A 144,179-nucleotide genomic window follows, 5' to 3' on the forward strand; every position below is an offset into this window, starting at 1 on the left:
TAATGACACGTTCCACCTCGTGGTAGTATACTGTCCTCTCGAAAGGTCAGTTCCCATCAGACAAGGTTAAGAACAGTGTGAAAATGGCCTTTGGGAAGTGCAGAATAAAAGAGGTCCTGTGCCTCTGTAATTTGTTATCAGCAAGGACTGGACTATGTCCAAGAGGAAATGTCAAGGAAGTAGCTGTACATACAAGACTAGAGGCAGGAGTTGTGACTAATGTGATGGTTTATTAATTAAAAATAACACATATTAAGCCTTTTAACTGGGGACGTGGAAGGAATAGAAGGGGCAACCACAATCCTGAGTCCTGTACTTTAGGCTGCAACAGGGGGAAGTCAGGGAAGGTATGGATGGAAAAAGAGAAAAAATAGAGAAAAAGAAATTATGTTCCTGTTAAAAAATAAGTGGGTGCAAATTCAAGAATACTTTAAATTAACCTTTTTTTCCAGAGGGTGGTTGCTAGGTCTATACGAAATCTAAATGTTTTTAAGGTGTCTTGATGAGTGTGAAAATCTTGGTGGCCTTTTAGCTCAGAGCTGTTGTTCAAGGGCAGCACTTGTGTCACTGATTGGCTCTTGCAGTTCCCTGCAAAGCAAGAGGAGTTAATGTTTGCAGAGAGGTAAGTCTTTGTTCTTGTTCAGTGTTTACCAAATTGACTAACCAGGCACCACATTTGCTACTAGCAAGAAGTAAACTTAAATGCAGCCTTAATGCAAATAGGACAAGAGGAAACAGCCTCAAGTGTTGCCAGGGGAGGTTTAGATTGGATATTGCAAAAAATTTCTTCACTGAATGGTTTATCAAGCATTGGAACAGGCTGCCCAGGGAAGTGGTTGAGTCACCATCCCTGGAGGTATTTAAAAGACGTGTAGATGTGGCACTTAGGGACAGAGTTTAGTGGTGGACTTGGCAGTGCTGGATTAACAGTTGGACTTGATGATCTTAGAGGTCTTTTCCAACCTTAATGATTCTTATAAGCTTGAAGAGCCTGTTTAGAAGGTAAAAGGTAGCAACCGAAAAAACCCAGCAGGATGGAGCCCTCAACAGTGGCATCTCAGGCCAACAGGTATGTCCAATATCCTCAGGAAATTCTTCCAAGGTTTGAATTAAATTCAGATAATTATATACAGACTTTTTCTTGAAAGAAAAGAAAATCAACAAGTCCTTTAATGCTTGTTTTAACTGCTCCTGGGAGATGTGATTATTATTTCTGGTATTTATCTAGTCTGTAATGCATTGTGCAGTCTTTAATAATTTCCAACTGCACAAAGTCATGGGAAGTCTTTCTGAGCTCAGCAGGTGATGGCTCAAGCTCCCTGTGGAGGGGAGGTGCAGTAACCAGAGAAATGACGCCCTTGTGTGTAATAACTGCTTTCTTTATTTTCTAGGCATGTGTTAGTATTTAGTAGATCTGTTACCCAGATCTTGTGCATTGAGATAAGAGAAGCTGTTGACTATTACCACTATGATCTGTTCAGGATGTGGCTTCTTTGCTGTCATGATTCATTATGTAGAAGGATGCTAAATGTGCCAATAAAAAGACATTGATTTTATGCAGAAGGGACAGGATTTGAAAGAACAAGGCTGTATGTGCCAGGATAGGTGGCCAGAGTTTGCAGAGGTTCCATGCTGTGGTGTTGCTGTCTCTGAAACCTTAGAGTCTGGAGTTTTACATAGTTTGTGGCAGAACTGTGCACAGTTTAAAAGTTCAAATTACATGCTGTTCAGAGTGTGTATTATTATATCTGGTATTTCTTCTTCTGCATATAACGGCATCTAGGGAAATAATATTTTTTAATTAAAATGCTGAAAAACATGGAATCAACTGGGTCAAACCATTAAAGTCTCCTGTAGCCCAGTTTCTGCCTCCCAAGAGGGGCCAAAGGTAGATACTTGCAAATAGAGTCTGTGAAACAGGTATGAGCAAGGGATCAGGCCCTCAGCAGTTTCACACACTTAAAAAGTTTACAGGCTGGATGGATATCAGACACTCTGTCCACAAGCTCCATAAATATACCTGAAATCTCTTTGACTTCTTCAGCTCAAAAACCTTCCTTGCAACGTCTTATGATTTATGTCTCTCACTGAAAAACACTTCATTTGTTCACACCCTCATTTGTTTTAAGCTTGTTGCCTGATAATGTGACTGCGCACTGTGCTTTTCTGGTCTGGGGACTGAAACTGAGAAAATTCTTCTCTATCCATCTTTCCATGTCACTCATTATTTTATAGCTCACTTTCAAACACTGCTTCAGCTGTGGTTATACAATACCACAATAAGTAAACCCAGATACCTCTCAAGAACAGGATGATCACATGAGGCCCCGCTAACTGGGGATGAAATCACCTTCCTGTTCAAGTGTGTTCCAAGAATGGATTAGTTTATTCACTATCAGGCTTTATGCTGGATTAGATATAGTTTTGGTGAAAGGTTGTGCTATGTGCCTTGATCATTCAGACGGAAATGTGATAGTGAACCGATTCCTGATTGAAATCTAGCATGACTGCCAGGTTACCCAACCATGCAGAGATTTGGCCAGGGAATAAACAGAACATGAGAAATACCCTCTGAGGTCAGATCCCATATCCATCTGACACTGTGTTCTTCTCCAGCAGTGGCAAAAGGAAGTGATCTTCAGTGAGAGCACGTGAGCCTGGGCACTTTCTCTGGTCCATTCTCCCCAACATCCAGAACATTTTTATCATATGTTAGTGGATACATCCCTGTCTGGTTCCTTTAGTATTTCCAGTCTTGTTTTGTTGAGTGCATCCTCATTCTAGTGTTGTGGGTTTTGCTGAGTAACAAACAGCTCTGCTTTAACCTCATTCACCAGCTAAAGTTTACAAATTTTGATCCTATTCCCACTTAGTCATCCATTTTCCAAATGAGGAGTCCCAGCTGTTTTAGTCTGTCACAAGCTGGCTTCTCCCACCTTTTTTCTGTGCCTCCTCTAACCCTGTTATCTTATTTGAGATGTGGAGACCAAAGCTGCCCACAGTATGAGAGACATTGACCTGATTTATTGTGTCCTGTCTTATGTGGACCCTCTCGTGTGGGTTCACCAGTGCTTTAGAGGCAAAATAACACTCACTGCTTCTTTCCTTACACCCATCCTGACAATACCCAGCACTGTGTTGACTTTTTTTAACTGATGCTGCACACTGAGCTGCTGACTTCAGAGACCAGCAGTGATGACTCCAGGACCATCTTCTTGTGTTTGATTGCCAGTTCAGTGCTGCTCAGGCATGCTTGATTATTTTTACTCACTGCACCATCTTAAAAATACAGAATATTGTCTCTTTTTCAGGCTGAATAGACTCTGCCAGGACCCTCCTTTGATCACACTTAACAGTGTTTTCTCCACTGAGTTTTGAGTTCCTTTTGAGGAGCAAACAGAGCAATGAGCTGTAGCCAAAATGCAGTAATTTAGTGGCATATGATGTTCTCTGTCATATTTTTATCTCATTTCTTATGCTTTCTAATGGCTGATTTCAGGCTTTGACTGCTGCAGTGCACAAAACTGAAGTTTTACAGAGAATTATCCTCAAAGACAGCAGAATTTCTTTCCCCAGTAGCTCATTTAGAGCCTGTTCTTGAATGCACAGTTAGTATGTATCATCTGATAATGACCACTGTATTATCACCTTGCAATTTTGTTTTCTTATTGATGAGATATTAATAGTTGAGACATGTAATCTTGTAGTATCACATAGATGTGAAAAACCCCAAGCTTCAGAACTGATACCTGTGTGTGTGCTGCAGCTGTTTTTTAAATAGTAGCTTGTCATACAGGATTCTGTATTCACTTTCTTGAGGAGCTGAAACTTTTCTGTTGCAAATCCTTGGACCTGTCAAAACAGTGGAACCAGCGGGAAATCAGGAAAAATGGAAACAAGTTAAGACAGCTCATAAGAGCTCCAAGCTGTGAAAGAACCACAGCAGAAATAATGGATTTTGGGATAAAGGGAAGCTCATTGCTGAAAGAGGATGAAAGATCTGACAATATACTGTACGAAGCAACCCTGCACTGGGAAGCAGAATAAATTAAATAAATAAACAGGAAAAATCTTCCCTTAACTTCTGAAATCCTGAGAAAAGAAGGCATGAAATTAGTACATCATTACCCACTTATTAAGATTTTTTTTGCTTTCCATATGCCCAAGAACACAGAAGCTATTTTACTCAGCCCTCTTTGATAATTAAATGTAGTGCAATAAATTTCTCGCCGGGATTTCATTTATTATCACAAATGACATAATAGCTTAATAAAAAATGGTTCTGAATTAACCAGCTCTGCTCATGTGATTGTTTTAGATTGATTAGGCTTTTCATTTTGAAGCCCCATCTTTGTGTTGTAATTATGTTTTATTCTTTGAAATTAGGGTTTTAAATTATGAGATAATTTACTTTTCCTTTCAATTTCCTTGACTAGTACACATTGTGGTAGTGATAAATTGAGACGTGGTTTTGATTTACTTTTTTTTTGCATTTGAAAAGAAAGGATAAAACATTTTTATAACCTCGAGAATTATGTTCCTTTTGCTTGTGTTTATTTGATGGAAATTAGAGCAATCGTGCGTAGATAATTATTCACCTTGTGCAATACTGTTTGATCTACTGCAAAACTCTTCAGAAAATGAACTTCTGTTGAAAGAAAACACCCACCAAGCCGCCTTACAAAATGCAAATTACAGACACACCTATTCAATTTCATGTTCAGGTGTGAGAAGACTCAAGGCTTTTTCCCCTTTCTTCAGTTTGTAACACTTCCTCAGTCAAGGCAGTCTCTGTAGCCATAGCTTTACAATCCTGAGGCACTGAAGCTAGCTCAGATCTGAGCTGCACAAACCTTTGATCATCCCTGAACTGCACAATTTTGATGGTTCCAAAAAGTTTGCTGAGACTGCTGCTTCCAGGGAAGAAGGGACTTGGGGGGAAAAAACAGGGCAGCTGCTCCAATAAAGATTTTTCTGCTACTGGGAGCACATTGGCAGCTCACTCACCATGTCCACGTGAGAAATGGATGGTTTCAGGGGACATACTGGATAAAACAGGGTTTGTATCTGTGTCTGTCCTCTGTGTTTCCAAATCTCACTCCCTGGTTTCATTCCTCTGTGCCCACCAGGAGCGCAGCTCACGCACCAGCATTAGGGAAGGGCATCCCAAGACTCAAGGCTACGAAAAAAGACCTTGATAAGCATCTTGATCCAATGCAGGTTAAGCCCAAGACTGAGTTTTGCTTGAGCAAGAACTGGAAAGCTGCACTGAGAGGGGGCTCTGTGGAAGGGGACAGAAGGTCCCTCCTCGAGCTATGCATGCCTGTGTTTAGATGGCTCAGCTTATTCTTCTGACCTTATAACTGATGGAGAAGTGTTTTCTGCCATCATACAGTAAGTGTCTAGAGTGAAGTAGATTACCTGCACTCCAGAGGTGCCCGTTTGTCTCTGGATGACGTGTGACCATTCCCACAGCAAGAAGATAGTCTCCTCATATGTCAATTCTCCAAGCACACACACCTCTGAAAGGATTTTACTGGAAGAAGAAAGTCTAAACGATGTGGAGAAACTCCAAGGAAATTCTGAATTAGTAAGGTCACTTGTACTGTCATAGTGACAACCCTGAAGTGCTTTTTTGCCAACTTTTCTTTAAATTAGACTGCAAATTGCAATTTTTGGATATCTGAGAGAACATAATGCTGTGCAAGAAGTGATCATGAACCCTCTGTGATGGTGGGACAACGTAAATGAAAAAGAAAGATCACAAAAGGATTTTTTTAAAAGCTGGAAACTGCTATGGATGAACCTTAATGAGAGGAGAATGCAATTTTTTTTTTCAAAGAGTATGAAAATTAACTCAGTGGCACTGATAATGGGAAATGAACTTCTGTATTTACAGAGTTCTGGTTCAAATTCACCATGATCTGAGTACAGTCAAATGCTGTGTTATGGTTGGTGTCCCACTCTTATTTACTATTTATATCAAGGACACCTCAATGAATCACAGTCATAAAGTAAGGCCCACATTGTTATTGTACATATGCAGAAAAGAAAAAGTTGTCTAATCTCTAGATTTTTTTACAATCCCCGTGTGAAAGGAGCTGGGAGACTCAGTTCTCTTTGAACTAAGCAATGTTCTTGGTTAGCTGAGATGGCTGATTTTTAATTGCTTCTAATCAAGGCACTTACAACAGGAAACCTGTTGGTAGCCTGCAGGAATTCTTTCATCTGCTTCTCTTTGGACATGAAATTGTTTTATTGTGTCTTAAGTTAACTTGCTGGATCCAGAAAGGAAGAAAATCTTTATCTGTATTCCTGCATCATGTAGCATATGGGGGCTCATTGAGTTTTTCATTACTATCACAACACTAACAATCTCCACCCTCACCACAGGTCCATGATAGGTGAATGACTTCTACACCCCAAGTCCCTCCTGATTTCCCAGGCTCTTGTAGTGCCAAGTTTGTGCCTCAACAATAGCCGGGACGTCCTGTGGGGAACATGGGAGGCACTTCCTCACATCTTTGGGGCTTACCTAGACGTGCCACACAGTTTTATGGCTGGCTTAGGGATAGAGATGGGCAGGAATAACTTTAGGAACACTATCAAATCTGGTGAAACTGCACAGAGGATTGAAACCTTCTCTTATTAAAATTTATACCATTTTGGGCAGAGGGGATGGAGTAACAGTTTTCAGCAGTTGATTGAGTCTATGTTGAAGATGCAGGGAAGAGAAACAGTTTGTGGAAGTTTGAGGAAAGATTACTTTTTTTTCTTCCTTCCAAGACAGCAAAGTGTCTATCACAAAAAGAGTATCCACAGACCATTTTTAAGAAGTCTAAGTTGTTTTATTAAGCAGCATGGCTGTTACCCATGTGCACAATAGTAAAGTGTATACACTGACACTGGATGAAAAGCAGTTTACATATCAAAGTGATGGAGCCTCTCTGTTGTGAAGGGCTGATACCTTCAGTTCCCTGAAAACTTCATTTACTTAGTTTAGACCCTTACAGAGAACTGTTTCTCTCTGGCAAATCCCATGCATAGTGAATGCTGCCCTGCCATCTTGGCAAACAAACCCATACTCTTCTTTCCCAGAGCTGAGCCTTGCAGGTGACTTGTGCTCTGCCTCTCTGGTACTGTTGAGAGACACTTCTCTTCATGGTCACAGCTGCCCTTGGTCCAGAGATGCAGGAGAGCTCAGGTGCATCTTGATGCCCTCCTGTGCCCAAACTTCTGACAGACCAAAAACCTGAGACTGAAATACAGTTTGCTTCCTAGATTGGCACCACTTAGTTATGGTGAACTTGGCTATTTCTCTATCTGTCACCCTGTGGCACCCTCTGCAGTTCTGTCTTTAAGCAGTTTCAGTGTTATATAAACATAAGAATCATGGAAGACAGCCCAGTTTCCACATCAGGCTTTATTAATGGCCATTTCCTTCAGTCGCCCTCTGATTCTTGCTTTGCTTGAGCCATGTTTTGTCTGGGTACTACATTTCCACTCATACTGTCAGATTTTAGCATTCTTTGGCACACAGTAGTTGTGCGTTTTCTGCTATTGTGCTGCCATTGCTGACATTCCTCTTGGGCCTGGCCAGTAAACCTAATTTGCTTGCTCTGAATACAATTTTTAAACATTATCAGTTTCTCTTTTCAGTTTGCAGTATCTTTTCCTCCATAGCCAAATGCAACTTGAGTTTGCAGGTGATTTCAGATGTTTGAGCACTGGTTCCTATCAGGTGTATTTAGCTGGTAGGTGCCTGCTTGTTTTGGCTAGTTGGACTGTGTGCTTCCCCAAGAAAGTTTTTATGCCTCCAGCAATTTAGGCAAACAAGTTCTCTGATGACAGCGAAAAAAAAAATGTACTGAGCATTTGTCACTGCATGCTTCTGGCCAAAAATGCTGCCATTTTACTAAATCCTCTATGTTTGACTCTCAGTCCCTGGTTTGTTTGCCAGTAAAGTTTATAGCACAAAATTCTTGAGCAGCATAGGTGGTATCTCCATCTGGAATATGCAGCATGTTTATTTCTTTGGAAGAACTGTAGTATGAAATCATGACCACAGAGAGCTCCTCTTGAACCAATGGAACCAATAACTGGGAAAATAGTACGGAGCAATATATTAATAAAAGTGAAGTCCTAGGTGAGTTGAAATACACCACTGCTCACAAATTTGTGTGGGATTCAGTGATTGTTTCAGCTCTCAAAAAGAGGTGTAAAGAAGTATATTTTCAAAATATAAAGCCATGTAATTTTAACATTTCAAAATTAAATGTTTCAGATATGCTGAAATGTTTTTCTTGACATTTCAAATTGAAAAAAGACCAAATTGCCTGCAAACCGAGCCACATATTTCACTACTATGTAATACAAAATCTGAGCTATATTGGTTTCAGCAAGCAGGTAAAATCTGCAACAATGGGATTTACATTTTCACCATCAAATAAAGCTAGATGAATAATTTGCAATGACTATGGATTTCTGAGTATAAGTCAGATTAGTCTGGTTAATTCAAAATTTTAAGTCCACAGGCTTTTATTTAATGAAAATAGTCTTTCAGGATCAGTATGGTTCTATTGATTTCTTATCCCATTTTTATTTTTTTATTTTAGTGGAGACATTCAAAGCCAAGGTTCCATTACTGCCCACTCCTATTCCAACCACAGTCCAGTTTACCACTAAGAAGAACTTTTGCGTATGTTTCCTATGTTACTGTGGCTGTTTTACCAGGCCTTGATTGGTAAAAAGACATGTGCAGACTCTAGGGGTTATTATTAAATACTGATTCAAGTTTCCAAAAGCATTTAAAGACCTGGAAAGCTTGAACTGCATGCTCCAGTGCTCAGAGATTTGATTTCCATGCCCCAACTCCCTCTTGAATGATGAATCATATGCCTTGAAAACACACACTTTGAAAAAGGATGAGAAGATAAGAAAACAATGAATATAAACTTTTTCAAAGTGTAAGGATAATTGTGCTAAATTGCCTTCTTTAATCTCTCAGGGAGGAAGTTGCAGGACAGCTGGCATCTTCCCATCTCTCCTCCAAAATCTTCTGTTGAAAGGGGCTCTCTGGGCACAGCTTTATTGCAGAAAATGTGTTTCTTTTCCGTGTTGCTAAGAATGGATGCTGTGCTGAGCTGAGCTCGTCTTTTTCCCCCAGCTTTTCTTCTCTGTCAGTTCATCAGCTCCTTCCTTGGCTGTAGGGTATGGCAGAGCAGAAGCTGGAGCAGTAGGTCAGGTGTGAATTGGAGACTTGAAGTTCTTAGTCTTGTAGTCATACTTCATTCTGTGCTTGTAAAGTATCAGAGCAGCATCGGTGTCCTGGTGCAGAACCAGTGCTCCTGGAGCCTGACATGGGACAAACAAAGAGTTTTGTGGGATGAGGCTGGCTGGCAACCAAGGAGGGACTGGTGGATCTTTGTTGAGAGGAAAATACTGTGTGATGTTGGTAGGGATATTTCTTTTCACCCCCTGTTCTCCCTACTTCTTCTATTCCCTGAAGAGCTGCAGGATCAATAGAAGAGTAAAATAGGAAAAGGACAACCAGCACAGACCTCTAAATAGCCAGCCTGGCCCCGTGCTGATGCTGGGAGAGGTGCTTTAGGTGCTTAGCTTGGCAGCTGTACTGCCTCCTGTCTCAGGGCCATGAGGGGTTTGCCATCAGTTTCCCAAGAAGCAGAACTGCACCATGGGTCCCTGCTGAATGTCTTGCCATGGTTTACCTCTGATGGCAACCAGCTGAGGCCATGCTTTCCTGCCTGCATCTCACCCTGTGAACACATCGCATTCCTGGATGACTGTGGTAGGCTCCTGGCAGGGATTTGTGGCTAAAACTGACTTGAAGACAAGGAATATGGAAGACCTAATGAGGCTACAGAGCCACTTTATCCAGGCATGATCTGAAAAAGGACCTCACTAATTTTTAGCTGGCCTGATTGGTTTTAAGATGATTGGATTCCCAAATGCAGTACAGGAAGGAGGCAGATAAGCCCCATACAGTGATAGCTGGTGTTGATGCTGGGCAGAAGCATTTATCTAAAACAGCTTGAGAAGAAACACTTGTCCAGGCCTGTTCATGGCTTTACTGCTGGAAGGGAGTGAGAACGAATTAAGTAAAAAGCAAAGCTGTTGTGGTGTATGAGCCACTGATACCATGGGTGTCATCACCAAGGAATTTACAAAATACATTTATGTTTATCTTAATTCAGTGGAAAACTGCTTTTGATCTGCATCCTGTAATTTGTCTTTTATCTCTGGTCTTGTCATAGGCATAAGAACTACATGTGTGGGAAGTCAGTAGATTGGAAACTTATCTTTGATTTACTTTCTTTGCATCTTGCTACCTTTCTTCAGTCAGAAGTTTCGGCTCTTCTCTCATTATTTTTGCCTGTACGTGGGCAAATTTTAAAAATAAACAAAATTAGATGAAGCATAAAATCAGAGCTTTCTCTTGTTTGCTCCCAATAAAAGCAAATTCAGAATATAATGATCTTGCTTGGAAATCAAAACTTCTTCTTAACAGCTCCTTGAGTTAAATTAGAGTCCAGCACAGAAAAGGCCTTGAAGAGACTGCACTGATCAATTTTCTTTACTTTTTCAGAAAGGGGCTGTTTGGAGGCATGAAGCTGAAGAAGAAGAGAAAAGTCGAGAAAGGGTTGACTATTACAAACAAAGATGCACTGGGTAAGCCCTCATAAATCAATATTGCAACTGGGAAGAGCAGGTGGGAGATTATATGAGACGTAATTTCATGTGAACTCATTTGAATTGTGTCTCAAGGCTTAGTGTTGATAAAACAGGCAGTGAACTCTTTATCACTCCAAATAAACAGAGAGCTAATTCTTTTTGCATTAACTGTTTCATTAACTCTACCTTCAGATTCTGTGAGTTCAGACTGCTCTGTCTGGTAGAGTAAAATAAAACTGTCTGTCTGACTTTTACGTTAGAGAGACATTTTTGAAAGGTTTTTTTTTCTACTCTAGAGATAGATAAGTCATTACAGGTGTGTAATTCCTCCAGAAGTTCTTCTTTTAGAAACCTGTGTAGGCCATGATGGCTGGATGGGCTGGCTCAATAAAGCTGTGAACTTTACTTTGTAGCAATTCTCCTCTTAAATGTACAGCAATTATTTTATTTTATTTTATTTTGATGTGGGTACACCCATAAGATGCACAAATTCTCTTGTTTCTTTCCCTTAACACACCACTGGTTTCCAAACTCTGGATACATTCCCCTGCACATCCTACCATTGTCATTTCTCTCCTATCACCACCAATTCACCAGGATCTGTAGTTCAGCAACAATAAAGTCTTCACCTTCTGTAGTTTTATTTTTGTAGTCTCATTAACTATTTTTGCAGCCCTTGAAGTACAGTGTTGTAATAAACCAATCACATGTGTCTTGACTGGTGCTTGGGCAAGAAACAGGAATGCTTATTTTGTACCATAAGCATTATTAAGCTAAAGGGTAATACTTTTAAAAAGTCTATCCTCTGGTCCTTAGAGGAAGGGGTTTGCATTGTTGGAGTAGAGAAAACTAAAGACAATTTTCTTACTAATTACAAGGCACTCTTCCCAGCTGGGGAGAAGTTTTATCTGCTTTAGCCTCAGAGCAAACAATACAGGCTACTGCAAGCCTATAATCAAACAATGTGCTTTAGGGCAAATAGGATATGGAGGGCAGTCATGGGAACTTGGTGCTACAGGTACTAAACTATAGATTTTCCCTCAAGGGCTGAAAACCAGGCCATGCCTACACAGATACAGAGACAATTTCACCTTCCCTGTGTTCTAGGAAGGCTGGACAAGAGCCGGAGGACAGCTGGGGAGTGCAGATGTTACATGAGATTGCTGGGGGAGGAACCTCTATGGAGCTGGCTTGTGCCTGGCTGCCTTGCAACAGAAACAAAGTTGTGTCTGTCTATACCTGCCTGGTGCTTTGCACAGGAGGGGAGATGCTACTGTAATCAATGCTGCTCAATACAAACCACTACTGTATCTCTAACTGGGACACCCCACCAAAAAATAAAACATTCAGTTCATGCTGATTAATCCACTGCTCTGCTCCATGTGACCTTTTTGCTAGAAGAAATCAGATGTTTTACTTTCTTGTTTGTTTTCTTCATCAGGTGGTCATGATGAAAGTGCAGTTCTTCTCCATGACAATCTTGGAAGAAGAGAAGAGGGAGAGGAAGACCCAATGAACAGCAATGCTCTGTCCGATGTTTTTGGATCCCTAAGCCCAAAGAGGAAAAGGTGCTCTTTCATGTATCTTATCTAATATTCCTCAGAACACCTTTTCCATCCTTCTCAGGAATGGCATTGCCCTAGAACAATACATCTGTTGACAGATAATCCATTTACTGACTGCAGTGATCCCTTTACTCCTGCTCTCCCACATGACAGAGTGGGATGTACTTGTCAGCAAAATATTGTCAGCTCAATGATATCAACAGATGCTATCCAGTGCAGGGAGAGATTGAAATGGATCCTGTGAGTGCCTCAACTGTGTTAATGAACTTTGCTAAAGAAAACAAGCCAGAGGGGGCAGCAATCTCTGTACCAAAGAGCTTGTGCAGTTATTTTTTTCATTCAGGGGAGGAATGGAGTCAGGTTTGATGGGATCAGCAGGTGAAATCACTCCCATGCATGACAGGTAGCTGCACTGGTTTGTGTGGAGGCCAAACATTTCCCTGTTAACAAGTATATGAGAACAAAGGTGGTCTCTGCTGCTGAAATCAAGCCTAACAGTTCACAACAAAGCTACCTGCCATAAACAATACTAGCTTAGTGTTGAAAAGTCTTTCCAACATGTGTCCAAGTACCAGCTCTCGCCTAGACATGCCTAATGACCTGTTTTGCCATTTAAACAGGGCAAAGCTGGTGACTAGAATTCATGAAGAGGAGCTGAAAGCCCAGAACTATCAGGTGAGCAGGGAGTGACGGCCCTTAAGTGCCTCTGAATTCCTCAGGCAGGCTGGACCTGAGCCCAGGAGTGTGCCCGGTATTCTTGTGCCCCACAGATTGCCATTACCATCATCGAGGCCAGGCAGCTGGTGGGTGAGAACATCGATCCTGTGGTGATCATTGAGATAGGTGATGAGAAAAAGCAAACAACAGTAAAGGAAGGCACAAATGCCCCTTTCTACAATGAGGTAGGTACTTTTGCTTAAAGAAGACACTTTCTTCAATGGCTCTTGGTGCACTCTATTATTTAGTAGCCCAAAAGGGGTTTGTAGCACCTGCATGTCTGAGGTGGGAGGTCGGTCCAGGGGGTCAAGCACCAGCAACAGCTCTGTTGGGTTTAGTTCTGTTTGCTCTTCTCAAACTCTATCCATCCTTTTCCCCATCCTCTCCAATTAATTCTGCTCAACTCCCACTGCTGTTGCAGTTTTTCAAATGATCTACTTGGGAACATGGTCTATAGTGCTGCTCACCCTGCCCTTCCCCATTTCCCTTTCTATTATTTCACTGTTTCAGCCTTTCCTTAACATATGCTTGTTCCAGCTGGTGACAAACAAGACCAAAACAACCCCAGAAACCAACAGGTCCTTTGGGTTTCTTTGTGCCTCCTGTCCCTTTGACAATATCCTCTAGTCTGGGCCACAGCTGACATGAGCTGGGGGCAAGGAAAGGGTTTTGCTGTGTCCACCAGTGCCTCCCCAGCACCCTCAGTTCTCACCAGGACTCTGTGTGGCAACCCAAAAAGTTGAACCATTCAGCTGACTGCGCTGGCTGCCATCACAAGGATGATTCTGATCTGCTGTCACCTTTTCCCACAGTACTTTGTGTTTGATTTCGTTGGACCACAGGTGTTGCTGTTTGACAAAATAATCAACATCTCTGTAAGTACCTGGGAAAGCTTAGCACAGTACGTAAAGGTCATTGTTGTTTGTGTAACTTTGGCTCTAAATGATTCTTAATGTAATTAAAAAGAGAAATAATTTTAGGTACCAAGAGTGCTATAAAGTTAGCATATAGTGGGGGAAAGAGAAAGGATAGAGGAGAGGAAAAAGAGGAGAAGCAGCTGGCAGTGATTTGAAGGAACATAACCCTAAAGGAAGATCTAGTCTGCCTTTTCAGGGACACTCATTGCTGGCTTGGCAATTGACAAGGTAGAATGAGAAAATTCAGATTAGCTCACTTTTGTCAGCACGGTCATCATCCCTTTAAATTCCAAGCTGCCACTTGATTCAAATGACTGAGTTGAAATGTCTGGCTTATCTCAATTCCCCAAGTACAACTGTTTCTAACTAAACTAGTCCAGGTACTTTATCCTCAGCAGTGGCTCTCCGGCTGTCTGGGAGTGCCAGTGGCTGGTTGCTCTCAGCCCAGGAGTGGGCTCCAAGTGTTCAATGCTGCTTCCACTGCTCACTGCAAGTAAGGTTCCAGCAAAGGAGGACCTTATTGCTCTCTACTATTACCTGAAAGGAGGTAATAGACAGGTGGGAGTTAGTCTTTTCTCTGGAGTAATAAGTGATAGGACAAGAGGAAATGGCCTCAAGTGTTGCCAGGGGAGGATATTAGAAAAAAAAATATGCTTTGAAAGGGTGGTCAGGCTTTGGAACAGGCTGCCCAGGGAACTGGTTGAGTCACCATCCCTGGAGGTATTCAAAAGATGTGTAGATGTGGCACTTGGGGACATGGTTTAGTGGTGAACCTGGCAGTGCTGGGTTAACGGTTGGACTTGATGATCTTAAAGGTATTTTCCAACCTTAATGATTCTGTGACATCTCAGAACAGTCCTGCTGGAAGACACATATGCTCTCGGACTTGGGGCATTAGATAATGACGTGCAGTTTGGAAGTCCAAGTCTATGGAGCCATGTTAATTATCTTGTCTGAGACTCATCACCACATTTAGCAAGGTTTCTGAGGAATTAAAGATCTCACTAGACTCTGGACAATGCTGTATTTGTATTATTTAGAAATACCACAGGCTATGCCCTTCATGAACTGTTGGGGTTTTTTTTGCCAAAAGTCCATCCACTTTGCCAGAGATTTCTCTGCAAATAAATAGTGAGTTGTTGTTCGAGGAAAGGTTCTTTTTCTCTGAAATGCGTTGTCCATTTCAAAAATGTACACCAGGAAAGGGTCTCTGCTAATTGTGCTTAATAGAGACAAGCAGTGGTCAGGACCTATAGGGCACATCTTATACTTGCTTTTCTGAGCTGCTAATAGAGTGACTTTTCCCTACAGAATAAAAAGTGTTCATTCACGCATGGCCAGCTGGACAACTAGGTTTTCAATTCTGGTAGTAAATTGTCAGTCTGAATCCTAAGGCTCACTTGAAATCCCCTGTATCACATGCACAGCTCACATATATGAAGTTCATACAGGAGGTATCTACAGACATGATCTCCTCTGTCTCTGAGGACAGAATTTACTACAGGCTGAAAATGACTCCTATTTCTCATGGGAGTAGACATCTCCTTGCTGCTATGACTCACATCCCAGTGTATGGCCCCTACATGTGTTTCTGACATGGTTCGTATGAGCACAGTGCCAAGGCATCAACTCTTGTGTGCTGCTGCTGCTGTTGGGGGACGTGTAGTTATTTTCCTCCAAGATATGGCCAGTCTTTCCAATCTCGCATTCTTTTGATAAAGATTCCATATATCCAGTGATGGAGGGAAGAGTGCCATCTTTCTGAGTGTATTGGGGATGTGGGAAAATGTGTCACCTTTATCTGCTGTGTATCTGCATGGTTTCATCAGGCTCAGCAAACTTATTTGATTTATGCCTGATGAAGGTGCAACACTAAGAAATTAAAGGTCCTCTAGATAAAAATGACTTTAAAAAAACCCCCCACAAACAACAACAAACTAAACCAGTGTGGTGCTTATGTACGGTACTGAAAACAGAGATTCATTACCTTGCAACACAGTTTTGGAGAATGCAATCTCTCAGGGGAATAGAAACAAACAGAGGAAATGTGTGTGCTGGCAGTGAAGGAAACCCTGAGGGATGGAAAGTTTCACAGCACTTGCTTAGCATGAATCTCACTTAAGGAGAAACAAAGGTTGCCAGCCTCCATTACCAGCATTCATGCACTGAATTTGCTTAATCTATACAAATGAACTTATCTGCATATGGAAACTCAAGGAAAACAAAAGAGATAAGTGCCCTTGTCCATCAGTTCAGCAGTTAGTGTAGCTGTATCCAAACTCTGCATTTGAGAGGAAAATGAGACTTTCAATTTATCAGCACCTGCCAATTAGTACTAAAATACTGTTGAAGTGAGGAATTACCAAGGACAACAGTGTCTTCCCTAAATCACAGAGGCACAGCGGCCCCAGACCCTTAACAGAGAATAACATTATGTTGCAACTAGAAACCTGAATTTTCTGGTGAGTCTTGATGAAAGCATCAGTGATCTTTACTTTTAAATGTATGTGTCCTGCATTTGAGAAATACCCCAAATAAGGTCACATTACAAATCCAGTGCAAAATTGCAGAAGTCTTGTATCCCGATCCAGGAAGTGTCCAAAGAGAGGGTATGAGGTCTTCCAGATTCCTGACATGCTGTCAGAGGCTTAGTTGTTTACTTCCAGCATTTAGTTAGCTTCTGTGAACTTGAATGGGCTTGGTTTCTCTTTCCAATTTGGTCAAGGTGTTCCAGAAAATTCATCCTGCTTTCAGAGGCTTTTCCACAGCCAAAAAATAGATTTCAATCTTTTAAGCTATTCTGAAACCAGGTGAGATATATTTTTTGAGAAATAAAGTTCTAGCCTCTGCCTTATCTGTGAAGTGAGCCACCTACAAGTATTTGAAAACCAGATAAGGAAATAAATAGATCTGGGAATCATGGTAATTGAAAATTATTAATTAAATTTGAATTAAATTAAATTAAATTAATTACTCGGCAGGAAGAATAAGGAGACAGACTTGCTGGGGCCTGCTTGCCATCTCATTTACATCTACATTACTCCTCTGATTTCGTTAGTATTGTGGGGGGTAAATCAGAATTGAGTCTCTTGGTTTATGTGCACATTGAAATGTTGCAAAGAAACACTTCAATTCTTTGTCCTCTGAATGTACTCAGTTCTTGTAGCAATTCAGTTATACACAGAAATTGATAAAATTTCTTCAGTGAAACCAGTTTTGCCCCATGTGTTTACGTTCATTATGATTTATTTAAAACTGCCAGAATAAGTACTATAAGTGCATCTGCTCTGAAGACACATCCATCTAATTGCTGCTTTATATAATCTTAGGACCTGGGATGAACCTGTGTGATTCTGCTCAGCTGCCACTATATTGTTTTCTAAATTGGCATAATATTGGGTAGGGAACATATTTCAAACATTTGCTGTATCTTCTGTGGCTATGCGTCCCCAGTTTTGGGTGGTACTGGATGTTGCTGCTTATTACCTCTGAACCAAATGTGATCTTTGTCTCAATTGCTCTTTCTTATGCTGACTGGGAAGAGAGGTAGTGACATTCTTTAATCCTTCTTTAACCTTTTTGACAGGTTATGCACAACAAACTGATTGGGAGTGTGCTGATAGGCTCCTTTAAAGTAGATCTGGGGACAGTGTACAGTCAGCCAGGTAAGTGGTGCGTTTTCTGCCCATTTTGTCTGTTGAATGAGATGTGAAGCAGAAAAGGAGAGGGAAATGTGCTGCTTTTCTGCTTAGATGCTTGTGGTTTATGCTGAGGGATAGACTTAAAAGTTTTTGGAAGTGTCGTATAACAGCTAAACTGTTGGGGAAAGTTCAACCCTGAAAACACCTTGTCAACCTGCTCATTGGTGGGAAGCACTTATCAAGGATGGCTTTTCTTTAAGTGGTCAAAGTGGGCAGTTCTACAAAACCCAACTCCACTCATTTACTGTAGAGCATCCAAAGTTCTGCCATGTGTGTTGGGGTAGAAGGAGTGGGGGCAGGGAGAGCAGGATGGAGAGTAGAAGGAATAGTGAGGAGAGCATGAGACAAGTGAAGGAGCAGACAAGAATAGGAGAGCAAAGATGACAAAAAGGTGACCATGGGTCCTCTTGACTTGTCGTCTTCAGAGCTGTCCAGTTCTTTCTGAAATTTGAAGCTAAGAAAAGATCATCTACCCCTTTTTTGGTGTGTTTTTACAACCAAAACATTCACAAAAAATGTACCTCTCTTCCATAATTACTCAAGGACCTGATCTCTTGGTCTTTGGGAAAGAACACATTTAGGCCACTTGCTGTACATGTCACACAGGTATGACGAAAGTGTGGAGTTATTCAAGCCACCCTTTCTTCAGGGCTCCTGCAACAGTCACTAGAGAGAAATGGCCTATCTGAAGTGAGCAGCTTACATCTGTACTCAGACTGTGTTAGTCTCTGGATTCTGTCCTGTATCTCCTGCTCACACTTTAGCAGGAGGGTGGTTTCTGAGGGTTGATCTTGAGCTCATATCCCTGGTACACTGTGGTCTCTCCTTCCCACTCCTGTACACACCCAGGGTGATGTCCAAGGACTTAATGTAGGATGTTAGGACCTTTCTCAAGGGAGTTGTTGAAGCAGGGCTATATCAAGGGCTGTTGAGGGTGAATTGTTGTGTACATTTTCCCCCTTGAAAGATGGAGCTGAACCTGCTCCTGACTACTTCTTCTTCTTCTGGTGGCTGCCCACCCTCTTTCCTTTGTTTCTTAGCTGTCTGCCAGTGTTACACCTGGCCACAGCTCCCAGAAAGGGTTTTGCTGCCGCAGAGTTCCGAGATCATCAGCTGCTGAAATACCACCCAACCTTCCACTGGTCTTTAGTCAATGATCTCAGGATTCTCATGGATGAAAATGGGCTTTTTCCTAATGAGCTCTGGATCAATCCTTTGTTTGTCTTTTTTGTCACACAACATTTTGGACCCTCTAGCCGTGTCTGATAAACAAGCACAATCCTCCTGGAAGCACAAATGTTGTTTAATGTGGCCTTTCTGGGAGTGAAGAGGAAAATATTTGCATTTGTTTTGCATCCTCTATTTGAGTGTTTAAGTTTGTCCTTCTTACAGGTCATCAGTTTTGTGACAAGTGGGCGCTTCTCACAGACCCTGCTGACATTAGGACAGGAGCCAAGGGATACCTGAAGTGTGACATCAGTGTAACTGGGAAAGGTGATGCAATACAAGCTACGCAGAAAACAGCTGATACTGAGGAGCAGATTGAAAAGTACTGCAATAGTTTCTTGGGTTTTTTTAAACTGCCTTCTTCTTTACTAGATGCCTCAATATGTCCTCTGCCCTCCTTTCTGTCCTTTCCTTGTTAACTCAGCATTATTAGCAGGATAGCATTGTACACCTGGCTGTTCTGATGTGCTCAAAAAGAGATTTTACAATCCTCTCAACTAAATTGAAAGACTTGTTAGGGTCACTCCTCTGCAGCTGATAGACTCGGCCAAGTTCTGTGGCTAAGTTTCAAATTATCTCTGACAGAAGGTTCATTGATCCAAAACTAATTAAAGATTTCTTAAAACAGTGAACTAAGAAGGAAAAATATGTTGAAAAACTATTCTTTCACCACTGTCAGATATGTATGCGTGGATATTTTCCATATCCTTAGATAAACTTGAGTGCATTATCATTCTCCTTGTAAAACACAGAAGTTCAATGTGGTAAGTATGCTACCAGCATACTTCAAATTTTACTGGGGTAATGCTTCTGGTCAGTGCTAACATATTGGACCAAGCCTATGGAGAGTCACCAAGATGATGGAGAGATGGAGCAAATGGTCCACAGGGGAAGGTGGTGGGTGTTGGTTTCTTGAGCATTAAGAAGAGCAGTCTAAGAGGTATCCTGCATGAAGAGGCCTCTTTTCAGATGAATGAGTATGTAGAAGAATGAGAGGTTTTGGATGCAAGTTAGAACAAGGAATTTCAGAACAGATTTTTTTACTGTGAAGATGGTCATGTGTAACAGGGGCCCAGAGAGAGGGGCAAATCTCTGTCCTTGAAGATATTCAGAATTTACTGGGCAAGGTCCTGAGCAGTCTGATCTAACTGGACCTGATTCTATATCACACAGACAAGTTTGTTGAGTAATGCTGTATCATTTTCTCATTGTAACGAGAATTTTTTTGTTTTAGTTGCAGAAGCAAATTCATACACCTTTTTGTGTCTTCTCAGGATGCCTGCTAACTTGAGGTGACAGTACTGTTGGAAAAAATATCACTTCATTGTCTGAGTTTTCAATTTTAAGAAAACAGCCTCTTTTTTTTCTTTCAGAAACCTCCTAATCCCCAAAGGCTTTCCATCTGAAAGACCATGGGCCAGATTTTATGTAAGAATTTACAAAGCAGAAGGACTTCCGAAGATGAACTCTAGCATCATGGCCAATGTCACCAAAGCGTTCATAGGCGACAGTAAGGACCTTGTGGATCCCTATGTGGTGGTCATGTTTGCAGGTCAAATGGTAATTAGGATCCTCTTGATCACAAAAGTAGGCCTTCTTTCCTATTAGCTGTACTACAGGCAGGTGATTATGCTGGTGCCCTTTAACTTATAGTTACATAAATTAAATAAAACACATATTTCTGTCATCAGAAATTTTTCAGTTCTTAAATTATGCAGGAATACAGTAATGGAGACACTTAATGCCAGCAGATCTAATATCAGCCTCACAGCAGTAGGTTAGAGGCAGGCAGCAGGAGGGGAAAGAGGATTCCGTAGCACTGTTACTAAAACATCAAGTTACGAGACAGTGATTTACCCAGCGCGGTATTAGGTAAGTGCTATGTTCTGGTCTCCCTAGAGTGAAATAAGGAAGCAGGACTGAAATCAGTAAGGATGGTTCAGTCTGGATTTTAGGGCTGTGTATTGATTTCTGAATTACTGTGCTGAAATTCAGGACCCTTGCAGCTTTCTGTGGATAGAGGAAGCATTGTAGCAGAGTGTCTCAGTGCTGCCTGGCTTCATTGCTCCCAGAGTAACTTCAACATCAAACATGGTGTGACTGCTGAGAGGAGCTTCTGACTTTGGTGGAAGAGGAGTGTTGAGGAGGTCCAGGGCTTGGTTTCTCTGGGGTACATCCATGAAACATATGTCAGGGAGTCTTGATTATTGGTGTAAATAAGGAAAGAATCAAACTGGCAATTATTTTAAACCAGCAATGCTTTCTGTGTGCAAGGAAGCCTTAGGGACAGCTTCAGTCAGTCCTTTCCAGACATTTCAGGCATGAGAACGAGGCCCTTGGAGCTGATTTCATGTTTTGTTGTGAATCCAAATTGCAAAATGTTACTTCTCAAACTAGTGTGGGTTAAAACATCTAAATGCGTGAAACCTTCAGATTCAATAGAGGACTGAAGAAGACATAAGAACGGGCCACTGATGTGAGTTTGCACACTGGTGTATAAACTATGGTTTCATAGATAGTGTTCATGGGTTTCCTGACTCAGTCCTCCCCACTGAATGTGAAAGTAGAAGTTCTGCCACAGCCAGCAACTGTGTGGATTATGATACAACCCTGACATCTCCTTCAGTTTAGGAGGAATAGCTCTGGAACCTACACCTCTAGCGCACAGGCATTGCCCAGAATGTGAGCCAAATAAATTGCTAGATTTTTTGCTAGATAAATCGCCTCATTTAAGATAATCCCCTTGGTACATGCAACCTGGCAGAATTAATGAATTTAATCTTTTATGAGACAAACTGCGCTGCATCACCACTACCCAGATATTTCAAAAGCCATTTGAAAATGTGCAATTTGCAGCAGAAATGCCAAAGTCTGGCTTTACAGATATATTTTGTGCAAAGGGGCTCTGAAGAGTTAGATTTTGTTCCAGGCTCTGCTGTGCAGGTAAGAATTCTTTAGCAATAACGTAGTCTTTTATTAGATATGGAGGGCAAAATAAACAAGCTAATAGAAAAGCCAAAGTACTTTCAATATAGGATATTTGTGCTTTAAAAATTACTAGAGAGATATTGCTAAGTGCAATCTGTGCTGTACTCATTGCCACTCTGCAGACTTCGACCCCTCTGGGGTTAAGTTTGCTGGACTTCCATTTCAGGGCCGGACAACAGTGCAAAAGAACTGTGCAGATCCAGTGTGGCAAGAACAGATTATCTTCAAGGAAATGTTCCCTCCACTCTGTCGAAGAGTCAAAATCCAGGTCTGGGATGAAGGCAGCATGAATGATGTGGCTTTAGCTACACACTTCATTGATTTGAAGAAAATATCAAATGAACAGGACGGTGACAAAGGTAAAGGTGAAAATGTTCTAGAATAATGCCCTTAAGGTAAAATCTACTTGCATGGGAACTAGGCAGTGGCTAATCCCATTTTAGAAATGTCCAGAGCTCAAGTGTTGGTTCTGAGAGACTTTCTGTTGCTTAATTTGACATCATTTTACACTGTGCTTGTTGTGTGGTGGTCTGCCACTAATAAATAATGGCCAGTCTTCGCGAACAAAGATTTGGGGAAAGGTCTTTTACCTTTCCAGCCTGCGCAATGGATTTTTTAGGTGAGACACAGCCTGCGCTGAACTGAGCCCACCCTTTAATCCTAAGGTTCATCTGCCGGGGCCAAGCAAGCTTGGACAATGGCAGTGAGGTCCTCAGGACGTAGGTTTGTTTAGAGTGACCTTCTCATAGATGGATGGCCTCACAGGGCTAACGAGCTACCATCTGCCCGGGGGACTTGGGATTCGAACCCATGGTCACAGCAGTGAGAGTCCTGCATGCTAACCACTAGGCCACCAGGGGTCCCGATCTGCCACTGTCTTTCTTGTTAAAGGGCTACTGCATAATTTGGTACCTTCTTTGTGACTGTGGAGATAGTCTACTCTAGTCCATTAAGGATGACTGATGTAAGTTTATAGTTCCTGTGAGTTTCTGTTGGGCAATAAACCCAGTAAAAGCAAAGTGTTTAGGTAATGTTCAGCTGGGTGCTATCACAGTCCAAGGAAGTACCATGGACTAGTGTGTTGTCTGCACCTATGTGAGGTGAGGCTCACTACCTGGAGTCTTTTCACCTATGTTTGAGTCTACATTTATAACCTCGTTTATGTTGTGTGATCCATGTGTGGAACATGTTCAGTTATCACAGCTCAGCAAAGGCACAGTAACTCCTTAAACCCGCTAATTCAAATGTGTATCCAAGTCCCTAATCAGAAAATAAAAGAAAAATTCGTATAAGCTAAGAAGTGACATGGACGTGGAAATGTTTTAGCCTAAAAGAGAAAGCCTTCATTACCCTCCCTTCATGTCCCAGCCCTCAGTCTATAGAAGCAAGGTCTTTTATTCAAGAGATGCAATAGACCTCCTGACTCAGCATGTGTGGTACAAACATCTTCTGAGAAAGAGCTCCCTACCAGCACAGTTCTGGGTTGGATATTGGCAGAGGCAAAATGGTGCTCTGTATGAAGTGGTCCCCACAGCACAGAAATGGGTCCACGTTTGGCTTTTGGTGTGCAAGAGGCAAGATTTCTTGGAGCAGACAGTGAGGAGAGCATACTAACACCAAACAGAAATGCCATAAACGGTACTTTATCTCCAGGGTTTTTGCCTACCTTTGGGCCTGCCTGGATCAATCTCTATGGCTCACCCCGGAACCACAGCCTCATTGATGACCACCAGGAGCTTAATGAAGGTTTTGGAGAAGGGGTTTCCTTCAGGGGACGTCTCTTCATTGAGATTGCTGTGGAAATACTTTCAGGAGGAGCCCGAGAGTCAAAGTTTTCAAGTATTATCAAGGATATCAAGTTGTCATCCAAAGGTAAAGACTTCAAAGCACTTAAAGGAAAAGACAAAACTGAGAAAGCAGGAGAGGATCGAAAGTCAGCTGCTCCTTCAAATAAGATGAACTCAACCGAAGTGGAAGTTGAGCCGTTTGATGTACCTTTAGAGGTCAGTATGATGTTAAGAGATTGGTTGTCATGTGTCCCTAAACCTCCAAGGATGGCACTGGTACGTGTGTTTGGGTTCAGGCCATGTAATACTACTTTTTCTGCTCCCTACAGCGTCTCCATGTCTCCATAGTCTTGGGACCTTCCCATAACAGTTCAGCATAAATGGATCATTAATATGTCCCTGTAACTCAAAAAACTCTTAAGTAGGACTTGGTGTCCCTAAAACTCAGGTCTTCTGTCCTATTGTCTCTTTTGCACTAGCTGCATCCACACATTCCCACCGGAAACTTATATGATGCAATATCTGCTAATTGACAGAGAACCAACAGGGGCAGCTGGTGCTGTTTTCCTGCATTCATTCAAGAAAATTGGTAATTGTCAGTTGAAGTCAGTAGGGAATCACTGACATAGATTTTGTACAAATGCAGAGAGATAGATACAGTCTAGCTTGTTTTGCTCTCCTCCTTTAACCCTGCATTGCCAGTGTGGAATTAGATCGATAATCTCTTTAAGAGAGATTTAATGAAAATGATATTTTCAGTTTCAACTAATGTTAACTGATGTTACTTGCCTAACTTCACCTGTTGTACAGGGTTGCATCATGGAAAGATCTGCACTACAGTGCTTTAGATTTGCTTCTCTGCTCCATCATATCACTGTCTGGAAGCGGCATTGGTGCACATGCAAGTTCTTTTTTTTTTTTACCCAATAAATAGGAAAAAAATATTCTCATAACCAATTTTCCTCCCACTTCAGTACGTCTACTAGAACTACCTGAAAGGAGACTGTGGTGAGGTGGGACCTCTTCTCTGAGGTAACTAATGATAGGACAAGGGGAAATGGCATCAAGTTGCACCAGGGGAAATTCAGGTTGGATACTAGGAAAAATGTCTTCGGAGTGGTTAAACATTGGAACAGGTTTCCCAGGGAAGTGGTGGAGTCACCATCCCTGGAAGTGTTCAAAAACCGAGTAGATGTGGCGTTTTGTGATATGGTTGATTGGGCATGGTGGTGTTTGGTTGAATGTGGCACCTGTCTTGCACGAACTTGATTACTCAAATGTAGGTGCAGTAACTGAATTAAGTTTATTACAAAGAACACCAGCTTAAATACAATCTTCAAACTGTAACACGTGATCTTTCAACTAATGACATTCAGAGCACTTCAATGTGCATGTGTAAGTCCTAGAGAACTACAAGTCCCAGAATGCCTTTCAGCATCCTTCCTGTAATAATAACTGCTACAGCTTTAGGTTGGACTTTATGATCTTGGAGCTCTTTCCCAACCTTAATGATTCTATGATTCTATGTCACTGATCAAAACTTTGGCTCAGTGCTCAAGATACTTGTGTTCTTTACTAGATATGATTCTTGGTCTTTCAACTCCATCTCTACAAGTAAATGGGAGAGGAGCAATTTTTCTTTGGTCTTGAGGCCTAGCCTCGACAAGTGTTTTTCCTTGGCCTGGAATCTTTGGCATGAGTGCTGGCTGGAGCAGGTCAAGGAGTGTGTTTGAAGAGAAATGGCATGGGTTAACTGCAAGCCAGTTGTGTGAACTTGTGGACTGGTCTTGCTTTATATACTCATATAGTTGTAAATTACATCTGTCCCTCAGTTCTTCTCTGAAGACTGTAATAGAGGTGACATTAGAAGACATTTATTTCCATATAGATTTTCCTTTATATGGAAGAAATACATTATTGTGAGTAGCTCAGACACTATCATCTTAGGCCCTAAAAAAATACTCCAGGTAGAGGAACAAACCCTGCTGTAACACTAACAAACATTAATAGTAGTAATAAGGATTTTTTTCCGCATACTGTGTCTCCGTTTCAAATACAGAACGAGTAAAGGGCAACAACATGATACAGTGATGCTTGATATTCTTTTGGTTTTGACATTCAGCAATATTTCATGCTACAGTAGACACAGTAATTGTATTATAACACTCTGAAAGGAAAAGCAAGAACTGGAGACATTATACATAATGCAAAAAATGTCTCACAGAGCCTCCGAGACAACAGACGCAAATTATTCATCCCCACAGCACAAGTTTATTGACCTATTCCAGCAACAAAGAAGATATCAAACATTTGCAATTCCTTTTCTTTTCAATGGGAGATAGATGTGTGTGTTGTAGTCTCTGAGCCTTGGCTTTATTAGGTATCCTATGCTCTGGGTTTCATGGTGGAAATAAAAAAGGGGCAGAGAAGATAAAATTACTCTGGAGCTGCAATCTGTTTGTGGTGTTGGCTTTGATACATGATGCTGGTAACCCTTTCACCAAAGACCTATGCCCTTTTACTGTGTAAAACAGAGGTTTTTCAAAATGAAGAAATCATGGGCTGTGTCAAGAGCTGTTTCTGCTTTGCAAAAGTGAGGGAAACAAATATACCTGCACAGCTGATATTTTATTCTCGCCTCACTCAGTTGCAGAAGGATCTTGCCTAGTAGGCTTCGTTTTGCTGGTGTCCATGCTGTGGAATGAGTAGTGTTTGCATGCGAAAGATCATGGCAGCCAGGGTGTAAATTTGGGGAGAACTCACACCATAAAATATATCTCCTTTGAACTTAGTCTTGGTTTGGGGCTAATAGCTTGTTTTGTTACTGACCCAAGGGTGTCAGAGATGTTAGCTGGCCTTCCTTGAGTGAGAGTCTGTGCCAGGGACAAGCAGATGCTGGGTCTCAGATAGGTGGAAACAGAGCCTAGCAGAGCCTTAAAACTTCACAAAAGGCCATTACACTTTTCAGGGTGTGTTGCTGTGTTGAGACCCTCTCATTCCTGTACTTCCAAATTCTGTCAAAAGCTGAAAACAAGATTACTGGGTTACTGGTTTCTGTGCTGTGATGCCAGGAAAGGCAAAAAGCAGAGAACTGCTCATCCCTACCACCACTGAGACCTTTGGGCCTGTGGTTTAAAACATGGAAGGATAAAAAACCCACAGTGGACTGCTTTGTTTCATTAGGCTTTGGCATACAGCTGCCATCTAAATGTGGACACTAAAAATCTCTGTATCTTACCGGTGTCACTGGGAGATAAATGTCAAAGTCTTGACTTTGAGCAAGATCAAAGTCTTGATAGTACAAACACATGGGCAGTAGGTTAAAGACATCCAGAGGAAAAGTGGAACTGGATGCATTACGATGGCAGCATTTACTATTGCAATGCAAAGGAAAACTATGGCCAAACTCACTTGTTGCTGTTGTACTAAAAGAGTGCCCTTAAACAGCCCTTGAACTGCCATAGGTGTATCGTTTGAATGGTGGGATAAGAGTACACGAAGATGCTGAAATACTTTAAACAGTAACTACTCGTGGGGCAGAGTATGAAGTGAGGGGTAATGGCTTTTACATAATCAGTTATGATATAATTTGACACTATTGACAACACCAAAGTCACACAGACATATCAATTTCTCAGACAAGAGCTATTACTTCTTCCTACAAAATGTGCCTCATTGACGACCTCAGACTGATAGACCTATGGTAGTAACACAACTGCTTGACACTTATAAAGACTACTTTGTGCTGTACAAAAAAGAGTAGGAAGTAAAAAAAATGTCAAATTTTCCTCCTTCTTCTCCAATAGATCTATGAAGAAAAATTTGAGGAATTTCTTCTCTTTGGGACATTTTTTGAAGCCACAATGATTGATAGGAAAGTTGGGGACAAACCAATAACTTTTGAGGTTTCTGTTGGTAAGTATATTAAGCTCTTTTCCAAACCAGAGAGGAGATTCAGGAGCAAGGGGTTGGTAGGTGTTACTGATAGCTGTGTCTCAGGGCTCAGGAGTCAGCTTCAGAGTAGAGCTTACATTTTAGTTAAAACCTGATCATAATTTTTCTAGATAGCAGTCAAGCCGGGCATACTATTTCCTAGCTGTCTCTATTCCCCAATGCCCTGTATTAATACAAATCCTCTCATCCACTATATACAATAACTTAGCCAGTATTTAGCCTCTTAATCTCTTGGGAGACCATACTCAGATAATTTACTTCAGGGCAGAGTTCATTCTGTGGTGTCCATTGCAGTTAGTCCCCAGCTGTGAGGGACCCCCTTTGTGGGAAGGATCCTTGGGAACTGTCTTGGCAAACCCCACTGAGCTACATGTGAGTCTGTGAGTGTGGCATGGGGGTGATTAACAGACAAACCTCAAAATGCATGCACAGCTTGTCCTAAGATCCTCCTGTTAGGTCCTGTCCTCCTCCAGTGTAAAGCAGGACTGTACTGCCTGAGGGATCTCCTCATGGTGGAGCTAAATTGTCCCCAGCAGTAGAAAAAATGAAAACATTTTCATGAACAGTGAGTGGATATTTTCAAAGCAAAAAAAATTTCTCTTGAGAGAGAAGCTTGAATTGATCTCATCTCCCTTGCGCAGGTTTATTGCTGTACCAGACCCACAAAGAGTTAAGGGCACAGAAGCACCCTGGCACTTCGAGTCTTTGTGCTTGTGTACATGACTGTGTTCAACTGTAAGGCCATGTGTGCAGGGAGAGATGTCTGTGACAAACAGGGCAAGCAATGAGTGATACTGATTCCTGCTGAAACTTAGCAGGAAGCAGAGCTAAGAATCACAAGAAACTCATTTGTATTTCAGCAAGAAATTATAGTGATTCTTGTCAGAATTAATACGTTAATACATTATTTACATGAAAGGCTGAACGAAAAGTCCAGATCAGGATGTCCTATGGGGTGATTCAGCACGTCCTTCTCCTGTAGGGAATGTTTCCTGCCTGTCTCTCTTAAAATCTGCAGTTATCAGTTTGATGGATGCACCTCTCCCCCAGTGCTGATAATTGCCCTTTAAGGCAAAATCCTATCAGGGAAGATAGGATTTATCATTAGCAGAGTTGTCTGGCACTAGGCTTGAAGCTGGGGCCTCAAAGCATTGTTATTACTATCTATGCAACTCTAGTATGCAAAATTTACTCGTCTAAAAATGAGTTTTAGCACTTCTGAGATCAGACTTTGGAATGATCGTCCATATGTTGTAAGGAAGACATACATTTTCTATGTAAATCAGTCCCATATCAGGGCTCCTGAGACTAGAAATGTCAACAGCAGTGTTGTTTTTGTTTCTGAATTTCTTTAGCAAAAGCCAGCAATCAGAGGATCAAATCTCTTAGTGATGTGATGTACTAGATATATCACATAGGGCAGGTAAGGAAGCACTGTCTTGGAGTCTGATGTTTTTGGCACCAAGATAACCTGTCAGGACCTTTATAAACTGTGGTGTGGCCAAAACAGCTAATGAACAGGAGGGGTCAAAGATTTTCCATTGGTATGACTGGTCATTTCCTTTTTTTAAACCTCATTCATATTTACCACCTCCAAGATAGTAATCTCTGGTAACACTATGTCTCTAGGTAACTTTGGAAATGTTACTGATGGGGTGTCAGCAGGAGCTGGAGGGAAGAAGAAGATGCGTGATGAAGAAGCAGAAGAAAGCCTTCTGCATGAGGGGGGGGATGACATTTCTCATGACCTTGGAATACCCCTGATATCTACTACACTCCCTGAGAAACCACTGATCACAGGGGGGAACAGGTGAGGACCTGTTTTTCGAAACCTCATCACATAGGACTCTGGTTCCTACTTTTTATTCCTGTGGGACTCATTCATGAGCCCTGGCAGTATTAAACAGTTTGTGTGAAACTGGGGCTTTCAAATCCTCAATTAAATCTTTCACAATAGTAAATTTTCAGTTTCCACTGAAGTGAATGGCTCTTAGCCATTTTATACTCATCTGATCTTGGCCTCATGGGCTTTTGAACTCTTTCTAAAAGGGCTGTGGTACACCAACTGTACATCAGAAAGCTACAGAAAAATGCAAATTCTCCAGTACCATCCCCGGTTTAGGGTCTCACACTGTGATTACAAATAACATCCACCCTGTGACCAGCTCCAGAAGCAGAATATCACGTGTAAAATATTGAAATCTGATCAAGACAAAATCAGCTTACCAGAACACTTTCTAGAGCTAATAATTACAGATAGAGAGTTAAATAGCAAGTAGGAACAGAAGTAGGAGGAAATAGTCCTTAAAAAAAAGAATGGAGCAATGGATGATAACATGCAGAACAGATCTAAGTGGCCTTGTTTATAAACAGAAGTGTAAAGCTTTAATTAATTTCAAAAGTGCTAATAAAAATAAATATTTTCTTTGTTGCTTTGGTAGGTAGAACCCCATATTGTTGACTGCCATGACTAGATGGTACCTCTTTCTTTAGAAGGCCAAGCAGTTTACAGATGAAAGGACCAGGTGGGAGGTATCAACCTGGATCTGTTTGATTTCTGGACATCTCTGAACTTAAAAAACACTTTCATTCTTTCCTGCATTCAATTGCTCAGTGGGATTAAATAAGAGGTAGTGGAAGAAAATAAGAATGAAAATACCATGTTAGAAAATTTTGTTTCTGCAGCAATTAAATAAGGAGAAGGGGGGGGGAAAGAACGTTTGATAGAAGGGTAGCTGCCTCTCCTCATTAACAAAACTGCAGATTTGGGTACATGTGGAGGACTATTATCCTCCCTGAAAGACTGTGGGACTTTTTAGTTTTTCCCTTAACAAGAATTTAGATTTAAAGAACAATTGTAAAAGAATGAATCAGTCTTCAATTCTGATATTTGCTTCTTGGCTCACACCAATACTAACCAAGTTCTCTCTCATTAAATTTCCCTTTCCTCAAATTTATGTAGAATGCTGCATCTTTTATTCCATCCTGTGCTATCTAAAACAGTTTGGCGAGCCATAGTTACCAATTAATTACTTTTTGACTGTCATCTCATAATGACATCTTACTGGTCTCACCAGTATTAGTATTAATAAGTACTTAATGGGATATCCAATAGTTTAGATAAACTCTGCTTTTTAGGATCATAAATGAACAATGGAAAACAATAAAAAGAGTCCATTTTGGAGATTAAAACCACTAACTAATAAAAGGAACAGGCAGAACAATAAGACTTCTAAAGCAGACAACATGGAACTGCCAGGAGTTTTCCACATTTGTGTCAAAATATATAGTAAGTATAAGCTAACACTGAAAAAGTTCCCCAAAATTCTTATAGCAGGAATAACAGACATGAGAGTTCAGTTTTCTGTGTGAATTATTTCATGGCTATATAATTTTCTTAGTAAATCCAATTAAAAACTCACAATCTCTATGAATTTCAGGTTAAGATGTTCTGGCTCTGGGAGATAGTTGAATTGTTTTTCCCTTTTATAAAAGCACCAAAATTAATGATGCCCAAGACCTGGGTAGCTGTGCTATTCACCAAATTCAATGGCTAATGCTCACCTTGCTGTAGATTATTGAGGAGAAAGGAAATGGGAAATTCTGTCTATCTTTTGATATCACAAAGGGCAGTAAAATGAAGTTGTAGAGGAGATAATAATCTTTTTAAACAGAAAAACTTCTCACATAAACCTCTTAGGGATGTGTGGAAGTTAGGAGTTATTGCTCAAGGGCAGCAAGGGCTTTGGTTTCTGTGGGCTTGGCTTACTGATCAAACACATGGCCAGTTCTATCTGAAATGCCAGAGAGTATCTGAGAGCATAAAGCAGTTTATAAACATTCATAGGCATTAAAAAATTCTCCACTGTCTCACCATTAGTACAGAAAATGGTGAGATCTCTAGTATTAAGTCCAGTATGGCTGAGCAATGTGTTCCACAAAGTTATAGTATATATATAAATGGAGGACAACGTGCTTATTGGGTACCTGGACTTGACATAGTGCCTATCACAGCTCTAATCAGAACATCCAGCTTTGTGGCAGGTCTGCAGAGACTCTGTTTCTGCTGTCATCATGCTCATTTTTTCAGTACAAGACACTCATGCAGCTGAACACCCAAAGAAAGCAGCATTACAAACCAGTCAATATGAAAGCTTGGACCTAAGATCAAAAGTGGGAAAAGAGAGAGCAGTAGATGCATTTTATCACTGAGTTATGAGCTTGGTATCGGTTTTACTAAGCAGGGTCATGTAGATCAGCTTCTGCCAAGGAACATCAATCTCCACAAGCTATTGCTTCTGAAAAAGAGCATCTTGTAAAAGTAACATGGTGTTGAGGCTGCCATTCCTCTCCCACTGTGCAGTGTGTGGAGCCATTCCTTTTGAAGAGGTGATCAGATATTAATATTTCCTTCTTTTTCCCTTGTGGCTTCCCACCATTGATATTCCAGAGCTTCTCTGCATGTCTCTTTGCCTGGCTTTTCTCCCACCCTGGAAAGCACTAAAATTAGATCCACTGATTTCAAACTTTTTCTCTTCAGGGATCTCACAGGTAGCATAAGTGATGTTTGTGTTTGCTCTCCCCAATATTTACTGATTAGCACATGTGAACACATCCTGTTGTGTCTTCAGTTTCTGTGCTGTGAGAGCACCAAACAATTTTTCTTTTTTGTGCTTCCTCTTGAACTGCTCCCTCACCTCCATGATCTGCTCCATACTTTGTTTCCACAGGAACTACCAGTACCTGCCATACGACGAGAGGAAGCCCTGTGTCTGTGTCAAGAGCTACTGGGGCAACCAGACCTTTCGTCTATACTCTTCCAACACCCTTGAGAAAATGGCAGATCACCTGGTAAGTGGTAACCATCCTCCCAGGCTCATGTATTCAGAAAAGTATGGCAGTGAGAAGCCACATTTCCCAAACCAGGCCTTCAAAATTTACCCCAGATGCATTCCTTGCTGTTCATTTTGTGAGAAAGTAGCTGATATCAACCCTTCCTTTTTTCCTCCCAAATAGCTTTGAGCTATTAGAGCTAGTCAAACATTCTTGTCCACAGTTTTTCTGGGGGGCCTATAGAGTTGAGGTCTTCTTTCCTCAGAAATGTTTTATTCTTTGTAAGAACATTCAAAGAATTAAAATATGAGATGTAGAATAATTCTCTCACCTTGGCTCTTCCTCAATGTCTTCTTGCCATATATTTATGCTGGACACTTTAAAGGACACTTTTTGCTTTTAGGTTTTCTAAAAACACTGAAAGAGACAGAATGGCATATCATCTTGTGGGCAGTCACTGTGATGCCCTAGTCATAGTGTTTTCCCATAGTGATGTTTTTTTCTACCCTTGTTTAAACTGATTATCAACAGTCTCAAGTAAGTAGGTTTTGTTTTGTGTTTTTGTTGGTTTTATTTTTTTAAAGTGACTTCTAATGTTGAATATTTTAATTTGGAGCACTGAGATTAAGAGTGCCCCATCCCTTATTTATCCTTCTATACTTCATGAGCAGCCATGCTGAAGTCATGCTTATGCAGGGCTGTATCATGAGAAAGCAGCGGCTTATAAGCTAACATTTTGAACTCAGGTATTTGAAAATTGAACATCTGAATATATATATATATATATATGGAGAGATATATTTGTCAGTGCACCTGATAACCCACAGGCCTTTCTGGAACAGAACCAAGGAGAAATACATTTTTTTCTCCTACCTAGTGGATAATGTTTCCCACTGGCTGATCTTCATCAAAGAAGTGAAAAAAAAAAAAGCTGCTACAAGCAGTAGTATCTTGGACTAGTAATTGGAAAGACTGGGAACAGGTCAGAATACATCCTGCTGCTGGAGTCTTCTCTCTGCACACTTCCAGTGCATATATCAAATGTTCTGTTCTGTCAGGTTACAAAGTCACCTCCCTCATTCTTGCTTGTCATGGCTAATGGTGTTACAGCACTGGCAGAGTGACAAAGTGCTCTCCTTTGCATAACAGCTTTTCCATGTGTTTTTCATAGGAAGAATCATTAGAGCAAGTAAAGGACTTGATCAAGGTTTCAGAGATTGCAGCTGAGGAAAAAATGAAGAAGACCCTACACGACTTTATCAGTCAAAGCAGGTAACTACAAATACTAGAATACAGAAAATCACTTTTAATGTTGGCTACAAATTCAAGGCTAGACAAGGAAACTGATGGTAATTAAGAAAAAGTACAGTAAACTTACTGAAATATATATTTTATTTATTCTGCTATAGGGGAAAAGGCCTTCCCAAATTGCAGTTTCTATTTAAACAGAGAAAATGTTTTATTTTTATTTTCAATATTCAGTATTGACAACAGATCACTGCCAATCACTGTCATATTTTTTTGGCTTCCTGGACCCTAAGAATAGAATGAATATGGGATAAGTAGGACTTAATAATGTGTGTGACAGACACACTGCAAAAAAAGAATGGTGTTAAGATAAAAACAAAGTATTGCATATGGTGGTATAAATCACCCAGTGGGCTCTGTGTCAGATGACATGATTTGGCTCAAAATAGATATAAACCCTAATTTCTACATATTAACCCATTTCTGTGAAGTGTGATGCAGAAGTTTTGGACTCTATTCTTTGAATCTTACAGGTACATAATATTTATTTTAGAGAACTTCAGAATCTTTGTCTTCTGGTTCATGTACTGCAGCAGACACAGAACATTCCAATTTATTTTAGAAGCTCATATTAAAAAAATAACACATTTAAAGAACCTGTTCTTCATGTATCCTAGGGTCTTCATGACCATTGCTGAAAAGAAGCCCAAAGGGTTGAACTACACTGCTTTGGACAAAAAGAGAGTCATGCTGTTCAAGCAAGAGCTGGTATGTGGTTTTTTCCCCTATAAGCATTGATGCAATTATGTTAACTGAAAGCATGCTGTTTGTAGACATTTTATTTTCTATTTGATTTTACCATACTGGAATTCTTTGTAATTCATTTTAATATAGTGTCCGTGAGCAATTTTTTTTATATAACCTGCTGTGCTTAATAGAGAGTAGTATAAATCAGAAAATGTTGTTTTTAAATACAAATAAGACATTATAGTAATGAGCTGATTTTACTTTTCCATGCATCTTAAAATGGGATGATGCTGAGTCCAGTGGAAAATCACTAAATTAACACAAAATGTTGGGCATTTAATTACTGGGGTGGTGCTGAACTTCAAAACTAGTAAAGTCTGGCATTTGACATTCCTGGACCTAGTCACCTCCTCTAGGGAACCAGTGAAAAGAAACCAAACTGGGTGGGGGTTGTACCTTCTGTTAGAACCAAGGCACAATAATTCCATGGGGAAATCACATATTTCTTAGGACTTCCATACATGCAGTGTATATATAGACAGAGACAAAATGGGGGATATTCTCATTTTATGTTATTCAATTTCAAAGAGTTGATCGGTTTCTGATGTGACAAAGAAACCTTGAACAGTCTCCATCTTCTCTTTTCAACTTGGCTGTTTTCTCCTCCAGTTCAAACTACTTGATAATGCATAAAAAAGTACATATTGTCTTTCTTGGCTGCAGGAAGCAATGTCCAGTGATGCCAAGGGAATTGTTCAGCATCAGAAAAAGAAGATGCCACTAGATGAAATGATTCGTGAGACTCAGACCTTCATAGATAAAATTCGATTCTTAGTTGATGAGGTAATCCACACAGAAACCAGATGAATTTAAAATCCAGGACTTGACTTTGATTTTAATAATCTCATGTTAGAAGTAGGTCCTGGCTTGGTTATCTAAAGAATTCTCCTTTGGATATCTGGACCCAGTACTGTTTTGCATAAAGTAAAGTTATTAACAAACCAAGGTAGGAAACACTGGGCTATCTGGTATGGAGTGGATGCTCTACAGAGAGATTTTTCTTTTTTTTTTACTTTTTTTTTTTTTTTTAAATAAGGTCATCCTAGCTTGGAGAAGCCAGCTTTCTGATTTGAATTCATGTGTCCACTTGCATGGATGTAGTGATTTGGACAGATAGGAGCCCAGGGGTGTCTATATTATTAAGCCTGAGAATAGCAGAAGAATGGACATGTTTGGTCAGGCCAAAATCCAGGCAGCAGAGTGCTGTCCCTCTGAGAGCTGCCTGTGCTTGCAAACAAAGCAGGGCCATGACTATTCCCTGGCTCAGAGAGCAAGTGGCACAGCCTGGCATGGTTTGCAGCCTACATCAAAATTCTCTTCCTTCCTAAAACAGAGTGACCTTTTACACAGTTCTTCCAGGGAACAGCTCCTTAGCGGATCTTTGCTACAAACCATGCTCAGGCTTTATATGGGGTAACATGATGTGAGACAGGGCAAGGCAATCTCATCAAGCATCCTTACAAGCAGAACGATGATCATATGCCAGTGCTTGAGTTTGGCCCTGGTCCTTTCTGGTTTGCCAGCATAGATGAAGTTGATGGTATTTCCATGGGAGTTACTACTATAAAGCCTGTGGGTAAGTTGTTTCCTGAGACAGAGTCGTACCCAGATTCTTAGTTTTAGTTTGTCATGAAATGATTTATGAAGTGGGTGCTCCTTAATCACTCTGCAAAGCTCTTTACCTTCAGCTGTAATTAGAAATGGAGGTATGGACTGCAAAGCATGAGGTGACAGCCTCTTTTAGTTTAGGTGCATATCTGCTGCTACACAGGAGCCATGAGGGAATCAGCTCTTAGTAGAGAGTGTTTCAACAAAAATAATGGTGGTGGCTCACAGAAAAAAATCAGTTTTACTTCAATATTCCTCATTTAACAGCCACAGAATACAGTGCCTGATGTGTTCATTTGGATGCTCAGCAACAACAAGAGAGTTGCATATGCAAGAATCCCAGCAAAAAATATACTCTACTCCCCAGCGAAGGAGCAGAGCGGCAAGGACTGTGGGAAGATTAAAACCCATTTTCTCAAAGTAAGTTTGTGGCACTCTGCAAACACAGGTAATGCCTGTGGAGCATTTGGTATTTAAATTTCTTCCAGGGATTGTATTTTAAAGGCTTGTCTTTGTAATGTATAAAGTATACACATTTATATCTGCCATTTATTAATATTTGCTTCTTACATGTATGCTTGTCATTCTTCAAGCACTCTACCACTGCTAGGCTTTTGATGTATGAGTAATTAATTCTCTGACTGCTTGTTATGGCAAGTGTAGAGCATTGTTTATCTATGGCTGTATACATAAACAGAAGAGGTACAGCCTCTTTGCTGGCAAAGATGCCAGAATGCAGCACATGAAAGCCTGGGAGGAGACTGGTAAGAGATTAGCACTCAGCAACTCAGATAGCAAGGTAATCTAGCTTTTCAGGGGTAATATAGCAGTTATTTATACTTCTTTTTAAAGCCTGCCTAGGTTTGTGCAATATATGTACAAAATACGGGGTACAAAATATGGGATTATTCATCTTGAAGGAAGTCTTAGTGGATATACTCCTACAAAGGCACTGTGACTGGTAGTACCTGCAGTGGAATATTGTGCAATATAATTGTTACTGTGGCCATCAGGAAAAGCCCAAATGCACAAGACAACAGTAACTTCATATAATGACTTGGTTTTCCACCTTGCGCTGCTGGGAGTACTCCCATAAAGCACAGCTAAAGAGCAGATAGAAATATCTAAGCTGTTGATAGTTGCCATAGGTACTTTTAAACAAAGTACTATTTGCCTTCATGAAATAAAAAAATGCACAATTAACTGTTCACCCACTTCAGTATCTAGAATCACCTTAGGAACAGATAGTACTAAACTCTAGTTGCAGTCCTCTGCAAATATCTAGCAGATCTAAATGACATAAGAAGAGAGAGAAAGGAAATAATAGGTCAAGACTAGTAACATTTTAGAGTGGAAATGTTTTCTAACCTGCCCAATGGAGTAATATTTTTAGTAATATATGGGACTAACTATTGGAGACCAGCAAAACTTCATGACATGGAGAGTGGGCTGAAGTCTGGACAAAGTAGGGTATCAGCTATGACTAATTGCACTATAAGGTAGCCTGCACAAACTTCTGCATATTAGGTAGTATGTCATCTACATAGACTGTCAATTGAGAAAATTACTTATTCTTCCCTAGGAATCATTGAAGTTTTTTGTGCTAAATGAGTTTCAGGGTCTCTTACTGTGGAGAAATGCCATTTATCAGTATATCAGCTCAGTGAATGCTCCTTTATTTTACTCTGGCTTGGTAGTACTTGGCATCCAGCCATCTCTTTTGAGCTTGTTGGTGATGGGGGGATTTTTATTTCAGTTACCAGGCAAGCGCCCTCTGGGCTGGACTGTGCAGGCAAAGGTGGACATCTACCTGTGGCTTGGACCTGCCAGCTATGCCCACAGTGTCATGGAGAATTTGCCTGTAGGATATGAGATTGAATTGCCATCTAACACCAACTCAGGGCACGGTGTGGTGCCCTCACCTGCCTGCCTGCTGTATAAAAGTAAGGCACTGTTTCATTTCCATATTAGCAATTAAGAGAAATAGCCCCAAAAGCTCTAATTCAGAGGGTGGCACAACCCCTGTATAAAGTAACTGTTCTAAGATGATCATGACCTAGCTTCTTTTCATCACAAAGGCCGGTTTCATTGCCAAGTCATCAGTTCTGTCACTGACACTTTGTAGATGTCAGGGAAAGAAAGAATCTGTTCGCTTGCAACTTCTGTTCCCTGTCTCGTGGGTCTGTCTCCTTGTGGAGGAAGCATGCCTCAGTCCTCTGATGAAGCTACTGAATTGAATACTTAGTAGATAAGATAGTGATGGGAGATAAAAATTTGCAGTTAACAGCTTTGCAGTAGAGACTGACATCAGTCATTGATTCAGAAGTCTTGCACAACTTCTGAGTGTCTCAGGTGTTTCTTTAGTGAGATAGCACTAGCAACAGTATCCTTTGCCAGACCCTGGTGAGACAGCAGGTGGTGAGTCTTCCCTTCCTACCTATGTGCTGCATCATTTCCCTGAAGCTGACATTACTGTTTTCTCTGCAATGATGTAGCCCCACACCTCTTCCAGCTGAGAGCCCACATGTATCAGGCGAGGGGGCTCATTGCCGCTGACAGCACTGGACTTTCCGATCCTTTTGCAAAAGTTACTTTCACATCACGCTGTCAGACCACCAAGGTAAGTTCCAAAGTCTCTTTTATGGACTGAAAACTCTTTTTTTTCTCAATTAAGCTATGAAAAGGAAAAATCTTGGTTTTGCAAGGAGATACCTAGCAGGAAAAGTTGGATGCCTTCTATTAAAGGGCAGCTCCTGACAGTCCACTGCAAACAAGGCAAAAGTTTACATTACCCTCTACTCTAACATGAGGTACATTAGTACTAGTTTATTTTAGCTCAGATGCCAGATTCTCTGGGACTACTGCAACTTTGTAGCAAGTGAAAAACCTTTCTCTGCATCTTTTTCTATATGTTTTAAATTTGGGGTAGTCATTGCTTGTCATAAAGATGAATCCTCATGGTTCTCTTTTCCTATAGTTTGTGCTTGCAATGACTGAACATGGTGAAGACCTTTATTGGCTTCCACAGCCATGTGAGTCAGAATGGCTTAAGGTGGAAATGAGCCAAAAATAGAGAGCTGGGAGACTTTCTGCACCACTTAAATGCTGCAAAACTTGCCCATAGGCCTCAGGCATCTCCAGGGAACAACTGGACTCCTTTGGACATTTGATGATGTCTCTAGAGAGAAGGGGGCACTTCTATGGATCTGCAGCAAGTTCTGTAGCATTTGCCGAAGGGAACAAGAAATAAAAATTTTTCTCTAAGTTGTAGATGCCTATTTGTGCTGCTTTTGCCTTAAGGTTATGAATTGATTTTTTCCTGTAATGTAATTTTAACTTCTAATAGAAGTCGATGAATGAATCCAATGAAGTTAGTTTTTAGATGCACCAGGTTCTGAAAAGTAGAATTTGGCCCAGGAAAAACAGGGATTTATAGGCACAGAAGAGTTAAGTTTATTCACTGCCTATATAAAATATTGTAGCTGATAACTTAAATATTTTTGTAAAAGCATCAGCCAAGTCCCAATAAACTGTAGTTGAGAGCCTTATTTCCATTCAAAAGAATGATAGCAAGTTATGAGTCATTTTGCAGTTGGCATATTTTTCCTCTTTAAATGTTATCTTTGTTAAATATATTTCCTGCCTAGATAGTTAAAACATTGCCTATGATGAAATGCCATAAGCATCCACATAAGCCAAATTACAACTAATTAAAAACTTTTGATTTATTGTGAGTGATTCATGAAAACATCTTCTTTTCTTTTTTTTCCCCCATAAAGTGTTATGTCATTACATTGAAGCAAAAACAAGATTGAAAAAGTGTGCTCTGCAGATGTGAAAACTGCCCTCAGTTTAGGGCAAAGGTTTTATTTTAATAGCATTTGGCATGCACCTGTTTTCCTAAACCAACAACTTTCCTCTAACTTTAATACTGAGGTTTGTCTACACAGACTGGTGGTCGTATATTGATATGCTTGTAAGGGATCTGTGAGGCAAAGAGATAGGTGAAAGATTCATGTTCTTCTGGCTGGGAATAGCTGCTGAAAAATGTGGTGTCACCGACATGGAATTGGGAAAGGATGTCACCAGCAGATCAGCATGTCCTGCTGAAGGACTCCAAACCAACCAGTCCACAGCTCATTAAACATTTCCTCTCTTCCATTAGATCATTTCACAGACATTATCCCCCACCTGGAACCAGATGCTGCTCTTCAACAGCATTGTGCTCCATGGCGACAGAGAGGAGATCGCTCAGTTCCCACCAGAGATCGTCATTGAGCTGTACGATGACGACGCAGTGGTAAAGTCAAAATTCTTCTTAGGGAAAACCTGGGCTCTGGCGTCATACTGCCAGCATGAAAGAAAAGCCGAGTCACTGAATAGGCATTAAATGGATGACCTTGCTGAATGGAGCTCAGTATTACTGTGGTTTGCAGTTTAATATCTGAGAACAGCCCTGAGATTCACTTCATGTCCTTGCAGAGCTGTGGCCTTGTATTTTCCCCAAATGAATCTTGCTCCCAAAAGCTGGCCTACAGAAATCAGAAGCATCTTGCTCCCACCTCCCTTGAACACAACTGTAAATTTTATATCTAAGTCTGGGTCAAGACAGCTTTATCTCTGACCATGCAGACTCTGACAGTCTTACTGACTGAACTCAGAAACTTTGGATGCTCTGAAGAGGTAGTAAGTACTCAGTTCTTCCATCATCATAGCTGCTTTGCATTTTACCTTGCCCTTTTCTTCACAAGAAGGCTTTTTTCACAAATACTAAGCTCTGCATCATCCCGGCTCCCAGGACAGCTGTGAAATCCAAATGCATTTGACACATGTATTCTCCTTTATTTAGGGTAAGGCAGAGTATATTGGATCTACAGTGGCTGCCCCTGTGGTGAGACTTGCTCATCAAAGCTATGAACCACCTAAACTCTCTTACCACCCAGTGCACTGTGGAAATCTTTCAGGAGGAGATCTTCTTGCTACATTCGAGCTTCTGGAGGTAAACTTGACCTTCTTGGCCGTTACACTTTTACACACTGGGCTCGCAAAAGCTGCCATGGCATCAAGGTCCATCACCCCCTTGAATTAATGGGAATTGCAACTGGAGCAGGGTCATTCTGCTGTTGGACCTCATAGTCCCCATGCAATCTCTGTCACCACCTCCACCCTACCAGGGGCCACTGCCCATGTACACACCACTGCCAGCCCTTCACATGCTCTGAGCCTCCTTTGCTTGTCACTTGCCCTGCCCTAAACTATGCTCTGACCTGAGAAACACCTGAGAAAATCCCACTGCTTGCTCTTTGGAGTAGCACATGGCCCTGACTTTACCAGCCTCAAAGCTCCCAATGCTGCTTTCACTCGTAGGAAAAGGAAGTGGTGAATAATACAGATTTGATTAGGTAGGTTGAGTTTTCAGGTATCCCTACTGTATTAAAAGAAATATTACATGGTTTCCACCTGTGAGACAAAAGGAAAATTCAGCTTACCTCCTGGGCTAACCTGATAGATACATGACTGGGATGCATCATGCCTGGGATTTCAGGGAATTTCAATGAAATTTGCAGAGCCACCAGTTAGAGGAAACTTCTATCTTCTGAAAACCTATAGCAATTTATTCTGAAATCTGAAATGGGAAAAATATGGAATGTTGTGACATGTTTTCTAGATATTCCCAATATAAAACAGGCTTTTAAGCATGATGGCTAATTACGTTTTTGGTGAAAGTCTGAAATATGACACCATGTGGAGTATTTCCTCATTGTGGTAGGTACCAAGGGATAGAGACTAGTATCTTAGCTATAAGTTTTCCATTTTTAAATTGAATTTCACTTTCACATGAACAAAAGAGTATTGTATTTTGTTTTGCCATCTTTTGGGACAAAGAAACAACACTGTTTTGGGGACATGTTCAAATGTATTCCTAAGAATTCTCTAGAAAGTAAGAACCCTAGAGTCTTTTATCTTCACACTCTGCACTTTTTTCTCAGTAACAACACTGCACAGCATCTCACGTGGCAGATAATAGCAATATGAACATTAAAGACATTTTCAGGGGAAAAAAAAAAATATATATAAACACCTGCCAGTCTTCAAAGCTCTCCCAGAGTTGATATGCTGGTGGCTGCTTCCAAAATCAGTACATTCCTGATGATGCTCTGTGTGAGGATGGAAACAAAAATCTCTCATTACTGATTTATTGTCATTCTGAACCCATAAGCTTTCCTATGACATACTGTGCTTAGTAACTCTAATCTGTAGGTAATATTTGGTTCAGCTGAAGGAGTGTTGTGTAAGAAGTGTGTGTTCCTTTCTCAAAATGAATGCTAGGTCTTGTTGAAGGAATAAAATTATTCTTATAACAAAGCTTCCTGGCACTTAAGGAAATAGCAGACTAAAAAAATATAGACTAATGAATACTAGGAGTCTTGATTTTGCTCAAAGTGAGCTCAGGATTTACTGATTTTTTAATTTTTTTTTTAGTCAAAAAAGCAAAATCCCCATGTAAACACATCTTGTGGATATTTTCCTTTATTGTTGAGTGCTAGATCATTCTTCAACTCTTGTTTTATTCATTTATTTACTTAATTGCTTTGGGTTTTACTGATAAAGATCACATGTGCATGTGAAATGTTACTGCTAATTATGTAAATACTCACCTATGCTGCAGGTGCTACATTAGTAATTAATTTTCCACTCATCTCCTCATTCACCTACAAGGTACTGGGGAACACATCCTTTCTCCCTTGTGGTGATTAAACTCCCACTCAACTGTACATAGACAGATGACCTAATTAAATGAAGCAGAAGACTTCATAGATCCTTTGAGAGCTGTATTTCACCTGCTTCACCTTTCAACGGTGACAAGTTAGCTTAGGGACACTGATGCACTCCAGAAAACGTGTTTCTGCTTCCCAGGAGCTGCATGGACAGTACACTTTAGGTACTGTCCTTCAAGTGAAAGCTGAGGAGAGCTTTGTCCATAGGTTGTTGTCTGCTGTCACAGCCTTAGCATCTGACAGGACTCATCATCAGGTGCTGGCTTCAGCTCTTTTATGTAGAAATTTGCTAAATCAGGCCAGGCTTGAGATCTACCCAATATGGACTGAGAAGGTCATAATTACACTGCTAAAATTTAGGAAATTATTGGGAAATTAAGCCAAAGAGCTTTCTCACAGGAAGTGAACCAAGGAGGCAGCAAAGTCTGGAGTACAGCAAGAAGCAGAGATGGTCAAGCCTCAGAGCTGCAGTGGAGCCTGCTCTCCTCCCACCCTGCTGGCACAGAGCAGTCGTGTGCACCCTGATAAGCTCCTGAACGTGGGACAAGCTCATGTGCAATCACACACAGAGAACATAAGTGCCACCTGCTACTAGATTTTAGTAGCTGCACAGAGAAGACCCAGCCCTAATGCTGGAGAGGTGGTTTGCAAGTCCTCCAGTTCTGAGAGCATGCAATAACTCAGGACCACTATTCCACAAGAGCTGGAGAGCATTATGTCTCTCTGGCAAATGTGTGGTTTAGCTGATGTGCACTGTCTCTTCACCAACCCTTTCTAATTAGAATCAGATCTAGAATTTTCCTGTGGAAGTCTTCCAAGCAGTTTTGCTCAGGATTTTTTTAAATAGAATGACCATGATTTCCATTTTTAGTAAATAGAATTACCATGCTTCAGCATATGCATATCTTTAGGGCAGACTATGTCCTGCTAGGACAAAGGAGTCCTTTTTTCAGAAAGGTGCATAAATGCAATCTATTGAATACTGTTTCTGCCAAATATTTTAGCATCACAGCATGAGCAATAGCAATTCAGGTCACATTCCTCTCACAGCACAACTGCTCTGCTCTGCAATGTATCTTATAAAACAGCATTTAATTCGTGTGTTCTATATATGTGTCATTCACAGATACTTGTGATACTGATTTTTTTATTCCAAAAACAGGCCTAAGTTATGACTGCTTCATTTTTCAGATTCCTGAGTCAGATCCAGACAGACTTCCCCCAGTGGATCCACCAGAGGCTGGCCAGATTTTCCCAGTCCCAGCTAACATACGACCTGTTTTAAGTAAATACAGAGTGGAGGTGAGTTACTTTGAACATTTCCATTTGCTAACCTCAGCTCCTTTTATTCTCTTATTGAAATGTAACAGTAAGGGATGATGATTTTAAAATCCTGATCAATAGGAATCACATGAAAACAGCATATAGATCCCAAAATGAATGTGGAAACCTCAGACCAAATTGTTTCTCTGAGACTGGGAATGCTAGGTAGCGCTTTCACTGAGGTCAGCAAGGGCTGTGTCTCAGTCCTGACCTGCTAGGAAGGGACTGCTCCTGTGGCAGAGCATAGATGATGGACACTGCCCTGTGCAACCCAAGGAAGTGTCTGTAGGAGATGGAGAGCTTCCCCTTGCAACTAACATCACTGGAGCTGTCAGTTCCAGTGGCATCAGCCACCTCACAGGCTTTTTCTGGGTCCCAAACTTAAGCCAAACAATGCCTCTGCCTGTCTACAAATCTCCACACCTTCCCTGCCCTTCTCTCTTGCACCATTTGTGTCCAAACTACCCATATGTCAGAAAGTAGGGTAATGTGGCAGCTTTTTGCATCAATGCAATGCTTAGATGCTGCCCAGCCTCATCGTTCACTGTCACTCATCCTACAGCCTTCACACCACGTGCTTATTTGCCCATTTTTCCATGCCAAGTCAGATCCTGCTTGTGTCACCTGATGCTCTTTCCCCAGAAATCCTTTTTCGGAAGCCCAAAGCAATTCCAGCTTTGCATTCAAAGATCCAACAACTGAGGTGCTGAAAAGGGGAGAACAGTTATTAGCTCTACTATATCCTTTAGTTAAGCTATTGCTTTCTGTATATAGGAATGAGACTTTGTTAGCAGTATTCCTTTTTTTTTTACACCTGCTATTGTGAGGTAAACAACCTCATGAACTACTCTGCTGATGCAAAATGGACAACCTAATCCTTAAACTTAGGTGTTTCTCAAGGTATTGTGCTATGAAGGCTTTGCCACTGCCCCCGCTTGTGTGCTCGCTTTGTGCTGTTTGTACATTTCTATTTCACATTGCTGTGACTTTTATGCCCATAGCTCTAGGGCAGCCAGCTTAGAAGCTCCCTTACTGTAGGCTTCTTGTTTGGATGGCTGAGCAGAGCAGCCCCCTTCCCAGAGTATTTCAGGTCTTAAATAGATTAAATTATGTTTAGGAAGTGTGTCTCTGGATCCTTTGGTTCTGGGGGGACACCAGGACAATCCCACTCCTCCATCTGATACCTTGGGCACCTTAAAATGAGGTAAATTGCATCCAGATCCAGAAAGTTAAATTGCTTCAAGAACAGGTTTATAGTTGAAGTGCAACTGAAGGAAAGATGAACTCTGGAGGGTATCCAGAAAGCAATTAACACAATGAATATAACACAACTATTTTTGTTAAGACATTATAGACTATATCTTGCACTGGTGGAAAAGGCCATGTAGCCATTGTCACTACACAAGTGTGCCCCAGTTTTAACTGGGAACCTCTGGCAACAGAGCAGGATCTCATCAATCCTCATGTTTCTCCAGTGCTCTTTATCAATCTTCATTTCAATCCATGAGACTCACAGTTTCACTCACCAACCACAACGTAACCATCTCTAACTGTCCCAGCCCTCTGCTTTAGTCCTATTTTACCTGCAGACCCCTATTCTACAGAGCCAGTCTCCTTGTTGTCCTCTAGACCAGGAGCACAGTCCTTTAAAGGAAAGCTGCTTGGAGACCTCCTGCCATCCAGTGCAGACCTGAGGCCGAGCTTGGCTGGCAAACCTCTGTTAATCACCTCTGCTCCTGTCGGATTTGTTTGCTCCTTCAACAGCTCCAATACTTCAAACAAATTAAACCCCCGCTGTTCAGATGAATATTCCTCTTTCCCTGCTGAAAAAACGCCTTTTTCCAAATGTATTATTAGGGCTTGCTGTTGGCGATAACTCCTTGATAAGAGTTGGATGTTATTAATTGTTTTAACTTCCATCATGAATTTTGATGGTTATTGGGTATTAGATTTATGTTGGTTTTCTTTTTTTTTTTCCTGGTAGTTGTGCATTCCCAATGGGATATACAGTGATAGGATCCCAGCAGTGGCTTCCCCAGACTGAGGGGTTTCTGCAGGCTAACAGTGTTTCTCTCTGCATAACACAGGTCCTGTTCTGGGGTGTTCGAGAGCTGAAGAAAGTCCAGCTCCTCTCTGTAGATCGCCCCCAGGTTCTCATCGAATGTGCAGGGAAAGGAGTCAAATCCTCTGTCATACAGAGCTACAAGAAAAATCCCAATTTCACTGGCCTTGCAGACTGGTTTGAAGTGGTGCGTACACCATGCTGCCTCTTGCCTGTCTTGCTCTGGTTAGGCAAGGTGTTAACTATTGTTGTCCTTCCTTTCACATCAAATAATTTCCTCTGTGTCTTGATCAAATACTAAAGGATGTCAGTTCTCATGCAAAAGCTACTGATTTGAAGATGCTTCAAAAGATTTCTGCTAAAACTGTATGACAGAAGAAGATGTTGTTCCTCATGTTATGTCCCAAGCAGGCAAGGAATTATGTAGCAATCAGATTTTTACTTACCAACCTATTTTCCAGCTGATAGGTTGGAACTTGTTGACAGTTCAGTTTCCTTTATTTTCTTTCTATTCTTCTAATATTCCTCCCTGTGTTACTGGGCTGTTAATGGCACTGATCATTTCTGGCTTATGAGCTCTGGACCTTTGCACATTATCACCCTTGCCTTTTTGAACTGGAAAGTTATGTATCGCCTGTTGGTTGGGTTATAAGAGCTGGTACTTTCAGTGAACAAAGGTCAGCAACAGAAAAAATTAGTCTGTTCAATTTGCTCTTGTTGCTAGGATCTAGAGGGAGATTTATTTATAAGAGAAAAGGATATCAAAACAATAGCTTTGATACCAAAGTACAGTTTCTACAGTATTTTTAGCATCCATTGTATGTCACAAGTCCAAAGAGCTTGTGGTAGTTCATCCTATAAGGCATGTAACCACTCAGTGTCCACATCTCCTGGTTGGGAAAACTCAGGCAGATAGGATTAAGAGCCTTTGACATGGTAGCAGTGCCATTGAGATTCCCAACTTCCAACAAAGCATTCATTCCTTCTGGATGTTCCTGATTCTCCCAGTTTATTCTAGCAAGAGATGGTTGTATATGACAGCATGGGACCCAACTCAGCTGCACAGTCTGTACAGTCCACTCTGTATTCCTAAGAACAAGGCTTTCTCCAGATTTTGTAGAAAACCACAGATGAAATTATATTGCCTGTGCTGAATGCATTTTGCTTTTTGAATATGTTAGTAGCTGAAGGGGAGAAGGGAGTCAAGAGTAAAAGCCTCATTGCTGTGCACAAGAAATATTCTACGCGTGTTCTATATTCTCTAGCAATCCTCATGCTGCTGTCTGTCATCCTGCACTAGGAGCTGCCTGAAAATGAACTCTTGCATCCACCACTAAGCATCTGTGTGGTCGACTGGAGAGCGTTTGGGAGGAGTACTCTTGTTGGAACACATACCATCAATTGCCTTAAGCAATTCCTGTGTAAAACCCCTTTGGATCTTCAGGCTACACCTAACAGACTAGACATTGCAGAAGCTGAGGAAGGTAAGTGTTCCATTCTGACCCCAAATAAAAAGGCAAAGGACCTACGTAGCAGCTTAACACTCACAAGAATGCTTTATTGTGCTGAGTATAGGGTCAAACCTTTACCCACATAGTTATTTGATGATCATCAAATGTTATGATAGCATTGCTGGCAAAAAATTTACCTAACTTGTAAAGGTTCGATTTCAGCTTCACCTGAGTCATCCCAGCCTGCTGAGTTATTCCACGAAGAACCGCTTTTAGCTGATCACATCTACGTAGACGTGGAGCAGGGTAAATGTACAGTGGTAGAGCCAGACCCATCTCTGAGAGCACTTCCTGCCACTAAACCAGAGGACTCTGCGTCTGAGACAGGGAAAGAGAGGAAAAAGAAGGTGGGTATAGCTGAAGCTGCCAGCTAACTTTCTCTTGCAATCTTGCAGACTTTAGCTCTTCCTTATAAAAAGGTAACCTCTTATGGACCTCAGATTTAGAGATTCTGCGTATTGATGTTCACGCCCACGCTACCTTGCTGGCCCTCAAGAGAACTAATTATCAGTGCAGCTTTGATCCCACATAATTTCATTACTTCCATTAATAGACTCTTAAAATGCTTGCAGACTTAGGAGGAGAAACCAATTTGTATCTGAATATTTGCATCCCTTAAAACACCATTATTTATTTATCTGTGTAGGTTTGCCTGTTGTATGGGTTGCTCCTGTGGCAACAACTTCAATGGTTAAACTTTTGGCATTGTCAGTAAGAAATATAGAGATAGCTTTAATAATATGATGATCATGATGAAGTGTCTTGGAATAAAAGACAGAAACAGTAATTCATATTGCACTTTATTTAGCCCTTGGAGGTTGAAATTTTCTATATATACATCTGTTCATGCTTAATGTAACGAGTCAGGTGATTAGTTTTGGTCAGTTCTAGAGTTCAACAGTGTTTTCTCCATCCTTTGGCAGGGTATGACAAAATCTATCCGACGGTCAACAAAGAGGAGAAAAAGAACGATTGCAGATGAATCAGCTGAAAATGTTATTGACTGGTGGTCAAAATACTATGCTTCTGTGCTCAAAATGCAAAAGGTAAATCACCCAGCACGTTGGAAACTCTCATGGATGAGCAATGTTGTAAATATAGATTTACTGCTGAATGATTCCCTTTCGGTATGACATTCATAATGAGGAGTTTGTCCATCATCTTTTTCTTTTGAAAGGCAAAAGGGATTTTTCCCAGTGAAGGAAAATCCGAGGACAGTGAGTAAATTATTTGCATTTTTCTATTATTTTGTACTACTAATATTTTACTTCTCTACTATTTTACTGACAAAAATTAACATCTGGTGACAGATTACTGCTGGTATAGTGGACTCTTTCCTCTACAGCTGATCAGATGGTGGGTAGGCAAAAGCTTCACAGCCAGTGTTGGGTTAACATGAGTTTCCTGTGATTCAAATCTCATGCACAAAGATTTGCATAGTCAAAGTCCTAAATGATACAAGGTAGAGATTATCCTAATCTTAGGCTAGATTTGTAACAAGTTCAGAAAAAGAAGTTTCTCTCAATTTTGAATCCAATTCAGGATCAGTGATGCAGCAACAGCTTCTGCTAGCAGACTCATAGTCATGTGTGTTACTTCCATAACTGAAAAGCTTTATCTAGCTCAGGTTATAGCAAAATTTTTTTTGCACAATAACCTAAAAGAATTGGCCAGAAATAGGCTCTGTGTACGTATGTATGTATGTCTGTCTCCATACATGTATACTCCAAGGCTTAGCAGGCCCTCCCACAATCAAACTGAACTCTGGAAAATTTTATTTTTGGACAAAAATAAAGGGTGGGAAAAAACCAGATATTTACTGTTTATACAGAGCTGCTATTCACTAAACTAAGCACCTTCACATGCCAGAGCTGACTGCACTCCACCAGTGGCTGAGGTGAATTCTGGTTTAAAGGAGGAGTTGAGGTTGCTCTAGATGGAAGACATGACCTAAATGTCACATGGTATCATTTTGGAAATAGCAGCTGAAAGTACTTCAGTGATCATCAGGGATGCTGAGAGATGAGTTGGAGATCGGTTTCTGAGTGAAGCTCACTTGTCCACATGGAAGAAATATTTAGATAGAAAATATTCTACAAAGGTGTGATGTTCACTTATGATTAGAAATTTACTTGATATTGTGACATCCACCCACAGGCTATTCAGGCAGTTGTGGCATATTGGTTTGGACTGATGATTTCAGACTTTGTAAATTCTCTTCTGATAGTTTTTTTACGTATTTTCATCTGTCATGATAGGAATTATACATACGGGACAGCACTGATATAATATATATATCTCTAAGTATTCAGTGCTGTCAAACGACTCAAAAAATTAAAGTGAACTCAAAATCCAGATTTCAGCCAAAGAACTAAACCATCTCAGTGCCATTTTTGAGGGCTCATCCTCTCTTTGTTGGGAAGTCTCCTCTCAGTGTTGAGAATCTGGCTCTAGGCTGCCCAGATACCTCCCCCTATTTCTCATACTTCTAGGCTTTCACAAGGTGAGATACACCCTGTTTTGTGATACCATTAAGCAGAGAAGAACTTGGTTCACCCTGATATCTGAAGTTGCAGTCAGCCTAAATACTGGCTTTCAGTTCTAAATAAGCCTTAAATTTTACGTGGAAGCTGTTAAGATCTGTTAGTTTGCATGGAGGAGGAGTCAGAGAGGAAGAAAAAGGGTGTTCTGGGAAATGTAGGGAAGGAGTGATACAGGACACCATCACACTTGGTCCAACAAGTTCATCTGGTAGCCACAGAGAGGATAAAATGCCACCTCTTGGAGGAGCAGTGGTGAAAGAAAGGACCCTATGCCCGACAGTAGATGAATTAATGAAAAAGGAGCAAGGGTGATTCTTTAAAATGTATTTTGCATCCTTATCTGAAGCATTTGATGTGCTTTGCTAATTAAAACCTGCATGATGTCATTAAATCTCTGTAGATAAGCAGACTTCTGACCACATAGCACTGATCATAGAGGATGAGCCAGACAAAAAGAAGGATAAGACATTGAAAAGGAGACAGAAGGAAACTCCAAACCTAGCAACACTGCAGGTAAGAGAGAAGTAAGACTAGGAGGTAAGGCTGTTGTTATTCACTATCTCCCCCAAGTTTGACATAAGCAGCTGAGTTTGGCAAACCCTCCTAAAGTTTATTTCAGGCACTTTACAATGACTAAAACACACTAAATGATAGTGAAGTGATAATGCACTTCAGCACATGGGATCCAGAGGAGACCATACATCTCATAGGGTGGATGTGGCCTACTTGGTCTTAGACATTCAATTTATTGCTGTAGACAAACCCAGAAAGACGTCAGTGAAAATTCAGTGTTGTTGTTCGCATGTAAAATACTGAAGTTGGAAATCCCAAATTTCATGTTGGAAGTATTACAGACTATTAAGAATGACTTAAAAAAGAGTATGGAAAACATTGCTGCAATTGCTAGTACATCCTCCCTGATGAGAGATGTAATAAATTTAGTTGGGTAGTGATAGAAGGAATTCAAAGAAAACTATATGGGTCATGCAAAATGACTGGAGAGATGAGAGGTTTGAAAAGATTAGGACTCTTTGGATTAGATTGTAGCTGAATAAAGGGGAATTTGAAACTGCTATTTCCATTTTTTAAGAGATGGCAGTAGTATAGGCCCTTCTATTTCACACTGAATAACACTTGATAAATTACATGGAGAGGGTATTGAAAGAAATCATGTTCTTTGAAAAATGATTTGGTCTTTTAAGCTATCCCAAAGCTCCGTCCCCACAGCACTTTGTTATTGTCTGCTTTGCTCTCAAGTTCTGACACATTAACATACCAGAATGGGTCAGTACATCAAAGGCACAACGCAGAAAGGAAACAGAAGCAAAAAGCAGTACATTCACACTGTTTTTCACACCAGGGCTCACAAACATTCATTTTGGCCCCTCTAAAATTGCTTCTCCCTGTGGCATTAATGTGTCATTTCAATAGTTGTGAAAGACTTTGGTCGAGGACAAAACTGGTCCTGTTTTAAGTGGGGAATTAACTTTTTTCCTCAAGGACTTCTGCAAAACATCGGTTTTATTAAAATCTGCATTTTGAGTCAAAATGGATTTCTAGTCATTCTGTAATAAAAAAGTGGCTATAAATATATTCACTGCACCACAAAAAGTAAGCATTCTTATGTTTTCAAAGATTTATGAAGGAGACTTGGAGAGTGAATTTAATAACTTTGAAGACTGGGTGAAAACTTTCCAGCTTTTAAGAGGAAAATCTAATGACGAAGTTCATGCTGATGCTGAAGACAGAATAATAGGAAAATTTAAGGTAAGCTTTAATATTGATTAAATGGATAATAATTTAGAGACTTTAGGTTTTCATACATATTTCAGGTATACCAGGAATGAAAGAAATAGACATTGACAATCTGTTGTAAATAGAATTATATCTTTTATTAGACCTAGAGGCATGTGTTTTCCTTTTCCATTATCTGATAGAAAAAAGCAGCATCCAGCATCAGGTGTTCACTGCTGTTTTGAAATAAGGAATTACAGGGAGTTGGAAATCACAGAAGGGGAAGCAGAAATATATTATGCACTCCAGCTTTAACTAATGCAGCTTTATTACTGTACTATCAGTTACAGCACCTTATATGCAACTTTGTGTAATTTAAATGGAGGCCCTCACAGCTACAGCCTGAGCCAGGGCACCATCAGGCAATCTGAAATGTTCAAAGCATGAGTAATGCTAATCGGGTTTCAAGCACTTTGTAGTTTAGAGGAACTGATTAAACTCATTGATATCTCAATTATTTTGCAATGCAAATTTCTGTCCAAATGACTAGTTAGATGCTTTCAGGCAACATGAGGCAGCATGAGTCAATATTGATTTATATGAGTTATATGGCAGCTGTAAAAATACAGTTAGATTCCTGTCACACTGTTGTGAAACTTACCTGGTGGAATTATTAATTTGCAAATATACAGTTAAGGTCAAAATATTATTTTTAGAATATCAATGACAGGAAAACTGGATTTAGAATACCTGCAGGTGTTAATTTTAAATAATCAAATAGACAGCTAAGAGCATGCAGGTACTTCCACATCTAGATGTAGTGATGGTACTGTGTTATAGAGAAAAGACATTTTAAAAGATGATGTTTAGTGCACTGAAGTCTGGGTTCCTTGTGAGTTGTACCACAGAATATCCTGTGTATATGTATGTACTGAAGCACAGTCTGCATGAATGATATTTTGTTTGGGTTAAAAGAGTTGGTTTTGTATTGCACCTGACCTGTTTTCGAGGAAGATAAAAGTCAGTGTATTACCAGGGCTCCTTCTGCATATACCCGAGTCCTGAGGACGGCAGCTTGCTGGACAGAGGGCAGCCCCGCATCCTGCAAGGGATACCACCAAACCACTCTGTCAAAGTACTCATCAGGGTTTATATTGTGGCAGTAAGTAGACAGATGCTCTTTGAACCTTGAAATAACTTGGATGTTTCTTTTCAGCTCGTTTTACTTTCAGTTTCTTTGCAGTGAAGCTTCTGAAAATCCCTATCCATGTGGTATTATTTTTTCTGGTCATATTTCAGACAATGTTTCATGCTGTAGAAATGGGTGTTCAGGGCAGAAAATTTTCTATATTCCTAATGAGAATTCTGGAGATTTCTGCAAGACTGGAGAATCACTTTAGTTGTTCAAACTGAAAGGGCTGGATGCATAACTAACATAGTATGGACAACCTGTTCCAGCCATGTTGTGCAAATGCAGCCGGTTTTAATCAGTAGAGTTGTTTCAAAAGGACACACATTTAAACAAAACCTCAATAAGGAGAAAATTAGAGCATATTTTTTGAGGGCTGTGAATTGCACATCAACAAAGTGGTAGATGTTGTGAACAAGTTTTGGGGTCGATAAAGATAGAAATATGGAAGACAAGAAGATGAGAGAGCACAGTGTGAGAAGCAAAAAGGGTAGAAAAAACTGGTATTTCAGAGAAACAAGAGAGTTGCAGGTAATCTAAGACAGAAAGATGGCATGCAAAGAGACAGTGGCAACAAAACAGAAGACAAGAAGAGGAAGAGATTGTTTTATTTCATGAATATAAAGACTTAAAGGTCTTTTCCAACCTTAACAATTCTGTGATTCTATGAAGAATTGTTTTGCACTGTTCAAGGACCTGGAACACTATTTTTGGAAAACCTTTCCTGAATCCTACATGCACATGTGCAGCCAGCTTCTGCCTCAGCATTGTCTCTCCTGCTCATCTTTTTCCATCTTAGTGGTGGCACAGCACTTACCTGTTCCACCTTTGCAAACTGTCTTCTCCTCCAGATCATCTTTTCCTAGTAGCCTGCAAAGCTAAAGGTCAAATTTTGCATTACATCAGGCAAGAAAAGCCCCTGCACTTCCAGAACATCCAGGACTGGGCAAGAGACCTACATTTCCTGTGATCATGCTGCATTTAAGCAAACTTCTTGAGAAAACAGCTTTTCTTCCTAACAGGCATTTAACCTCAGCCCAGCTGATCCAGATGGCAAGTCAGATCCCTACATTGTGCTGAAACTGGGCAACACAGAAATTAAAGACAGGGAAAACTACATCCCCAAGCAGCTAAACCCTGTATTTGGAAGGTCAGTGATGGCTTATTTTCTTATTCAGTGTAATTTGTGCTTTATCATTTGCTACCACTGTTGCTATTACTATTACAAAGTGTTTGTTATATGCTGATTTCTGCCTGGTTGGATGTTTTGTAATTATGCTGGTTAAAATGTTGAGAATTGGTGTCACTCTGTATGATTATAAAATATTTCATTTTCATACCTATCAAAACACATAAAGTAATGCAATCTGTGAGAGGTTTTACAAAATAATGCATGAGAGGAAATGAAGTAACAATGACATTTTCTGTGCAAATTAATACAATCATTAAGTTTAAAGTGAGATAAATATCAGAATAGTAAAGAGTGATTTCACAATCTTTGTCTCTATTTCAGGTTGAATAGAGTGCGAAATAAATCTCGTAATTTTAGAACTAGGACAAAAATAAATAGCTTTTTGAACTCGTATCGCCTTCTGAATGGGGGAGCCAGGGGCAAGCTGCCATAAACATCCACTTCGTATTATCAATGCTTTATACTTATTTATATTTTTAATGCTAACAGCTGTGATTTTTTTTTCCAGTAAGTTTCACTGTTTTAAGAAGGTTGAAAATTTTTTGAATTGAGGTGCAGTTATTCTGTAAGAACATTTAACCAGAGAAACTATACCACTTTGGACTGAAAGCCTGCTAGGACAGGATCCTGTCTGCAAAAATATAGACTTAAGGACAAAAGTGTCAGGAGAACAGACAAGAAAAGAGTGGTCCCTCCATAGCATGCCATCTCAGTTTCTGTGCCTTAAGCTCTTCCTTGGCAGATCCATCATTATGACAAACCACAGCCACTATAGACACATGTAGATGGAATGGGCAATCACCACTCTGTTTGTTTTAGGCAAGGAATGGGCTGTTGATTTGGAGAGTCCTTGCTGCTGCTGCCAGTGGCAGTGCTGGAGTGACTGGACCAGCAACTCCTTCGCAGCAGTACTGTCAGTCGTTGTAAACACTTCTCATTATCCTAGAAAGCCTGGTCAGCAGGACACCATCAACCTCTAGCAATTCCAAACCATCCCCAAAGCTATCTCTCCTCCTAAAAGTGCTCTGCTGTTGCTACAAAATTGACTTTTACTACGTTGAGAAAAAGAACAAAACTCGTCCCTCAGGACAGGTTTTGCCTGTGCTTTGGAGAAATCTGGAGCCAGTGTTGTGCTGATGAGGATGTCCTGTCTTCCACTAATTTGTCAAATCATTTTTAAAATCCCTTTCATATTTTCATATTCCCTAAACATCTCAACAATAATGATTCCTATCCCTGAAAAATGCACTGAGTGAAAAAGGAGTTCTGATCTTTGCTTTTTTGAGACTTGTTTAAAACTTTTGTCTAATCATTTTGTTGGGTGCCCCCAGATTCCTATTTTCAATATTTAACCAGCAGTTTTTGGAAGAGAATAGAAAAGACTCAGATGCACCTTTTAGGGGTTCTGAAAAGCATGTGAGAACCCTTACATAAGCCTTGTAATTTCCAGACTTCCACCTGTATTGGATTCAGGATGAGTCATTTAGTTGACCAGCTCCATTCCATTTCTGTCTACTGTAAGAGTGATCTTAGATCTGTACAGGGGATGGTAGAGAAGGAGGAGGAAGAAAACACTTTTGTACCGTGTGTTTCCAGCATGTTCAAATATTTAATTGAAGCAAAAAGCACTACCACAAAACCCACTGCTTATTAGAAGGGACACGATTCACACATTATTTGCACAGCATTCATTAACTTAGTCTTTTAGGCTTCAAAACTGACTTGACTGCATGTAGGTCTCAATTTTTCCTGTAGATCATTTGAAATCCAAGCTACCTTTCCCAAGGATTCCTTGCTCAGAGTCTTGATCTATGACCATGACTTCGTGGGGACTGATGATCTCATTGGAGAGACTAAAATTGATTTGGAAAATCGTTTCTACAGCAGGCATCGAGCTACCTGTGGGTTACAGAGTCAATATGAAATGTAAGTAATTCTTCAGACAGCAACAGAGCACACAGTGAGTGACTTGACTCGAAAGAAAAATTCAAGGTGTAGCTAAATATTATGCTTTCTCCAACACAAAAGTGTCACAGGAGGTATTTTAATTAAAATTCACCACAGAGCTTAGTGATGGCTCTGGGTAGCTTCCAGCCTCAATGGGAAATGGATATTTTAAAATTAACAGCACTGTTTGTTCAAGGAGTATTTTAGGTAGTAAAAAGCTGATGTATAACACACCTGCTTGATAAACTGCCTTAGACAGGCATAAAGGGCAAACGGGAAAAAAATCTCCCAGAGAAGTTATACCAGGGCTCTACTCTACTCTCTGTTATTCAGCTGCAACTGGAGTGGTTGCATCAAGGCTGGTGGGACTCATGTGGCACTGGGTGGAGAGGGAGCAGAGTGGGACTGCTGACTTGGCCTCTCTAACAGGAGAGAGTCATAGGGTGATGATGCTGAGCTCCTGGTCCTTGCCATGTAGCTGCACGCTCAAGGACATTGTGCACAAAATTAATTAGTGTAGAGAAAGTCAATCCAAAATAACTCCACTGCCCTGGGGTGGGGCACTAAACTGGCAGATGTGGGTTTGGTGTTCCCCTATGATTGTTTCTCATTTTATCTACAAACAAAGGGTGGAAAATGGAAAAAAGCAGTCCAGGAGCACAGACTAAACCACAAAGCCTCCCTCACCAGCTCATCTCTAGTGTGAGATATTTCTTCCTGTGCTCGTTCCATGTCCCAGATAACCTCAGCTTCTCCTCTGCCTCTGGGAGCTGCAGAACACTTCTTGAATGGAGGTAGCACATGTAGACTTGAATTCTTTAGGTAGAACATGGATCGAGCTCTGGTTCTTTTCCTCTTGGCAAGCATGCCAATGCCTGGGTTACTTTATCTAAGCTGTGGGTAAGGCTGCCTCAGCTTCCCCTGTGTTTTCAGAGGAGTGGTTGGTCCCCAGGACCTGAGCAGACAGAGAGGGTTTCTCTAGAGGTACTGCTGAACAATTCAAAGGAGAAGTTTGACTGAGCAGATGTCAGGGCCACTGACCACAAAGCAAATTCTGCATGGAAATTCCTGATTTGTCAGTGCACTTTGCTGAAAGAAAACTTCACCCATTTCTCTTCTCTCTCTGTTCCCTCCTTGCAGAGAAGGGTACAATGCATGGCGAGATGCAACCAAGCCAAGTGAGATCCTCACTAAGCTGTGCAAGGACTACAAAATCAATGGACCCTTCATGAGGCCAGGGGAGATACAAGTAGGAACAAAAGTCTTTAAGGGACAGACAGTCTTCACGGAAGATGAGAATGGTAATGAAGTAGTTCGGCATTCTTCAGTTGCATTGTAGCAGTACCAAGTGCCTGCCCAATCTGTAGCAGGGGCCCTGTTGTGCTATGCATTCTAAAGTCAGATACTGGAGCCTGTGTCTGCTTTGAAACACTCATATAACTGTGGCAGTTAAGGTTGTGTTTATATTAGCTTTTGCTATACCTTAATTGCAGAGAATCTGTAGGGTGAATCAGTTGTTGCTGATGACCTGGCATCCAATGGTGGCTCCAGGGAGATACTTTGGACTAACTCCTACTTGATCCCAAGGATGGCATGCCCAGGATTAGTTGTAGTGCAGGGAACCCTCTTGGAACATGTCTTCTGGCTTAGTGTTGATCTAAAAGGAGTCCAGCTCACACACTCTGAGATCCTTCCACACAACGTATCAAAGCATGGGAAGTCAGGGAGAGTCTTTCAAAAAATGCAATCCCTGTCTAAACTAAAACACTAGAGCAGACAGACCCAAGAATTGTGAAGAAGAGGGAAGGGAAATACAGATTTGAATGGACTTACCCAAGGTTAGACAAGTCTCTGACCACAGTTGGACTCCAGGCCACCTACCTGCCAGTCCTACCTTACCTACTCTTTGTTGGTTTTTCTCCTCTTGGTTATTACCACTCTGACTGCTCTTCTGAAGTACTAACACAGAACTCTGTAAATCCAGGTATCTGTGGAGTCCATTAATCCAGATGGCAGGACAGAACTTACTTTCAGAACTCCCAGATTAAAAAGAGGTCAAAGCTACCAGGACCTTGAGTGTCCATATCACATTAGGGTGGAGTGGGACAGTTATCAGAGAAAGGTGTCCCTGCTGATGGCAGGGAGTTGGACAAGGTGGTCTTTAAACATTCCTTCCAACCAAAACCATTCTATAATTCAGTTTTATACTGAGATTAAGGAAAAGAGGTGTAAGGATGAAGTCTTTCAAGGGGAAAGAGAGGAGCTGGGCTTGGAGAGATAGTAGTGGACACTGGCAGTGCAGGAAAACCTCCACTCCCTTATCTGACCACATTCCTCTTGGCAGCCACAAAATACAGCTAAGGTAACACTGTTGAAGGGAAAAAAGTTGATCCATTTTTGATTTCTTGGCGTGAAAGAGATTTTTGACTCCAGTATTGCTGTTTGTTTTCCTCACTAGCAGACGACTGTGTGTGACTCCCAGCAACAGGATCTCTCAATCAAGATTCTGGTTCACTAAAATAAGATTCAAACCAATGTCAGACAAGATGATGGAAATCTGAAGCAAGGAAATATAGACCAGATGGCTAAGACCAAAGTACTTATGTACACAAATTTTTCAACATGATATACAGAAATAGTTTATAGCATACAGTCTTTGCATAATTCCTATCCAGATTGCTGTTCTGACAAGTACATCTGGATCATTATTTCCTGACAGGTTTCTGTGGTGGTCATCATTTGGATCTGTGAAACTAACAAATACTTTGGATTTGAGCTCTAGAGGAGTACTAAAAAAAGGAAGCAATACCATTTCCACTGTACAGGTGGAAAAAATTGTATTTATCCATCCAGCTTTAAATTGCAAGGGAAAGAAGAATTCAGCTTTGCTCTAGGAACACAGAAATCAGATAAAATAGAATAGTTCAGTTGGAAGAGACATACTACAATCATCTTGTCCAACTACCTGTCCACTACTACCAGGCAGTCTAGGACTACCTGTAGCCCATGGGAAGAAATAGGCATCTTCAGAGGTAAAAACAGTCTTTATAAAGATGTCTTCGAGAGGATATGGGATATCGTAGGACAATCTGTGTCATTGCTACTGAGGCTGCCTAGCTGATTAGCTCAGGCTGGAGACCTTGCTTTTAGCTGGCTAAAATTAGATGAAACACATTGCACCTCAAACACATGTTGGTGCACATGGGGGAACCAAGGTTCATAACCACAGGATCATCCTTTCCTCACTCTTTGAGCCACTAGGAAGGGTTTAATACCTACTGTTTGAATTCCAAATGAGCCTTTTGTCAACTATCAGCAATTTGGAGACTGCAACACCCATAGGAAAAGTGATAACAGTTTGCTGACACAAATAAATCTTAACCTTCTTCTCACTTAGGGACTTCTAATCTAGGAAATATCACTCTTCAAAAGTCTGGGCTTCTTTAGTGTGGAGCCCACACAAAAAGGGAGGAAAGAGAAACTCAAGAGTGCAAAAGGGTTTCTCTTCTTTCTAATATCCACCCTACTTTCAATATTAGCACTGGTCCTTCCTTGAGGTGCCATTCTCTGGGGTCTCCCTTCCAGTGATCAAGCTGAGCTGGTGAGAAGGTGACATTTGCTTGCCCATGGACTTCAACTCTCTTCCCTTGAGGTGTGATTCACTTCTCCAGGAGGGTCTTTGCTGTCGCTGTCACAATTCAAAATAAGGTGTAGATAACTGTTAGTGCCTATTTACTGTCAGCTTTGTGAAATCCAAGTCGCCTTGTCTTTCATGAGCTTTAAAAATTTGCAATTTCTTGTAAAAAGGATAATTTACAGGTTGCTTCCATCTTCTTGTTAAAAACTGCTACTGTAATAGTGACATGATTTGCTGTTTTACAGGTAAACTGCTGCCTAAGTGCTAAACTTTTAGTTACTCTGGTGGGTACCCTTATTTATGAGAACTAAATGCATTTCAAGGCCCTTCTTTATTTAGCTGGAATACATAAAGTCTTTCTGTTAACTCAAGCAAATTTTTAATTACTATCTTTAATAATTAATGGAACATATTACCAAGGGGTTCAATATTATAATTCAGCTCTCTTTGTTCTTTTTTTTTCCTCTCTCCTATAGAGGAGCCAGTTGAATCGTATGAACATCTCTCCTTAAAGGTTTTACGTGCTTGGGAGGAAATCCCTGGAGCTGGACACAAACTGGTCCCAGAGCACATTGAGACTCGGCCTCTCTACCATAAAGATAAGCCAGGCATGGAACAGGTAGAGCAGCTCAGAGGTGGTGGTGATGGTCAACCCAGGAACAGTTTTCATTTCCTTCAGTTATTGTGTTTTCTATTTGTAGCCACAAACTTACAGAGTCAGCATCCAAGTGTTGCACCATACATGAGACTTCGTACTGTATCAACCTGGAAATTGTCACCCATGTGTGTATTACCCAATACACAGTAATCACACAAAGTGTAACTGCTTATTTTCATTATTTTAAATGTTTTAGTTTATTAACTTAACAAAACCTCTTCTTATATTTGAAATTTGGTTCTTTTTTTATTGTTCATCAACTACTATTTTTACATGGATTTTACCTTGAAGCTGACAATGTTTGAGCTCTACTCCAACTTCACCAAATTCCTGAGAAGTTGAATGAATATGTGTATGAAAAAAATATATTGTATAGAAAGTTTATAGATGAAATCATGGTTACATGAGAGTGAGATTGTTGATGCTCATAGACAAAGTGGTGGTTTTGGATGTTGGAACTACATTTAAAGCCTTTTAAAGACTCTGTAAAATACGGTTACAGAGATGTTTGTCTCTTTGATTTCAAGGGTCGTATACAGATGTGGGTCGACATGTTTCCTAATGATATGCCTCTGCCAGGACCCCCAGTGGACATTTCACCAAGAAAACCCAAAGGGTAATACTCTGTGCTTTCTCACAGCAATAACTCTTCAAAGACTGAGTATTTCTTAAGTGTCTGGAAATAAATAGAAAAAGAACTATTAAAAATAACCTCTCCAGTCCAAAGAAAAGTATTCTTGGGTTCACATGACCTCAAGTCCAACAAGATCACCTAGTTTGGTTTCCTCTGTTAAACAACTCAAAGAACTGTTGGTGATTTTTTCAGCAAGGGCTATCACACACCTCTTTTAGAAAGATATCCTTTTTCATATAGAGATTACAGGTGGCTAGAGGCAAGAGTTTCTTAGTAATTCAGATGTTATCATCCACTTGTTGAGCTGAAAGAAGTAATTCTGGTTTCACTACCTCTTTCAGTGAGATAACTTACTTGACCCTGGTTGAGCTTTTTAATCTGATGCAATAGTATTACACCTATTGGATTTCCAGCACTTTGTTCGAAGATAGATCAAGAAACACATAAAGCAGCAACAAAGAGGCAAGATCTGTTTGGAAGAACCTTCTTTCAAATTTCACATTTACTTATACTATAATAATAATGGCCAGTCTTCGCGAACGAAGATTTGAGGAAAGGTCTTTTACCTTTCCGGCCTGCGCAATGGATTTTTTAGGTGAGACACAGCCTGCGCTGAACTGAGCCCACCCTTTAATCCTAAGGTTCATCTGCCGGGGCCAAGCGAGCTTGGACAATGGCAGTGAGGTCCTCAGGACGTAGGTTTGTTTAGAGTGACCTTCTCATAGATGGATGGCCTCACAGGGCTAACGAGCTCCATCTGCCCGGGAGGACTGGGATTCGAACCTGGGTCGCAGCGGTGAGAGTCCCGCATGCTAACCACTAGGCCACCAGGGGTGTGCATAGTTCTTCAAGCTAATTGAATGTTTGTAAATAAATTACAAAAATGAGCAACAGAGTCCTCAGCCCATCCTATATTTTAGCAAGGCCTTTCCTGAGAATTTTGTGTCTGAAGCAGCATCAGGTACCACCCCTGTATTATTTATGTTTGAACAGGATACTATATAACAAAAATGTGTTTATTTTCCTTTCCTTTTACAAAAGCCAAGATTTGACAAAGAAACTAACAAACAAAAAAGAGTCCATGTAACAATTAGCTCCTTCAGGCCATAACTTTCTGTACAACTCCTTAACAACAAGCATTTTCCAATCCCAAAAGATTTAAAGCTAATCATGCCTACAAAACCAAATTGTGACTGCCATTTTTCTAGCAGGGGAAAATACTGTCAAATATTAATTATGAGAAAAAAAACTAAACATGTAAACACAAGTTACACATCTTGCTGAGAACTGCATATTTGCTGCATCAAAATGGGCTCCAGGCTCCATAAAACTTCAAACACTTTGTGAAAACATCTCTCTCTTATTGACGGTCTTTGACTGAACAAGGCTCTGATGGAGCATCGCAAATGCAAGTTTCTTTGGCTAGTGCAGAGGCTTGGTTTTCCTGGTCAACACTTCCTTAAAAGCTCCATGACTTGATAACTTCTGGTTACTTCTGGAGCAGAGTATCTGGTAACTTCTGCAGCATATTTTTTCACACCCTGAGATTGAGGCTATTTCTAAGACAAAATGTGACATATCAGAAAAATAATATGTTGGTGTTCTCAACTTTTTTGTCTTTTTTATTAATTTTGTGGTTCATACAATGACTCAAGGAATATCTCAATTTTTCAGTATCAGTTTTTTATGTCACCTGCAATATCTGTATTTCAGTTCAACCTTTGAGAGGTATGGATGGATGGCCACCATAAATGTCTGTATATAGGGAGTGGAAAGGATGGGAAAACTTTAATTCCTTTTACTGTTGTTTCTAAAGATGATTGTACTTGTTTAAATGAAAATATCTCTAAGCAGTTCTTCTCTTCCCTTTTAATGCACTAGATTGCACCAAATGCAATGTTTTTAGGCATTTCTTCTGAAAAGCACCTCTCAGGGAATTCTGGTTTTTATTAGCAATCTGATCACTGTTTTGAAGACTACTCTGATGGTGTTGTCCAGATCAACTTTGCCTTGTTTCACTGCAGCATTTTTGTGAAAAGAATTGAAAATGAACAGGTATATAAAAAGCAAGGAATTTTCCACACGTCCAAAGCTGGCAGTGATCCTGCTGTTGTCCATCCTACTCCATGAGCTGAGGGGAACCAACACCCACAGTCTATCACTAAACTCTTGTAAACAGAACAGGCCTGAGGCTGATGCACAAATACAACATTTCTCACTTTATAAAAGCATGATTTGATAGAGGTTTGCATTAGTGTCTGACTAGAGCTTTCTTTTTCAGCTATGAACTGCGGGTAATTATCTGGAATACAGAGGATGTAATTCTAGAAGATGAAAATATCTTTACAGGGCAAAAATCAAGTGATATCTATGTAAAAGGGTAAGTTCTTCAGCACTTCAAAATACCATGCAATATTTCATTAAAAAATCAGAGGAAAAAATCGTGTGGTGAGAATATTCAATAAGCTATTCGGTGACCTTGGCACTTTTCTCTGAACGCCTGCCCAAATTACTCACCTACGTTGGATACTGCTTTCTTTTTTATTTGTTTCTCTTTTTTTTCTCTTAAAATAAAGTAACTGTAAAATTACACTAGTTGTTAGTTCCTACGCAGACAGAGGTGGCACAAGATGCAAACAAAATTCGCAGTTTAGAAAACAGAGATAAAGCACTTACAGAACTTGAACTGTAAGAGCTTACACAGATGCAGAGAAATTTGACATAATCAGAGAAAAGGGTATTATGACCACATGAGAAACAAGAAATCAGGTGTTTGCCAGGCTATTTCTATTGGAAATACCTTTTAACTTCATGGGGGGAGCATGTGTGGGTGAATGACCATGGCCAAGCTGAGGAGAACATTGCATGGGCACTTTCTGCTTTCCATCTCCTTCCTTTCCTGAGATTGTAGCAGGTTACTTCTTAATTACTTACCTGTTTTGGAGTACTGCTTTGCACTTTCTGCTTCTGAGCAGGATTTGAGTGAAGGTACCTGGTTGGAAGAAATTATGGCAAAAGTGGCAGCATGAAGTACTGAAAGGCTCAGGTACCAGACTGATCTTAGATTTTTCCATTTTTCCACTACTGAAGAGCAGGATAAATATGCCAATATGAATTGTCTCATTGTGGAATCCTGGAGAAATCTGAATTTGTGGACCACTAGGCATATGGCAAAATGAATTTCCTTAAAAACCTGATGCAGTACTGTCAATGACCAAATGCAAAAAAAAAAAGCTGAAGGAGGGAGCACTGGGGCTAATGGATCAGGAAAGAGAGGATGTTTTCCACTTCACTGGTTCTGAAAATCACATGAACATAATAAGATATCCGAAGCATAAGGAAGGGCAATCTCGTAGCAGGTCTTACTCCTATGTAGGAAATACCCACATGAATTTTACCAGGGGAACTTGCGTTAGCTCTGGGTGTCCCCAAGCTGTGTAGGGCACCAGGAGTGTCACCACTCCTTAGGAGCAGATGGTACTGGCCCAGATAAAGTACACACCAGTACAGCCACTTGGCCTCAGTGTGCTGCAGGAGCAGGTATTGCACACACTGGCTGAGCAAACCTCCCCTTGCAGTTCCTTGAGAGGAGCTGCTCTGAAATCACTGGTGTTCATACAGATATATCCAACTTAGCAGTGAACTAACGTCTTCAGAGCAGTAGTAGAGTAGCTCTGAGAGCACGAAATTGAGGAATTAAATAGGGAGCCAGCCTTTGTGCTGAGCTGTGTCATAATATGAGGACATCACTATCAATGCCAGAGTGGTCTTACAGGGAAGCCAGGAGTGGAAAACTTTCTGCTTCTGTGCCTTAATGATGAAGACATGAATCTCATTATGTTCAGACAGTGCCTGTGGCACTATATCTGTCACAATGCATGGATTTGCACTTGGGGCAACGCCATGTTTCAGGTTGTTACCGTTTTTCATGATTCCTTGTTGAAATATTAGGGCTTACAGGGGAAAAATCACTCTTTGGATACAGCACAAAAATCCTAATATTTACTCAAGCTGTGAATAATCATCTTTGGAACTAAAACATACCTACCTGGATCATTACCTCTGTGGAGCTCTACAGAGGAGAAAATTATGCTTAGGAAAACACTGTCCTTTTGTACCATAGCACATCCAATATTGTGCACACTTTAGCAGAAACTGAGAAAAAAATCACAAAAAACCCCAGAAAGACTTCTGCAGCCATACTTATGCCACGTTTATACCTCCAAACAGCAACTGCAAACAATTTAAGCTCCAATACCAAGCCTTGAAATCCATCTTGGGACATCGACATAGAATTTGTTCATGTGGCAAAACATGAATGCAGGGTGATTAGTACTGGATAAATGATTGATACTGTCATTGCCTGTCTTAAAGATGAGGATGTCCTGGCCAATAACAAATGATCAACTTGTATTTTTGGGTCTGATAGAAATAAAAATCCTGTTCTCACTCTCAGCATTCGATCACCACAGGCCATTACTGCAGCCTCTGCCAGTAATGCACAGCTGGGAGGTGACTGAGATCCCCAATCCAGGGCTGTTGCTGCATGTCACAGTCCTGAACAGCATATTGCCTCTTACTGATTAGGCAGGAAGTAGTAAATGGTCATGCCTGTAACCAAATAACCACAATTACAATTCAAGCTCCCCTGGTGACTAATGATTTCCACTGTGGTTCCTGTAGATGGATAAAGGGCCTGGAAGAGGACAAACAGGAGACAGATGTACATTACAATTCCTTGACAGGAGAGGGCAACTTCAACTGGCGCTTTGTGTTCCCGTTCCACTATCTCCCAGCAGAGAAACAAATTGTGGTTAGCAAAAGAGAAAACATATTTTCCTTGGAAAAGACAGAACGCAAAATACCTGCAGAGCTGGTACTTCAGGTGTGGGATTTTGAAAGACTCTCTTCAGATGATTTCTTGGGTAAGTATGCAATGGGTCTGCCTAAACTTCATCTGAGGTCTCACCAGACCTGTGTTTTGTAGAGGTATGTACAACATGGTGTCTGAGTCCCAAATTCTGCTTGTCTTTTCTGAAGCACCACATTGCAAACTTACACATGTCTTAGAGAGTCAGTCAGATGAGATGATGCCAGGGCAATTAAAATCAATGACTGACAGTACAGAGGGATTCCCTGCTCTGATGCTTGGGCCCAAGCTGCTGCATTGCTCTATGTATCTCATCTGGAAACAGCTGCTTGAATGCTTTTGTGTCTGTCTGGTCCCTGAGTGTTGTCACATTACTTCTTCCTCCAGGTACTCTTGAATTGGACCTGAATGGGTTCCCTCCAGCAGTAAAGACAGCCAAAAGCTGTGACTTAGGAACAGTTTTGGCAGCAAGTGAAGAAAACAAGATCTCCATATTTCAGCAGAAGCGTGTCAGAGGCTGGTGGCCTTTCATCAAGGCTGGGGAGCTCACGGTAGGCAGCTCACTACAGATGAGCAACTTTTCTCTGGGACTGATATGCTCTACTGAGATCCTGAAACAGATAGATGCTAATTTTGGATATGCCATCTGAAGAACAGCCACCACTGGCAATCTGCAGGAGTCCTCCAAATGCTTTAGTGATTCTCCATAGATTTGGTTCAGAAAAACCCAGGCAATCAGAGCACTTTGTACTTTTTTTTTGCTTTCTTCCACTGTTTGTCTCTCAGCACACTGGATGGGTAAAGTGGAAAATCAGGTGTTTCCATCCAACTTTATTTCAGCTGAAGAAATCCAGGAAAGGAGTTCACCTGATTATTTATTTCTTTACTGTTTATGTCTAACTTCAGCCTAGGCAAAGGAATTGATTTTGGAGTAAACCATTATTCACCTTGCTAGTGGCACATTTCAAGTAGAAAGAGCAAAGTCTCCTCTTCTTGTTGCAGTGTGCTCAATATTTTTTGGTATAGAGGAACGCAAAGGACAATGACAGCTTCCCCATAACTCTACAAGATTTGTTATGTTAGAAGAATCCTCCTAAGAAGAATATAAATGCTGTCACACAAATTTTCATTTACCTGAAGCCTTTAGCATAACGGGGCTTGCAGCAGGGTGTGAATCTCACTCAGAGTGTACCTAAACATTTCACAAAATGACAGAATTCTTAGGGTTGGAAGGGACCTCTGGAAATCATCCAGTCCAACCCCCAGTCCAACCCTAGGGAAAGAAACCCCAAACTGACGTGCCTACATGGCCATGACGTTTTGGAAGCTTGAACCCAAACTTGGGGATCCCTACAGCCTTATTTTGGAATTAGTGTGGTTTTTAGGTGTGTTCAGATCCCTGTGGGGACACAGACCAAGAGTACAAGCTACATTCCTCTAGTACAACCTCTACAAATTCCCGGGCTTTACTCCTTTTTAGGGGATCTCCCACTATCTCTAGAATTTTCATTGATTCTCTAAGGGTTTTCCTAAACCTCACCATTCCTTCCTATTTCTGTCCATTCCAGCAACAAGAATGTTTTAATAAAAGGTGCCATCTTCAAGTTCGTTGCCTTCTTCAAATTGAATGTGACTGTGTACTTTCCAAGGATTTAGTGAATGAACTCCACTCCTAAATCCCTGCTTTACTGCCATTTTCTCAGCTCTAGTACAATTGATTTGCTTTCTCACAGTCTGCGTTCATCTCTTGATGCCCTTGTCTTCCACATTTATGCCTTTTATCTGCATACTTCTTTCAGCCTCATTCTGTGCTGAATCCCAGCCCCTGGCCATAGATCAACACTTTAGATTAACACCCTCCAGAAATTTATGGGGTAGGAAAATAACAAATATTGAAGAGCCATTTGTCTGTTTTCAATCTGTCACAGATTTTACGAAGTTGATTTGATTTACTCATTCTTCATTGTAACTGGAATCTTTAAATCTCGGAAATCTTCATGCTTTTTTTCCTTTGGCCTAATTAAATCTTTAGTGGAGACAGTGCTGAAGAACAGACCTGATCCCTGAACAGGGAAAAGCAAGAACCCCTCTGTAACCTAACACAGACAGAAATATCAGTAGATTTGTTGCTGTGAGTGCAAGGGAAAAAACAAAAGTTTAACCCATACATAGGAAGATCTAACTTCCATAGCAGAAGTTGGAATTTCTGCTATGAGTCCAAATCACTCGTTACATATTCCTACTGCAAGCTGCGGGAGACACAATCTTTTATAAGTAGTAATATTCTATTGGTCACTCAGCAAGCTTTAATGACTTATCACAGTGAAAACAAGCACTGAAACAGGAGTTATATTCCATTATGACTTTTCTGAAATCTAGAAATTATCCATAAGTTGGTGCTGAACAAAGTTGTCCTTTTGTTACAGTTCTGAGTATCATCTTCTGGCTGTCCATGAAGAAAAAGGGCTCTGGACCACCCTGCCAGGCCGCTATTCTTTTAGCCCAAACAGAGCTCTAGGACTGCATGATATTTCTGCACAAGATCTTATTTCTAACCATCTTCCTTTTGTGAGCTGAGACCCAACAGCTACACTGCTACAGCACTTGTGACTGGCTGAATGTCCCCCTGCTGATGGGCTACATCTTGTCCATGTCAGCAACACAGCTTCCAGGTTGGCCATTCAGATCTGCTGGGATGTGTCATAGAAGACATATCTTCTCAGATCAATTATGTTATAATTTAGGAAGCAGAAAATACATTTATGAGCCTGGAAGAAAATATCCCACTTCTTTTTCCTCATAGTTCTTTAGCATAAGTGAGGAATCTGGTGCCTGGGCTTTCCTTTGTGCTTTCTCTTAGACTGCCAAGACTATCTTATTTTCTTTAATCGATTTCCTTTGCCCTCATTTGGTTTCATCATTTTTCCACAAGAAGAGTCCTACTGTGATTTAGTGATAATAACCCAAGATTGGATGCTTACCTGTGATCTCTCTGATCCAGGGCAAGGTGGAAGCTGAGTTTCACTTAGTCACAGCAGAAGAAGCTGAGAAGAATCCAGTAGGAAAAGCTCGAAAGGAGCCTGAGCCCTTGGAAAAACCCAAGTGAGTATGAGTATACTCATTAAACAGGGGAGGCAGCCTGGCTGCTGACACTACCTTCCAGGTTAGCTGAATAGCTGACCTGGCACATGATAACATCTTAAATCATCATAATTTACAGGTATACCCAACACCTCAGTTTGGTCACCTATAAAGATCAGATGGCTTATATTTATTATATTAATAATAAATAATTTAGGTTGGAAAAAACCTCTCAGATCATTGAGTTCAACTGTTAATCCAAGTCCACCACTAAACCATGTCCCTAAATACCATATCAACATGTTTTTTAAATACCTCCAGGTATGGTGACTCCACCACTTCCCTGGGCAGCCAGTTCCAATGCTTGATGACCCTTTAAGTCAATAATTTTTGTCCTAATATCCAATATAAACCTTCCTTGGAGCAACTTGAGGTCATTTCCTCTCATTCTGCTGCTTGTTACTTGAGAGAGGAAGAGGCCATACCCCACCTGGCTACAAACTCCTTTCAGGTGGTTGTAGAAAACGATAAGGTCTCTCCTGAGCGTCCTCTTCTCCAGACTAAACACCCCCAGCTCCCTCAGCTTCTCCTCATAAGACTTGTGCTCCAGACCCTTCACCACCTCCATTGCCCTTCTATGGTCATGCAAATGATATAGCTTCTAAGTTGTTTCTCTACTTTTATTGTACTTCATACTCAAAGGATGAAGATGCTTATTTTTCATCATAAGACTTTTTAATGAGGACATTTTAAGTAGTTTAGCAAAGGCAAATTATCTAAAGGAGCATTTTAGCTTTCAGGATTTGTCACATTAAAAAATGTTATTGTCTAAGATTTTTTGCATTTTGAGAAAAGGTACATATACTCTATTTTGGTTCAAGTGCTTTGTTCTACTAAAGTAATGAGGTAGATTAAATAAAAAGGAAAAGAAAGAGAGAGAGAAATTGATGTTATATTTCCTGCTACCAAAGCTTCTAAAAATCAATTGCTAATCATAATGGTAATCATCACACATTCTGTTTAATTTTCTTTGTTTGATATATATCTCCTGATAAACATGGAAAAAGAGGAAACAGCTAAAGGAATTGCCAATACCCTTTAAAAGGGTGTAAATTTATCCTGAAAATTAGAGGTATCAGAGACTTGTTGAAAACTAGCCTTGGAAAGACTTTAATCAATCATTTCACCCAACATCTTTACCCAAAGGCAGGATGAGCTGTGCCTGACAGATGTCTGCCTCAAAGATTCCCAGTAATAGAAACTAAAGGACTATCTTACAGAGGAGCAAGGACTGGGATAGCTCTGAAATACATGTGGTGGGAAGCAATCAGCTTAGGGAGTTTTAAGAAAGAGGGTACTGTGCAACAGAAGGATTACTTGTCCATGAGGTTGTCAACAGGTTGCAAAAGGCACCATCACATTTTCCTCTGATTTTTTCGGTCCCAGCTCATGCACCCCAGGCATCCTGGGGCTCAAGTCCTCTCTGTGTTTTCACCTCATGGGCATTTAGTTCACAAATGTACTGGTGGGTCAAAAGGTTGTCACTAGCCTGGTAGCCTCTTCTCTGCTGCACACTCAGCCTGGAGGTGTTTTGATCCAGAAGCCAAAAAACCAGAGTCTTCCTCCAGATTTTGCAATGAGTAATCAGAGGCTCCACATCCACATTTTTGTGATGAAATACACAGCCAACACATGGCTCAATGCAGTTCTAGTCTTAATTAGATGTATGACTCAATTAAATCAACATTAGGGTGGGGCTAGTGTCAGTCAACACTACCCATCTCAGAAGCAAAACATTCAGGCTCCTTTTGTAGCTGCTCATGCACAGGTGGGGGAGTCAGCCCATTTACCTGCCACATATCCTAGGATGGGAGCTGGGAAAAGAGATGGCTTGTCCTTTAGAAGGTCCTTCCTCTCCCTGGACAGGCCTCGATTGACCAGGCCAGGCACTGAAGTTTTAAAGTTAGGCAAAATAAATCCTAAGGTTACTAAAGCAATATCAACTTGTGAATAGTAAAAACTAGTTTATCTACACACTCACTTACTGGGAAGAAAATAAACTGGTAGTTGAAGACACTGCATGCCTCAGTTCCATTGAAGTTTAAAGGTATTAAAGTTTACCAGCTCAGTGCCTCTGAGTGATGGAATATGTGGTTCAGGTATGCAGAGTAGTCTCAATCAGCTGAGAGATAACTGTTTCTGCCCTCCAAATGAGTCCTCTTCAGGAAGGAAGGGATCTCAAGGAGCTTTGTGTCAGGACCTCCAGATCTCTATGCCAGTACTGTAGTTTTATTTTTTTTTTTGCTCATCATGCAGGATCACCCAGAGAAGCACAGAAATTTTCAGATTGTTTTGCATAATTAAGGTTTTTTTAATTAAGAAACAGAATAATTTCAAAACCAAAATTATCTTCTAGGAGCTGTAGACAGTAGCAGGCTCTTTAATATGCCAGAGCAAAGGTGGACGAAGATTAAATGTCTGTGAACTAGAGAGAGAAACATGTAAATGAAAAATAGGGTGCAATGAGTATAATTTCCTGCTGGCCAAAGCACCATGAGGTTATCCATCCCTTCATCTTTGCTGATCCAGACAGGATGCTTTTCCGGATGCAGTCTATTACAATAAATGCACTGCTGTAACTGGTACTGAATTCTATTGCCTACGTTGCAAAGAAAACAAATTAAATGAGCAACAGTCTGGGGTTTTTTTCCTGCCTTTAAAGGTTATGAAAAGCCCTTCAGCAGATGGAACATGCAGACTATTCTTCAGAGTATCCAGTTTTTTAATAATTCTTTTTAACCTGGAGGGCTTACTTGTTGATTTATTTCTGAGTCATTTCCACTTCAGTATAGAACACAGTCTTTAATTAAAAGATATTTAGTTGGCCTTTTAGATTTACAGACTTTCTGTCACATTGGCATTCACTTCCACATGCTGAATGCTGAGTTCACCAGATAACTAAAACATTACTTAAATTCCTGAAACAGCTTTCTGGAGTGAGAGAGCCATAGCTCTTTGTGACCTTCAGTTAATTTCCTTCTCCTTATTGCTGCACCATCTGCACAATTACAGCAACACTGGATAAGAAAAACAACCTGCCCCAGTTTTGCAGGGGTTAATGTTGCTCCACACCAATGTATTCATCAGGTCACCCCATCATAAAAAGCTGACAGATGTTGCCTTGGGTAGGGCTGTTGAAGTCAGAGGCATAGTGCCCTCCCAAGCTGAGTGGAATGTCAACATTTCTCCTAAGAACACTGTTTTCCTCTCTGTATGCAGTCAGCTTTGTTGTACAGTGTGAAGAAACTTCTGCTTATGGAGGAGAATACAACATGGGGCAACATTTGTTAAAAACACGGGTTGTGGGATGCAGATATTCTCCACTGGAAGAAGATAGCTCTTCTTCATGTACACAGGAAAACTACCCCAGTTTCATCTTATCATCGTTTCCTGTTTTCAGGAGGGCTCTTTTAAATTTCCTCTTGAAAATACACCATTTTTCAGCATATGCCAGATCTGAGCTGGTTCTTAATATCATGGCACCATGACTATCACTGTGCAATCATCTATTTTGTAGTGGCTCATTACCACTTTTGTGATGCTATATACTTTGAAATGATGGGAAAGCTTTCGTACTCAAGTTCAAGATGCCTGCATGTTTTCTTTAGGATTTATCATTATCTTGTCTGTAATTTTGAACTCCATATCATGACATAAATTGGAGTATTTATGAAGTGTAAGCTGGAATTTCATTTCAAGTGTTGTGTAGAGCTTGGGCTTGGGGACGGGTGGAAGAAAAGTGACCCAATAGCTTTGTGAAACTCGTGGATGTTCCCTCTAAACCCTGTAGTAGGTTCCCTGTAGTTAAAGGTCCTTTTTAGACTCAAATGTATATATTTTGCAGTGGGATAACTTTGAAAAGAGATGTATCTGCCTTTACAAAAGTTTTTCTTTTTCTTTCGTCCCCTTTAGCCGACCAGACACATCCTTCTCTTGGTTTGTAAATCCTTTCAAGTGTTTGTATCACCTGATCTGGAAAAATTACAAGAAGTACATCATCATCGGCATAATTCTTCTTATTCTTGTTATCTTCCTGGTGCTCTTCATCTACACACTGCCAGGTGCAATCAGTGAAAGGATAGTTATAGGAAAAATGTAAGTTATGGCTCTTATTGTAATCAATCACATACAAAAACTTCAGCTAAAATAAAACTCAGGCAAAAAGAATTAATCAACCTGAAATGCATCTCATTCCTCGTAAAAACAAAAATAACTATTTACATCAGAAACTGGAGCTCTCGGAATATTTTAATATCTTTCTTGAATGCTCATTCAGACCCAGCCTTTATGTACGTTATCATTAACATACTGGTGCAGCTTTATTGACATTATTATTGAAAGTGTCATTATGTAGCTAAAAGTGAGTTTGAAAGTAAATTCCTTAGTGCTATGCAAAAACTGATTTGTCAGTTAAGTATTTATTTCTGTGGACAAATGATTAAATATTAAAAGCAAAATCTGTACACAAAGATAAACGTAGTCTTTGCATAGTTTTGTAATTAACTATTTTAACTGTTTTTCTTAATTATTTTAACTGTTTTTCAATGACTGTATAATGGCATGCTTATTTTTAGATAAAAGGTTTTATTAAAAAAATCTAAGGTTAAACTGTCTCATTTGGTGTCATGTGCAAAATTCATCCTGCACCTCTCAGTAGGAATGCTGTGCTCTATAAAAACATCTCACACACTCATAAATAAGGTACGTGCCAGTGAGGTAGAAGCAGAGATTGGAAGAGCCTTTTTCAGTTGCAGTTTGAAAGTATTGGAGGTTGCTGGAGGAGAGGGATCAGGAAGGTGAGGACTCAGCCATGGGTACTGTGGTAGCAAATGATCCTTGTAGAGGACAGGGAACAGGCAGAATCCTACTGCTTTAAAAGCAGAGCCAAAGAGCAGTGGAAAGCAGAAGGGCAGCAGAGTGGAACGAGCCATGGAAGATTAAAGAAAACAAGGAATAAAACCTTACACAGTTGTCAATGTGAAAATCCTCACCCTAAGGAATATAGAAAATGCTGCTGCCTGTGCCATGCACAAGGCAAGGCTTAATAACTCAATGACCTCACTTGGCCTTAAAATGAATGGTTATGAATTTGAAATAGCTATTGAAATCCCCTCCAGTCTCACCCATGGTTAGACATGTTGTAAAGGTGACCTTTGAGAAAAGGCTTTCCACTATGCTCCACTCATACAAAGTGTGAGCACCCTTTGCACACTTTGAAGTATCAAAAGGCAAGACAGAGATCCTATAAATGCTGATAATTCTGCCAAGCTCGGGGTGCAGGAATAGAAAAGCAGCCACCTTGATAATTCTCAGAGGCCACTTCTAAGGGAAGCTTGTCTGGTACTGCTTGCACCTGGCCTGTTAAGGCTGTGCAATGAGCCCCTGTGTTCCCCTCTAGCTTACAACTCAGGTAATTGCATTATTCTGAAAAATTAGTGTCAGTGAAATTTCCACAGAGAAAGTATTTTACATTTGAAAAGCATTTCAGAGCCTTATTTAGGATGGGATGAATTGCTCTAGAAGTGTCTCATTCCACTTATGATAGAGGCAGATGGCTAAAGGCAGACTGAGATCATCCCATCCTTACCCATCCAGCAGATTGTGACTCAGTATTTCTTCTAAATTTCATGTTCTAAGTATATAGTAAATAAAACTAAATTATCTGGATATGTGAGTAAATACATTACAACTAGATATGTGGCAAAGAACCACAGTGGATGAGGTTTTTTGTTGGGCTATTTTCCTTTAGAAGTGTATTTAATATGACCAAGAAATTAGAACACATGGTTGAATCTGCACTAGTTAAAGATAGCAATGCAAGACAGTGATGTGGAAAGGTGCTGATCACCCTTGAGTCCCTCTTTGTCTTGTATCCCTCTTCATTGGGCCCTTACCTGGTAGTTCTCTGCTTACACAGCATGAGTGACACATTTCTCTGAAACCACTTGTTTTTCAATTTTGTGCTATTTTGCAATTGAGCCTATATGAAACAGAAAAGGAAATATTGTTTCTCCTAATATGTCTCACCATACTATGAATTTTGAAAATGCAATTTAAAAGTTCCAATAAGAGCAAATCAAATTATTTTGGTGCAAAAGGTGAGAGATGAATATTGACAAGCAGAGCATGTTGTGACAGCCAGAAAGGCAATGGATCTGATTTTTTTCCAGTCTGTTAGGTCAGTGGTCCTGATCCTGCATGGCAGCTGCTGTATCCATCTGTCCTTACTCTACTTGTTTTCTCTTGCTGTCTCGAAGTGTGTGGATCACTGGACTGTGGCTTGAGGCCTCTACCCTTGCCAGAGGGTCCTCCTGTATGTCTTCAGTACCAAGCCTTGGCTCTGGACTCCAGCAGCAAGCACACAGTAGCAGCAGCACTGCTAGGACAAGATAGTTGAAATTGTCCTTTTCCAAGTCTTAGTCTGTGTCTGGCTGAGCAGGGACCATACAAAGACCCTGTCCCCCTTCATCCCTTGCATCCCAGTGAAAATCACCATCTCCTTCACTCCTGCTGCCCCTGGGGTCTTCAGTCCCCTGCAGCATTATCATTCCTGAGCCACTTGTATCATTGAACACTCTGGGAAAGTCCTGCAGTCTGGACAAAAAAGGTATCATGCAGAGCAGATGCAAGCAAGCTAACTCTTCCACAGCTCTTAAACTGCTTGTCACTACACTCAACACATGTAGACTGAGCTGGATAGCATTGTTTTATGGGACAAAGCTGAATCAAACACCTTTTGATGATCTCACAGATGGCTGCAAAGTAAGTAGAGAAGTAGGGCTGTCAGTAAGTGTTAAAGAGAGAAAATATAGCAGCACTCAATGCTGGACTACTCATACAGATGACAGATGTAACAGTTTTGCATCTTAAGTGAGTTTAGTGGTTAACAGAGAGGGAGTTTTATTTCGAGGATTGTTGTTATTGGCAAAAGCTCCTATCAATTTCACTCAAAAAGAAGAGATCCTTACCCTGAGCAATTAGTCAACATTAGTCTACAATTATGCTGGCTCAATTTTGAGGCCAGCTGGTGCAACTTGGAGTTTTATCAACATGTTTCTGACCACAAATAGCTCATGAAATAGCATGAAACACCTAGCTCCCACTGGGTATTTTTTGCTTAGATTTTTTTTTTGTTTGGTTTGGTTTTTTGTTGTTGTGGGGTTTGTTTTGTTTTGTGTTTATTGGTGAGGGGTGTTTTTGTTGGTATCCCCCTCCCAATCTTCTTGAAAGGTTAAGATTCTGGACAAATTGAAGAGATTTTACTTGCAAAAAGATTTCTTTCCTGCTCCAAAGGTTTGAGGGCACTCTGGTTGATGTTCATGTGATCATAGACCCAGAAGTTAGTTTGTCTAAAGCTTCGACAGTGGGGCATCTCTCTACCACTACATCCAGCCCTGGAAGTCCCCCTTTTTACACTGCATGTGTTAGACCATCTCAAGCCAGTCTTGGCACCTTGCAATAAGTGCACGATGTTACAGAATCACAGAATCAGCTAGGTTGGAAAAGACCTCTGAGATCATCAAGTCCACTTAACACCACCTTGTCAACTAAAATTAAAAGAGCCTACAGCACCCAGTATAGCCAGGCAGTGCTAACTGGGCCCAACTTTGCTTATCTTCTGAGATCAGATGAGATCAGGCGTTCTCAGGGTGGTGTGGCCGTAGACGACATGTCCTCCACCTCCAGTCTGATTTCAGGGCAAAGAAAGGTGGTCACTGCGGTGCATTAAGAGGCGTGGACTCGGGAGGTGAAGAACTGAGACATCTATTCAAAGGGTTGCGGCCCTTTCATAGCCAAACACAAACAGAAAACATTCCTTATAAGGCAAAAAGTGTGAATGCAGCATCCAATTGGCTGCAAGCTGCCACCTGGGGAGACAGCAGTTCTCAGAGTTACAAACTCATCCCTGTAATGAGTTGCTCTGTTCTCTGCAAAGGTCTGTTTTTTTCCAGGCCCTGTTTCCCACAGGTCACTACCACCCAGGATATACTAGGGACATATCAGAAAAAGGAAGGTATTATCCAGATCTTTCAAGCTTATTCTTCACCTAAAGGTTCCCTAGAGCTTTCATGTTTAACTATCACCACTCTTGTTGGCAGCATAGATAGGAGACAGGTGTATCCATCCTACATGGAATATAACAAATTGCCATCTCAGTGCACTGAATTGTTCCACAAATCACAGAATTATCTGGTAACATTGCAGTTACTGCTGCTCTGGAGGTGTTTGTTGGGAAGGTGGTTTCGTCGGGGTCATGAGGCCACTGGGGTGTGGGGGAGGTGTGTAGGTGGTCTTCCCTGCCTGCTTTCTGCAGAATATTCTGTGCCTTATTCCCAGCCTGCAAACTGCACTGGACCCAGCAGATTGGTCTCATAGTGACTAATGACTAAGTTTAAATAACTTACATTTGGAAGAAACAAATTCCCTGATGAGGTGATAAAAGAATTTTTTTCCTCCACATGTTAGTCACATAAACGGCTTTTGATTGCCAGGCAGAGCTCCTCATTGCTCTGTGTGCTGACTCTGAGCTCCAAAGGGATATTTATGATCTTGGCTGAATAGCCTGCTTGCTGTCAGCTCCTAAATGCCAAGCACTGTCTCCTTCCAGACTAATTTATACATTTTCTATCAGCTATTTGTGACTGGGGAAAAGCTCAACCTAGGATCTGGTTCCAGCCTCCCAGACATTTGGTATATAACAACCACCTCTCCTTTCCAGTTCCTAATTAATCTATGTCTCAAAAACAATCAAATAAATTTTCATATATTTCTGATGGAGAAAGGAAAATTTATAAAAATCTTCCAGACTGCCTCTCTTTTAATCACTTCTGTAAGCAGGTATGGAGGCTACTCAGAGCTACATTAATGAGCAGAAATTGTGTGTCTGCTTCCTGGATGCCTCTTCCATGGCTCCAGGACTCCGCGTCAGTAACAGAGGCCGCCTTCATTAAGAACGAGCTGGAAAGATCTCTGGCTGTTCTCTCTCTCCCTCTGACTGAAGAGTGACCCTGGTTGAACTCCCTGTGATAACACTGACAGCTCAATAACTGGCTAATTCCAACACCCTGTTTTTTCAGAGTTACCTGCTCATCACAGCTCAGAATTTCTTTCATATTGCAGCTCCTCAAAAGGGCTGTGCTTGACCCACTGGAGCAGGAGAACAGCGTTACTAGCAATGTCTCCCCCTTTTGCTGTGATGGTGGCTGATACTCTTTTCCAAGCACCATTGTTCCTGCCAGTGAACAACTGGAAAGCCACAAGTGTGGCTGCAGACAACTGCAGACAAATTGGAGTGAAGGGAAGGCTGAGAGATGGGAGAGAAACTATCTTCAATTTATGCGTCCAGGTGCAGCCTGCATTTCCCCTTGCCAGTCAGGCACTGAAAACATGGCAGATATCTGCAGGTGCTGTAAGACTTCTTCCCTAAATGTCTTTTTAGACAGGCACGTACAGAAATTTGGTATCCAATAGTGGGAAAAATTAAGAATCATTGGAGACTGAGAAATACTGTAATATATATAAAAATATATAAAAAATATAGACCAAGATCTCTTCAGATGTCTACATTTTTAGGTAGGATGGTTGAACATTATAGTTATGCTGCTGACACTTCCTCCAGTGGATTCCTTTACCTCTGGTTCTTTGTTGTTCTCTGCAGTTCTCATCCAGAAGGGTGTCTCCGTGCCCTCAGTTCCTGAACCAGGGCAGTCAGCCACCCTGGGATACCTCAGAGTGATCCTTCACCACTTTTGCTACCTGCAGCCTAAGTGCCTACAGCTGGTTCAGCTGCCTCTCAATCCTTCATCCTGGATCAAAGCAACCTTGCACCCAGGAGCAGTGGTTATAGCTGCTCCCGGGGCCAAGAGACAGATTTCAGGCACAAGGAAATCCTGATAGGTTTGTCATGCCCAAAGCATGTTGGTACATGCCATTCTGCACTGCAGCTTACATGCCAGATTTCAGGAAAACATTAGAAAAAGAACCGAATGCAATTCCAAAGGCTGTTGATACATCACGAGAGACAAGGATTTATTTTTTTGTTTACTTATTTGTTAGTGATGTTTCTTTTTCCTGACAGATAAGCAATAGTTAATCCTCTCCAGAAACAAGCACACAGCTCTGATATACTGACAAAGCACTGGCCTGTCAATATGACTGTACAGCAAATAAATATTGGCTGTGTTTAGTGCTTGTGATGAACTTTTAATTAGCCATAGCAATAAAACCTCACCAAAGCACTTAACAAAACACTTTTCAAATGCCTCCTGACACCATCATTATGCTCTTGGCACTTGATGTGTGAATAGTTCGACCCAGGAGAGTAGATTTGCCTTCGACTGTTGGCTCTCTGGAATTGGTACCCACAGTGCAGATGGATGCACACACACAGCTTCTGTGAAAGTGCTGCACTACAGTAGCTTCCAAGGCTATTTTAGTGCCTTGGTGCACAACTGCACTGAATACAGTGCAGAAAAGTCAATATATTAAACGAACTGTGATAATAGGAGTAACCCATTATTAAGAGGAGTAGTGAGAGTCATCTTATTCTGCTCAGTTAGCACATTTTTTCTCCTTCAATATCTTAATTTGGAAATGGTTTGCATGTCCCAAGTTCTGCTTTGATTGAATGCTCATGGTGTACAGCTTACATAGATAACCCACGAGCATCTATGGGGTTTCCTGATGGCTCTGGAAGCTGGATTTTGATGTACCATGGCCAAGTCTCCCTGTTCTTGGCGAAAGGAGTTGGAGTAGCTATTTGTGAGGAGCACTTATGTGTGTAAAATGTGACAAATATGGAGAATGGTTTTCAAAGCCAAGCACTCTAATTTTCCCTCCTAGGGGCACGATAGACACTTAACAGAGTTGAATATCTGCCTTCTCCAGTGCTCTCTGTGTGATCCTGGGTCAACATCTCTCACTGGTGATGGTCACTTCCCACCATAGACCTTTGCAATGTGGGGCCAACACATGTGAACGAAAAATAGGAATTTATTAGCTCATCAGGTTGTTGGAGTTTGAGATACAAAAGGTTTTTCAGACTGAAAAGTGAAGCTGGAATGCTTTGTCGGCATATTTTTTTCTGTAACACCTGTGATGAGGAAAGGAAAGATGGAAAGGCTGAACACTTTTTACTGGCTCAACGTGCTTTGGTCAGGGCATTTTTGGTTTGTAAAAACATAGATTGTGCAGGCAGCTAAAAAGGGAAAGTTGGGGAACAATTATGCTTGTAATCCAAATGCCATTAGAGCCCGTTATAATTCTACTGACTGTAGAGCACCCACAGCCCCTTGGGTCAAGAGCCAAAGCATCTCTATTTCTAAGAGTCTCGCTTTCTTCCACATCACCTTTGGTTTGGGGGTTGAAATTCTATAGATTTTTTTTTTGCCCATTTAGTTGTTTTAGAAGTCAGCAGGATTTAGGGATAGCGAAGCATAGACTGATGAGAACTTGGTTTTTCTGTATCAGGTTGGAACATCAAGGCCTTCTCTCCACCCAGCAGCAGCTGAGATTTTGCATCAATCCTTGGGGGCCTGTTCCACAAACATACTCCAGTGTGTGATCTTGTGCAGCTGAACTTGCCCTTGCCAAAGCCTTTTCTTACTACATTGGGCAAATTATTTCCCAGCAGGCATTAGGTTATCCAAGGTGTTCTTCCCACTGGGGCTGAAGAGGAAAGCTGCACCTGTAGATCACTTACACCTGTAGTCACTGAGATGCTGACTGAATTCCCTGTGGTATCTGTGTGTGTCAGACCCCAGACACTCCACTGCTTATGCCAGACATGTAACCTCTTTTAGGCACAGGATAGGAAAGGTCTGATATCTGCCTGAAAGGTTGTTCTACTTGGTTAGTATTCTGATATGCTAATTTATTCATGGCAAGAAAATTATCTTGCTACACACAAACCTAAACGCTGGCTGCTGCCATCACTTACATTTCGGTAGTTTCTCAAAAAGTGAAAGGTTTGACTTTTTTTTTACTCCCATTCATTTTACTCCCCCTGCAAGGAAGTTTCTCATGAGAAAGTCTCTCAGGATGCTCCTGGGGACTCCCAGAGAGGTTGGGGGACTGACACCTGGGAAGAGAAATATCTATTCACTGCTTGAGTCTGGTCTTGGAATGGCTGCAGTATTTAACAAGCCCTGTTGATTATGCCTTGCTTTGTTAATTGATCCCATGGAACAGGGCTGAAGGACAAACAGAGTGTGATATGAATCCTACCTGTTAATTACCTTTGGGTGAGTCCCTGCCTTCAGATTTCTCCTCTGCATTCTTCAAGGGTACAAGGCTCTCCCTGCAGTCCGTGATCACAAGACAAGGTTTCCAAATCAGCTTTCACTCACTGCTAAAATTAAACATTTGCCATTGCCAAGCCATCTTCTAAAACTCCTGTTTCTTCTCCCCTGTGCCACCTGTTCCCAGTACTGCAAGAGCAGACAAGTAATTCCCTTTTTGGAAGAAAGCAACCTCATTTTAAATAGTGATGCAGTAAACTCTTTTTCCACCAGCAATAAAAAGCAGACACACACCTGGTTTAACTGGTCTCTTCGTTGTTTCATGTGGTGCAAATTCTCACAGTATGTTATTTACTGAGCCTATATTATTGACTTTATTCAGTTATTGGCTGTAAATTAAACCGTAAAAGCAGGTGGTTCACATCTCTGCAGTCCTTGGGACTATGAAACTTGCAGCCTGCCTGGAAATAAGTGAAAATGAGCTTCAGCATTTTACGAGAAGGTTTGGCAGCACAAATCAAACCCAAATTTGGAATCCAGCTCCCGCGTATCCCATCCTACAGCAGAATTACAGAGGAGGAACCAACTCCAAATTCCACAGATGGTCCTGCTACCTCTGGGTTTCAGAGCAGCTTGAACATGACAGGAGCAGACTTTTTAGCTGGACCAAGGTGCCCTGTGGGATGTATGGTTGAGAACAAGCTCTGATGCTGAGGCTTCTTAGCACCGATCAGGGTCAGTGTTTGACAGCAATAGCTCAACCCTACATGATCTCATCTCATTTCAGTATATTTTGCAAGTTTTTCAAAGGCTACAGTTGATTCAAAACCTCTTGCAGTTTCTCTAGTAACTGAGTTAAATAAGTGATGATCCCTGTCTCAGAAAAAAAAGGCAGTATGAGTTTTTTTCAGTGCTTTTGAGAGAACAAGGCAAATTTGTAAGTGAAAAACATTATTTTAACCTAGGGCAGCTGGCAAGTACTTCATACATGAGAACTCTTTGATTGTGCTACTTATAATTACATTAACTCAGAGCTTTCACCAGGCTCTTGACTTATGAATATGCATGACTGTGATCTCCTTTTTTTTAATCCATCAAAATACCTGTCGTTCCAGGGTTTTAAGGTTTTTTACTCAGGAATCCTTGAGGGTTGGTTTTACTTGTTGCCACGTGCTTCACTGAAAGGGAAACAAACTGAGTGGGGCCTGTGTGCAGCTGCAAGGTGTGTGATGAGCTGTGTGCAGATGAAGTGTGTCCTGCTCACACCTTGCAAAGCTCTGATGGTGAGACCCACCATCAGAGAAGAGCTCCTGAAACACTGTTATGCCAGAGTATTCATGCTCAATTAATTAACTGAAAATATGATTTGTGTGGTCAATCATCCCTGGCACAGCTTAAACAATAATCTGAAATTACTCTCTCCCAAAGCATTACACAGGGAAGCTGCACTGCTTTTGCTGAACATGGTGGGAGTTGTGTTTCTGATGTGTGTGAAGCTCGAGATTGCTAGATTTCAAACAGCCAACAGACCGAGAGTAAGTAACTTTGCTGCAGAAGGCTTTGGAGAAAACCTCCGGTGGTTCTCACCAAATGCATGTGCTTCTCATAGATTTGTATGTTGGAAGAAACAGAACACACAGTAAAGAAAGAGCCACTGTGATCAAATGTTCCATTATAAAAAAGCTGTAAGTAGCTTCAGTATTTCACATTTTCAGACTTTCTTTGTGCCTGACTAAAGGTGAGGGCTAAGGGGAAAAAAAAGCCCACAACAAACCTCTCTAAAAAAAAGCTCTCTGAACTCCTGCACTGCGACTGCAGCCCTGGAGATCAATTTCCCCCATCCAGGCTCACTGGCTGCAGTTCTGAAGCTGTGGGTGACATGTAGAAACATCACCTTGGAGACATCAGGGTAGGACCGATATGAGATGCCCTGTGTGCATTGGTAAGGTGGTGCAGACACTGGGAGGCAGAGCAGAAGCAGGATAGTCAGCTGCTTGTGCTCACCCTACCACCCCATATTGCAGCACCTGATGTGAAGATCTCATCAGCCCATCCTCACCAGGAGATCTGCAGATGCTTATCCAAGGCTCGATATGAGTTAATGCTGCAAATAACACTTTATTGGACATACTGAGATGGGGCAGGTGATGCCATGAAACATTTTTAGCAGTCAGTGGCTACAGAATTGAACCCTCTTAGCCAAGAACATTTCAATGCTAGAAAAAGAACCATACAGCACACAGTAGTGCAATTCGGAGTGACAGTGGAGAGACATCTCCTGAGTTCAGGTTGCATTGTAGCACAGACCCAGAACAAGCTGTTTCAACAAACCTACCGATCAAACCATCATGGTTATGAACTGGGGCTGAGTTAACAACCAGAAAACTCAGCTTAGACAAGCTCGGCAACAACAGACAAACCTACTGCCTTCCTATTTTTCTGATTTCAGTCTTTTACTACAAAAGCTGGAAAAGAGTCTAATCAAATAACTTTTCAGCTGTGGCAAAAGAATGAATAACATTTCAGTTTGAAAAAGAATAAAAATGGAGAATATGATCATATGAATGAGCTTGCGAAGATTCTAGCACATCATTTGTAATTTTCAAACGCATCTGCCATTTTCACTGTATTTTTATTGAGATATCTATTTTTGTCCATAATCTTGTGCTGTGCTTTCCCTGATCACCTCTTATTGTCAACTGAAATGAAGCAGACTCATGCCAGAAGTGTCTCTTCGCATCACAACTCACCGGAATTTTGTATATTGGCTTGCCATAACCCAACTGGTAAAGCATAAAGTGACGGGGTTTATCAAAGGGCAAAATTTGAGTGACCTACACAGAGTATTATTATATGTTCTTTTTTCCTCATTTTCTGTTTGTAGAAGAAGTAGTTCACAGTTATATGCAGTTATATTTTTAGAGTAAGTCCTTCAGCAGAAAAGCTGTTTTGCCAGTGCAGTTCCCACACTGCAGGGACTCTAAATCCACCTGGCCTAATGAGGACCTTGGTGATGCAAATGCATCACTCCTTACACTGCAAAGGGCAGCACTGAGCTGAGTCGTTCTGGCATACTAAACCAAATCCCAATGTAAACATTTCTTTAACAATTAAAGATTAATAAAAATTATTTAATGAGGACAAGGTATGTAAGTTAGGACACCATCTCTTTTTAGATCACCCAGTTCAAAAAGAATTAAGCAAATTTTTGGGCACACAATAGCTTCTTCAGATCTGCAATAAAAGCAGGAAGCTTCACAGGCACGAAACAGCAGAGAAACTTTGTCACAGTTTGATGAGCTGTGTATCAGGCAATTGCCAAAGGAAATGTGATTGTTGCCTCTCAAGTGGAAAGATACTAATAGGATGGAGAGGAAGGTGCTGAAGTAGATATCACCTGAGGAAAGAGAAGGCAAGATAGTGTAGAAAATATGGAGCACAGAGAGTTTATCGGGGAGAGGAGAATCATGCGCCATAAAAGACATATTGTTACAGAGCCACTGATTTCTGGTTTGCAATAAGATTAGAATTTTAATTCCCAGGTTCATATTTGGCAGAAGTTTTATAATTTTTGTAAGATTTTGTAATTTTTTTGAGAAAACAATTAAGAAGAGTATGGATTTTAGGAAGACCTTTTTAAAGACTTTAAACAGTAGTATACCTTAGCAGGAATGTGTGTGTGTGTGAATGCTGTATACTTTGTTACTGCTTGAATATCATGTATATTCAAAGAATACCTTCCCATAACCCAACATATTGTATTCAGAAAAGACTTACATCCCTTCTGAAGACCTGAAGAGGATGTAGTTAAGATGATGGGTTGTGCTCAATGCCCCTGTGTGGCTACTGAGAATGGAATCGGCTGCTTTAACAGTGGTGGAATCAGATTAAAGAACTAAATCAAGCCTGTATGGTAACACTTGTAACTGCAAGGTCTTTTAAGGGCTGAGAATTTGTAAGGAGAACTTCCAAGGAAAGATTGTTCCCAATGATCTGCCTGCCTTCAGTGAGCACAGGGGATGGAGACAGGATTTCTGGGTGGTCAATAATTTTAGGGAGCATACTTGCTGCATGGAAATTCCCTTTTTGTGAACTAATTTTTGAAGAAAAGGAGAAATTTGCTGGTGGGACCTAGATGAGTTGCTCCCAGGCACATGAGAAATGGCTGAGTGTGGAGAGACCTCAGTGTCCTTCCTGCTCATGTATTTCACTGTGTTCACAGTGGGCTCTACACGCCCTCATTAAGCAGCTGCTTGTGATCCCTTTAAAGCAGTCTTTAAACTATGACTAACATCTCCCTGTGCTGTTCATGGAATTGGGAGACCTTGTAAATGAAGAAATGTTCTCAATTGTTCCCTGTGCTTCTTATCCTGTCACTGGGTTCCACTGAAACATCTCGTCTCTGTCTTCCCTATTCCCTCTCCATATTAATATATATGGATAAGATCCCCAAACCTTATCTTCTCCAAGCTGGACAGTCCCAGCTCCAGAGAGATGTTTCAGTCTGGCTCTCCCATCTGGGGTACCATTTCTGGCTCTCCTCCCATTGTGGGGTGCCATTTCCGACGGTTTAAGGTGGATAGGGAGGGGGAAACTCCAGCACCAGGGGTTTCTTCAGCCCCGGACGCTGGAGGGGAGAGGTGCTCACCGCTCCCCCCACCCACACGGTCACATGGCAGCCACAGAGACAGCACACGGGACTTGGAGAGGAGGCAAGAGAGAGCATTTATTGTTGGGGGTGTTACATTTATAGGTCTTGGAGGATTCTCAGATTAACCAATTACAGGTCTCAAGGGGCTTACAGGAACACCCAATCGCAGGAAGGGGTTAACAACCAGTAGGAAGGGGTTAACAAAGTCCAATGAGAAGACTTCTTGATATCTTCTCAGGACATTCCTGAGACAGAGATAACACGTGCCGTGGGGGGTCTTGGGAAGAAGAAGCATGAGTTAGCAAAAAGACTACAAAAAGCCATTTTGAAACATGTTTAAACAACAGTTTCTCATATAATGCAGATCTACTGCCCCATTTCAGTCCCTTAATCAACTTCATGGATTTGCTCCAGTATTTTCATGTCTCTGGTACTGGGAGCCTGTGACCAGGTACAACACCAAGAAATGTCTCCCTCGTGCTGGGCAGAGGGGAAGGCTCACCTCCCTCTACCTCTTTGCAGATCGGGATGCTGCTGGTTCTTTATTACTTATACTTACAACTTTTGTAAGTATAAATAAAATCTGACGTTGTATTAGTGTCCTGAGTGGAGTGACGCATTTCACTTGCAACAGAGAAGCAGCAATATGTTTACTGATATAAATCAGCCATTCAACAAAGTTTGATAGCAAGTGTGACAGTGGTTTAACAAGTTTCAATGGCAAGGTGCACTCGGTTGTTTACTGTATAGAGGACAGGGTCAGACAAAACTGTCAAGGAGACTTTTCTGTTGAGTCATTAGGTTCAGGAAGGACCCTTTTGCATTCTAAGCTCCTTTCTGAGGGGAGTTTAGGTGCAGCTGGATCCAGGCTAAGTCCCAGACTTAGTCAATGGTTTATGTTTAAAGGGTTATATGGGCACAATAAATCCTTTATATCCCTTAGCTGAGACTTCAAATTTTATCATGCAAGGCATCTCAGACTCATGCAGGAACCTTGAGAAGTGTCCCTGCTCAAGGGGAGATCCTGGCGTGCAGCCTGCTGCCCTGAAGGAGAATTCAATAGACTCTGGGTGCCTGCTATTCATGGAGTAAGGTGATTGACTTATTGTCATGTTTGCATAGCAGCTGTATTTTGGGTTGATGTATGCTCAACTAGCCCTCAGCTGCTGAACAAGACTTATTGGCCTCAGCTGTTGAGTGAGACTCATGGCCCCTAACTATTATGTTGTTGTCTGTAAGCCGAATGCAGCCATCACAACCACCACGGGTCACTACTGCTTAAGCAGGAAAAGGGGGAGGGGGATGCACACTGTCACAGTCACGGAGGTGGTAAAACCTTTTAAAGAGTTTGAGGCACTCTAAAAGTGTGCCTTCATAGTTATTTAAATCAAGGAAAAAGTTACCAAAGTATTGAAAAACCTTTCAGCTGCTCCCTCTATACCCCATGGCACAATAAATAAATAGATATTGACTTCCCAGCAAGGCCTCTCTGAGAGATATGTGGGCAGGTGTGGGAAGAAGCAGTATGGATAACTCCAGCCTCTGCATTAGTGACGTGGCTCTTGGTCCCTGTGGAGAGATAAAGCTCAATAGGACCATGGATTTCATATAGTGCCTGTACAATAAATGCATCTTAAAATGTGTGACTCATACAAATTCAGAAGAGGGTTTTAACCAAAGAAGACTTTAGAACTGAGGGTTGTTTGGGAGGACAAGGGAGCTCCTGTTATGTTTCCATGTTTACCTCCAAGCCTGTCTCCAAAAGACATGACAGGGGAAGATGTTAGAGCAGATGGTCCCATATAACAACAATCTGAGCCACTGAGGCTGCTTTCCTATTACAGGGGAGAACCAGCTAGCAGAATTCATATTCAGCAGGTAACGGAGGTCCATCACAGATAAAATGAGCAAGAGAGAGCTCAGAGTCACAGCTACCCTGAGAGGGATGGGGAAGGTGTTTGGTGAGGATTAAGACCTCATCAAACCATTTAGGGTTCAACGCTGAATAGCAGCATGCAGGGAGGTAAGTGTCTATGCCTGAACTTCTTTCTACTCTCCAGATGAGAAAAGCTTTGGTACACCTCAGTGACTACCAGGCAGCAATGTTTCTGCACAGGTAGGATCTGAGGTTAGGTTCATTTATCTGAGATTGGGTTAATTTTTTCTGCCTTTCCCTTCTGTAACCTTTTCCCCTACTTGAAGTGCAGCTACCTATCCTTTGGCTTGTCTGAAATAAACCTGTCATGTTGCCATCCCTGTCTTGCCTTGCTACGAGTCTTGGTAAAGTGAGAAGGCTCTACAGCAGGCAAGGTGGAGATGTGCATGGGCAGTACCACTGGGACCTGCCACCCAGGGCGAGTGACAGTGTGCCTCCTGCAGAGCTTCAAAGGCAGCTTATTAGGAAGTTTTCCTCTGTGTCAGCTCCCAGACAGAATTCCCTCTACAGCAGCTGAGGGACAGCTTCCAGCTCCAGGCACCCTTCTCTTTTTGTCTGCTCTTGGCACATGCCTCACTTGTCTGAGGGAATGGAAAGTTTTGTGGGAGGTTGTACCTAAAACACTTGGGTCTTTACTCCTTTGGAATTTATTTTCCGTGTTTTGTTCCTGCTGCAATCACCACCCAGGCCCAGCATGACTGCCCCAGCAGGTATCTCTGTCTCCTCACATGGATTGCATGGCCTCATCTCAGCCAACGTTTGGGCATGACCCTATCCGAGATAACCATGAAGAAAGGAGGAACTATCTCACCTCTGTATTTGACCAAATGAAAATACTATTGTCCTGCTGTCATCACAGCATTTATCCAACTATCTCTTTTGGAGAATATCAGATATCTGTTTATTTTTCTTTTAATGGTTATATCATTGCCACATTTTCACAGTTGTTCTGACACAGGTGTTTCCTGCATTCCTGCTCAGCATTTAGGGCATTGCTCTTCTTCAAGTAATCAGCAGGAAAATTACTGCAGAAATTACTTCAGAGGTCAAGTATGGTCTTCCAATCTGCTAATTGCTATTATTAAAGCTAACTAGCTGATGAATTAAACTGTACTTCAAGTAGGTGTTTGATTGAAAAAAAGCCCATTTCATCTTGAAAACAGCCCAGAAGACGGATGCATGTTCCATGACTGGCAGCAGGGAGCAGATATTTTTTCAGAAAGGCTAACAGGACCTGAATGGCCCTCTCCCCCCAAAGCTCAACAGGATGCAGGTGAAGGTTCAGGAGCTTTTTACAACACTATGGCCAATAGGAACAGCTGCTCTAGGGAACCTGGTGGATTGACTTAAAATACATGGCAAAGGTTTGTGCTTCATCTCAGTTTCCAAATTCAAGGAAATGGCTTGAAGTTAGTAGAGGTAAGGGCCTGAGATAGGCCTTATACCAATTATTGGAAATGTAGCCACACTTGCATCACTTTTTCATTTAGTTTACAAGGGAAAGAAAACCACATGTGAGACATTACAGGCACTTTGTGAGTCTTCCATATAATGCCAAAATTAGCAATAGAAGGAATTTCTTCAACTCCTGATCAGATATCACTTATTTGAAGAGCCACTAGGGGCTGAACTCGATTCCCCGAATGCAGAGTCTTTCTGTTTGAAAACTACAAAACACAAATGTCTCTGTTGGGTATGTGCCAAAGGTTTGTGTTTGTTTGGTTTTTTTAAAGTGGCTCCTCCAATTTGGATTGGATGTTTGAGAACAGCAAAGATTGCAGTTTTCCCAAATCCGATCCTTCTATCCAAATTAGCAACAGAGACAAAAGAAATGGTAGAACTTAAAATTTTGTTGCTATTTGGGCTGAAAATCTTGCTAAACCTCAGGCTGGGAAATTCTATTTCAAACAGTTACAACTGAGCAAACTTACAAGTGCTGGGAGACATGCTTGTAAGGCAAATTGTAAGGCAAGTGGCTAATTCCTCATATATTGATCTCACAGAAAGTGTTTTCTGATCTTCAATATGTAACTTCCTCTGTGTGTCTTTGATTGCTTCTTATTCTGCCCATCCTGGAATGGAAATGGGTATTACTCCTTTTTCCCTCATAGGAACTGGATGTATATTTCAAGGCCTTTTTGTTGTTTCTGAGTCACTGGCTGTGAATGGATCCAAGTGCTCCAGGTGAGACCTCATTCATGCTGAACAGGGTAGCAGGGTAACCTCAGGGGCCTTGTAGTCTAACTGCAAAAGTCACCTTAATAATCAGCCTAGTGTGACCTGCTGAGCTGTATTGCTTGGGGAAGGGTGAGGGACTCAGGCAGATCCAGCCACTTGCTCTGCTGTCCATGTTTCATGCAATGCAGTCAGCCATGCAGAAGGAAGAAAATGGTCGAAGAAAATAGTTTATTTTTCTCTATTGTTAATCCCAGTGGATTTATAAAGCTGTTCTTAAAGCTTTTCAGTTATAGGTGCTTTGGGAGCACTACGACAGATGTGCACAATACATTGAATTTTGGAAGCTGTCTTAGGACATCACAAGGATATTCCTAAACCTTTTTTACTCCAATGTGTCATTATATGCAGAGTGACCTTACGGACTATTGTATGCAGAATCTGAACAGAAGACATAGCAAGAAAATAGCTCCTATAAGGATTCAGAGAGAACTTGGACACTTCAAAGACCAAGAAAAGGGCAGACATGGGATTTGTTTACATGTCATCTAAATTTTATGTCTTATCCTGACCTCAGGTCAGATCTTAATTATTAAATGAACTTTGTAGATCAGGCATAAAATGTACCACATAACAGTATCTTCCAAAGATTGTCTCCAATGCAAACTCAGCCTCCCATTTCTGTTGGTAGTGGATTACTTGTGACAGGTTAAGCAGAAGATTGATTATTGTTATATTTCATGATCCCTCTTCCAATGTAATAAAAGGCAGTGATGCAGCTATCCATAGAACGGTGAATGAAAATAAATTAAGGACTTACTTAGGAATAATTCTAGATGAGAAATTAGTTTCTGGAAGATTGTTGAATCCATTTAGAATTTCACTCAGTTATTTTTATTTCAATTAAAGTCAGTAGAACAATACCAGCATTTCACTGTGTGAGGTTGCACCTCGACTAACCAGAGTCAGTGAACCTTTTTTTAAAGTTTTCTTCTATTTTAATGTATTTTTTTATTTAATAAGATTAATATTTTCCCACATTTTCTACAGAGTACTGCAATTTTTTTGTCTGCATCAATGCAGCATGAAAATATTCCAAGGCTGCAAGAGAAGAAATGTGTAAGAGAAACTGGATTCTGCTAGTGGAAGAAATTAATATACTGGTTATAAAATGGATGATATATTTTCTAGAGGGAAATTTAAAGTGGATATTAAAAGGATATAGGTACATATTAATTCAAGTTTAAAGACTTAAGCACAAAAGATTTTTAAGGAAAACATGGATATTGCATCAAACAAGCCCTGGGAGTGACCCATCACAGAAGAATCTTAAGGTTGAGTGAGTGAGGTCCATGAAGGGAACTGGCTGCACACAATATCCCAGAATCAGGACTCAAGCCACTTGCCCCATCTCTGAAGCCCTAGTCCTGAACTCAAGACCCAAACTCCCAGTGTGATGCATGAATTGTGTTACACAATTGCCACAGGGGTAAATAAGAATGGTGCTCTTGTGTTTCTCAGGCACTACTCGGGGAACTGCTCAACTCTAGAGCTAATTTTTTCCTCCTTCATCTTCCTCCTTGCTCCTCTTACAGCCCATTTGATGCAGTTTGCAATGCTGATATCTTTGTGCCCTTGACACATGAGCTTGTGGGCAGAGGAGAAGGCTGTGGTCCTTCCCTGCAAATGTGTATTGCAGGGGCCACGTCTCTGAGATGGGCAATGAATCCATAGCTCAAACTGTGTGCTTCAGTCTTTGTCATGTAACACCCCCTGTACACAGCATTATAAAGTAGCAAGAAAGACCAAATTAATCCCTCATGTATCACCATGGACACAAGAGCTCATTTTTTGCCAGGGCTGAAAGTTCAGCAGGGACAGAATGCCAATAAACCTCCTTCACAGCACAGAGTTTCTTACATCTTAATTTCTTTCAGTCAGCAGTATCTCACATTCACTGAGACGCTGAAATTTGTGAAATTTGTTTCTTACTCTGAGTTTGAAGCACTGTGTTCTTCAGACAGAAAATTCAGCTATTAAAAATGTCTACCTTTTTTTTCTTTTTTTCCCTTGCTTTTGAAGATAGGAGGAAGGAAATCAGCAAAAGTTTAGGCAAAAGGCAATGAAATGCTCAAGAAGGGAGCAAGAGAGAAAAAGATGGATCATCCTATGAAGAAGGCAAGGGTGCAGGACTGGAAAATGTGGATTTTGGAAGCAAGGCTGCACAAGCAGCTTCCCTTTCTGGTACAGAGGCATAGTACACATATTTTCTCATTTATATCTCACCCATAATTCTGAAAAGTGATATGGCAGGTGAACAGTTCTCTAGGAACTAATAACTGGACAAAATGTTTTTGATCCAAGGAGGAGAACTGATAAAGAAGAGGCACATGGGAGACAAAATTGGGTGGACGTGGGAGGTCCGCTGTCCAGTTCCAGCTGTGTCATTGGTCTTCTGGTGATTTGGATCAGCTGTCTTCACCTACTCCAGCAAAAGTTGGTTCCACTTGCAGGTTTGTGACTTGTTCTTCCTTGCATCTAACTTTCCTCCATGGAAAATAAAATTAAATAGTATTTTTTTTCCCTAGGAAATCGAATATAATTCCTACAGATTTGTACTCTTTTGATTCTCCATCAACCAGCACCTCCGGAAGTCTTCCTTCATCCCCATATCACCATTGGCGAATCAGAGCTCAAATCAGTTCAGCAGTTTAATTACCTAGGCAGCCTCATCTCCTCGGATGGTAAGATTGATGGAGAGATAGACAACAGGTTAGCAAAGGCATACAGTGCCTTCGGAAAGCTTCATAAAAGAGTTTGGAGAAATAAACACTTGAAGAAAAGTACCAAGATCAGTGTTTACAGAGCCATAGTGCTGTCTACTCTCTTATAAGGATCTGAATCATGGGTCATCTACCGCCACCACCTGCGTCTCCTAGAACGCTTCCATCAACTCTGTCTCCACACAATCTTAAACATCCACTGGTCAGATTACGTGACCAATACATCTGTTCTAGAACAAGCAGCAGTCACAAGTATTGAGGCCGTGTTACTATGAACACAGCTGCGTTGGGCAGGGCACGTCTCAAGGATGAAGGACCACCGCCTCCCTAAGATCCTGCTTTATGGTGAACTTGCCACCAGCTACTGCAAGAGAGGAGCCCCAAAGAGAAGATACAAGAACTCCCTGAAACAACATCTCAGCCTTGGCCATATTGTTCATCATAACTGGTCTACTCTGGCCTCTAATCGGGAGGCCTGGAGACACACCATCTATAACGCTGCTGCTGCTTTTGAGAAAGCACGCAGGATCACCCTTGAGGAGAAAAGACAATGCAGAAAGAATCGTGCCCTGCAGAATATACCATCTAAGGAGTCTTTCTGCTGTGTCTTTTGCAACCGGACTTGCCTTTCTCGTATTGGCCTTTTTAGCCACCAACGCGCTTGAAACAAATGTGGGTAGAGCCCTTCCCAAATCTTCGTTAGCGAAGCCTAGCCATGATGATGTACTCTTTTACACATTGGACTAAAATAGGAAATGTGTGCTTAGTAGAATTTCCATCTCTTTCCATCTCTTGCACACAGAAATCTTGGAATTTGATGAAAAAAACCTCATTCATGATCCTACCTGAAATTGTTTTTCTTTTCCCTGCTATCCTGGCTGCAATAATGACATTATTCTGACAGCCATGAAATTAAATATATATATATATCTCCATAAAAATTTTTAATGTGAAATTAAACCTGCTTTCCTGTTCTCTGGATATATTTTGAGAGCGGCTCATGGGAAGTACTGCACAGAAAGAGCCATTTTCAGGCCACAAATTTCTCCCCAGCCTTGGCCACCATGGGACCAATCTGTGCATTTCTATGTACCATCTCCTGGCACCTCCACCGTGGAGTTCTGGTGCATCAGACACCTGGAGATCAGACGGTGCTCCTTAGCCCTGATTACTCCCTAAGGATTTGCACAGTGCTGCCCTTACTGACAAGCTTCAGCCCATGGAGAGCCGGGTCACTCCACCATCAGGCCAGAGGCCATCCAGCTGCAGGGCATACACATCACCAAATCTTCAAAGATATTTAAATGTGGTCATTCTCAGCTTTGCCCTTCTGCCCATCTTCTAGGAAGTTTCAGCCTTGAACCTCCGTCTTTCCTTACAGGGATGGGAATTTATGAACATGACTGGGTCATGAGCCATAGATAGGTCCTGGCCAGGACTTTATCCTCCATTTCCTTCCGGGTCATCTACTTAGGTGTCTTGTTTCCTCTCTGTGCAACATTCCCAATGTCCCCCTCCTAACTCTCTTTTATGGTCATATTCCTCCATCGTGCCACATATGTATAACAAAGTGCCTGATACTTTCTGGAGAGAGAACTTCAGTGACTCTTGTCTGGTGGTTCAACAGCAAGCAAAAGGTGCCAACAGGACTTTCTAAAGCTCTCCATTCAAAGCAAATACACAGTGTGAGGCTCTTCCCTGAAGCTTTGTGGGCCTCTGTCAGTAGATTTGTAAAACCTCAGCAGCAGGCAAATGTAATGTCCAAGAGATCAGGGTGGCAGGCTGAGCTATGGAAGAGCTGGCAACACCTACATGGCAGCCTGTCTTACCTAAAGGGGTAGGTGGGCTCAAAATACCCTTGAAAATCTGAGTCAGGGTATACAGGAAAGTGTCACTCTGTGGAAGTGCAGCACTAAGGACTCAAATTCGTGAAACTCAGTGACTGGAGAATATGACAAGAGATGTAACTTCTCACAGTGTGTTTTCTTGTGGTAGTGAACAGCTACTACAAAGAAGTAGAAGGGTGGGACAAAAATAAGAAGGAAAAAAGGAAATTGTAGGGCTGCAAAAAGGAAAATTTGTTCTTTACTCTAGCACTAGGGCATAGAATGAGAAGAAAAGATGGCTAATTTCAATTATTATTACAACTATACAATTTGAAAGATTGTATGTTGGTAGTTTTGGGTTGGATTTTATTTTTTTAATATTCTCTCTGTTTCCTTTCAGAACAAGTAAGTTTCTCCTATTCTTACTGCATTTTCAAACATCTCAGCAGCTTTATATGGTTTCATGATTTGGGTACTTTTAGCTTGGAATGGTCCTCTGGAGATCATCTAGCCCAGCTTCCTTCTCAAAGCATGGATATCTTCAAAGTTAGATCAGGATTCTCAGGACCTTGTGTAACTGAATTTTTGAAATCTCCAAGCACAGAGATTCTTCCATCTCTGTGGGCACCTACTTCTTTGCTGGACTGATCAACATGCTCCTACACACTACTCTGTCTAGGCAGTCTTCCCTCTGTACAGGGACACAGAAGGTGAATGTAACAGCACGGGACATCATATTTTATTTTCCTTCATATTCTCATCATGTTCATTTTTAGGTGGTTATAGGCCTGTATATATAGAATGCAACAGTAGTTAGTTTGGATACTCCATCGTAATTCTGTGGAGAAATAAGGCACAATTCAGCTGCTACTGAAGTCAACATATGTTTCTCCCAAGGACTCGTCAGTGGGATTCAACCGAGTACTGGGGACTTTAGGGCATGTCTATCTTTTCAGAAACCTGTTTCTGAAAATAGCCAATACAGATATCTCAGTTACTTCCAGGCTCATGGTCCATCTTTCCTTCCATGTGTGATCTGCAGGTAAGGTCTAGAGCAGTCGTCTCTTGGGATAGCAAAGGAATCCATTTAATCAACCAGCTAGCTGACCTTTAGACAACAAGCAAAGCTTGAACCCTTAAACTGCTTTTTCTTCTTGTGTTTTTATGTAGAGCAAAAATGATCCTGTGAAACAGTTGAGTCAGTTCATGAGCACTGTGAGGCAGGAGAGCAGGGTCAGTCGGTTCTGAGCTACTCCTGCTAAGTGAGGTGTATGTGACTTGTAAGAAAATGTCAGTCTGCTGGGACATTTGGCACATGACTTTCAGACTTGGCTGAACGGAAGACGTAAAAATCCTTTTCCTCTGGGCTTTGTACTTTTGTACTTTCTCTCAACATTTTTTTTGGTTGAGTTTTTTACTTTTTTCTTTCTTTGTTTGTTTTCATATTCAGATATGATTTCAATGAGTTCAGAAATTGTGCTCACACAATTACATGATTTCAAGCCCAGCACAGCTCAGGTAGAGCTGAGTCTGTCCAGTGCAGAGAATCACAAGGTTGATATAAAATCCAAACATATTCTTCCTTTATACTTCAGTTTACTGTTTTAGTTCTTTTGGCCTGGCCTGCAAAGCTGTCATCTGCGTGAGACTTAACCCAGATGAAAACTGAAATGATGATCAAGAAGCTGTTCGCCCTTTATCTTTCTCTCTTGGCATATACACACGAGTGTCTTCATTTCCAAATACAGTATTTGCTTCTCAATATGAGTTCATCTTTCCTGCTTGATTATATCAGAACTTTTAATTTCAATTATTAATTCAGCCAAATGGATATAATTCTTTAAACATACCCAACCTCCCACTCCATTAAAATTATATCTGAGATGTGGGGGATTTTAAATCAGGATGAAATTATAATATTTTATCTCCGTTTCCTCCAGTTAAATCAAAATGGCCCTTTAAGGCACAGGTAAATGGCTCCTGTGGTACTAAGACTATCAGGATATCAATGGGATTTGAGATTAATTGCTTCAAAGGGCTGTACAGGCTATGATGGGATGACTCTAATTTCTCCCAGCCAAAGTCTGGCTGTGCTGAGATGCAGTGTCTCACGATGTTACAAGACACTTTCTACACTGCCTACCCAGGAGATATGGCTTGGGTCTTCTTTACTGGAAGATGTAATGAGTGAGGAGTGCTTTGTTTTATGTTTATCATGAAAGACTGTAAAACTGAAAATGAAAAGGAATATGACATTTTCATCCTACATAGAGATCTTAGCTCTGCATAATGCCAGTCCTGCAGATGCTGTTTTCCAAAACATTCTGGTGAAGCAACTAACAATGAATAAATCTGGTAATCTGTGGTAATTCAGAAAAGGGAATTTACATGGGATGGCCCACACCTGGGAAAAAAATGGGTCTCTTGAGAGATGTACACCAGAATGTGATGGGTAGGAAGGACATGGATCTCAGAAGCTGCAACAGCCTACAAGGTGATTTCTTGTTCACTTGTTCTGTTTTCCTGTTGTTTATCCTCCTTAGTCAAGGCTAATTGCTTTTAAAACTCTCTAATGCTGACTGATGTCGACCACAAAAATAGTCTTTTTGTCTTGTTTTCTCATCCTTTTACACAAGTTATGGCTGTAAAATGTCCTTCGTAGTCAACTACCTTGTGGAACTTTTCAGTCACAAAGTTTGCTGAAGACATTAGATAGGAGCTATAAGTTACATCTAAGACCAAGCAACATCAGTGTCTTTTGTACCTTGGAGCTGAGTCTGAACATGACTTTCATCAGAGGGCAGCAGGTAGTCTTGACAGTATATCAAAAGTAATCTCAGAGGATGCTGACATTTATCACAAAGAGGAAACATGGCACATCATATTCTAAAACATAAACATCTGTTGCCAAGCTAGTCATCACTGCATTACCTTTATGATCAATGGAGAGGAATAAGTGCAGTTCATCTCCTCTATCACAGGCATGATGAATCAGTCTACTGTCTGCTGACTGGAAAGGAAACCTAAGGTGACTAGTTCAAATGCGGATATCCAAAGAGGTGACTATCCTGCTGTTGAAGGTATTAGTGCATCCTCACCTGGAGCACTGTGTGCAGTTCTTGGCCACGTCATTTAAGAAGGATGTGAAAGTCCTTGAGTGTGTCCAGAAGAGGGCAACAAAGATGGTGAAAGGGCTGGAAGGCATGTTGTGTCCAGAGTGGCAGTGGACTCTGGGCTTATCTAGTTTGGAGAGAAGGAGGCAAAGGGTTGACATCATTGCTACAGCTTCCTGAGGAGGGGAGCTGGAGAAGGCTGAGCTCTTCTCCCTGGGATCCAGTGACAGGATGTGTGGGAATAGTTCAAAACTGCACCAGGAGAGGTTTCGACTGGATATTAGGAAACATTTCTGTACCAAGAGGGTGGCCAAGCACTGGAACGGGCTTCCTAGAGAGGTGGTCAGTGATAAAGAGGCATTTGGATAATGCCCTTAACAAGAGGCTTTAGCTTGGTCAGCCCAGGAACTGGTCAGGCAATTGGACTAGATGATCCTTGCAGGGCCCTTCCAACCAAAATTATTCTATTCTATTCTATTCTATTCTATTCTATTCTATTCTATTCTATTAATTTTGTTCTGTTCTGTTCTGTTCCTGTCAACTCTTCAATTAAAATTGTTCTGTTGCGTGCCTATAGCTATAGAGAAGGCATGTGCAACCAGTTTAAACTAAACATGAAGACTTTTAGATGTCTAAAACTGTTACAGATACTGCCCTACAGTCCCTGTTTTCACCTTCTGCCACAGAGACCTCCACTTCAGAAAAATGAGATGCCAACTTACAGACTTGGCTGAAGTGTTTTGAGAAGCACAGAAGATCTGAGCTATAAGGTGTTACCACTATTCATTTCACTTACAGATGTCATAATGACATTTTTCTCCTCTGAGTACTGAAGGTAGAGGAAGAGGACTGGGAAAGAAAGAAAGGGAAGAGGAGGAGAGGTCAAAGCTGTGTTGCCAGTGCAGGATGGTGTGGGAGGAGAATGCCAGTCAAGCCTTGTCCTGAGCAGAGCTTACCCTGACAAGCAGCTGTTGCTCATGGAGGAAACATTAGAAGGCCAGGACAGAGGTGAAGTGAGGTGATGGCTGAAAAGTCCCCTTAGGACTGGCTGGCTTGTCAATGCTTTGCTCATTTTAGATAGGACCCAGAAGGTACTGAAGTAGCTCACATTCTAGTACCCACATTATAAAACCTTTTACTTTTTGCATCCTGCGTATGGAAATATATGCACTTACATTGCTTTCTCTGTCATATGCACAGAGCAAAATCTCTTTGTATCCCATTGTGCGCTTTTTGATGCTTCATATTCATATTTTCTGTCAGTTGGAGAAAAGCTCTTCAAATCTGCCCCTTTATTAGTGCATTGGTTTACAGCAGAGGTGCATCTAACATTTCTTGCCTTTGCCACAGAAAACACAACAACAATAGCAAGAACAAAGACACTTCATTAGCATAAGGTGAAATACAGGGAAAATTCTCCCCACCTGAATGTGCACACAAGATCATTACTGGCATTACAATATGACTTTTTAAGATTGATCATCTCCTTTTAATTGCACAAACACAGAAGGTAGTATCATAGATTATTATCAGAAGTAATTTGCCAGATAGACAGTAGCAAAATAAACTTGAACTTGCTTTGAAATTGGAAAGGTAGTCACAATATATATGCTACTGTTTATACCACCTACCCATGGGCTATCTGGGGAAAAGCTATTTGAGTAAAATTAGAAAATGTTGCAGAACAGCATGCAGGCAAAATAATCTCTCCTAAGCCAGTATCCAGTCAGGAGAATTTAGTGAACAAAGTCAGAAGTGAATAAGGAGATAAACTTCATTAAATTGTTGCTGAAAATGTCATAACTAACAATTTCATTTGAAAAATGCTTTCTTTTTGTGGAATTCGAACTTTCCTCTTAATTCCTCAGCACAAAGCTACAGCTGAAAGTACCTGTACTGGTACAAAATTCCACATTTCACAAAAACCCCGTCGGTTGGGGGTTTTTCAGTTTGGAATGGAAGGTCAGAAATGCTAGATTTTCCCAATGGTGGAAATTGCCATTTCTGAGGAACTTCAAGGAGAGAATTAATTGGGAATATATTCCCCAGATTTTGATTTCATAAAACAGTTGTAAATTGAGCAAAATAAATTTGCAAAAGGAAAAAATTCTCTGAAAAAATAAGTCAGAGAAATGCCAGGAAGCTTCAGGAGAAAGACAAAGAAAGCAGGACAGATCAACAGAGAAAACCAAGAGGAAAATAGTCACCTAAATATGAGAGTATATCAGAGTGTGTGACTGAAGACCAAAGGATTTGGGGGGACCTTATCTATGCCTCGGAACTTCGTAAGCTGATATATCGCTGTCAACACCTGTTTCAGCAGTGGGAAAAGACCAGGCTGCCTGTCCTGGCAGTATACTGCAAAGGACAGCTCTTGCAGTCCTTACTGCTGTTTAGGAAGTGAAATGGGTGGCATTCAGCCATCCCTGAAGACACAAAGATACTACAACATAGTCCAGAAAAGAGACCTGTTTCAGCCAATGCCCCAAAGGCATGGATCTGTTGTTATCCATAATTCCTGTTTCTAGCTCTGGCAGTTCAATGAGGTTGTCCTAGATGACTGTCAGATCTTGTAGGTTAAATAAACCAGCATATCCACACGGGACAGAGGATTATGGTTACTGGGGAGTACTGGCAATCTACACAGGCCAAGGTCTCTTAAGGTGATCGTTTTGTGGGATGTAGAGAAGAGTATGTCAGAGACATTCGTCTGGCTTTGCTTAATAGTGGTTCCAAATGTCCATTATCTCACTAAAAAATCAATATCTAAAACACACTATATAAATAGTATTTTAAATTGCCTACTTTTTCTTTCCATTGGCAGTGTCAGGAGCTTAGGATGAGGAGCTCAGATGGAAATACATGCACTACATTCGTCCCAACTTAGGTATGATGTATCTTTGCCCATCTAACTACAGCAGAGGTATTTTTGACAGAAAAGACTATGCCCAGTCTGTTTAAAATGGATTTTCTGCAAAAACATGTACTCTGATGGCATGTTTATTGGCTTGAGTGTAGCATCTAATCAATGAAAATGCTTTGTTCTTCTTGCAGTGCACTGAGCTTTATTTGGTTACACTGCCAGTAAATTCCTGTACAGAGTGAGTCAAGGCTGTTTGCTGAGAGTCCCTGGGAATCACTGACAGATTGCTCTGGCTGTTGTATGTCTGCTTCTGCCTATTCCCATTTCTGACATAATCTGGTTACTACAGGAATAAATCCCTTCCTTCCTTGCCAGAGGCAACTGCCTTCAAGTGTTAGTAGGGATGCAAATGAGTGCCTCAGAGCTCTGGAGAAACTAAAAAAAACTTTGACATAGGCAGTAAATTACATTTTACATTTGGAAGAGTATCTAGCCTCTAACTGACATCCCAAATTATGGGAGCAAAGAGAACATCAATACATCAATTGGAAAAGAGGCAATAGTTCATATTGCACATTATCTTCATTTTTCCATTGAAAGAGGTGCTTAGTGTGAAGGCAAGAGATTTCCATGAGCTTTCCTGGCTTCTTCTCAATCTCAAGAAACAGAAAGCCTTGATGAAGATGGTAATTTTCCTTCACCTTAGCATTTCAAACAAATATGTGCTGCAGCCACCTGCTTGTCTCCAGGACTTTCTGTTTTGCCTGGCAACTTCTATTTTTATACTGGCTGAATTCCTCTCAGTAAGGAATTGCCACAGCTACTGTCACCCCTCCAAGTTCTACCCTGCTTTGGGCTCTGGATTACATTTCCTTGTACATTGAGGTCTTGTTGCTATTTTATGACTGTTTCTCCAGTTCCTCCACAGCACATGCTGTGTGGAAATGACTGACATAAGGAAAGAAAATGCAGAAATACGTCCCAATCCTTTCTGCATTTCTCCAGGCTACAGAGCACACTGAATTTTGATGCTTCCTCCTTTTTTTTTTCCACTTCCTACCTCTGTCCTTATTTTAAATATGATCTTCATATTTGATTACTGTAGTCTGTAATTGCCCTTGAGTTAATAGTGGAAAATACACAGCTGTTCAGTGTTTTAGCTTGCAAATTTCAGTAGCTTTTGCAATGATTTATACCTCAAGCCATACTCCCCTAATACACTGGGAAAAGGTCATTTGAGTGTTAAAGCTCATTCATTTACATGACACTAGGCTCTGTGTGGCACATGCATGATCCAGGATCTCATGGTCATATGTGTTAATTGTGCAAGTATTTTCAGAGCAAGTCAACAACTGATTTGTTTCTCATCTGAATTTTTTTACTAATTTTCTTTAGTTTCTATGCATATTTCCTCTGAATGACAGAGGGGAGCATTCGGCCAGGAGAGGACACAGGACCATGCTCTGTTGCAGACATCCTGAGTCATGTTCTGCATCACACAGCACACAAAACATGAAGTATAATAACATAATGTATAAAATTACAGTGTACATATCTCTCATAAAACACTAACTCCTTTTTTTGTTCAAGACAGTCAAAATCTGGTTTTATAGTAATTCCTTTCTAATACATCCCCTACAACTGTGCTTTTTTGGCCCACTTTTCAGAATCAAACCCCCCTACCACTAAATGTTCCTATGATTCTACAAATGTGGTGAGAACCAATAGCTTTAGAAATCCAGATGAAAAGCTGAGTGTAGATAGGTCAGGATTAAAACCTCAGCTCTGAACACATGCATCAAAGAGCCTCCATGTGGCCCATGCTCATCCTTATTTTTCTCCAGATGGTAAATTCATACAGGCAGGAATTTTGTTTAGTTTTGTGATTTTTTTCCCAGTGCTTAGCACAGAGAAATCTCACTGTTTAAGACAAATAATAAATGTTGAAAGGAAGTTTTTCACATGAGTTCAGGTCAAGCCAAGCCCTAATCCTTCATTTCCCCAAACTCTGTGTTTTCTCTATCCATATCCTTCTACCTGACTACATGCTTGTCTATGATCTAAACATAGAACAGGAGAAGTAAATTACTGTTCACTACAGCATTCAAATATTTTCAGTTCTCCATTACTTCTGCAGTCCCTGTTTAGAGGAAAATTTCCTCTACCCTCCTGATAGTTTACTCTTTTAGGGCTTCATAATGGAAAAAAGAATCCTTTATTATAAAATCTGTTCTGTACAATGCCATAGCATTAGATATAGAAGCCCATCACCCCGTGAAAAAGCAAGAATATTCCTACAGGTAGGAATTTGATTGATAATAGTACTTTCTGTCCCAGTCCAACACTGAGATCATAGAACGATACTCCTCCTTTAATAATCCGAGAGAGAGGACTTCCTTAACAGCTGTTCAACCCATCTCATCATCATAAACATGATTTACGTTTTGCAGATTAAAGACAATGCATCTTGGAAAAAGATGTAATGCCACCAATTTGCGTACAAGGGTTTTGGCTTTACAAAGCCATTGGGCATCCTTGTCTTCATGGCAGGCCAAACCCAGCCTCAGAGCCAACACAGCTCCAACTGGGGAAGCACTGCAGATGACGTGCATTTACTACATAATTGTTTGATTTGGGTTTTCTTAGTCTGGAGAGGCTGATTGATAAGAGGAATGGCCCAGCCCCTGTGATTGAACTTCTCAGACTCCTCAGAGGCTTTTCTGGAGGCTGTCACATGTCAGCTGTGTAGTTCTCTTGGGTCTGCACCAAGGTGTGCTCAGAAGGACATCCCCCTTGGCACTCCATCTCACCCCCCTGATCCCAGGAAGCTCGGAGTGCTCTTTGATCAGAGATTGGCAGCACCAACTATGCCAGTGAGGGCATGTGGGCAGTATCAAATGTTTTCCCAGGATGCATGGAGGTCACGTATCTCCCAGCTTATAGTAACACAAGGATTGTGCAATGTGTTGAGAAATGATTCAAGGACACTCGGACATATGTTACTTTCTCCTTGCACAGCATGGAGTGGAATGGAAGGGCCAAATCCAATGGGAATGGCAAGAGGGGCACAAATGGAGTGAGACAAGTTCTGTGGTACTCTGTCCAGCATTGATATTGGCTGCTTAGGTCCCTTTTTCCCACGTGAGATGGAACCTCCTGAAGCCTGCAAACACCAGGACCCTCTCCAAAAGACACTGCCTGGTCAAGGAAGGAACTAGTGTTTGCCAGCTCTCACAGTCCCAGTGCCAGGAGGAGCAGCATGGGGGCAAGGAGGATGGGCTAATCCTCTCTATCCAATTATTTGATGACTGTTTCCTCAAATCTTTTAAATAGCTGTCTGTTCTCTATAGACATTGTGAGGGGAAGGCAATAATAATTTACCACTGTGTGCCCGGACTGTGTGAATTCTCCTGAAATAAGTTGAAAACCTAAACTCCAGCGTGTAGTCTGTTTTCTTGCCACATTATTCCTTTAATGAATGTTGGGGTCACGTGAAGTAGTTGTTTAAAATAATACAAGTAAAACAGCTCTACCCCTTATAGAAAGAGGAGCAAGTAACAAGATACAGCAAGAAAGAGAGCAAAGACAATATTTGATCCCCATACGTGGTGAATGAGTGGTTAAGCCACAAAAAGAATCACCATCACAGGTACTGGAAAAATCACGTTTTAATATGAATTTACAAAAGTGCGATTCAACAAAGTTCATTGGCAAGGTTCACTCTGTTACTTACAAAACAGATAAAGCACACAGAGAAAAGTCAGATTAGAATCAATTTAGAATGATCTACACGAAGACCAGGGATGCAAAAGGGGAAGGGAGCAAAGGATACGAATGCAAGAAGTTACAAGTGCAAAAGGCTATAGCAGCACTTACCCATTGGCTAGTTTAATATTAAGAGGTGTTTAGATAGGACTTACTACAATTATAACAGTGACTTAACTATAGATTCAAGGAAACAACATGGATACCATAGTCAATTTGCAGACATACAGAAAGACAAAGAGGTGTATACATTTATACCTGTGTGTAGAGGTACCTGCTAAAAATTCCCCTTCAGTTCAGTGGAACATCAAATCCCTTTGCATTCCACAATGGCAAGAGTTGCACCTTGAGGACAAGGGGTAAAGGGAAGAAGATGGTCTTGGGCTGAATTAAAGAGTGACACTGTTCATTCAGGAGCTGGAGAGAAAGGGGCAGCACAACATTGGTTGTGTTTGGCAGTGAGTGATACCAAATACCTGGGGTTAGCAATATAGGAGGGCAGACTCAAAGGGCAGTTGGCCTGAACAACAAGGAGACACTTGACACAAATTGACTGGAACTCCTACAGTGGAAAAGAAATGCTGAAGATATATCCTGCAAGTCTTAGGAGCTTAGTGATAGCGGTAGAGAAAAATCAGAAATTACAAGCCATGTTCTCAGGTACCCATGAGCATGGTCCTGCATCACCAGAGTTAATAGGTCCTTTTATTCAAATTCAGTGGTTGCAAGACCAGATTTCACTTGCACAAGAAAATATGTGGCCTGTGCATGTGACTGCATTTGCTGTGCAGTTGAGTCAGGGTTATGTTGTGCACGTTTCCCAAAGGAAAATTGATCTGCATAATCTGGAAGAAGAGTCCAACTTAACGAAAACCTCTTGAAGTTCTCAAGTAATTTAATTCAGTTTCAGAGCATGATTACAACTAAATTATTTTTATCCTCTAAGTACTTTCAACCTAATAAACAGTGCTGATGATCATCAGCATGAATTTGTGGTAGTAGTTTTACAGACTAACCTCTAGCATTTTGAGGGTGTGGGATTTCTGGTGCACACCTGTGTTCAACTCTCCACTCTTTGGACAGGTATTTGAAAAACACACAATATTTGTTATTTTTGCAGATCAGCTGATCCACAATGATCCTAAGCAGCTCAAGGTTCAGATATATAGTGTGTTAAGGAGCTTTAGCTAGGTAGTACAGCCAGGATTCATCTGACTGAATACTGTATTCCCCATATCTCCACCTGAACTGCATTATCTAGACACCCACAAAAGTCTGCAGAGTGGACGAAGAGGATTTAATATTCAGTTTGTCTCTTTTTATGATGGTATTTAAATGATCAGAATGACTCACTCACACACGTCTGTCTTCACTGACTAACAAAAAGATTGAGATGCAAGAATATTCTGTGCAAAGTGATTTTGAAAAGCCTTAGTCAACTTGGCTATTATAACAGCCTCTTATCAGTCAGAAAGTAATGTGACATGCCTTTTTATCTGGTGCTTAAAGCTGGTCTGTATTATCTTCCACTGAATTTTGACCCCCTACTTCCCCTTTGGAAGTAACCTGGACCCCATAGTGTAGTAACCTGGACAGTTCAGCAGACCAGAGGTGACTTGTTCCATCTCCACTGTTTGGTATTATCTGAGTCAGACAGGCATTCTAAGAAGTCCAAACTTCAGCAGCAACAATTATTTGAACATGTGGCAATTATTTTCCCTATCTACAGACAAATTATTTGCTCTGCATCCAGAAGGCAAAGTCTGCAAGGAACACAGATTTCGAAACAGGTTTACATTATTTTTTCCTTTTTTTTCTGCCTCATCATCATATCACCAATTATACAACTTAACATAAAAGACTCATTCCAAAATCCACTTTTAACACAAGTTTTCATTGATTCAGTGCTATGTGAAGGCCCAATGGGTGGCTTGGCCAGAAACAAATACAGATATTTGGAAAAAAAAGTGCCATTCCTGTCCTTGCAAGGTGTAGAGGAAGCATAGCACTGTGATCCTGAAAATTTACTTGAACAATGAGATGAGAATTTATTTCCCAATGAGAATATGTCTTCAGCTTGTTCTACCACACTATAGATCAGCAGAAGGAGGTTGGGGAGAAATTTTGTGGCATTGTAAACCAAAGATCAATCAGCAGCAACAACCATGTGTCATAACAGACTCTGCAATCTGTGTGTGGTCTGAGCCAGACCACAAAATATGAAAATAACAAATAAATGTGGTTTCAGCAGTGTCTGAAGTGAGTTCCTCACACAGATACATTTGCAGTCTGCAGCACTGACCACCAAGAGCAAAGTAAGATGGTATTTATAATACACTCTCCATACTGGTCCATGCACAAAATTTGGAACCAAAGTCATGCAGTCAGTCACTCCAGAGGGAGAAAATGTGCAGGTACTTCTTACCCTCTCCATCCTCAAGCACTGGAGCAAGACCAACCATGCAATAGCTCAAGAAGATGTCCTGCTCACACAACTGTCTTCAGCCAGCTGCAGGAAACATTAAAGTGATGTTTTGTTAACATTCAAAAAAATAGACCAGAGGTGAGAATTAGAAACAGGAGGCATGACCTTGCCTTCAAATCAGGAGACCTGTGATTCAAGGGGAGTCTTTCTGTGGCAAAGCATGTGTTTTCATGCTAGATGGTCCAACTGCCCTTACATTACAGCTTTACCAGAGATGGGAATGAGGCAGAAGGGTCATGGCTCATTATCTTCTTGATCTGTACCAGCATGTCACAGGGCAAGTTAGAAAATTTGTGGGTACGCTTTTGATTTCTGTTAGAACATATCTCTAATTTGTATGCTCAAAACCTTTTTTACTTATCTGTCAAATGCATGCCATATTGAGGACAGAGTTATTTTCATAAAATAGAGATGGGAAAAAGAAGTGCCTTTAAACAGGGCTAGAAAGTGGTGAGTTCTCAGTGTTACTTCAAGCATACTGCCTGGGTTGTACACTCCCAATCAGAGAGAGCATTTGTGTGGAGGATCAGGAGCAAAAGCAGAAAGCCTTCACGAAACTAGAGGTGCAAACATCTGCTTAATGGTTCCCAGCCAACATAGAATTGAGCATCAGTCATTTAAAATTCCTGTAGCTGCCAACTCTTGTGGCCTCACAATATATTTTTCTGAAAGTCCCTGATGCTGAGGTGGGTCATATTTGGCAATGAAAAAAATCTACTTTTTCATTAAGCTGTTTCCATTTTAAACCTTAGTGTTGATCTGAGACTCTTCTGCCTCTCTCTGAAAATCTTAATAAAACAAGACGTGTTTCTGGAAAGGCTTGTTTTACTCAAACACATACTATTAGGTTTCATCTGAGAGCCTCAAGGAGGAAGTCTAAGCTCCTTCCATTCAGACTGTCACAACAAATTATTTAACAGTCTTTGCTGGATTTAATATTTATGCATTTAAATAATAAAAAACAGATGGCAAATTAAAATACTTCCATTGGGTTATGTTGTTGGAGTTTTTTAACTAATTTTTGGGTGATTTTGCTTTCTTGGTTATTACATGGTTGGCAAAATTGATAATGGCTTCATTCTTCAGACTGAAAATATTTTTCTATTTATTTTATATCTAACACCTACAATGCAAAGAGATCCGATAAAACAGTCAGTGGGATAAATCTGGAGATTAGTATGAGCATAGCATTATCAAAGGCAGTGACCCTAAACTATCCTCTGGCGAGAGCCAGAAGTTTATTTAGTCTCATATCTGTTGTGAGATTTAGTGTTACTATTTTGGGTTTACAGACAGGAAAAGAAGGTACTAAGATGTTATACAACATCATTATGGTCATTCAGTCTTATATACAGCTCAGAATTAATGTGGCTTTAGAAATGAAGACATTTGTAGCCATTTTGTGGCCCTTATTAGCAATGCCTGCAGTAGCAAGCAATTTGGTAGATCAGGTTTTTTGGTGCCAAAGTCTTTTTCTTTATGCTGTATGTGGTGGGAGGGGAAGGGGTGCAGTTTTGAAGAGTTTCCATCTGGTCCCCTGGACTACAGGTTGTATCGTCCCACGTTGATGAGGAAATCTCTTCCACAAATCTTTTTCCTTCCGCAGGCTCCAAGAAGGGTTGCACTGAGCTCACGTGTGCTGTGCCAGTGTCAGGAGCAAATCACCTCCTTGTTGTCACCACTCGTGTGGGGCTTTGCAGTCCCTCTTATTGCTGATGTTCCTGCCTTATTTCACTAAGAAGCTACCATTTATACAAAAATATCCCATACAGCCTTTGGACAAACAGCTGGTTTCATCACTTTGAAGGGGGTTAGATTTCACTGTGGAAACAAATCAGGCTGTAACCTGACACAAAGCCCTTCCTTTGCCAAAAACTTAGTTAAAAAAAAAAAAAGAACAAGCATCTCCCCAGGCTCTGCTGCATCTCTGCTATGTGCCTGTTATGAGTCCTCCTCAGAGGGGCTGCAACAGGACACAGGATCACAGACTGGACTGCAGAGCAGCTTCAGTAACTCAGTCTCATCCCACAAACTGTCTGCAGGAGAGCCCCAGATCCCAGCCCCGAGGCTGGGAATGCAACACATCTTATGGGGAGAGGATTTGGCACTACCAGCAGATCTATGCAGTTGCACTCTGCAGTTCCGGTCTTTTCTAGACAGCAAGATGAATTCTCCACTGAATGAGAAATTGATCAGAACAGATAAGCACTGGATACACTGGTGTCTGGATAAAGAGCTCTCAAATAACCGTTTCCATTTCAACTCTTTGGGAGCATCCTTCTGAGTGCTAACTCCAAAAGTTAAAAATAAATCAGGAGCCAGATGCACAAACTGTGTCTTTAAAGCCATCACATCTAAAAAAAATCCTTTTAACTTGCATTCTATCTGGTATTTGAGTAATTAAATTTATTTTTTAAGTTTCACTGCAAGCACAAGGAACAAGGAACTTGGACTGTGTCAAATACGACCATGTAGTCAGGAACTAGGGGTATGTGAAAATGGCAGCCAGAAGATGGGAGGTAGAAAGAATCAATAATTTCAGACATCTTTCTAAATAAGGACTGGAAACAAACAGAAAATTTTGTGGTTAATTTAGATACACTGTCCCCCTTTGACTTCTTCTAATGTCTTCAGCCACTTTGTTATTATTTGTCTGTTCAGGACTCAAATCAACAAGGTGGAGAGTGTTGTGTTGGGCATTAGATACCATTCATCAGGGATAAAATATAGGACTGGAAACAAAAGGTACAGGAATTTATGTATGCTAATATTAGGTTCCCTTCTTCCCGCATTTTACCCATATTACATAAATGATGGCAACTTCCAATTGTAGACTATCAGTAAATGAGTGGTTTATAGCAGCACACAACCCACCAAGAACAAGGATTAGAGTTTTACCATCCTAGGAGCTAATGATTTACATTTTCCAAGGAATATGAATCTCTATCAGGTACTAAATTTTCAGATCTTTAAACTTTAGCACTATGTTTTATAGCTGCCATGAAATGGCATATGGAATGATGATTTTATTGATGTTATTACTTTATGCAAACAAAATGCATTATGTTCTGTTCTGGAGAAACATTAAATTAATGGCCTGTGATGGGTACACTAGGTTCCCAGCTATCCTGCACTAGAAAGACGTAGAAACTTATGGACATTAAGGTTCCCAAAAACCTTTACTGAGACAGATAAAATTGTCCTATGAACCTTCATAGTTAACTCTTGTAGTATTTCAGAATCAGATACATAGAAAAGTTTCTAGAGCTCAAAAGTATTCCTGTGCTTCAGATCAGAGGTGCAGGGTTGGAGGAGGAGGTTTCCTTGGCAGAGGCCCTAAGCATGGTTTTACATGGATGAATTACATACATCAGATTTTGAACACTGGATGGGGTTGCCTCCTTTTTGCTGGTTTTTACAGTCCCTTTTTGGCATGGGAAAAGTTAATTCCATTTCATAGAGTATTACTATGAATGTTCAAAAAACTTTGACTTAGTCAACAACAATTAAGTCTTCCTTTAGAGTCTCCCTGCCAAGTAACAATGCAGTAACTGTGGGAGTGGATGCTCAATAACATCTCAGAATCCAGAGAAAAATATTTCCCTCAGCTCCTTCTTAGAAGTGTTGAACATCCAGCAGAGGATATATTTATTCAGACAATGAATTACAGTACCATGCTGACAGGGTAGAAAAAGGCCCTTTCTCCTACATAAAGCCAAAATGCTGGAAAGACAGGGTCACACTGCATGTTGCCTCCTGTTGGGCCAATTTTTTATGTTTATAGAGGTGAATGTACTCATACATGTAACAAAAAATCAAATCGTCAAGAGCTGGAGCCAACCCCCTGATCAGACACGAAATGAAGAGACGGAAATTTCTGATTACTCAATATAAAAGCCATCCACATCTTCCTTTCAAACATATGTACATGTTGAGGACATGCTGCTTGTTTGATTATTTTCTCTCAGTTGTCTGTCTTGTGAGAACTTCAATTATCAGGTTGACTGATTCTTCAGTAATTAATAGTTTGAAGTTCTTTATGCATCTCAGCAGACAACATGACTCAGAAAACAACCCACTCATCTGAACAGATTATTTAGGCAAAGCAGTACCATCAATCACTCAATAAGCCTTTGAAACATATCCTGGTTTTCCTAACCATTTTTCTCATTTGAGCTTTTGAGCATGGTGAGAAGGGAGGATGGATGAGCAGCTGAGAGGCAGTGCAGAAGCCGGATAGATTGGGTTGCATTCATTCCTCCATCCCTCCAGTGGTGGAAGCACTTTGCAACCAAAAAAGGCATTAGAAGGTGTGTATGTGTTTTGCACAGATGGGGAAACAGACACAGAAAGGATTGGATATAATTAGATGTGCCTTTTTAATTGAATTAAACTGAAACAATAGATTCTTGCTGCCAAAAATCAGGAGCCACATTTTCATGGATCTGAGGCATACAGCTTTCACTGAGGGCTAGAAGATCCCCAGGAACAGTGAAACTTTTGCAAGGCTGGGCTTGTTAGTCCAGCTGTATTACCAAAAGATGCAGAAAAGAGCATACAAAAATATTTCATGTAGTTTCATCAGTCACCTACAAGGCACACTGGAAGTATCATTCCATCTCCAGTTTCTGCCCAGTTGCTGCATTTAACTGAAGAATTTTTTTTCAACATTAATTGGCTGCTGAACAATTTTGCCTTAGTTTCATTCTGTATAATGATACATCTTTGTGAGATGGTTATTCTGGTAGAACAGTTCAAATCAGGTTAGCACATATGTCAGAATCAAACAAAATCAAAGTGAATCACATTTGCTACAGTCTCCAAAGTATGAAAAAGGACTACAGGTCTGCTGAAACAGTGACTTGATTGTGTGGCTGAGTCCTTCACCTGCCTATGCCATAGCCACTGACTTGTAAAATGGCAGTGAGAACAGTTGTTTCCTTAGTAGGGGCTTGTAAAAACAAATTCATAAGAACCTTGAGAAGTACCTGATTCTTTGAAGGAGTTATCACAGAATACAGGACATGTGCTAAGCTTAGAACTGGTCTATCTCTGGGAAAAAGCTGGAAAAACTAAATAAATTTACTGACTCCCAGAGACTGAAGTGAACTGGCACGACTTGTGGATCTAACAGCTCTGTCCTCACAAAATTAATGCTGGTGCTCTCCTTCCTTCCTGACTGCAATAACATTTGTGATTAGTTCTGACAAAAGCACAAAACTGAAATAATTTTTGCAAACCAGTTATTCTTCTGAATATTGCATCTTATCAGCAATCTTCAATAGGTTTTTTGACTGATTGTTTACTAAGAAGCAGATTGCAGTCTTGCAAGCCTGCCTTGTGATCTGTTTCTCATTTGCTTTTATTTACCATTTTATTACCCCAAGCTAGGTGCTTAAATTATAATTCTGAAGCTTATGAGATTGTTTCCTTCAATTTTTTTTTTTTAATCTAGTTGTCCATATGTTGTACCGACTTCCTAACATTTCCCTAGGAACACTATCAACATAATGTAAAATTATGTGTAGAAATCAACTGAATAATATTAGCTTGCTTACTCGCATATAATTTTCATGTTAATCTTAGAAATTCATATTGCCAAAAACATTCCCAGGTGAGGTGGAAGTGAATGCCTGCATTCATCTCTGTTCAGGCAAAAAAAAATCAGCAACTTATATAATCCTTGCAAGACTTTAAATAAATATTTTAACTTTTTTCCTTGCTTTCTGCTGCTTGAGCCTGTACATTTTGTTCTGGATGTGTTTTTAATTTGTCACAGTGTCAAGCAGGAAAGACTTTTAAAAACAGAAAGGATGAACTTGTTATAAGTACACAAGAAAAAATTTCCTAAACAACACCACCCAGAAACCAGAATCAACACCAGAAGTATCAGCAGATCCTTGACATCTCAAACCATGAGATTTACCCTCTCCAGACAAAGGAGTGATGCTCAAAGAGAAATAAGTGTTCATAAACTAACATATATTGCTGCAGCCCTCTAAAAACCCAGAAAAGCAGAACTCATAAGGCAGGAAAAATGTCTAGTTTTTGTCCTCCACTGTCACTGTGGCATTAGGAGCCAGTCAGCCAAGGAAAGCACTGTTTCCTACATATATTCAGTTTTAAAAGTCACACAATTTTTTTATGTGCTCCAAGAACATGAGGGGTAAAACAACTGTGAACAGCAGCAATTTCTTTGCATCAAAAAGAATTAAATTTCAGAATTTCCACATTCCTTTTTTTTCTTTCTCCTTTTCTGGTGTATCAAAGCAAGGCAGATTTTATGTGTTTCGTTGCTTTGAAAGAAGGGAATTTCAAAGGCTGAATGTAATCCTCTGTCGATTGCAAACAAGTGAATACTCATATATGATCCTTAAGATTTCTGCTTTTGGGTCAGGAGGAGAAAAAGACAGGTCCTGAAAACAGGTTCCTGCAGGTAAAAATCTGAAGCCTTTGTGGCAGTCTTGAAAGCCAAACCCATTTTCAACCCAAAGGCCGTTTTCCACATGGTCATCATGACCATTTTTATGGGTGTTACTATATATTTAGGCCATTTTCTGTTTTTAGGTGTACTAAATGCATTTCATGTATTTATGCCATCTGCATATTAATGTGGGGAGATAACCTTTCTCTTTCCCTCTCCTTCCAAAGAAAGTGAATCCACTGAAGTCAAGGCGCTTTGTCCATGACTACATAATGATGAGCCTTCACATGCATTGCAATTCACATCTAAGAGAGTACTCCAGAAAAAAATCTCTTGATTCTCTTATTCGACTTCAGTCTGTGTCCCCAAGTGTTGCTGGACAGGACCTGAGCTTCTTGCAGCTGAAATAAAATCTGAGTTATGTCCCAGGAGCACACCAAGCACTCCCACCGCTGATGGGTGTTCAGTCTTCAGAGCCAGAGTGGAGCCATTCCAAATTATCCACCCTGAAATAATTATAATGTGTTTAAATGGTGTTTTGATCTCTTAGACAGAAGCTTCATTCAGATAACTCTGTCTAATATCTACTGATAGCCCATTACTATGTGAATTTATCTATTCCCTTTCGGAGCCTCTTTGTACTTTTGACCTCCTTTAAGAAGCCCAACTGTGAAGTTGCACTTCCAGTTATGTCCAGCATGTCCTCTTCTTTGTTATAAACCTATTACATGGTAATTTAATTGGATTCTACCTGTGGCAGGAATTGCGAAAAGTAATGAATACTCTTTCCTATCCTCTTTTGTAACATTCCTTCTCTTGTTTGCATTTCAGGCTGAAGTCTATTTTAAAGCCTTTCCTCATACTAAAGTAGTGAAAACATCTTCATTGCCTTTCTCAGTTCTGTTTCAAGTTGTACTGTATCCTTTTGGAGACTGGGTGACATGACCCACATACACTATCTCACATATTGATGTATTAGAGATAAACACTTTTAATCAGTCTATACTTCTGGAGAAAACCTCACTTGGTATTTATTTGCTGCATTGGTAACTCCAGCAGCACCATGGCACTTTGAAATTGGATTGCAAGAGAATATTGGGAAAAAAGAACTCAAAGTCTGAAATGAGAAAGAAACTGGGTTTTCAAGATAGGATGAGGCAGGGTGCCAGATCATTGCATCTAGGCTCCCTGGCTAGACCAGATTACCTTTCCAAGTCCCTTCCAAGCTGGGCTGTTCTGGAGTTCTGTGTTTCTGTAGGAATAGGTACAATTTCGGAAGAATTTGTAACAGAAAGCTAGAACTCAATTTTGCTTAGGAAGACTGTAAAATGCTTTCTCAAACAGGTTAGATGGGGTTTTTTCCCTCCTTCTGCATTTCAGAGAAAGTTGCAGGGGGAAGCTGTCAGCAAGCTATCTCCCTGGTATGCAGAGACATTACATGTTTACAGACATGTACCAGGCCTCCTTGGGCCAGAGAGGGTGGGGGAGGAGAGAGAGACGATAGAGAAAGCCTTGGAGAAGGCAGGGCATTACCTTTTTCCCCTGGGGACCTGGTGCGTGCACCACAGTCAAGAAATGGTCCCTGCATTTGAAATAAACCTTGTTTTAATCCTTCCACTGCCTTGGAATTCTTGGGAAGAATACCTGTGTATGTTTTATCTTACAGTTCCCCAGTCAAGGCTTGCTGTGTGACTAGAACAAGACCAGGAGCTGGTGTGTCCCTTCTTGTATTTAGCATTGTCGTCAGATCTCAGGAGAGTTCAAAGCTCCAAAATGGGGCCACTCAAGACCAACCAAAGCTCCTTGTACTGAGCCATGTGATAGCTTCCCTTCTGCAGCTCAGCTCTTTATAGTTTTAGACACATTAAAATGCAATTAAGTGATCTATTTTTGTGTAACTGTCTAATGAAGGATAGAACTGAGTCTATCTTTCAGGCTGACTGGTAAGAGAAGTGGTGATGCACAGTATGTTTTTGCAGTGGTTGATGTCAGGTGATCCAATAGCACCAGATCTATTATTATGTCCAGCTGCACACTTTGGTTTGTCATCTTGCTCTTCTTACCTTGAAAGTAATTTCATGTTATGTAGTGTTGTGTTCTCCTGAAAGAGTTTGTTTGAAAGGACTGCTATGGTGCAAGAAAAACAATCTACTTTCATATTCTGATACTGGGATTTAATAAGGAATGGTAGTGAATGTGCTTTCCTCACTAGTCCAGCTAGCTGGTAGGATTACAGACTTCTACTACAGCTTAGAGAAATAAAAGTCTATTTAGGAGAAGCAGAAAAGTGAATTGAGAGAGACAGCTCTGAGAGTCACCACACAGCTCAATCCCTTTCTTATGGGGACCTGCACAATTATTCACTGGTGTCCACGTGCCCTGTGGGTGGTGGGAGTGGCAATCCTGGGTTGGGTGAGCTCTGTCCTCCTCGCCTTCCAGCCTGAGTAACCAAAAGGTCAGAAACAGCCACTGAGCTGAGTAGCTAAAAAAAAAGGAGTTGCTGAGCCTCTGAATTAAAAACTATGTCAATACAGCATTCACATGCTTACTTGTTAATGTCTGGCTGCCATGAAGCCCCTGGGATCTCCAGCTGGCAGCTTTGTGCATGGCAATATCTCAAGAGAAATCCTGTTCTGTTTGTACCTGAGCTCTGTATATTACTATTATCAATTTTATTATTACATACTATTATAATCTGTTAAAATGACATGAACTTCACCACCCCATCTAATTAAATTAGATGACTTAAATGAGGGTGCTCAACTTCTTATTGTCAATAAAGACTTTAAATTAAAACTTTGGCATTAATTTAATATCTCTGCTTCTAAAAAAGTGGAAAATAAGAGATGTCACCAGCTCATTTACTTTCCCCTGCAGCACAGTCTCAAACCAGCAGCTCTCTCAGAAAACTGCACGGAAGGTGGGAAAAATGGGAACAATTGCAATCACAGGGCAAAGACAACCTCATTCCCAGGTGGGAAGACCTGAGTTTGATGATGGTACTGATGCTTTCAGGGATCTCTCATGATTTCAATTCTCCTTTGTTTCATTATTCATCATTTAAAAGTAAGAGGTCGGGAGCTGTATGTATCTTACCTTTGTGTTTTTCCTAGTCTAAACAAGTAAAGATCAGACCCTGCCCGTATGAAAAAATCTGGGAACAGACTTATTTTAAAAGTAAGCCCCCTCCAATAATTCAGTGGTGATAGTTTCTTACAGAAGATTTGCACATTATTCTTATTGTGTTTTAAAATTTAGAGCAATCCCAAGGCACTCCCTCCTCTACTAGTGATATATTCCCAATATCTTCATTAGTGAGCTTTGGGAGAAATGAAGCAAAAACCCATTAGGAGACATAAGAGGGTGAAGATGGGAGAGTACAGAAGAAGCTCCAACCAAAAAGCTAAGAATAGCAACAGTTTAGCTCAGGCTAAAAATATCTCTGTTTCTGGTGGCGGAATCCAGACGTGGAATAAACGCCAGTTTATGTCACTCAGCTCTGACCCAAGCAAATGCAGTGAAGATTGTAAGCAAAGAAATGGTAATTAGACAGTTATAAAACAGACTCATGGGATCAGAAAGTAGCAGCATTTCAGTTCCCACGGCAAAGAAACCCAGCTAGCTGGGTTCACTGGTAATAAAACAGGCCAGTGTTTTTTATATCCGAAAGCTTTAATAGCTTGGGAATGTCAAACATGCCTTTGCCCAAAATTAATCTCTGCTTTCCAAACTGCTTTCAGCTCTCCGTGTCACCTCTGAGCTCCTGAACTCACTGCAGGTTTCCTGCTTTTCTTTCAGCAGAGAGCGGAGCCGCAGAGCTACAGCACTCCTGGCCGGCTGCCCCAGTGCTCCCCCACCCCAGACAGCTCAAAGGTGCTGGGGAGGAAGGTTTGAGAGGGCAGAAGAACAAGGGGAAATTTGTTTTCCTGGAAATATGTTTGCTGACTTGCAGCTTCCCTGTGCTGATGTTGTTATCTGCAGCACAGCCACGGGCCTGATGAATACAGGTCAGAAGCAACTATGGTGGGTAATAATTGCAGGGTGCACATCCTGTCAGAAAAGAGGAGGGCAGAAAAGGAATATAGCCTTGCTAAAGTCACCCTTGGAAAGATGTAAAAGCAAAATCAAAATGCTTCAGTGGCAAAACCCATTTGGGTACACTCATGGGGACTCCCTGCCTGAGAGGTGCGCCCCAGCAAGATCTAACAACCATTTTAATAGAGCTTTGCTTTAGCAACTGTGCCATGATACCGAGACAGAAAAATCAGTAGAGCAACTGACTTGGACTACAGCAAAGGGTAGAGAGAACCCAGTGGCATGGGAGAGCTCTGCTTGCTCCCTCTTCCCCATTCTCCTAAGGAAGAAGCTTGAGCTTTTGCTGTGAACTTCTATGCTCTGTTTCTGAACACATAAGGCTGTGAATAAACTGGGAGAAAAAGATTGCCCTACCAATGCACTTCTGGGAAATGGAGAGAACTTCTTGTGACTTCTCTTAGTCCTTCGAGAAAAACTTCTGGGGCTGGAGGACGATCAAAGGAGCAAGGGAACACTTCCTCAAAAGTTGCTACAAGTCACGTTGCAAGGTGACCTCTGGTACCCTAATCCAGTAACTGGACTCAGCTGAATTATATGGTGACAACTGCAGCTATGGGACACAAACTCCTTTGCATGGACATATTCTGGAGAACTGGCTGCCTGCAAACATTAGGGACCAAAATATGGACAAAAGAGATGCCTAAGTACCACTTTGGGGATACTTAAATGCCATTTCATGATCCTTTTGGTGTCTTGTTTGTTGTTTGTGAGCTTTTGGGGGTTTACAGCATCCTGGGTAAAGGCAGGCCCCTGTACTTATGGAAGAAAGACCTGGAAAAGTGAATAAGGAGCAAGCAGGGTGCTCAGTGTAATCCAGTATCTCACAGACTAAGGATGATGACTGCATCTGTCATCAGGGAGACAGGGCTGTCAGATATTTCCATGAGTCCAGTTCAATAATGTTGCTGTTCAAGTCTTACTAAATTGTCAGTCTGTGAGCAGAATGATGCAGAGAAAAAGCTTGGGATAGCCAATAAAAGCAACCTATACTAACAGGCAATTAATCTGGCACGTTTTCTTGTTTATTGAACAAGTTACCTCTTAATTAGATGCTATAAAAGCTTGATATATACTACTTTTAGAGCACCTTAAGTGCACAAGGAATTGTTTCTCTGAACCTGGCCATGCCCATCTAGCACACAAGATATAAACATCATTTTTTGGCTTGCTCAAGGGGTAAAGAAAACCAGAACTACCAGAACAGAGGCTCCAGGCAGTACACTCATGCTGCCCAGTGTCCTCACACTTGCAGAAAGCTGGTGAGTCAAACCAAGCAGGTAGCCAAGGAGCCCACAGACATCTTCATTGCCACGGTGAGACTGACTGATTCCTCTGTTCTCCACCTCTCTGAAACTTACTCCCACTTATTAAATTCCAGGCTCCTTATCTTTGTCAAGACTGATGAAAAAGATGGGTTTGAGAAGTATTGGGAGGCAATGACTCCCTGGCAGACAGATGAAAATGTAGTTCCATAAGCCTTGTCCTATTAGAAAAAAGGCTTTAAAAATCCTGTCTACTACCTTCTTTGTTATTACCAAAATCTCTTCAAAACAAGATAAAAAATTAATATAAAGCAAAAATGTCTGCTGCTTAGAAGTTATGTTGGGTGTTTCCCCCGTATTTCAAGTGACCAAAAGCCTTCCAGATTACAAGAAAACTTACTTGTTAGGAGGTTTAGGCTGCATTCCAAAAGCAGACAAAGTGTGGTTCTCTCTGGTGATAAACACTGTGACTAACATTGGAAAGTGCATCCATTCTCTATCCAGGTTGTAAAATGTAGCTTCTCTAAACAGTAGCAGCCAACCCTGCATTTTGATAATGGTAATTAATTTGTTCATACAAGAAGTATATCAAAACTCTTTTTAGGTCTTTTGACCTAAATCATCTTTCCATTTACAGACATCTAAGTGGTTATTTATGGAGTTAATCATGTGCCAGAATGGTCATGAATTATATACTTCAACATACCTTCCATATACCTGAACAATATCCCTGGTCATAGGAGTAAGAGTGCTAGAAAGCACCTTCTTCCTCATCAAATTAAACCTGATTTTCTTTTTGTATCACAAGGACTTCATTTAATTGTTCAGCCCTTTAAAATACATGAACAGCTAGTGTCAATCCCTTCTGAAGTGAATGACCCAACAAACAAGCAATTCAGCATCCTGCTAAAACCTTTAGTATTTTCCCAGTTCCTCCGTTTAGCTTCTCCCCAGACACTACTGAAAACTCAATGGTCCCTCTAGGCTCTCCAAAAAGAAAATAAAGGTCAGAGTCAAGGAAACATAGAAATTTTTCCCATGCCTTCTCCATTTTTGAGACTCCAGTATGTGAAAAGGTGAATTGTCATGAAGATCAGCACTCAGTAAGTTGACCCCTCTCTTCATTGTTTCTAAATAACATATGTGTAGTTTGGCCATTTTTTCCCTACAGAGAATTTACTGGCACAGCACTTATCAAAATGGAAATTTAATAGTCACTGTGTGGCTGTTTCGAACACCTGGTTCCATCCCACAACATCCTCTATGGCAAACCATTCCCATTTCAAGCAGCGTAGCTGTTTGAAACACTTGTATGGCATATACCTGTGTCCTGCTTTCTCAAATGAAGTGGATCAGCCCTTATTTCTGTGGAAGGAAGGCAAGAATAGTGCTGGAAAACAGGACCAGGAGGAAAGGACAAAAAAGGCATCACTGATTATGCTTGTGCTCAGCACTGAGGCATTTCCACTTCCCCAGCTCGCCCTAGGCCAACAGGCCTAAAGTTATGTCAGCCCCTAAAACTGCAATTCTAAAGGATGTTAAAGCTGCCATCCAGATTTTCAGGCCCAGATCACCCTGCCTGCCTTTTAAGGATTGTAATGGGTAGGGGATGCTTTGTTGCCTATCACGCTAGAAAGGTTTAGAGGAGACAGGTAGTGCTGTGTCCAGCCCAGGAGCCTTCGTTCTCTGTGATCCAGCTGCCTGCCTGTAAATGAAAACATCAAAAAACCTCTTTCCTTGGGCTAAAACTGAAGATGGTTTTACAGAATGTATATATACAAGTAGGCAGGAATGTAGGCCAATAGTATTAATAATTACTGACTAATGGTCTTTGACATAGTATCAGGAGGGAAGAGGTAAAAGCTCAGTGTAGTCCATTAATCCACCCAAGCAGAGCACCCATGGCTGCAATATTGAATTAATTTTTTCTGTGACATAGATAAACTGGGGAAGAAAAATTTCAGGCCAGAAAAATTACCATTAGGATATAGCACTGCCAGATCATCCAAGAACTACTTAATTTTCACCTTAATAAGCAAATTGTGTATTGGCCTTCATTTAGCACTTTTCACCCTTTTGGTCTCAAAATATTTTGCAAAGTCAGCAACTTCTGAGATATCTTAAATTCAGGGAACACTTCACTCATTACTGAAATCAGGTGGTGTGTTGAATAGAGATGTAAAAACAAGATCCATAACTATGACCTCCCTCTTCCTGCCCAGAAGAACAAAGGGATAATACATAGGTGGAATGGAGCCACTCAACTGTGATGACAACCGCAACACTTTCTCATGATGAGCACATCATAGTTTTTAATGCTGCTTTTTGTCAGGCCTTTTATTTAGGTAGGATATACAGCAAGCAAGGGACTACTAAGTCAGCTTCACCCCAAGTAGTGCTCACAGCCCAGCCCAGTCCTCCATCTCTGAGAAAAGCCATCTCTGGAGGATCCAAAAGTTGAAGAACTGTCCCCCAGGGTTGTCATGCAATAATTTGCCCTGAAAAATGGTTTCTTTCAACCCCATTTCAGATATTGATTAACTTGTGACACAAAATTATGAACTAGAAATCTATTGCACAAGTGTTTTCACTCTGTCTAGTCTGTTTGCAGGTACTGCTGTTATCAAGACAATTGCTTAATCTTTTCCTAGCTCCTGTTCAGTTGTTCAAAATAACTAAGCCCTGTGCCTTGCGATGTCTTGTCGATTCCTCTGCAGAAAGCTTCACTGCAAGGTCAAGGATAATTTGGATTTCTACATATTGCCTCAACATATGTCATCAATATTGCTTTCTTATGAGGGGAACAAGAAGTCCAATCTATAGAAATTTTGATTAAGTGTTTCTTTTCATAGGATCAAGGATTTCAGTCTTCAGGCTGTATACTTTATATCTATTCCTACATGTTCAATGTTCCTTGAGTATGGTTGCTTTAGCGTCTGTATTTCATGTAGACTTAGAGCATTGCAGAATGTGCTGGGCTTCCTAGAGTTGTGGAATAATTTGCTGTTCATTTCATGTCAACCATCTGCTCAGACCTTACTTTTCTCCCACATGCAGCCTGGTTGAAATCAGAATTGATAGAATCAATATCTGTGGGAAAACCAGAGACATCAATAAAAGAGTTAAAAATGTAGGGATTTTGAAGGCAGCACAGAGTTGTTCTGCTTTCCTGCCAGCTACCTTAAGTTTCCACAGCATTTGAGTTATAGTCCTCAAAATCGTGTCTACAAAAACATCCAAGACCATTTTGTTCTTGACTTTTTTTGGCTATGCAAAGAAAAGTGACCAACTGGCTTTAAAATAATAGCTCTATATATCTTTTCTGAGGTATATGCCTGAGTTAAGCAGAAACTAAATAGTCTGAGTATTGACTGAAAGGTGATTAAATTGCATCTGCTATAGAAATAATGTTAAACCACAACTCACAACGGGAGGCTGCCTGAAGCCCCTCTGTCTTCCATCACTCTCAGGGCAGGCTCCTGCTCTCCTTTGAGCTGGGGGTGGATGCTGACTACAGAGGGTTATTCCTGGGGTGCTTCTCTGAGCTTATTGTGCCACCCATGGCAAACACCTCTCCCAAGTTATGGGGAGAGTGTAATGCATCAGGACTTTACCATAGCGCTGATGGATTCCCAAGCCAGGACACAAGCACGTACAAGAGAACCATTTTAAGAAATTAATATTACTCTGCTATAATTCTAAAGTCAGAATGTAACTTGTAGGGCAGTGCACTGGGACTGTCTCTTGTGCTGGTATCTAACCATTGTGTCTCTTCAGCTGTTCCCTGTAACACTGGCTACTGGGATTTTTCTTTACAGGTATTGGGATCAGCCAGCCTTTACAAACTGAAATGCTATATTTGAGTTTGTTCATTCCCATATGAAAAATACAGACATTTCAGAGCTGAAATAATAGTTTCTAACCCCTGCCTCCTAAAAGGAGAAGGTTGTACCTGCCCACATCTCTGTCACCTGGCATTATGAAGCTATGCCACTGAGTTGGATGGGAAGAGGAACTGTTGAACAGAGGCCTCTTCTCATGAACAATATACTTCTGGAGATGTCACCTCACACAGATATTAAAGATTCCTAATAAACACCCACAGACTCCTAATAAAAACCCACAGTTTAAACAGTGGGTTTAAACAGCTCATTTCATCAGTTCACTAACACTGTTCATCAGTTAGTGCTATGGTCAGGGCTGCATGCCTACCTGTCATGGGCTGCATGTGGTGTTGGCAATGGTCATGTGCACAGTTCTTGGCCCAGCAATGTAACAGAAGCAAAATATGCAGAAATGACACCCAGTGCAAAGGCAGCACAAATCATTTTAGTGAGTATGGTTTTTGTTATCTGCAAGGAAGAGTTACATCTTACCAAGAAATGGGCAATAAAGTGGGTGCTTCAAAGTAACTGCCTTGAAGCTCAAAGCTGCCTTTATGGCAACACATGAAATAGGCATGTGCTGAACACTGGGGAGAGCATATGTGTTTGGTCAAGTACCAAAAGAAGAAAAATGTTCCCAGCTGAACAAAAAGCAGAAAATAAAATAGTAGGCATCAGCCTCCAAGTTTTCCAAGCTGTCTACTTCTGCTGTTGATCAGGAGACAGAAGGGACCTTTCATCGTCTGAAACTCATTCCTTGATCTTTCAGCTGTGTAACAGGGAAGAAAGAAGGGTAGCACAAATAGACCAAGCCAGAACAATATCAGACTTGGCTACAAAAAGTGATTGGCTAGCTAGAAACCTCAAGGGCATTTATGTGTAGAAAGACCACAGTTTTCATACAGCAAATTTGGGATAAAACTATATCCTTGCCTGAGTGGGTAAAAAGCCTGGGGTGTGTATGAGGACAGTATCTAGTAATTCTATACCAAATCCATTAATAGAAAACATTAGTAGCTATTTCTAATTTAGATGGATATATCATGTTTGATGGGCTATCACTGGTTCAATTTGTGATTAATCCAGCAAGTACTGAGCTGTAATTACTTGGGTCTGGGTAAATTCCAGAAAGACTCTATGTGATTAAAAGCACTTTAAGACTCTTTTCCAACAGAGTTTCATGGTCCTTCTTAGTTTACCAACAAATACTCACAAAAGCATCATTCTGTGACGTCAATAATTTTTTTAGTTGTTGAAGTTTAGTACCATTGGGAGAGATGTTTATACCAACTTGAGAAATGCTAAAGTCTTGCTCACAGTGAGACTAGAAATCCAAACTTTCTGTAAAACTTATTCATGACAGTTTGGCTCTTTACAACATACTTAGTGTCACATCCCATTCAGAAATCTGAAATATCTCCTAGTTTCATCCTTTTCCATGTAAGAATTTAGTATCACCTTTGTTACCCCTCCTCTCAAGTTGTTCTGTAGCAATTCATATTTATTTAAAATCCCTATTGCTTTAGATTCAATAAAAAATTCTTTCCTAATTTTTGCTACTTCTCACCATTTTATCATAAAACTTAATATCTGATGTTTCATTTAAAAACTAAACTTCTGAAATCACATGATGATGTGAACACTTCTGGTTAAAAAGACAAAAATAAAAACAAAAAACACTTCTTCCCCATAAACAAAAGAGAGTAAAACAATGAAAACATTCATATGATATGTTTTAGAACTTGATTTACAGTTGAAACTTTAAGAAGGAGAACCTTTTCCCAGCTAGGTAAATAAGTATTTGTATTAATAGAAATAAAACAAAAGTATTGTTTTCCTCAGAGGCATTTTGAAAAGGAATTATTTCTGTCATCTTTGTAAATCACACCCATTTTTACTATGACCTTAATATTTGACTGGCCATTCTGTTCATAATATCTCAGCCCCTGTTAATACTACTGTAGGGAGGTCTACGATAGAAACTTATTAGCATGCTCAAGACTATTTTCAGCTCAGCACGAAGCAGGATGTCTCAGTACTCACTACAGTAACACCCTGCTGGGTTTAAGTCTTGATTAGTAGTTGATAAAGCACTCTCAAATCTTGAGGTAAAAGATGATGTACTCTTCCTAAATATTATTACTGATTTGCTCACTTTTGCATTCCTTTATGGTCTTTTACTATTACATCTTTTTTTATTTTAGAAAGAAAAAGCATGAAAAGGCTGTTAAATGAGCAAACTGAACTCACACTTGACAAATACTGGTTGGTTTACTCCTCAATAGTATTTTATGATAACACTAGGTGCATGTCTCTGTAACAGCTATGTTGAAATACTGACTGTTCACCTACTGGTTTGAAGAACTAGTTCATAAAATTACCCATAGAGGCAAAAAAAGGGGGAAAAAATCAATAAGATTCCTGAATAATTCTCATATGAAATGATCAATCAATGAGCCAAAGGAAATCAATCTACCAAGAAAATATTTAACAGGGTCAAAATAAGAACTGCAGCTACTGTGCTAAATAAAGTCTAAGTCAGTTTTGATTTGTTTCCCTATACCCTAAATACACTCAGGTTGTAAATAGAACAAGGGAGGGAAGAAAGGTCTAAGGTACTCTCTGTATCTATGAACTCATGCCCATAACCTGGCACAAACAAAAGGTCACATTACCCAATGTCCTTACATGTGCTAGTGCTTGTGTCCTACTGCTGCTAAGAGCCTGAATGTGTGCTAATAATAACCACACAATCTAACCTTTCCCAGTGAGACATGGAGGAAAAGTGCTAAGTACCATACAACAAGGCCCAGCATACTCAATAAAAAAAATGGGCTTAGCCAGCCAGGCTCCAGCATCAGCACTCCAGTGGGTATCAAAAGCAGTGGGCACCATCAAACCAAAAAACTCATCTGCAGTAAACTGGTGAAATGCTGCCAACAGAGAGCTTTCAGCATCCTTCTTTCTGATGGAGTGCTTCCCACTTGATACTCTTTTGCGTGGGCAGCCCATCCTCCTGGGACATGGCTGCAGTGGGAATTCCCAGGGTGAGTGGTCTCCTGGGATACTGAAGAACATGTGTGAATCCTCATGTCTTCAGGCTGGGGAAGCTGTGCTGCTACAGCAGTGTGCCCAGATCACCTCATCAGCCTCCAGGCAAAGAAATGATTGGTATTTCTGCTCCAGAAATCAGCCACAATGTTTTGCTGTTAGGGGGCATTTGTCTTGGTGTTGGACAACTCTACAGTGAGTGCAGCCATCATTAGGCATGCAGAACCACGTGGTGTGCCTGGATGCACAGCATCATGATTTTGGGCAGAGATAACAAACCAGGTGCATGAATGAGGTTTCTCTTTCCATTGCAGAGTGAAAGGTGAAATATCTCCTGGCCCTGCCTCCCTGCCTCTCCTCCATCTCAGGCTCTCAATGCACATTACCATGGCTGCAGCACTGACAGATGAGAACAAACACTGCGTGTGAAACTAAGCCTAAGGAAACGTGTTATTCCATCCAGATAATAGCCAACAGCAAGTGCTCTAGGAAGAGGGTGGCCAGGCAACCAAATGTAACACTGTCCTGGAGAACTCCAGCAAATTGCTGCTTGGAGACTTTAGGAGCTGAAAGTAAGTTTTGGGGGCTTAATAGCCTGTGATTCATATTTCTCCATCTTCGAGGAAACACTTGTCCAGTAACAAAGACAATAGTCTGCAGTGAGAGTCCCACTGTTCAGCTGTGTGTTGCAGAAAGTAATCTCTCTTGTTTCTCTTGAAACTATATAGTGCTCCTCATTTGAGCTTTTAAGACAACTCACTTTTTGTTTCTTATTTGCTTCTTTTGCTTGGTCCATGATTTTAGGCTTCTGTCATACAGCCCAGCAGAGGTACAGATAATCAGGGAAGCAACACTGACACCAGTAATGCCTATGCCCTAGTGGCTCCAGGGACACAAAATGTTTTTGAAAGCTTTTGGCGAGGATGTTTTCCTCCAGGCCAACATACTCATCCTGGCAGTGTTGCTGTGTTGACTGTGTTTCCTAAGGTCCTCCATACTGTCACTTCTTTGGAAAATGAAGAAATATCTCAAAGATAAGAACTGTCCTACAGCAAGGAGAGAATATGCTATTAAAGGAGCAGATGCTGGGTGATCATAGTGTGAGCCTCTGGCAATTTGAATGCCCAACTTGTATGAACAGGATGGAAACTACTCATTTCTGTTATCAATGTACACCGTGTTTTTCATGATGTTTGAGCAGCCAAGAGAGATGTTCCACTGCTGGGGACATGGGAATGAGCCATCTGCTGATTCCTAGCAGCCAGCTGAGGGACAGGCACAAAAACGAGCAGAAGTGCTGGGAGTGCTAGGACAGCCTGCACCACACAGTCTGACACAGCTGCTTATGGCAGGTATTATGCCACGATGGGCTGTGTGACTTGAGGGAAACATAATGAATGAATTTTTTGATGTGCAATGGAGAATATGATGGATATATCCTGGGGGGAAAACTAGACAACAGACGGATGTCTGAGACAACTTGCAGCTGCCCACCACCACCATATTGTAATCACTGTCCCTCAACAACCCATTCTCTCCAAGATTTCTAGGGATTTGTGTAGGAAAGGTCCCTTGACCCATTACAGGATCAGAGCAGCTCTGTGTATGCTCGTGCACTCTGTGAGCAAACACCAGCTGGGTGAAAAGTTCAGGAGAGTTTTTCCAAAGGAACTGGAAATTGTTCAAGCAGAGATAAGCCACAGCTTTTACAAATGACAAAAAGCCAAGTTACGACCCTTCAGCAAACCAGGCATGAACTGTTTTGGCTGTTTTCAGAATCTAGCAGCAACATCCAAATAGTGTATTACAAAAACTTGCATTCAAGAAGTTTGCAATCCTTTTTTCTACAAGCTCTTCTAGTCTGGAAGCCCAGTTACTGGTTATTCAGAAATCCTTTTCTAATTCCAGCATATTTGTTTTTAGCAGGAAGATATCGTCACCACAGCTATGCTGAATGCTTCACTACTGCTCTCACATCAGGGAAAGCTGATTTATTCATTTGAAATGTGTTTTGTTGGATTACATTCTTGCAAAAGCTTGATTTTTTTGTGTAACAAAACTGATTACGAAGTATTGACGTGGGAAGATATTTTGGCTGCTCTCTCCTCTTTTTACTTCTTCAGTTCTCCATTGTGCTGCCAGGTCATGCTCTCAAAATTAGTGAGTTATTCCACAGCAAAATTCCTTTTGTCCTTGCCAATGTACTGTCATTTTCCAACCCAGTGAGGAAAAAAAGTGAATTTTTGGAGACTCTGAAAAACACTTGAAAATTAATGGATTCAGTGAACCCTGACCCTCCCTCTGAAGGTAATTTGTCATTCTGTTCTTCTGAGTATCAGTGAGGTCCTGGCTCTCTGATGATTTGTATCACCTCCCTCTAGCCAATTCTGATGCCTTTGCCTTTGTCTTCCTGGAAAGTGATTGTGTCACTGAAACACTGTTTTTTCCCTGAGCACATGCTAAGGGGAGCTAGCCACGATCTGCAAAGAGCATGAGGCACTGTGAGGGACTGGAACACTTCCAGGCACCACAGATTCTGGGTAGGAAGGTTCAAATGTGAACAAACATGTGGGTACATGGACTGTGAGGTTCTTGCTGGAGGAAGACAAGCATGGCTGCTCCAGCAAACAGCAACACTTGGGGCTTGTAGGAGGTGTGTTTCACCCAGAAAATGGGTTTAACGTCCCTTGGCAGCACTTCAGTGAGCTGTCAGCATGACTCAAGCTGTGTGTTCCATCTCAGGAGGACACCAGTGAGGCTGGTGCAAGTTAGTAGGGCAGGGCAAATCTGGGTAGGGTGCTAGCCAGATTCCTGTAAAGAAAATGCCTCTGGTATACCCCTATCAAACACCTTGTAATACAGAACTGCAGATAGAAGGCATGATCCTAAACTTCTATGCACAAGAGGAAAGCAAACAGGAACATCCATCTGCTTAAGCCATATTAACAGACTGAACCGTGGCAAGTGTTCAATAAAACATGGGCCAGCAGCTGAGCTGGTGTGAGTCCATACACATTAGCATCACTGACATCAGTGTTCCTGACCTATTGACTGTACAGATTCTGCTGAGTGTATTTTGAAGAGTTTAATGGGAACAGGATGGTAAAGAAAGACAAATATCTACATAAAGTCTTTCTAAATAAAAGCCAGGCTTCCAAGGAACCACAAAAATGAAGACCTGTAAAATCACACTCTGTAGTTAGGTTTCCTCAGTCTGCAGACAGGATCCATTTTCCCTAAAAAACTTAGATATCAGGAGAAAATTCATGCTGTTCTAAAAGCTGTGCTTAAACCATCTGGGATGATGGTCCTTCAGATATACATCTGCCTCCTTTAGCTATCCCTATAATTTTAAAAGGCTGAAGGCACGTGAGATAATTCCCATGCTAAGAGTGAAACTGTATGCAGCACCTTAGTGGATTTAGGCAGAGGATGAGCATGGAGCTTGTCAATATTTTATCATTCTGGCATCTCAGGATGGTTAGCTGTCAGTCTCTGGGCCAGCAGGAGCCCCTCCTTTTGAGAGGTTTCCTCTCTAAAAGCTGCATTTTCTGTGGAAAATGTCTTGTGCTGGCAAACAGGAACAGAAAAAGCAGAGAAGCAGTTTCATCATCATTTTTCAACATGCAGCCAGACCTGGGATGCCAATGACATAAGAAAGACTTCCCAAGTCTTAAACCCACAGATCCCAGAGATGTGGTGTGTGTTGCCTGGGGTATTTGATGAACTGGTTTCTGATCCACAGTCCTTCCAGCAGGTCTATGGGGAACAACAGTTGGCAGCTCTTCCAACAACCAAAGCACAAGGACCTGTCTGGGACATTGATGAACATCCAATAAGCAACCCACACACAGCAAGAGGGACGTTTTGATGCTGTCAGTCAGCTCATATTATTCTGACTCTTCTGCCTTACAAAAGAGGAAAAAAACCCTTTGTACAAAGAGACAGTTGTTTTAAGCCAACAGGGAGCACACGCCACCATATCACAAGCCTAGGTGAGTGTCTGCCAATGCCAAAGTAGCTGATGTCATAACAGGGAATGATCCACTCAAACTAGGATCACGTCGCCAGCAAGAAACTTCAACCAAATAGGGCAGGATTGACCAGAGGCCTCTCCTTGACTTCCTGAGTGATTTCACATGCAGAGGAAAAACACTAGGAAACACACTAGGAGCACCTACGCATCTTTGGCTATCGTGTGCTGCTAAATTGAATGCAGAAAGCAGCCACCATTCACCAGAGATGCTCAGTGCTTTCTTTCAGAGCCTGACGCATGGTGTGGTGGGGAAAAAAAGTGTTTTTCCCCTGGAGTTAAAAAAATGGTAACCCCCGAGGGGTGGTGTCTCTCTTGGTGTTGACCCAATCAGCGCCCCTGCAAAATTTAAAGATATCACACCAGACTGGAAAAGAAGGATGATGAGTGGTTGGAGAAGAAGTGTCCATGTTGTGAAGCCATGAGGAGCTGAGGGGCTAGGGAGCCCCGCTGGGGGCCACGGCCCCCCAACCCCGGCTGGGGTTGTAGAAACTCGGAAACAGTGTTAAACTGGACCGAGTTCTATGACTGAAAAGCTGGGAGTCTTTCTCCACTGTGAGTGGGCAGCAGGAGCGATGGCAGAGACAGCACTGAGCAGAGAACTGTGGCAGAAAGCCAAGAAAATAAGAAGGAAGCAGCAAAAACGGCATGCAGCAACACAGACAGATTTGCTGCAAGGAGAGAGAGAAAGCCGGCAACAGAGCAGAGAAAGCTCAACAAAGACAGTTTTAGGGTAAGAAGTTGTCATGGTTTGAGATTGGCCCCCCCTCGAGAAGAGGGGGACTCAGAGGTGATTGGGTGCCAGGGCAGTGTTCCCTGAAGAGCCAATCACCACTCATGTTGTTCGCTTCTGCTCAAAATCATACATACACAGCCCACCGGAAACTGTTGGCAAGAGTTCTGCTGTTGGTGTCTGCTGCGTGTAGGTGTGGAAGGCCGGGGGGTGGCTGGGCTCCCTCTCTCCCTTCTGGGAGGAGAGGGGAGCCATGTGGCCCCCCCCAGCTCTGCCTAGCCCAGAGCAGAGTTAGAGGCAGCATTTTGAGTGTGCGCAGTGAGGGAAGAGACTCACGTGAGCACCTGAATCTGACTTGAGGTAAGAGGAGAGAGGTAGGCTTTTGTAGCCAAGCCTTCTCCCCCTTCCTTTTCTACAGCTAAGCTGTGGAGGGGGGCTTTTCCTTTCCCTCTGCTGGAAAGTGGAGGAGAGGCTCAGCATTGAAGCTGAGCCAAGTGGACGGGCCGTGGAGGTAGGCCCGGCGCTCGGGAGAAAGAGTCCCAAGCGAAATTGGAGACGGACCCCGCCCAGAGAGAGGGAGAAGGGGCCCGGAGGATGTCTCTGCCACGCAGGACAACCGAAAACCTGAGGAGAAATCCACATGCCAGGACGTGGACACTTGATAAGCAGAACCACACTTCAGCAGCCTATGAATCAAGGGATGAGAGAGAGAGAGATCACACAGCAGCAGGAGAGCAAGGACTCAGAGCTATCTTCCTGGACTTCAGGAGGAGGAGAGACTACAACAAAACAACTGGAACTTGGTGAGGGGGGAGTGTTCAGGCCCAGAACACTCCCACAGAGGGAGTGGTTACTTTCCAGCCTTGAAAAGGCTCTTTCCTGGACTAAACTTAAAGGAGGGGCTTGAAAGGACTGATTGATAGAGATGTAATGTATATAGTTGTCTTTAGCTTGTATAGTATTTATTTGTGTAAATAAATGTATATACTTCCCCTTCCCCTATAGAAGCCTCTGGCCTGAAAGTTTCTCTCAGTTGGGATAATTGTGGGAGGGGGTGGAGAAGCCTGAAAATTGGATTTTAGATTTCTAACATGGCTCAAACTGCCACAGAACTGAATCAAAAACCCGCCAAACCCCTTTGAGACCCCCCCTAGGAGGAGGAGGTGGACTCCTACTTGATGGAAGTCCTAGAATGCAGCATGCAGCAGAGAGAGGAGCTAAGAAGCTCAGACGTCCTGGAAGGTGGACTGGGACGGCCAGAAGGAATGCGGGGAAGTGGCCTTGCCCCCCCCACTGCTGCTGCCAGGTTGGCAGCTGAGACAGAGCACAGGAGCTCTGATAGAACGCTTGAGGCAAAGACTTTCAACTGAAAGCTGCCCTAAATGTTCTGACTCAAGGGAGCTTGAATCCCCTGAGGAAGGGACCTTTATGAAGATGCCTTGCACTTTGTGACATGACGTGGTGAAGCGAGCCTGTCCCTGCATCACAGTCCACGGGAGAGAAACCTTTGCTTGGAGCTGAAGGGCCGAGAGGGGTGAGAGGAGACCCCCTTGTGTGTAATAGAAAGAGATCCAGCTACGATTCCAGCTACAACAATCCAACTATGACTGCTGCATGGAAGAAGAGAGACACTGCTGCCCTGAAAGTGGAAAGGATCTTTCCTTCTTCCCTTCTGGACTTTTATTGGAGGGAAAAGAGATTTGATCCAATGTAAATACTGATTTATCATAGGAGAGATAGTTAAGATTGTGTATATAATGTATTATAATATTTATTTGTGTAGTAATTGTAATATAATTCCCTTCCCCCCATATTGAGTCTTGTGTTGTATCTGGAAAACCCATCTCACACTGGGGTGAGTTGTGGGAGAGGGGCTTGGACTTGGGAATTGAATTTTTAGGGGTCTCAAACCACCACACACAGGTAAGGGCTTTTTGGGGGAATGAGGGTTTTGTGGGAGGGAGGTGTATTCTGTCATCTGCTTAGGCAAATCAAGATGGAGTCACAGGTCAATCTCTCTTTTCATTCTAAGGAAGGACACCTGTAAATTATAAGAAAGGAAAAGCAAGAGACAACAATATCAGGAACTTATGCTTTATCAACAGCCAGTCCCATAATGATAAGAACTCCCTCCTTTCAAAGCCTCTGAAGTGGAAAGCTTTCAGTTCATTCCCCACCCGCCTCATCAGTTCCATAAGACGTTCCCGAGGCCTGGTCATTCTCTCAGTCATATTGTACAGATAACAGACCAGTCCAGGTCAAAGTGGGGTTGTTTGCAGTTGAGAACATTCAGAAGCTGAATCCCTGCTGTTACTATAAGCTTGTCCTTGGACACCCCAACCACACCAGGGCCATGTACCAGTCTGGTGTGGGTACCCTGGCAAACAGCAGCACTGCCTCATTCATGCACAGGGCTCCAACAGCTTTTGGCTGTTTCAGTCACGTAGGAGGAAGGGGAGCTCAGTTTTCATTCCCCCAGTTGCACCTTGACCAGAGGGACATGGTCTCCCTGGAGAATCTGTTTGGCTTGGTCCCTCCAGCTCTGTGGGACAGATGTGTAATAGCACGAAGGTCTGGGCAACATGAAGGTTATGAAGATTTGCCAGTGTCAGCCTGAAGTCACACAAAAAATCTGATGCAGTACCTTTCCACATGGTTGTTGGTCTATATGATCTTCAGAGGTCCCTTCCAACCCTAAGTACTCTGTAATTCTGTGATTAATATAAGCAGAATCTGGATCTACCTTGCTGTAGTCACAGCTCAACCTGATGCGCCAACCAATTTCTTTTGTTATAAATTTTAAAACTAATTACCATGGCTAAATACGCACTGCAATGTGGGCAGAAGCAATAGTCAAATCAATCCTATTTATGCTTACAAGATTTTATCACCTAAAGTCTCTTGACTAAGGGAATTAGCCTATAGGGGGATGAGAACAGCATTTGGGGGTCTCTGAACAACTCATGAACTGAATTGCCTGGCTAACAATTAATTAATTGACGATGCCTTTGGAGGTAATTACCTTCCACTGCCTAATAAGACAACACTTGACAAGATTATTTACCACCTCATTACACCAATTTGTCTAATTCAGCTGCTCTGTTTTCCACATTAAGCACTATTACAAAACATCCACTTTGTGTCATTGGTGGTCTAAACGACATCCACAGGCTTCCAGCAATGGTGTGGAAGGATGACAAAATACCAAACAATCTCTAATCAAACACAACTACCAAGGTACATAAGGCTGCATTTTGGCCAAGCACCACAGTCACTGCTGGACATCTGAGAGTATTCATAACAGATTTAACTGTACCCAGAAGGGATTTGCCTTGCAAACTGGAAGGGAAATGAATGACCGAACCACTGCTTTTATGATCAATGAGTATCTTATACAGTCACTTTCCCACCTTGGGGATAAAAAAGTGATTTTTAAATCAAGACAATAGTTTGAAATCTCGAGGGCTTGAAACTGCATGTCAAAGAAAGCTTGATGTCAGTGGAAAAATATTTTGGTTTGATGTCATATTTCATTTGTCAAAAATATTAGCTTAAATTAATTAAAAGCCATATTGAGCCATAAATATCATATTTTTGAGTTAAAAATATCACTAGGTCTTTTAAAATTGAAATACTCGTCGAGGCCAATATTCTTCTGGAAAGAACTTCAGTTTTGACAAGTATTATTTTTTTTAGCTATTTATTTATTCAAATTCTAAATGTATACATCTTCTGTAAATCGCTAATGACCTTCACCAAAGAATCACTCTCAAATTCTTCACACACAGGAACAAAGCACCTACAGAACCTGTCTGGGAAACATTTCAGAACAAAATCTGTTTTACCTTATTTGCAATATGTGCTTGGACATATTTAATGTGCACAAAAGGCACAGACATTTATCTTCGTAATGTGGCTGTACATTTTGATCAATCACAGTTTATATTCAAAGCTTATAAAAAGTGAACTATGTGCACTTCCTAAAAATCCCAGCAGCCAATATTTCTATTTCTGTTTCTATCTAATTTACAATCATTTTACATTGACTAATTAGTCTCCACTCAAGGATTAGAAGGAGGTAGGCTGGTTAGGTTATAAGTGTAAACACACCATGTAGCAGTACGTTGATCCCTGCTTTTGATCAGAAGCTTTGAGCAAAGCCACTGCCTTGAAAAAAGGCCAACCTGACAACTTTTTTTATTCAGAGGTGCTAAGTTTCATTCTGGCTCAGAGGTATTCAGAAAGAATAATTATTTCTTTCCAGATGTTTGCTGACTTCCACATATACTTTGGGACTGCGAGGCAAGTACTTAATGCTGCAAATGTTGTATTGTTATTTCATGGCTAGAGCAGAAAAGTTGTTTGGCATCTTAAGATGAGTAATTGTATTAAGGCAGAGCTTCATTTGCATTTAAACAATTTTTTTTACATACTTTAGGTATTTATTGCAAATTTACAATAGCTGAAGTGTTAACATTATACTGTTTTCACTGAACTCTCTGCCAAACTCCTGCAGCCGGTCCTGGGGATGGAATTCATAGAGTTTGGCTTTGAGTGCCACAGAGTTTTACATTTGATTCAGGAAAATGCTTCTGGCCAGATATTTGACAAAAACATAACAAAATTATTAATAAGGCCAGCAAAATGAATGGACTTGTAACTGAATAGTGGACTCAGGGTTTAAGCAAGGAAAATTGAGGCTGTATTTGGGCTCTGAAACTTCAGTATGAGGTAAATTAGCACAACTCAGTTTTTCCTTGTGTCAGACTGGCAAATCATCATTCACCTTCACAAATGTGCTGTAAAGTTGATTGCTCAAGATAATTTTTCTAGTCCTAAGAAGCCCAAAGTGTTGTTAATGATTATTCCCACAGTAATGTCAATCACCATAAATCTAAGTCATGAACTAAGGCAGACCAAGACAGGGTTCCAGGTATTCCTGAATTCAGAACCTAGCAATTAGAGTTCATCCTTCATCAAATTAGTTAGATCCAGATTGCAAGAGATATTTTGGTACTTCAGGATATAAATGACTAAAATCAATACTGAAAATGGTACTGTGAAGTTGTCGCGACGAGGGAAGAACGAGATGCTCAATATGAGAATCAACAAGCTTCATTTATTATTTAAATAAGTCAACTTTTATACAATTTAGTTTGTTTTGGGTATATGCTTACAACTAGGTGATTGGATAGCTCAGTCTGTACACGCGTCTCATGTCTCCAGTTCATTGGACCTGATGTTCTGTCCACGCGGCCTGACATCATACTTGGCATGTAGAGGCCTTCATAATTAGGGGCTTTCTGAAATCTGCAGGTGTACTTTTATCTATACTTTCTCAAGGCTTTCTTGCTCTAAACATACTATGTTCTCAAACCTTATAATTAGACACACAGCTAACAAGTATAAACATTACATATTTTCACACAGTCTATAAGTATAAACATTACAGCTTACAACTTCTAAAGTCATGTCAAGCAAGGCCTACAGAAATGCAATAGAAATTGTTCACACAATTTGAATCCTGCCACATGAAGTTACTCATTGCAAGGCTGAATGAAGAAAAACCATCTCAATTCTGTACTTTGCCAAGCAGGAAAGTTGCAGTCTATCCACTTGGGGGGAAAAAAATAAAGAAAAAAAAAGAGAGAAATAACATGTGCAAAGTACTTTGAGAGTTTAATGCAGATATAAAATGTATCACCAGTTAGAGTCATCACAGAGTAATACCTACATAGAATAGACATTTATTTGACTGAGAGCTACCTGAGACAAATGTCTGAGAGAGAATTCAGGGCACAGACAGACATATAGAGAAAAACACAGGGGTATCTTTTCCTATTTGCGAACTTAGAATACTTATCCTGCAACAGAGAGAATCGTTATAGCAGCTGGAAACTTTATACTGGTCCTGAGTCCACATGCTGTGGCTTTTGTCACCTGCAGATGCCACCTCTGAATAGTGACAGTGAATCTGCAACAGCCTGAGGAGCCAAACCTCAAATGCAAAGGCATCAGTATTTAGGCCAGGACAGAGAAGGCATTCCCAAGTCACACTCTGAAAACAGTTTTACTTCTCCTCGAAAACTTCTACAAGACATGGTCATTGCCCAGTCAATATCCAAGTTATCCTGTTTAATAATGAAAATAACTTTCTTTATTCAAGAATCAATTAGAGTCAATTTTTCATCTTCCTTGGCCCATGGAAATGCCATATGTATTACAAAACTTATTGTGACTTCATTAAGGAGAAGATCATGTTACTCTGTTTGCCTGGGGCAAGGTTGGATTGTTTAATGAAGAAAGAAAATATTTTGTGGTTTAGAACCTCTCTGACAGAGTTTGCACTGTGCATACTATAATTTATAGACTTTGTGGAAAGGGATTGTAAGCATCATTCCAGAAATGTGAAATGAGACAAATCAATGGAAATGAGAAAACCAATAGCCCATATAGGTGTCAGTAAACTGCTTGATTACCTTGGCCTTGTTTTAATGAGATTATCTAATGAACAGCCTTTATCTTTAATAGCCTACTAAACAACAAACGATTATGAACTGGGTTGTTTTGGGATTCTTTAACTGGTTATTTCAAAAGAAATGCTCCATTTCCTTGCTTTAAAAACATGGTGCAGTTTTGCTCTGATGTCTGCACCATCAACGATGGCACCAGCTTTGGGCCACGGCGGCTCACGTCTACTAGCCAGCCCGCTGCTTGAATGGGTCTCTTAAGAGTATGAAACTCAATAGCAGAAGCCATAAAACTTCAATGCAATTTCAGGGAAAATACTGCCCATTATTGATCACAGCATCATTGCTGTCTGGTTTAGCTCAGTTCATTTCACAAGTATAAATAATAACCTCTATCACCCTCTTGCTGCCCTTTCAATCAGTTACACCACAGGGTCACCCTGACATGGCTGCATTATCTTACTTCCCAAATAGCAAAGGCATGGCAGAGAGGTCTTGTCCTGCCTGTACACAGGATCAGTCTTCACTGCACTCGTGCCACAGAAGCCCATGAGCTCTGAGCACACATGGTTATGAGGCACTGCCTATCCCCCATGGGATGCAGCACAAGTCCTCGAGGTCCTTGGAGATCTGCCAGCTGGAAGTAGCCCAGCACGGAGCATGCAGACAAGAGACTGGAGTGTGCTGCACTCTTGCAACCACCCCCTGGGGAGAGCAGGCACCAGGGTTTAGGTGGGGAGGGCCAGCTGGGAGTTCGGACCAGCCCCACTGGCTCTGCGGCAGCACGGGCACTCCCTGGGGCAAGTCCTGCTGTTTTCTGGTACTTTGCTCTGCAGCAGATTTAAAAAAAAAAAATCCCATTTTCAGTAAAACCTTTGGCCTTTCGAAAGGCTTGCAGATGCTCCATGAAAGGCAGTGCTTGGTAGCTGAATCTGTCACCACTTCTAAGGGGATCTTTTGGCCCCTTGGGAACTAATCTGATGACCTGAGATCTGTAATTGCTGCTCCCTGAAGCTCCAGTAGATAACTCTATACATAAATCACCATAGCAATCCAAACATCAGAAAAGCACTGGTTTTTTTTTTTTTGCCTGTCTAACAGCTCTCCCAGTTTCCAAGTATGACATTCAGAGAAGAGGAAGATGAAGGTCAGGGCAGACTAACAGGAAAAGAGTGTTTTTGCAGGGACTTTGACCAAAAAGTTCTCACTACTAAGCTGTACAACACAAAGAGAGCTGCATTTGGGCATTTAAAGTGTTAAATATTACAGCTGTTGTCTCACTGAGAGCAGCAAGGACTGCTATGGTTCCCCTAAAGTTGCTTAAAATTATGTGCTCCTTCACAAAAAGTCAGGAAGCTCATTTGACTGATGGAGAGAAGAGAACCCAGGTTGTCCCCCCTGTAAGACAGAGGCAGGAATTGCTCCATTGCTGCAGTGGGAATTGTGTCGCCATGGCAGCAGCTGCAAGGAGCAAAACCAGCGATAGCACATCTGGCTGATCACTGCACAGATTTACTTTTCTTATTAGGGAAAACCCTTCTCAGGTACATCTAAAAGCATTAGAAAGCCCTTTCTCCAGGTCCTTGAGGTGCTCAGCTGCTGCTCTAGCCTCCAGGAAGCAATGGCATTGGCATCTGTTACCATCACACTCTTTTACTCGGTTCACTGAATTCAAGGAGTCCAAACACATATCAATTCACAGCTCCAAAATCCCTTCCATCAGGCACGTATGTGTCAGATGCTCTGAAGTTTCAATCTCCCGTATATTATATTTGACTCAAGCTGCCATGGGCTGATAAGGACCTCAACAGTTGAGCAAATAATCACGCAAAACATTCAATTCTGTTTTGAGATCATTTCCAGAATAATTCTGCCATTTCTGAGTGGCCAAAACCATTAGAAGATTCTAGTGTTTAAAACTTCATTTAATATGAGTTGCCAGTTCCTGAAATGTAAACCACCTGGATTAATTTTAACCACATTCATTTCAAGAATGTGGAGCTAATTGGTTGCTAAATCACTAAATCAAGTGCAATTCATAAATAAGTGGTAACAAGTGTTCCTAGCTACTTTGATGAGGATGACAGAAAAAATAGAGGCAAATCTGCTTTTTTTCAGGGTTTTTTTTCCCTAAGGGCTTGTGTTTTGTGTGGAAAGGACATATTTACCCTGTTTACAAAGACAGTTTGTTCACTGTCCCAATCTTCATGTAGTCCAAGTAATCTTGTTAGCCTGAACAGGCATATTCAATCTAATTCAATGCATGGAGAAAACTCAAAGAATAGAATTAAAACAGTAACAGGGATACAGACAATCTTTGCACATCAGGATAGCACTTCTTGAGCTGCAAGGCAGTTTATGTGTCCAAGGCAAGCGTGAACCAGAATCCTTATTGACAAACCAGCTGGCCAGAAGTGCCCTTGGAAAGCCTGACTTTACACCATGAGCTGATCTCTTCTGCTGTTGGGCTGTGTGCCTGTCTTTAAGCCAAACTATTGCAGTGCCCAACTGCAGTGGATTCAATTGCCTTCTTTGTAGGATTAACTTACTTCTGGATAAACAAAGAAGGTAGGGGAACTAAGCACATAGTTCAACAGAAAAAAATAAACCGCTTGTTCTGTGCTGTTCCATGCTCTGTTATTATTAATGTTTCTACACTGAAGAGCTATTTGATTGCACACAGCCTGGGACTCTAGATGCTTTGTTAAAGTCCCGGCTCTCCAATAGACTTCACACCCAATTCTTGAAAAATCTATTTGAAAGATCTTTAGGTACTGAAATTTCATTTATCTAAACAACAGGAAAACATCAAAACAATTTGCAGTCATTATTGATCTTCAGCTGCCATTATAGATACAATTTTGCATCCTATCTTTTCAGAGTGTCCACAGTAAGGTGAGGGGCATGGCAGAGCCAACTGATGACCTCTGGAGGACCCTCCCAACTAGCATTTTGAACCTATGACAGTGTGAACTGGTCAGTTCTCTCCAAATTCGGACTGAAGAGTGAACTAACATTTCGTCAGCTCATATGGTCATGTGAACCAAGACCTTCTTCACGAGTCAGAAACGTGTTGTGGACTTCCTCAAGTCCTTCAATACCTTCTCCCATACAGCTGTTTCTGCCTCACACGGCTGGGAAGGCTTTCTGGTCAGAGTTGTCCCCTCTTTCTGCAGGGAAAAGCATGCCAATCTTTCCATATGGACATGGAAACCAGCTCACCTCATCCTGCAGGGAGACTACCACAGGCTGCCATGCAAACAGCCACTCCCAGACAGCCCACGTCACAACCAGCATCCAGCTTCACCCACTCTGTCAACAAACTTCACAAACACCATCTGAAATTAGATGATCAGGATCAAGGAATTCCTTTCCTAACCCCTGTAGGAATCCTGGGAAAACCAGCATAAGTCAAGATGACTTGGTATCACCCATCTCATTCCGAAATATTCCTCAGCAGAGAAGAAGAGGAGGTAGGTTTTTTGCTACCTTCTCTTGATGACTGATGGTCTCAGAGAGGAGGGAGCTCTGATTACCCCAGCTTTCATTGCAGCCTAATATAAAACACTGAAGTCTGGGGTTTCCCAGTCATCAACCTCCACTCCTGAACTTGCCTGCTCTGACCTTCAAGAGCCAGCATGTCCTACTAAGCCCCATCAGCTCCTCTCGTTGAAGCGATTTCAGCAAACTCTGTATGGGGTTTAAAAGAAAGAAGCTGGTACAGACATTCTTCTGATTTGTATCAAGTTTTGCTCAGTTTCCTATTTCTTCAGGGCTTTATTTTATATCCTTCTACTTGCCTCAGTAACCATATCCTATTTTATGTGTGATATACGTACAACTGCCCTCATATTCCCATTCAAACTTTTCCATTACCTTTCACACTTCTTCATTCATTTCCATCTTTTCGCTGTACATAAATCTACCCTGACCATCAGCCCAGCTTTCCTCCCCTCTCAGTTTCTATTCTATTGGAGATGCAATACTGAGTGACCACTCAAAGTGGCACTTGGGCAAAGTTGGGGGCTTTCAGACACTTGAGTATGAGCAGCCATAAAATCACAAATGAAATACATGATCTAACTATAGATGCAGTTATGGTTGTGTTGGTCATCCATAACTCCCTTTCTAGTCAATACAGGTGTCTTTCTTAGGGGTCCTGTGTAGGAATCACTGTTTCCCTTGACTGAATATAAGGGAAGGTAGCTACCTCCTTGAGCCCACGTCAGAGATGTCAGTCAGATGAATTCTGCTCAACATATATGCAGGCACTCCCCAACTCTGTTGGACACAAAATCAATAGTCTATAACTTGCAATGTGGTGCTGCAAGAAATTGCCTCTTTCTCCACTTTCTTACAGCTCATTCATTTGCCCTGTAGCTCCAGACACATGGCATTTGTGGCCTTATTTATTCTGTCTGAATTAAAAAATAAAAGAGGCAGTCAGGTTATTATTTCTTCCAATCAAGTGAGGAAAACATTCTCTTCTGTCAGGCAGCGTTTGACAATATACTCGCAAAGGTCTACAGCTCTACCCTCAATGTTTGGATTTACTGCAATTCCCAGCTGTGCTCCGTGAGATTGCAATTCAAAAGAGCAGATCATAATTCTCTTCTTCCATCCCAGACTGATAGCCCAGATTGTATCTTTGCTCCATGCAGACTATGTATTTATGCATTTTTAGTATGGCTAGATTTTTAATCTGCAAGAGAAATACAGGTCAGAAAACGCAGGGGCTATTCTGAATTATGATGATGTTGTTACCATTGGCAGCTCTTTGATAAGAGAAAACAACAAGTGTGCTGGGTACCAGACAAATATGAAATGAAAAAATGAGTCTGAACCCCACAACCTTAGAGATACTGCTGCCACATCCTGTAAACGATCATCCCCCAGTAATTACTTTTCACTGCACAGCACATACAGGCCTGGGTAAACCAAAAGGTGGGATTTTACCCTCTGCTAAGTTGTGCCAAGCTGTGCTAATTAGGAAGCTGCAGTTCTGTTTCTGCTTCTTCTACCAAATGACTGAGTCACCTGTGAGTTACCGACTGGTGCTTATCCACCGTGTGTAAATACTCAGAGATCTCACACTAAAAGACATTTTAAAGGTAGGTATTAGTAATTCAATGCAAAACTTCAGAAAATATGAAGAGAGCATGGTACTTGGGCAAGATTAATCGCAACACTGAAGATGGGGGTTTAAGTCTTACGTGTAGCAGAGGAGGGGATCCAGCTCTGCTCATTGCTTTCTGTCCTGAGTTTTGCCAGGCAGCTCTCAGCTCAGATAAATCTGTAAGCCATGCCAGGAAGGACTCACTGTAATGAGGATGTTGCCAAAATGACAAGTAGGGGATGAAGTTTCAACCTTTAACAGTAGACAGGATGAGTGACGCAATGACTCAAGGTCTGTGGAGCAAGGACAGGGAAAAGCAGATTCCCTCCAAGGAATTGTCAGGGGAGCTTCCTCAGATAAGTCAAAAAGCCTAAGTTTGCACAGGGAAATTTTAAGTATTTATGCACAGAAGAAGTTTCCTAGCTTTCAGGATAAGGAGCCTAGAGGCTTTTACAGAGTTGGAGAACCTTGAGAGGATGTTTAGAAACAAGATTTCTGGCATTCTCTGCTCACAGCACTTTGGAAATTTGGAAATCCAGCGCTGTATGGATGCTCTGCTGCTCCTGTTCCTGGAGAAGTGTGAAATGAGAAAATCTTTCTGGGAAGAAGGTAATCAAATTACTCTCAAAATCATATGAAAAAGAACTTAAATTTGGGTCAGTGAATCACCATTCCTAGCAAGAGGCTTTCACATAAGTCACTGTTTGGATGCTTTGGTTTCAGTGACTCAGCAGCTAACCTTTGATACGTAGCTGAGCTGCTGCCACCAACACAAGGGAGGGACTACATAAGGCACAAGGGATTTTGCATGACAGGGAGTGCCCTTTTCCAAAAATGCCTGGATGGCAGTGATGATCTCACATTACCCTCCTTAAAGAACACATACACATACACCACTCACATCACAATTATTACTAGAGTTTGAACTCTTGAAAATACTGCACAGTAAAGCCTGTGCTTCTATAGCAGCTGTAAAATGCACATAACTATAACATACGTTTTCCTTTGCTCCTTCCTGCCTGAGTGTACTTTGGCCCAGTCATTTCTCTATGTCAGACGCCAATTAATCAGCAGCAGTAAGTATAAAAAAAGGCACAAAGGAGAAGTGCACAAGGTCAATTAACTCTGGGTGCCCAGAGAGACAAATCCAAAGCTTTCAGTGGGAGCTATAGGACTTGGCATTGTCATATCGTACCAACTGCTGTGTGAGGCTGCATACCTTTGCCATATGTAGCTCTGTGGGCCAGTGTTTGTTGGTTTATTCTGCAATGTGAGCTGCACAGCTGCTGGAATAAACGCAACATATGTCCCTGATTTTTTTCCATGACCTGCCTATAAACAGAGAAAATGATGAGACACATTTGGCTTTTTACGAAAAGAGAAAGAAGTAAAAATATGTTGGATATGAAATTTTATTAGTTACTTGGCATCATGACCCTTCCTGTACAGCAGGAGTAGATGAGGAAAAGCATCCTTGATCTGCAGAGCAGCTGGGCTGGATCTACTAAGTGTTCCTGCAGAGATGCTGCCCACACACCACTTCCAGCCCAGGCTTCAGCCACAGGACCAGCCCAGGGTGAGGGAAGGACAGAGGACAGCAGAGTGAAAGAGGCCCATACCCTTGAGAGCCAGCTCCACACTAAGCAGTGGAGTCCAAGCGTGTCATGCCTAGGTCTCCCCCTTCCCCAGCTCAGCTCCATGGGGCATCTCTTGAGGCTCCCACTGAGAGAAGACTTGTGTAAGCTGACTAATTACAGGCAGTGGGTATAATGTCAAGTTTGAGTATCTTTTTCCAGATGTCACCACATCAGCTCCCCTGTAGTCTGCCCATTTGACTCATAGCAGGACAGAAGATACTCCTGACTTCCAGCTATTTAATGAACCCCATGAGCTCATGGAGCCCCCATAGAGGGGAGAACAAAACCTCAGCCCTGAGCAGATGAGACTGAAACTTCTGCTGCACGAACAGGTAATGCTGCTTTGTCTCAGACAAAGCACTGGAAAAAGCTCT

General features: G+C 41.1%; 1 protein-coding gene across 1 annotated transcript; it reads left to right on the plus strand.

Moving 5' to 3' along the window:
• Positions 1 to 993: 993 nt before the first annotated feature.
• FER1L6 (fer-1 like family member 6) lies at positions 994 to 73,775 on the plus strand. Its single transcript, XM_027684443.1, has 41 exons — positions 994 to 1,069; positions 10,607 to 10,689; positions 12,134 to 12,260; positions 12,878 to 12,932; positions 13,028 to 13,159; positions 13,787 to 13,849; positions 17,478 to 17,556; positions 18,985 to 19,141; positions 20,193 to 20,379; positions 21,974 to 22,166; positions 23,461 to 23,810; positions 27,401 to 27,509; positions 29,178 to 29,358; positions 32,279 to 32,399; positions 33,553 to 33,653; positions 34,307 to 34,397; positions 35,100 to 35,219; positions 36,312 to 36,464; positions 37,801 to 37,987; positions 38,540 to 38,664; positions 40,210 to 40,344; positions 40,894 to 41,043; positions 44,015 to 44,125; positions 46,234 to 46,395; positions 47,509 to 47,692; positions 47,882 to 48,066; positions 48,643 to 48,765; positions 48,897 to 48,936; positions 50,663 to 50,775; positions 51,898 to 52,029; positions 53,033 to 53,158; positions 54,208 to 54,335; positions 56,133 to 56,303; positions 57,465 to 57,625; positions 60,438 to 60,580; positions 61,147 to 61,235; positions 63,535 to 63,633; positions 65,937 to 66,178; positions 66,511 to 66,674; positions 69,125 to 69,225; positions 73,177 to 73,775. Exons 1-41 carry the CDS (start codon positions 1,035 to 1,037, stop codon positions 73,361 to 73,363), a joined length of 5,595 nt encoding a protein of 1,864 aa, XP_027540244.1. The 5' UTR covers positions 994 to 1,034; the 3' UTR covers positions 73,364 to 73,775.
• Positions 73,776 to 144,179: the final 70,404 nt, after the last annotated feature.

Source organism: Neopelma chrysocephalum, unplaced genomic scaffold, assembly GCF_003984885.1.
Source record: "Neopelma chrysocephalum unplaced genomic scaffold, ASM398488v2 Primary Assembly neopelma1_66, whole genome shotgun sequence".
Classification (NCBI taxonomy): Eukaryota; Metazoa; Chordata; class Aves; order Passeriformes; family Pipridae; genus Neopelma; species Neopelma chrysocephalum.

Bases quoted from the DNA above. Each gene is read 5' to 3' on its own strand.
- FER1L6 (XM_027684443.1), top strand. From the start codon at position 1,035: ATGGAGCCCTCAACAGTGGCATCTCAGGCCAACAG. The intron at 17,557-18,984 runs GTAAGTGGTGCG...TCCTTCTTACAG, and splicing joins GACAGTGTACAGTCAGCCAG to GTCATCAGTTTTGTGACAAG. The intron at 61,236-63,534 runs GTAATACTCTGT...TTTCTTTTTCAG, and splicing joins TCACCAAGAAAACCCAAAGG to CTATGAACTGCGGGTAATTA.